At 51.1% G+C, this 140,750-nt stretch overlaps 2 protein-coding genes across 2 annotated transcripts in view; one reads left to right on the top strand and one right to left on the bottom strand.

Annotated features, from left to right (window-relative positions):
- KY (kyphoscoliosis peptidase) overlaps positions 1-2,781 on the bottom strand; it is a 20,722-nt gene extending 17,941 nt beyond the window's left edge. Inside the window, exons 1-2 of the mRNA XM_049802678.1 lie at positions 2,649-2,781; positions 1,563-1,625 (exon numbers count right to left, since the gene is read on the bottom strand). Of these exons, the coding sequence (XP_049658635.1) occupies positions 1,563-1,625; positions 2,649-2,781 (196 nt within the window). The remainder of the gene's footprint in view (positions 1-1,562; positions 1,626-2,648) is intronic.
- A 36,178-nt stretch (positions 2,782-38,959) lies between these two features.
- On the top strand, positions 38,960-114,021 carry EPHB1 (EPH receptor B1). Its single transcript, XM_049802658.1, has 16 exons — positions 38,960-39,219; positions 65,667-65,731; positions 70,132-70,813; positions 93,181-93,336; positions 96,400-96,735; positions 99,884-100,065; positions 101,302-101,464; positions 103,587-103,695; positions 103,913-103,977; positions 107,791-107,913; positions 108,978-109,225; positions 109,522-109,737; positions 111,909-112,058; positions 112,667-112,860; positions 113,344-113,499; positions 113,882-114,021. Exons 1-16 carry the CDS (start codon positions 39,162-39,164, stop codon positions 113,988-113,990), a joined length of 3,012 nt encoding a protein of 1,003 aa, XP_049658615.1. The 5' UTR covers positions 38,960-39,161; the 3' UTR covers positions 113,991-114,021.
- Positions 114,022-140,750: the final 26,729 nt, after the last annotated feature.

The raw sequence follows: 140,750 nt of genomic DNA, 5'->3' as shown, positions 1-140,750 counted from the left end.
GCCAGCCACCAGAGACCAGCACAAGGAACCTGTTTTTTCATGGCTCGTCCTGAAGGCCAGCTACCAATCGTACCTCGTGGCTGTGACAAGGATCAGGCCCGTGAATGATGGGATTTTGTGGCATGGCATGAGGCCGCAGCCGGTTTGCCTCGGTGGGCTTGGGGTGAGGCTTATGTAATACAGTTTGTAAATATTGTGGCAGCACCAGCTGCTCTGTGGTGTCACAGGCTTCATCAAGATGCTAACACGGCTGATTAAAGGGGAATTTATTAACCCCTGTGGTGCCAGAGGAGTGAAAGCTCTGCCTGCTCCCTTGGCACCTGAATTCCTTGGTAATCCCCACAGGGATTTAAACTGCCTAAGGTAGAGCTGCAACAGAAGGTTTCCCATATTGCATACTAAATACTCCTGCCATTAGTTAGGCACGGTAAATGATTGACACTGTCCTCTCACTCATAATGGAGGCTCTGACTTGTGCTCTGCAGCTCTGGTTGCGGACCCTCTTGAGCATGATGGAGGAGTGAGAGAGAGAGTGTTAAGTATTTATCTGCTTCCCAGAGTGGAGTCTTTTGTTATCATCTGGTGTCTGAGACCACCAGATTTGTAAAAAAACCTCCAAAGTTGTATCTTGCCATGAAATATTGCTCACTCACAGTCTGTGAGAGCCAACCAGCCACCACTGATTTCAAAGGGGCTTGGATCAGGGCTCCTATTGAGCACTGTCCTGGGCACAGCCGTGGCTTTTGTGTGCTGCTATTGCTTGGCCTGTGGACCTGTTTGGTACCATGAGAATTACCTGTTGTCTTGCTTTACCTTTGCCCCCCACCTTTCTCTGCTAGACATCACATTAGGCTTAGACTACCAGGAAAGCAAGTTGGATGGTCTGATTCCCTTCCCCTGGAGCTGCTCTGACCTGTTGCATTGCGGTCCAGCAGCCTGGCTGCATGTGGCCAGGGGTGACCTCTTCAGATGTTCCTTCTGCACTGTTTCAGGGCATAGGGGTGAGGAATTGGCAGGGGAACATTCAAGACTAGCAGCCACATCATTCCTGGATAGCAATCACACCTGCCTTGTATTCAGCAATCTCTGAGCGGGGGAGATGAAGAAAGGACTGGTTGACAGACGGATTGAAACCCCAAAGGTTTCTTGCACACCCCAGACCCTGCTTAAGCTGTGTGAGTGCTGGGGAAGTCTCTGGAAGGTCTATCTGCAACCTGAGCAATTTGGGGCACTGAATTTCCCCTGCCATCAGCTGTCTGTGAAACGTAAGAGCTCCGTGGCAGCTTGCAGGAGAATCCCCTGCAGATGGCTGTGCATGGGCTGTATAGCGCTACCAATGTGCATCCTGGCCACGGGGCAGAGGAGAGCACGGAGGGGATGCTTCTCATGGCACATGGCCTGAGGCCCTCCACGTGTCTCCACTGAAGCCCCCCAAAGTGCTGGAAAGGGATGGGTTGTTTCGAGCATGTTTATGCTCGAGAGGCACAGCTGGGTGCTGAAAGCTTGCAAATGGTTTTTGTGTACTGTGGTTAGTTTATCCGTAGAGCGAGAAGATGACATACCGTTAAGGTCTCTCCCCTGAGGTGGCTGTGACTGGCTATTTCCATTTCCATCATCCTGCAAACCTGTAAAATATAAAGGTGAGATTGGCAGGCTGTCTTCCTGTAGTGAGGTTCTGGCACTGCCCGGAGGCCAAGCACCCCAAAACCTTTCATGTAACCCGTCATTCCAGCTGAAACGAGTTGTCATCAGGATCCACCTTCCCTGTCTCATCTGCAGCATTTGTTGCAGCCACTGTTGCTAAAGTATGAAATACTAGGAAGAAAGTGTAATAGTCCAGGTCTAAGTTGCTTCAATAGGGGGCTTGCTTGTATTTGGGTAGGTGCTGGATGCTGTGTTAGATGAAGCATGAATACAACTTCTGTGTCAGCTTTGCCTATCCTTGTTAGCCTGGAACTGATTGAAAATCTAGCTTTCCCCCAAGGCTTTAGAGCAGGAATACTCCCTTTTCTCCTTTTACTTCTGCAGAGAGGGTCCCCTTAGAGTTGCAGAACACAGCCTTAGCTTTTTGGAAGATCCCTTGAAGGATAGGAGCTGGGCCAGGGAGACTGTCCCAAACTGTAGCTATAAATGGCCCAGGGCAGTCATCCTTGGAGACAAAGCCTAGACAAAGCCTAGGCAACAGTTTTGCCTCGTACTCCGTTGTAGTAGGCGCTGGTCTGGGGTGAAACTGCTGAGCTCTTGCCCTGCTCCCCTTGCACAGCCAAGAGAGCCTGTGGAGGCATCTCAGGGCCACTACAGGGCAGAGCAAACACGGTCCTCAGATTAGTACCCGTGTGTATGTCACCTCCTCCTGCACCCTGGGTTGCATGCACCAGAGCCAGACACCGAGCAACATGCAGCATGCAACTTTGCACAAGCAAGGGCTGTCCTGCACCAGGAGGACCAGCAAAGGCATGCTGGGTTTCTACAAAAAAGTTTGAAGTTTGGGGTTTTGCAGCATGTCTGCAAAGGAAAAGAGGAGAAGGCGGGGGGGGGGAGCCCAAACCCTGCTCCAAAGCTGCTGCTTCACTTCACCATCTCCCGGGCAGCCGGTGCAGCACCTGCCACCCTCCCCTCCCTCGCACCGACTGCAGGCGGGACGTTACCTGCGCTTCGGCTGCCTTCCGTCTGCCTCTCTCTCTGCCCTTTCTGCTTGCTCGCTGTCTCCTCAGGGTGGACAATAAGCAGCAAATTGATCGTGACTGCACTGGGATCTGTCTTAAAGTCCATGGTACCCATCAGAGCATGGCCAGGGCGTCAGTCCTCCTGTGAAGCTGCTGCTGCTCCGAGCTGCTGTGTGTGTTTTCCACCCTTGGAAAGGCAAGCGCGCTCCCCCCCAGGCTGCAGCACCAGCGGGCTGGCCCTGCCAACTGCACCATGAGTGCTCTGCCAAAGCCGACCCTAATGAAGAGGTTACAAGTCACCTTTGAAAGGAAATCACAGGAGGGATCCGTTTCCTAAAGCAGAGGAAGGAGCGGCGTTTCAGCTGGGGAGGGGGGTCTGGTTTCAGAGCGTGCCCCCGGCTCACCCTCCCCTCTCTCTGCCCTTTTCGGCTTTAAGCACTTATCTACGTTCAAATCCCCCAGCAGCACTGGTCACTGGGTGAGGGGGGGGGGGCTCGCTTCCTGGCGCTGGCAGAAATCCTTAAAAGGCTTTCTCTTTTGATCCTCTCCCTCGGCAGAAACTTAAAGGATGCTTAGGAGTATAAATAATAACTGCTGCAGGAGGAGGGGAGTGGAGGGCAGCAACTGTGGAGGGCAGAAAGGGGCTAGAAATGGGGCACGAGCAGCCATTTGCGGCAGGGAGGATCAATCTTTGCAGGGCTGCTTGGCGTGCAAAGTGACAGTAGCGAAGGGAATCGCAGGGTGCAAGCCAGACTGTCCCAAAGGAGCCAAAAAAAAAAAAAAAATCAACCTCCCTCTGCCCCCATCAGCCTGCGAGCCCAGCTCTTTGGGGTAGCTGGAGACTGCTAATCAAAAAGGAAAGTAGTGCAAATCCCCAGCTTTCTAGAAACTGTCCCAGCCTACAAAATGGGGGACAAGAAGGGTTACAGTGCAGGTTAGCAACTTGGCTCAGCTGGTCTCTGCAGCTCGGAGAAGGGGCTGGCAGGGAGACGTTTTCTAATTTTACCGCTTGGCCCCCGTCCCGCTTGCGCTGCCAGCCCCGGCTGGCTTGGCCGGTGGTCCCGGGGGAGCGATAGCACCTGTGGGCTGAAGGGCTCTCCAGCAGTGTTAGGAAGGGCTGTGGGGGTGCAGGAGGCACCAGCTGGCGGCGGTGGTGGGGGGGCATTGGGAGCTTGGCACCGGCAAGGTGCCTTTTTGCGGGTGTCGCGAGTGCTTTTTGGGCAGGAGTGTGAGAGCACTGGGTTCCTCTGGCTGCGAGCTGGGGAAGTTGGTGTCCTGGATCTGCAAGCAGGAGCTGGTACTACTGCCCGGTGTTAAGTTACTCATGTTTGGAGACACGGGTTTTCCCCGTGGATCTCTATATAAATCCTGTTCCCTCTCAATCTCCTGCCCCTTTTCTGTTCCTGACCCCCTTCCAAAGCACGGACAGCCGATATGCCCCCGTGCTTGCCTGCAAATCCAGCCCTAAGCAACTCCTCAGCATATCCAGAAATAGCGTGTATGTGGCTGTGGGGAACCTTTCTCCATCCTGCCTTGCTAGTGCACCTTTGCATGGTCCTGCACCTGCTGTGACCCTCTGGACAGTGCCTGTAGCATCTCTGCCAAGAGGGGAGCATCAGGGATGGGACGTTGCATGTAACCCCCAGTAACACAGTGAGAATCCCCTGCTGGGGATGGATAATATTGTTGTTGGGGTCCGGGTGGTGGTTTTGCCTTTTAGTTCACGCATTGGAGCAGTTTTAGGTTCAGGGGTCTCTGGTTCAGCTCTGGCTGTAAGGAGCTAGCTGGAGGTAGTTAAACCTGAGGAGGAGGAGGGAGGGAGGGACAGATGGACACTCAGACGTGTTGGGCTCTGCCAGGCAGACTTTCCAAGCCACCTGGGGCTTGCCTGTCTCCAGTTCAGGTCCCCGAGATTTATGGCTGGAGTGACTTTCTAATCACAGTTTTGCCATCTGCCTGTTGGCCTTTAGCAAACCCCTCTCACCTGTCACGGAGCCCTGCCGCTCCTGCCTGCTCCTGCCTGCACCACCCGGAGAGGAGCACCCTTTCCTCCCCATTGCCCCTGCCACTCGTCTGAGGTGCAGCCCTTGTTCCTGCGGGTCTCTTCTCCCTCATCCTCCCAGGTGGGACTGTTTTATCTCCTGAACTACTCATCAGCATGGCTGAATCCGAATTCTGGTGTCCTGCACCAAACTCTGCTCCGGCCAATGTATCTTCCCACCAACCCACTTTGCTCTGCTGCTGTCTCTTGTCAACAGTGATTTCCCTGCACGTCCTGGCCTCACTCCTCCAGCAAAGCAGCTCACTCTTCTTCCAGGTCTGCTCTTAACCTCGTTCCTCTCCAGCTCCAGAAAGGTGATGGCTCGGTGACAATGAGAAGGAAAAAAAAAATCTGGCTGTGGACATTCGTAAAAGAAGGTTTCAACGGTGCAACCTAAGTCACACTGAGCACATGAGCTGAACTCAGTGCAGACACCCAAATGAATGTTGTGGTGGCACCAGCTGATGTTAAGCTGATGCATTTCTTCCTTGGCAGCTCTGAGCTGGAGCCTCCGCAGCCGAGCACGTGGCCGTCGCTGCTTCGGTTGCTGCTGGCGCTTTCCTTCCTGGCGGACTGTAAAAATTAGTAGGGTCTTATTTCTCTTCATGGTGAGCCGGCTGCTTCTGGCCCAGCTGCCCACAGGCAGCAGTACTGTAGGCTGAGCACCACTCCGCTGTCTTTCCTCCGATGGCCTCAGCTGCCTTCAGCCAAAATGTGTTTCACAATGAAAGCATCTGCAGGAAGGTTCTGCTTTCCTAGAAACAACTATCATCGGGGAGAAGTGTTTTCTTTTCTTCTATCTTTTTTCCCCAAAAAAGGATACCTTGAGAGGGGAAAGGGAAAGTTTCTGGTTGTGTTTTTACCACAGTGCCATGAGCACGAAGGCAAAGGCTTTGCTTTAGGTGGGTGCTGCTACCGCCCGCTGCAGCAGCAAGCCCTCATTTGAGAGGTTTATATGGCCATGCAATTTCTCATGCATGGCAAGCCTGTCACTGGCCTGAGATAAGGTCACGACCAGCAACACCTGTCTGTGTGCCAGGATATTTTTGAAGCAAAAAAATTTTACATTTTGAGGAGGGAAAGGAGAAAGCCTTTTTTTGCTGTGTTGATTTTAAAATAAAGGCGGCTCTTTGAATTTGCTGTGGGATTTAAAATGTTCACCTAAGTCCCAGGGAGATGAATTAATGGCCAGAGAACAAGAGAAGCTATCAGAGTGGCATGATTACATGTATTTACCACATGGATGTCATTTCTCCAGGGGTGATCTGGGGGACAGAGAGACCGTACAAATGTAGAGCAAGAATTAGGTTATTTGAATCCCATTGGGTAGAAAGGAAAATTGCAGGCTGCGTTCCCCAAGAAAGCGTTTTAACTCTTCTGCAGGTGTTTTGCCTTTGCTACGTTCCATAAAGGCTCCAGCAGAAGGTGTGGTGGGAAGATGCCCTGCCTCCACTGCACTGAAGGGTGGCTGCTGGAGAGCTCGGCCCTGCTAGGGCCGTGCTTGAGGGTGCCCAAATGCTTTTCCAAGACTGTTGCAGATGCCTGCACCTGGAAAAAGTGCGAGGGCTGCCCTTCTCCTTGGTGCAGAGGTGCAGGGCTTGTTCTCCTGATCTGCTCTCGCTGTCCACCCTGGGGAAGATGGCTTACACCCTGGTGGTACAAGGTCTTCTCCACTCTCTGGAGAGGAAGCCTGGGCATGTAACTCCAGCGGAGGCAATGCCAATGTCATCTAAAGATGAATCCCAGCCTCTTTAGTTTAGTTTGGAACTAACATGCCCTTGATGACACCTTTGGTAATTGGCTAATATTCATGGTTTTAAAACTTTGGCCTTTCAGTTGATGCTTACTGGTTCTTGTGTTATGACAAATAATATTCCCGTTTCTTCCACCTGTGCCATTCATGAAGGCATTAGTGGTAGTCACCTCCAAGCTGTAGAACCTTTGTGCAGGAGTTGTTCCCTGTTGCTGCTCCTCCTCCTCTGTGCCATTGTAAGCTCTACTGTACCCCTTTTGAGATGTGAGACCAGGGCCAGACATGCAGCTCTGTGTGCAGGCATACCGATGATTTCTGTCTTGTTCTCCACGCCCTTCCTGTTAAAGTTCTGTCCCAGCATTAGCTTTGCTTTGTTCGCCTGCTACCGAGTGGGTATTTTCACAGAACTATCCACAAAGGCTCCCAACATCCATCTCTCAACTCAGAATAGCTCATTTAGAGCCCATTATTGTGTGCATGTGCATATATATTTGGAGTTAGTTTTGATTTTTTTTTTCCCCGGCATTACTTTGCATTTGTAGACATTGAATCTCAGCTGCCATTTTCTCTCTCAATTGCACGTTCACTTTGGAGTGCCAGGACACATTTGTGTTGTATAATGTATTACAATTGCACTCTGATGAGTTTTAATCTACTCTTTTGGCCTGCTTGTCCTTTCTTACTCCCTCCAACAGAGCTGCAAGACGCTGCGCTTATTCTCCTCCCAGCGGCTTCCAAACCACAGATTGCTCAGATGCTCTGTTCATTTTGCAGCTTCTGCTGTGTCAGCAGCTGTGCTTTATGATTTAAGACGGCAGCAGAACTTTCCACTGAACTATAAACCCGTGTATTCAGTTTCCTGGTATCCACACAACCGGGAAGCTAATAGATGGCTGGGATAGTCCTGTGAGGAGAGGTCAGGACGTATTTAGATTGCAGGGAGACAATGAGGGTTGGTGCACAACTGAATTGAATGCTGCGGCCCCCAGGAACAGACACGGCAGGGGGATGCTTTGAAGCTGGAGTCTACCTGCCTTGGGGACATAGCTCTCTGGGGAGAGCCTCTGGCAGGAGGTAATGCATCTTCGATGGGGTTGCTGGCCCATAAGCAACAAGCCTGGTTGGCCCCTGGCTAGTGATATGGCACAGCACTTGTTCCACGGGGGAGCGTGCACCTCACAGCACAGAGATGCTGGAAGCAGCTGTATGACGAGTATGGAGCTGGGTGAGGAGCGGAGCTGTGGCTTAGGGAATGCGAGTGTCACATCTCTGTGCTCAAAGAGAGGACTGCGAATACTTCTGCAGGTTTCTGCTACTTTCCCTTTTTTTCAGTGAAAAACAACATTGCCGTGATGATCGCTGCTCTTTGTTCCTTGAAGAGCAAGCTTTCAGCAGCTGAAGATTCAGCAGATGTTTTGCTAAGGTTTCTTAAAAACGAAACCCACCAACGTTAACGCCCTGTGGCAGAGACCTGCAGGAGTGGCCTTGTGTCCTTGGCTACTTTGGGTTGCTTTGGCAGGGTGCTCTTCTTTCCCTCGCACGGTGGCAGCTGGATGCCGCTCTGCCTGCAGCACCAGCAGCTGAAGGCAGGGCTGCCTCTGTCCCCAGCTCGCAGGGCTGCTGGAGGGAGGGAGGGGGGCTCTTGGCAGGACATTCGCCACCAAAGGTTGCCAGGGCTGGAGAGCTATGCTGCCTTGTCTGTCTGAGCACGGATCTGTTGACCTTCAGTGTGCTGCTTGGCTTATGTTTTGTTGCTGGCCTTTCTAGACGAGGCTAGCAGTTCTGGCTGGGCTGCGCACGGTCATTAAGGCATTAATCCTTTAATAATCTTCAAAAAACTTGTCCTTTGAAGGTAGTGACGGCAAGTGTGACAGAGCCCCTCCCCCTGGGAGGCCAGTGAGCTCTCCTGGCTTCTGCCGGTCGCTGGAAGAGGTTTTGTTCTCTCCCAACCACTGTGAGACCAGTGCTCAAAATGGCTCGTTCAGCTTTTCTAGGGACAGTCTGTGTTAGCCTTTGGATACCTTGCAGAGGGTTTAGGGATCATTTGTTAAGGTGTCCCAGTAACCTGAATTATGCATTAGCTATGCCCTTGGATGACGTGCTTTATTGTTAACCACTTACCATAAAATTGCCCTCAGACAAGCTCAGTTAATGTATGATGCAAAATGCATCTGTGACGGGTAGTAGGGTTACAAATGTTTTAAGAGACATAGGTGAAGAAATGGAGGGGTGGGGGGTGGTGGTGGTGGAAAACATGCTGTATCTACTTACACCAGTATTAAATATGAAGGGGGTCTCTCCTCCCTGAGCAGACTGGCTTTCTTGACATATGCCTCCTTCAAAATTCTGGGTATTGGACTGTGCAAGTCTGATGGAGATTGTATAGGTGTTCTTTCTAAGAGTCCTTCAGAACACCCAGGCAGGTTTATTTTTTCTCTGGAAGGCTATTCCTGGTTTATTTAGGAGGGAGCCTTGCCCCTTCTAATTAAATACGCAGCATGTCACTTCCTGGGAGATGCAGAAAGTACTTTGCTAGACCAAGCGTTGTCTTTTTCATTTTATCAACATCTCTCTGCTGCAGTGATGAGGAAAGCCCTTTTTCTTGTTGACCCAGCAGGCAAATGAGTTACCTCCTCTGCCCAGTCAACCTGGTGTTTTCTAATGCGCCTACAAATGTAAATGGAAAACAAGTTTGGAAAAAATACGTGCAGCTCAGTATGGGTAGCAGTGTTTGAGGAAAAGCAGGCATGGTAGTAATCGACCTTTCTGGAGTGACAATGACTCTGGGGGGACTAAACCCCTAAACATTCCTTCCATAAAATCACCCCACCGTAAAAATGGGGTGATTGTTCCTTGGGAACTTTGTCTGCACGTGGGCATGCTCCCTGGTTACGTTTACCTGGAGCTAGAGCTAACGGACCTGAATGGTCATTTGGAGGCAAGGTCATGAAACAGTTCTCACTGAGGTTATTTCTTCTTAACCCAAGGTACCAGGATGCTGCGGAAGGAGCTGGATGCTCTACATGGTGGTCATGGACACCTGACCTATTGGATGAGCTGACGACACAATGGTGGCAACAGAAGCAGGTATGCCGGTGCCTTGGAGAAGCTATTGAGGAACCTATCTCTTGTCTTTGAGATGGTCTATGCATATTTGCTGCTGGTGGGACATACCACAGTGTCAGTAGCAAGGGATGAACAGTTTGAATTTGCTGTGAGACCTCTGTTTGGAGGAGTAATCCTGGTGTTTCAGTGGGTACCTCTCTGAACTACATCTACCAAATGTGATCTCAGGTGCCCTTGAGTGACAAATCTGGTGCTTGTCAGGACAGAATGAGGTGTGATGATGCCAACAGGAGATGGACAAACTTAATTCAGGGTGAGTCAGGCCTCGTTTTGCTACATAGGGGTCCTTGAATGAGGAGTGCTGCTGATTCCATGTGTTCCCAGGACAAGGAGTGACATGAAGGAGGTCTGCTATGTCCCTCACAACACGCGAAGCTGGCTGGCAGGAAGAATGTGTCCACAGGGAGGCAGGACTATTTCTTCCACGCATAACCTCTTTTTTTTTTTTAGCCAAGGACCAGAAGGTAAGTGCTGCCTGGAGCTGCCTCTTCTGTGCATTACACTGTAGGCAGCGATGCTATTCATGGCCTAGAAGGCAAACGCATGGGTTTGTTCTATCAAGCTGGCACTGATGGCATTCTCGTTTACCGCATCTTCTGCCTTCCTTGAGGGCCACGTCTTCTCTCAGGCTGACTGTGTTACTGCCATTCCCACCCAAAATGCCAACACCACAGCCTGTAGCAGTGTCCTCTTCCCTGGCCACCCCACCGCGGGGTGCTTGCTGGAGACATGAGCCATTTGCTGTAGTATGCACACCTGCCAAGTACAGGCTGCTTGTGCTCGCTGCCGCTCACCCTGGCCATGGGAGAAGTCCAAAACACTGAATCATTTTTTGCACCAGCCAAACCTTCACGCTTTGCCAGGTATTTTGCTACCATCTTGGAAGAGCTGGTTGGCTGGTTCCTGAGGTTAAGGCCCCAAGGCATGCTAGTGTGCTGCTTCCCCAGCAGCCTGGTAGTGCATCGAGAGGAACCAGACACCTTCTTCGTTCCCGTTGCCCTTCCAAAAGGTGGTAGAGGATGAACCTAACAGCCTGCCGCTCTGACACAGACACTGTGCCTGGCTGGAATGAGCTTCCTGGGGTTGCCATGGAGATGCCTGATGGGCACCTCTAACTTTTCAGAGACCTGGCAGGATGCCGGGGCATCCTAAGCAACATTAGCAGCATTGAAATAGATCCCTTCTGCTCCATGAGACCAAAAAGTAGTTAGGAAAGACCTCCACTTAGGAGGGAATGAACTCACCTGTGGACCTGGGCTGTCTGTCTTGTCCATTCACTGCTCCTACCTCCACGTGAGCTGTTAGAAATAGGAGAAAATGTATTAGACTCTTTTCTTGAGCAGCTGCGCAAAAATCACATTATGTTTTTCGTTCTGCTTGCATAGTTTCAGGAAGCTGAGCAACGAATGGCACGACACTGTGGGTCTGGCGAGATGCACGGTGCTTTGTTCGGAGAAGGAGAAAGTTGTTTTGATGAAGAAATAGAAAAAAAGGGGAGGAAAGCACAGTCAGTGGCACAGCACTTTGGCCTGAGTATTGGAGCCAGACCCAAAGGGTTAAAGCAACCCAGAAAACCTAAGAGAGTCCCTCAGGATAGCTTCTGAGCAGGATCAAGTAATGAATTTTCACTTCTGTACTTTCATTATCATTGTTCTTAGCTGGAGATTTACCATTTGTCCCTCTTAGCTCTGCAGCACATTATTCGTGTCATTGAGACAGTTGCAAGGACAGTGCCTTTCACTCAGCTTTCCTATTGGAAACATGATGGGTTCAATTCCTGTGGGCTCCTGCAAGCCTGAGCTTTGGGGGAGGAGAAGTGTGCATGGACCGTTACCCCAGGAGCGATGCTTTGCTTGCCTTCTCTCTTCCGCCAGCTCCTTCTGATTGCTCGGAGAAGTCCCAGGTTTACCATAGTGCTCAAACAGCCACTGTGCTCAGCAAAGCCCGTAATTTGGTTCTTTGGAAGATGAGCTGGTGACTACCAGCCACCCTCCCTTCCCTGTTAATCCAGCCAGGCACACATATCATGATCAAAGGCAAGAGTAGGCGTGCTTAGGTTCGGTGCAGCCGAACTGGGTGGGAAGGAGTGTCAGTCACTTCATTGGTAGCAATAGCAAGAGTAGTCATCTTCTCCCCACCCCCCCCCCCCCCCCCCCCCGAAATATTTTGTTACAGCATGTAAAATATCAGCATACTTCTAGAGAGGTAGAAGAAGACCAAACTCAGAAGTGAGCTTACAATGTTGTACTGGAACACAAGTAGCAAAGCTTTGTGGTACCATAGCATCGTTTCCAAATCAAATACTTTTTTTAATCATTTGTACTATTTATTAGTTCTCTGGAAATTAGGGAACAGGGCAGTGACACTGGTAATTTGTGTGTCATATCCTAATACAACATCACTTGGAGTTTATTCCTCCTGTTTGGTAAGATCAAAGAAAGCTATTTTATTTTTTCCCCAAGACCCCCAGAAAGTGGAAAAGCAGAAGAAGTAAGGCAGTGTCCTCCATGAATCCCAGTGTGCTATACTTCAGGTTGTGTTTTTAAACGCCAGCACCACCTAATCTATGGCTAGTGCTGGTCTCACAACTGACTTACTGAGGTCGTCAGCTTTGCCTTCATCTTCACTTCCACAGCTCCAGCAGAGCCTGCAAGGACAATACAACCATCAGTCTGCAGTTCTTGAGCGACCAAGCTGCCCTCCTGGAAGTGAGTATTTCTCTGTTAAGTCTGTGTTTTGCTACTTTTACATGGTTTATCTCAAGGGGGAGCCACTGGTGACATGCACGTGGCAGCATCTTCTGCCCTCTCCCTGCCCCATAGCTCAGGGCTGCATTAGGAGCCGATGCCTTTGGGCTGAGGGCACGTCTTGCTCTCCTAATTTGTGTCCCTGTCTGCTTTAGGGTTATTTAAGCGAAATAAGACCCAACCCCTGTGACCAACCCTGCAGAGCTGAGGAAATGAGGACCGGTCCCCATTCAACGAGGGAAAACACTTTACTGAAGAGACAAAGCATCTTCATGGCTCTAAAAGTATTCCTTAAATAAGCATCTGTAAAAAAAGGTAAGATAAGGTCTCCTGGGTGTTGCACATGAGGGCTCTGTGTGGTGCACTTGGTGTTTGGAGCTCTTCTGCTCATGGATGGTTTGCACCAGTAAAGCCCGGCGTTGTGGTGGGTGCTGGTGCCAGCACACCTCCTGTTTACCACAGCAGCACACCCTGTCACTGGTAAGCCTGCTGTCGAGCTGCCCGCAGCCGCTCCCCTGCAAAACAACTGTCAGCCTTTCCCGCTTGGTGGCCAAATGTCAGTGGATTCAAATCGCTGGGGGTGAACGTGGGCAGCCAGCTCTTTGCTCTTTCCATCAGCGCCGGGTCGGATGACAGACACCCCCCCACCCCCCACCCCCGAGTATTATTATCGTTATTTATTTGTATCGTGGCAGTGCCTAGGAACATCCCCCCCCCCACGGACCAGGATCCTTTCATGCTGTATGCTAACGCAGCACAGGTCATGACATGCATCACCAGCGGAGTAAATACTGAGTGTCATTGCAATAACACCGCCTTCCCACTGTCCTCATCCCCCTGCTTCCATGTCAGCTTGGAGGTAGCATCCAGCCATCACCGTTAATACCTTCCTTGATTCAGGTTAATTTGATGAACCAAAATGGTGGGGAACTGACTGCTCCTTGGGGCTGTGTTGTAGAGCAGCGTGGGAGCGATGTGAAGCTTTGGCAGACAGCACGGCCCCTCTAATCCTGACCGGCAGGCTAATGCAAGCCAGAGAGCATCTCCAGAAAGCAGGGCTGTGCAAATAGACTGGTTTAGTTAAAGCAACAGGTTTCCAATTAAGCATAATGGGAAGGAACTGTTTCCCTGGGTTTTGCTCTGCAAGACCGGCTGTCTCAATTAACTGGCTCCCCTTACAGTGTTTTTCAACTGTACAAAGATGAGCCAAGGACACATGAACGTAACGTGATCCGGGAAGATTCCCCGGGTGCCAGGAAGTTGGAGTGCTGCAGCCTCTCCTCTTTATGGACGTGCGCAGCCTGGCCGCTCACTGAGCGGGGCTCCTCGGAGCACAGTTTGGAGGAGAGCTGTTCAGGCTCTCACGTGCTCATGGCTGTATTAATGCTGCAATAACTCCCTACCCAATGCATCGCCAAGCCCCTGCTGTACTGGTACCATGGGGGCTCTCGTGCAATTGCCTGAAGCGGTTATTGCTCTTGGCAAAAAAGAACCCACCCAGTTTATTGGTGACGGTGCAAAACCTCTGATTTGTGGGAGAAACACACAAGTGATGCACATAGCTAATCTGTGCATTGTGGCTTCTCTCCTGCCTAAGGCTCCCTGCAGCCAGGCTGCAAGACCTGGCTCCACAGCCCCATGGAGATGATGGGTCGTGGCTGTCCCCAGGCTCCCTGCTGGCTCCTTACCCCTTTGGGGGAGGCCGGCCAGGCGCAGGATGTGCTTTTTGCCCCTGCTATTGCTACCTCTCTCCTTGCTCCTCCTGCAGCCCTGGCCACATGCCCCACTGGGCTGTTTTCTGCCCCTCGTGCCCTTGTCTTAGGGGCAAACAGTGGCAGCGGATGCTTCCTGGGACCTCTGGGCAGCCGCTGCAGCAGGACGAAGCTGCACCAGCAACGACCAGCAACAGCAGGTAATTATTGGGTGATAACAAGACTTTTGAGGGTTTGCCTGAGGTCCTGCAATCCCTCTGCCATTCAGTGTTGCTCGGGGAGTCTCTCCCTGCTGACTTCTTTCCGCAGCTACCCCGAGCCCATTGCTCATGCTCGAGCAGGAGTGGTATTATCCATGGCAGATGGACATGCCAGGGCACTGCGAGCCAGCGATTTTTGGGACCGTTCAGTGTTAACCCTTTGTCACACCAGCAACTGCCCCAGCTTTGCCCACCTCCCCCTCCCCAGTTGCATGGTGTCCTGGCCAGCCCCACAGGTGCACAGGAGGCCCAGGTGGCACGGTGAACATCATGTGAGGCAAGGAGCTGGGGGCTGACAGCGGCCGTGGGCCAAGTCGTTATGACCATCTGCTCCGGGCTGTGCCAGGCTGACGGCTGCTATAAAGAGCGTGCGTGCCGCAGAGCGCTGGGGATCTGGTGGTAACAGGAGCTGAAGGGCTTCAGAGAGGAGCTGACTCTGACTTTTCAGCTCTGCCTTATGTATATTTATCTGTACGTACAAATACAGCGAGCCGGCTGAGATGGATGGGTGTCGCTAAGCTGTGCCGGATCACACTGAGCTGGCTTCCAGTGTCCCCACGCCTACAGCTCCATCCAGCCTTGGTGTGGTGTGGAGCAGCCAAGAGGCTTGCAGAGCAGCAGCCCGTGAGGCAGAAAGTTGGGACTGCCGAACGTGGGCAGCAAGATTTGATGGTTTTCTGTGCCCGTTAGCAATCCAGAGTAAAGGGATGTTGGGAGTCCCTGCCTGCTCGTGGCAACAGGTAAAGCCATGGGCCAGGAGCCACAAGGCACGTTGTGATGGTGAGAAAGAAGGGGGAGAGCAGGAGCAGGTCCCGTCCTCTAACTTATGGGAGCAGCAGCGAGTGCCTTGGTCAGAAATGGGACTTTTATCTAAAATACACGCCTTGGCAATGCAGAAGAAAAGCAGGGAAGGGCTTTCCCTCAGTGCTATAGAGCAGCCGTTAAGCACCTGACTCTACATTTTTATTTCAGCCAACAAAATTAATGCAGTCTGATGCAAGGCTTTTTCTGAGCTTGGTTTTGATTTTTCAGGGGGAATGTATTATCAAAGGCAGAAATGTGGTGAAAGGATTGAATAAGGACTGCTCGGGTATTGTGCGCCCAGAGACATGGTGCAGTGCGGGGCTGTGTTTTGGGACCTCTGTATCAGGGAATTTTCTAATATTCTGTCTTTGAATCTTAATAGTCTCCTTGCTTGTAACTTGTAAAATGCATAAGGCTGCTCCTAGCTCAGTGGAAGGAGATTTTCTTTGTGAGCCAACTTGGACAAACTTCAGGACCTGCTTAATGCTGGTTTGGGTCAGACTGAGCTTCAAAGGGAGATTAATCTCAACAAAGCTTTAAATTATGTCACGAATTGGCTTAAAAACGAGGATTATCAAAATGTGTCAACATTGAAAAGAACTATTCAGAAATAAATCAGCACTTAAAATAACTGAATTTAGGGGACCAGAAATGTAAATGTGGGAAGACATGGGTGAAGGTGGCTCCCTGCGATGTTCCCTAAACCTGACAAGGTCTTTTATTTCCACCCCAAAAGCACAGCAAGAGTCAAAGAAAAAGAAACCTGAATCTGGTTGACTTAAAGGTCATGAAACTTAGTGTCAGGATGTTTGAGGTTCTCGTGATTTTTTAAATGTTAATACCGCAAGCTCTGCATTGGGACATTCACTGCCACTAGTTATCAGCAATGACTTGAAGACTCAAGTTGTTTCGGATCTGCTTTAGTGGAGGTTTGATGACAGAGTTATGAAGTTACCTGTAGGAAAGGCCTTTTATATGAGGCCCATGAGAAAGTATGAAACTGGAGAATTTTTTCCTAATTCCTATAACAGTTCTGCTGTTTGCTGACCAGCCCAAAAAGTGTTAGTTTTTCAGGTCACCACTGTACCCCTAGTGTTTGTCCTCAGGGATCTCAGCAGACCTTAAAGAGGTCATCTGAGCTCCTGCCTGTGTCTTGGAGAGTGAGGACTGAGGTCTAGGGGTAAAGCATCTCATGAACCTGCTGAAGAGCTGAGGTTAGAGGCAAATTTCTCTTTAGTACTTGTTTTTTTTGAGCCTGCCTCTTTTCTCCTTTCCCCAGCTCTGAATTTTACCCACACATCATCTTGAAGCTGTTGGTTGAAATATTTCATATTCAGTTTATATGTAATGCTCAACAAGTGCACAGGGCAGCTCTTAAAAGGTCAAGTTTATATAAATATATAATGCATATATAAAAAATGCATCATTTCAGAATACATTCTGAACCACTGTAAAACATGGGAAAGTTTTCTTAGGGTAACCCATTTTAGTGCTAGGTCAGAGGAGCCCTGGACACGCTATATTTTGATTTATAAGCTTTTATGGCCACGTGTTGCTAGGAAGAAGTCAAAAAGGAGTTGAAATTGTTGGTGCTCAAGCTGTGCCTCGGGCTATCAGACCCCAGCAATGCTTACACACTGCAGAGGCTCATGAGCTTCCAGCAAAACTCCTGCCCTGGTTATATTGCATATTGCGCTGCTTAAAATGATAAAAGATCATAATAGGGTCATCAAAAAACATTGTAACTCATTGTGCTGGTGATACCAGAGCTGTTGCCTGTTTTAATTCTGACCCTGTAAAGAAGTATTGACCATGCTTTACAATAAGGGCCCAAGATACAGTAATTCTGTAGGATCTTGGCTCACAGAAACGTTTTTTGTTTTTCCAGTAAAAGGTCCAAGCATATTTCCCAACTAGACTAACAAACTGGCAGCGTTAATTCTGCCACAGCACTGGCACAACACGGGGGAGCCCAAAATGCAGCAGGGCGGTGAGACGCCAGGTGTGGGGTGCGGCGGTGGGAGCTGTGGCAGGGCTGGCCGTGCCCATCAGCGTGGCCTCCCGGCCCGCCGCCAAGGAACCAGGGCAGGCAGCCCGCAGGTGGTGCAGCACCTCTGGCATCAGGTGGGAGCTTTCTGCCAAAAAAAAGTCATTTCATATGGACATGTGTGTATGTATGTGTAGGTTTTAGCAAGCTCCATCATTGTATTATTGAAATTTTTTGCAGTTCTTATTTTGTTTACAGCCCTGCAATGTTCTTTGGCTTGTGAAGCATGAAGCTTCACGTGGAGCATCTTATCTTCCTTCCCTGGCCTCATTCATCTCACAGCACCAATACAGCTCAACCCCCTGCTCCGAAAGCCACGGCTCACCAGCCCCTGGCATGCTCCGGGCATCCCGTGCGGGCAGGATGCCGATGCTGTGTCGTGGCTGCCTGCGATGCAGCACCATGGGGCTGAAACAGGCACCGGGGATGGGCCTGGGTGTCCCCTGCTGTGAATCTCTCCCGTCTTTCCCCTTCCTGGGAATGGCTCCAGCACGCACCAGCCTGCCATGGAGCGGGTGGCGTGGGCTGTGCCTCCGGCTGCTCCATCACCCCGGCACTGAACACGGAGGTGACACTTCTCCCCTGCAACTGCATGTGATGCCTACACCGAGCCTGGAAGCTGTCTGGGCTGTTTCCTCTTATGATGTATGGGTGTTTTCCCACTTGGAGTTACTCAAGCGTATGAAAGAAAAGGAGGTGAAATACTATTACGGTGTCAGCAGAACAGCTGTGATTCACGGGGCTCATGACATCATGGGCCAATGACATCACAGGATGGGCACTGCCTGATTTCCTTTTCAGCAGAAATTACTTGGGATGTCAGTTAGTTGGGAAAAGGCATCCTCAGTAACTCAGTTACTTAGAAACAAATACCGATGATTAGATGTTGCCTTCTATTACTTAGATGAGGTGAATTCTTGTTCTGCGCTTAAATATAGAGGGGCAGGTGCTCAGCTGGTGTAAACACATCTGCCTCAGAGTAAATTAATCCCCATAAGTCAGGGCAGCTGTGGTATTTACACCAGTGGTTCGCTAACCTTTAATGCATACAGGGAGCCAGGAAGCCTCTCCGGTGATTGCCCACATTATGCTTGGTGCCTGCCAGTCCCTTACCGCCACAAACACCCAATTAATTCCCATGCTTTTAAGGAAATGAAGCCATACAGAAATATGCCACCAGTAACAAATTACACAGTACTCATGCTACCAATTAATGCTGCAGGAAATAATACTATAAATGCCGAATGTTTTTTTTTCTCCTAAATCAATTTGTCACCATACAAATGGTGTCCTGTCCTGCCTGGAAGTTGCTAAATTAACATTCAGATATCGTCCGAAGTGCTAGAAGGGGAAAAAATATAAGGGGCATAGGTCTTTATTTTTTTCCCCTCTTGTTTTCATTATGTCCTAGAGCAAACAGCCAAATAAACATATAAGTCTGCTGTACCACCAAGGGATTGTGGTGACTGTCCCAGTGCTCCCAGTCTACACTAACACACCTCCTGTCCTGGTGCTCCCATCTCGCCTCTCCGGGGAGCTGATGCTGCTCACAGCATGCTGTATACTGCAATATTTTCTAAAAACTAGTGGCTGCAAAGGCGGCATCGGTTCTTCACACAAGGAGCCTGAAGGGTTTGTTATTACCTCCTTGCCCAGGCGATGCAGAAGCTTCTGATGTTTCCCATGCAGGTGAGGATGTGAGCAAGGCTTCTGGGACTCCGTGAAACAGGTTGCAGCTTTTCTTTCCTTAGAGTAAATAGGATGAGTTGTGGCAAAAGGAGGAAATGAGATGAAGTGTGTACTCCTACTGGGGCTGATCTTTGTACCCGCGAGCTCGAGTCACTGGCAGTACCATTTACATGAGCTCACAAAGGAGCAGGTCCCTTTACCTGGCTAGGTGTGGTACAAATGCACCGGCTGAGATGGTCTTTTTTTGACTGAATGCACATGTGTGAATGCATCAGGAAATGCCAATGCGTGCAGGTGCCAGAGACCACAGAGAGGCATCAGGGAAACAAGCTGGGGCAGGTTCTTCATGGCTGGCCCCGGGAGGGTGCAGGAATGGAAAGCAAAAGGGAGAGCAGGTTTGCTGGGTGGTGGCACCTGCAATTGTGCAGGGAGGAGGTGTTTACCAATGTAGGCTGTGGCTGCGGCTGCCTTTAAAGCACTCTCGGGTTATCACCAGGGTGCTCCACGCAAACACCCTGGAACTGCTGCTCCAGGAACACCAATAGGATTAAAAACCAAATTAATCTCACTTCAGTCGGGCAACAGAGATGAGAGGCAACATCGGTTTAGCAGGGCTGGCTGGCAGAGTGTAGCTCATTTCTGTTTGTAAGGATTAGCTCAAAAATAGCCAGGCTGTCGTTGTTGATATTTTTCTTTAGTTATGTATTATTTAGAACGTTTCTAAGTGTGTGATTAAGAAAAAGCAGCATCTTGAGACATTTATCACTCCCCCTGAGTTGCAGCGTGGCTCTGATTAGTGCTGGGCGGTGTTCGGCGTGTGAGTAGCTGAGTGGGTAGGGCCATCAGAAACTATCTGCAGGCCATCAGCCAGGAAAGCATCTCACGCCAGGGGACAAATGAGGCCTAGAACAGAAACTGGATGTCAAATTAATAAGCAGAAGAGAGCTGGCTGTGTACAAGAGCTCTTTAGCAGGGGCTGCTGTGTCCACGGCTCCCAGGTGGTGTGGGCAATGCTGCAGATGAGGCAGGTTGCATCCTGGTGTGATGGACATGGCAGCATAAACTGCTGGTCCAAATGCAGAAGAGCTCAGCTGAAGAAATGCAAAACTACGCCTGTTTCTGACCCTACAAACCAGCTCTGAGAGCAAAGGCAGCAACTCTTACAATGTGTTTTAAAGAACGGTGCCACGTAGCAGCTTCTAAAGTCAGAAATGGTAGCGCTTCCCCCTGCTTTCCCCAATCTTAATGCTCTGTCCTGCCAAGACATAAAGTTAGTTAAAAAGAGATTTTCTTTAAATACCACAGACTCTCATCCAGACAGGACAGCTGTCAGCAGGGCATATTCTCAGTGGGCTTTTGGCAGCTCGGCTGTCTGGAAGGAGCATTATGCAGCAACAGCGAGGTGATCCATCCAGCTACTGAAACTCCACCTGCCCAAATGGGTAATGAGAAATGAATTTGATAATGTGGAAAATCTGGGCATTATTGAGAAATTAGATCGGTCTCCAACTGGATTAATTCACTGCTGGTAGTTGGAAAAATTAATAAAGTGCAGATCTGTATCAATCTAGGTGATTTTCTGTAAAGCCATAAAGTATGAACATTATCCATTGAAAAGTGTTGGAATAGCAACTAAGGCTCAGACCCGCAAGAGGCTTTGTGTGCTGGGATGTTCACTGTCACGGTGCACCCCCAGAGTGTGTCGGAAAGGGGCCGGGAGGGATGTCCTGGCTTCCAGACCCTCTGCCAAGGCTGGCTGGACATTCGGCTGGGTCCCCCCATCACCAGCTGGCTGCCCGGGTGGCCCTGCTCTTGTGACAGTGTCTTTCTCATCCATAAAGTGGAGCAGCATCATGGGCTTGGCTGGCTGTGCCTTTCTCATGATGTACCTTCTAGCCTGGTGGTTTTGCCATGCTGTCCTGAATATGGAGCTGTATGTTTAAATCCCTACCGAAAGCACCAATGACCTGAATACCAGCTTAAGGATGTGGCTTTCAGAAAATAAGGCTAGATGAGTTGAGCTCTGACTTTGTGACTGCAATGAGCACAGTGGAAATCAATTAAACACACTGCTGGTATCAGACTGATCACAGATGAGGTTTGAATTTGGCCTAAAGACTTAAAAAAAATGCACAAATGAAGCTGGGTTTTTTTGCACCTGGCCAGAGGAAAGCATCCAAAAGTTAAACTGGCCTTGGCTTGTGTTAAGAGGAGTTATCTGTGCTGGCCATATATCGAACTGGGATGGCTTAATTGCTCATTCGCAGTAAATAAAGCTATAACTGAGATGTCTACTTTATAATATAGAGGGGATCTCCCAGGCTATGGAGGATGATAGCTAGCCAGAGAAATCCATTTGAAGGCTCTTTGGGATCGATAAGCAGTTAAGAGAGCCGCAGGAAGATGACATTGCCTGTCTTTGTGCACAGACACCCAGACAGGTGCTGGGCTGTTAAAAGCACAAAGGGCAATGCCTGGGCTCAGATCCATCAGGTTTAAAACATGGTGATTTCTAGCTGAGTTTCCACTTGGTGTCCAAATACAGAGAGGTAGGAGCATCCTATACACTGGACTAAATGTCTGGGCACCCATCAGTCTTGGTAGCAGCACACCCACCCTTACCCTAGGGCGGTGTCCGAAGCCAGGGTGATGGGCTTAGCCACCAGGTTTTTTTATTATCATTGTTGTTGTTGTTATTATTATTATTAGTGAGGGCTTTGTGGCTCAGCGGCCATCTGAGGCCCCCCTGGCGCTTGCAGACCTGTTGCAGTTCATGCCAGTAGCCAGCCCCGGGGCTGCCTAACATAGGCTGAAGCAAATCCACTGTCATGGTGGAGGGAGCATTTCAGAGGCTTAAAGCTGTTTTTCGCCAAAGTCTCCTGAGAGGTACCATGGCAGGGCAGAAGCTCTGTCTGGGTGCCTGGGAAGGGTCTCTTCCACTCACAAATATACTGCTGGTGGGGTGGTTTGTTGTCTTGGCATTTTGCTAGGCAGGCTGTGCTGTTTCTGCCCCTGGGGCAGTTGGGACCTGCCATCAGCCATGTGAAATGTAAATGGCAATGACCAGCTCATCCCTAATAATTTGGTTTGAAATGCTGTTCTGCGGAAGTAAGATCAATTGGCACTTAGGTTCTGGCTCCTGCCCTGCCAGTGTTTTAAAAGGGAAATATTACAGCTGCCTTCTAGCCCCACTACTCCTTACCTGGTCCATGTTTAATTATTAATTCCCCCATGCCATGGGAGAGCCAGTGGGACTGCAACAGGAGCTGGACCAAGCTGTGACCCCTCCAGCCCCAAATCCAAATAAGACCAGGAAAAAACGAACCATAAAGCAAACGTTGCTGTGATTCTGCTTAGTGATACACAGGGACTTCACCTGGCATCTCTCCCCTTGGGTACATGCACTTTCCTCACTCTGATAATGCGGGATGCTGGAGTCCATGGGCGATATCAGACCCCTACCAGCGTAGAAGGAGTTAGAAAACCCTTTTATCCTCTGAACTAGGTCCTTTTAGAAAGAGGAAAGTTCTCCCTGCTGGTTTCAGAGCAGATGCACCCAGTGCCATTGTTTGCCAGCAAATGCTTGGGAATGTTTGGGGTTAGGTTGTGGTGTGGAAAATGATATATTATGTTTTCCCTAGTGAACTCCTGAGAAAATGGACTGGCTCACGATCACTTCACAAGGACGGAAAGATGTGAGGCTTACTAGAGCCGTTATTTCCAATGACTCATTTTCTTGGCCTTATTTAATTAGCTCTCCTTGAGCCAATCTGCTTAAGTGGCAGTGAGTTTCCCCAATGCAAAGCACAGACTCATAAAACTAGGGCTGGATGGGGTGTCTGGTGTGCCAAGGCATCACCAGCTTTTGACTTGATTATTTCCAGCAGATAGGTGTCTGATGTGGTCTCAGAAATGCTAATGAATTTTGGGGGGGAAGGTGGGGTAGACCCCTGCTAGGTGTTTGGAGATCTGGGCTGTTCAAACTGGACAAGCTTAATGGTAGAGTTTGAAATTCAAATCAGAAGTACACTCAATGAGCTTGGCTGGGGTTTGGCCATTTAGCCGCACCAGTGGAAATATTTTTAATTTTTTTTTTTTTTTTCCTGGAAGGATATTATATGTGTTTGAGCTAATAGTAGTGCCATGTTTCTCCAAAAAATAAGGAAGTTGAACTGGGGAGAAAATACAGCCTAGCTAACTATGTGCTATAGAGAAGCTGGCTAGAAATTGAGATGTTTGATCTGCAGACTGAAATACTGACCAAGGAAAAGAGTGTGCTGTGCCTGTGGAGGGGGAGCAGGGGACCTGGGCTTGGTGCTGCCCCGGTGCCCAGCTGTGTCTGGGGGAGAAAGGGGGAGAGGCTTTCCCGGGTGCATCGCTGGGAAGAGGAGCAGGATTAGTATTTAGCCATTTCTACTTGGTTTTCCCTTGAACCTGAAGTAGATACAGGCATAAAGGACAAGTGCTGAGCAGCTACTAGCCAGAGGGCATGAATGCACTCCTACGTGGGGTTCACTAGCAGGGCTGTCCACAACCTGGTTGTCTCCTTGTCCTAGAAGGCACAGGGGCAGAAGTCCCCTGAGACATCCCCCCCTCCAACCTGGCCAAAATTAACCAACGGGTTCTAAAATTGTGGGGTAGGGAGGGGAGCATGGATGCAGACCTGCTTCATTTCCTCAGGGTGGCTGGCTGCAAAACCTGTTGTCCAGAAAAAGAAAGTGCACGGTTTGCCCTTTGCCATTGGGAATGTTTCCCCTCTTGTAGTATCCATTAAAATGAAACTTCAACTGTTTAAATTGATCCTGCCCTTACCTCTGTGGTCTTATTTAGATCTGCACACTGCCTCACATCCCTTCCTCCCTCCCTGTGCTGCCTCAGTGCCCTTTGCGCCGCCAGCCAGGTGCCAGCCCTGTCACGGCAGCATGTAGCATCACGATGTTGCACATGTACAGGTGGCATTGCCAAAAGCATCCGTGGGGACGGACACTTGGGTCCCAGGCTGTCAATTGGGATGGGACTGGCTGTCCCGCGGGAGCATCAGGCTACCATCCCCTAGAATATAACCCTTTCAACAGCATCATCCTCCAGCGCTTTTCTGCCAAAAGCCCTTCTTTGCCCTTGTTCCTCCTCTGCTCTGGTCTCAGGATTATGTTTTGCCTTCTTTTTTTTTTTTTTTTTTTCCCCCAGAAATAGCAAATGTTGAAATATCCCTGAGCTTCGAGGCATTGCATGGACACATGTGAGCTGGAGGGGACGGGAGCTTTCTCCCTGCTCTTGGCCACAGCATAAAATATGCTGTAGGCACTAAAAAACGAAGGCAGGGGTATTGCTGAAGCCTGCAGTGGCATGAGAATCACTCTCCAAATTCAAGATGTTCTCTGTATTTATTTTTCTGTCTGGCTCCGTTTGCTGACAGCGAACAACCCATGGCTTGAGGCAGCCAGCGCCTGCACTACATATTTTTGTTCATCCGTCCCTCCCTGCCAAGTGCTGAAGTCAGACAACTGGCTCTGGCTGGTGCCAGCTCTGGTTGCTCACACTGGGATTAGCACGTAAACTGGTTCAGTCCCACTGTGGAGGCCGAGCGTGGCCTTCTCTTTTACCCTGCTGGCTGCAGTTGCCTCTGTAAAAGATGTCTGTTATGACTTAGCTTTTGACTTTCTGCAAGAGGCCATTGTAACAAAAGGTTTTTTTCCTGTTTTTTTTGCAGGTGTCTTTTCACCCTGCATGTACGTGGGAGAGCATAAATGCCTCTTGGTCTATCATGTCTCAGGTTGGTCCCATGCTTGGTCCCTGGGCTGGACACCTCTTTAGAAGGGATTGAGGGCAAGTGTCAGACACAGGGATCTCAAGGAAACCAAAGAGTAATCTCCAAAGTGCTGGGAGACCGAAAGAAAGCAAACCCTCCCCGAGATGGTGACCATGACTGAACTTCTCAGTTACAAGTAAAGCTGTTCTGGTCTGCTCTTTTGCTTGGAGCATTCACCTTCTCCCCAGGACTCTGCAAACATAATGAAAATTAGCTGAAAAGTAAAAGAGTATAGTATCTTTTAAAAATTGTTAGCTAAATGTTCAGCCGCTCAGTTTGCTTAGAGCAATTACGGATGGATTAGCTGAATGGACGGGGTTGCATTTTGCTTTTTAATCCATGGAAGAAAGGGTAGAGCCCAGGCAGCTGCTGTGATGGTGCAGGGCAGAAGTCCTCGCGGTGTGCTGCAGCACAGGAGCTGCCCTTGCATGCTCTCTCAGGCATGTCCTGCTATAGCCAGGTACCAGCTCTGCTCAACCTACACAACAAGTAGCTCAGTCCTCATTATCACTTCTAAAAGCTTCCCCACTATCCTGTATCTCTGAGCTGAACTGGGTCCCGAGAGCTGGGGGGTGCTCAGGATTTCACTCCATGGCTAGCAGAGGGCTGGGCACGAGGCTCAGCGCCAAGTGGCTCCAGCAAAGCACCGCCTGCTTCAGCATATCTGCTCTCTTTTCTTCTCTCTCTGAGCCCTATTTACACTTTGTTTTAGCCTGAATATGTGCCTCCCGGTTGAATTTCTTTATGCAGCCAAACTTCAGCAAGAGGCCCTGAAATGGGAACTGGGCAGATGATGGCAGAAGACAGTAAAACCAATACAGAGATCCTGGGCCACCTCATCAAATAGCAGAAGCTGGCGTAGGGGTATTGATTTCAGCAGAGCTGTGCCAGTTTACACAAGTTAGGGCTTTGACCTAAATAATTCACCATAATAAAGATATCCAGATGCTGGAAAACTTCCAGGGAAACTGTCTCCTTTGATCAGGTTGGTTATCAATATATATGCATATCAAAATATATGCGTTAACACGATGTGGGGCTGTAAAATCCTGTATTTAAGGCAAGTTATAGCTAGATTTCAACTGCACTGGGTGGTTACCTGTGCAACCTGCCAGAGTGAGGTGTTGTCCTTGGCAGGAGCAAATGCTATTCCTGTTCTCTGGTGGACAGGGAAACTTGATCTTTACTCTTCCCGTCACTCCAGAGGGTGACTGGGAGGTGGCTGGGGGGGGTGGTGAGAGGCTGGGTTTCTGCAAACCTGCTGGCAAGCAGGTGTGAGGGGGCTCATCGGAGCACGAGCATGGCCGTGGTGTGGTTGGGGGAATGTGCAGATTCAGTCTTGCCTGGGCACTTGTCCTTGGAAAAGCCAGGGGAGTGCTGCTGGTGAGGAGGGGGCTCGCTTTGGGGTCCCCGGGCTGTAATCCTGCTTGCCCTGTTTCTCAGCGGTGGTGTATCTTATTGCAGGGAATGGCACTGGTCAGAGCCTGCCTGCAGCTAGCTGGGGGATCCCAATGCCTGAGTGTGGCACCATGCAGAGATGTTGGTTATGCTGGTCCTCTCTGGGGTGACCATGGATGCTGCGCTCTTCATCCCCTCCCCAACTGCTGGCTCAGGGCAGCCCAGGAGGTACTCTTGCAGCATGGGCGTGCGGTGTGCAGGACCTGGGAGCAGCCTAGGAGTCCCAGGACTATCCTCTGAAGCCTATTCAGGTTTGGCTGCCAACAAAATAAAGCCAGGCCTAAGGCTTTATGTTTCCCATGCTTCAGATGGGTCCCTGCAAATGCTGAGCAGGGTGCTTGGAGGTGTCTCGAGTGGGTATGGTTTGCTTCCGTCGAATATTACACCTATTTTGAACCCCCTTCTCACTACTTTTTATGTAAAGCCCCCTCCCCTCAGAGCACATCGCCTGCTTAGGTCTAATTTCTTTCAATGGGACTTCAGCATGTGCTCAAGTACTTTTCTGATTTGGGGCCCGAGTCATTAGTTTTACAGTTGATTACTCAAGTGGATTTTAGGTGGAGGAATGGGAATGCTAACATCCAGCGAGAAGAGTTGAGCCAACACTCAGGCTTAAATCCACACCAGCCTCAAAGTGTTAGTATGGTCCCATCGTGACTGTCGGTCAGCCCTGGGTCCTGGCATTGCGTCTCACTGCTTCCATCTCCCCACGGTGCCTGGGTGTCCTCCTGGCTGAAGGGAGCATCTGCTACAGTGCCTGGTGTCAGCAGCAGCCTTGCCCTGCTGTATTTAACAGTTTAATGGCATTTGTCAGCTTTAAAATTATAGTCTTAGCAGCTTCACCCACAACAGAGCAGAGAACGCTGCAGAGCTGATTGCGTGCACTAGAGGAGCTGATTGCCTTCTCAGCGCTTCAGATCATCAGAAATGCAAACAAGCTGGCACTGTAAATATACATACATTTTAAGGCAACCAGATCAGCAGTGCATGCATGCTCTCAGGCCCTCACCAATTACCCAAATTGGTATGTTCCACTCATTGCATCGGCGTATTTGGGTATAATATATCATATAAAAATCAACAGCTCACAGCTAAGGTTGTCTGCTGTACTGTGGTTCTCAACTTGTTGATTTTTTTTTTTTAAGAAATAAGTAGATTATTTTATTCATATATTTATGAAGTCTGTAAAATTGGAGGTACAGTTAGTGCTGGTGTGCATCAGCCTCGAGGTGCTGCTTGGCCCTGAGGCAGCAGCATTGAGTCCATCCCCATGCTCTGGTACACATTGGCCTGGCTCGCTGGTGGTGAAGGACAGCAAAGGGTTTTTTCTTTTTGAATAGTGATTGATGGATGATTTGCAAGCAACTGTGGGGGCTTGGATTCTGGCAAAATGTCAACATTCAGTGCCAATGGGGAAAAAGCATATTTTCATCCCAGCTCCTCCAGTTCAGTCTAGCCTGCGTGCTGCAGCCTCCAGCTGCCAGCCATGTGGGCTGGAGCAGCCAAAGCGGGGCAAAGCCTACGTTTTACACCACTGATGGGGCTTGGGCACGCTCTGCAAGTAGGCATGCTATGAGCTGAGCGCAGGGCACACTTACTTCTAGCTGAAAAGACAAATGTCTCTGCACAGCATCTCCCCTCTTGTGCTTCCAAGCCAGCACATCTTGTGTTCTTCATCTTTTTTTCCAGTTGTGGGTTGTCTGCAGTGAGGACTGCCCTTGGGATGGCACAGCAGGGCTTTGCTGGTGGCTTGGGCTCAGCCCTCAGCATACTCGACTCTGCAGAAAACACCACGCATGCTGAAAGCCTCCTCTCTCCTTGAGAAGGCAGAAGCAGGCAGCCAAAGACTGAGGAAGGCTGGCGTTAGTTTGGGGGGCTTCTGGCGATGCCCTTGCGCACAAGGAACAATGAAAGGGTTAAAAAAAAGTTTCAGTGAACAGTTTGGTTTTGAGTGTGAGTGATTTTAAAGATTTTTCCAAATTATTTAGAGAGACTTGAAAGGAATGAACTAAATGTAACATTGAATAGCCTCGAAAGGAGTCAGTATTTTGCTTCAAACACACATGCGCACACACACAGACAAACCTGCACAGATGTTCTGACCTTTGAAAAAAAACAGACACAGAAATCAGCTAATCTGAAACGAAGGGATGATTTCGCTGTTGCCAAAGAGGCTGAAAAGTGTCACTTTGCTCCAGCTGTTCTCTTGTCTCCCTCTCCCGGGTCTTGCTCTTGTGTTGTACTGTCTCCACACCCTGATGGTGGGAGTATCACACCTGTAATCTGGAGATAACCTTTGTGCCTCTGGCTGTGTCTGCCTGTCCAGCCTGGGGGATCTTCGTCCCTGTTACTTCCTTTAGTGTATAGGATCACTGCTTTTCACTGTGCTGGCATGACCTGAGCATGGTGTGTAGACTCCCCACAGATTAAATGCTGTGTTTTGAGCCTGTGCTAAAACATACTTTACTATATGTCTTCCTTTTTCTATGTATGCGCTTGTCTGATAGACACAGAAAAGTACCTCATGCCATGTAAATCTGTTACAGTTACAACTCTGCAGGTTTTGCGAGGAGCTCGTGAGGCTCAGGGGGGCTTTGAGCTGCCCTGATGCCAGCGTTTCCTCCCCTCTGGGAGAGCACCGTGTTGGCACCCGCTCCCCACCTCTGCACTGGGTGCAGAGCACTTGCCTGCTCAGCAGCCTGGCTCTGCGGGCTGCTAAGATACGAACAATAACCCCCAAAGCAAGGAGGTGGGAGATGAAAAGGAACTTTGATGAGAGAAATGAAAGGGCAGGGAGAAGAAGGGGGCATAGCACGATATCACCAGGAGATGCTTGAAGCTCCTGGAGAGAAAGCGGGAGCAATACTGTGGGTGAGTGCAAGTTGCTGGGTTTTAAGGAGATGCTGTTGGATAGGAGCAGCAAAGGTACTGGTGGCAGCCCTGTAGCTGCCTGGCCACCTTCACAGTGTGGAGCAGTTTGGGTTGGGAGCATATCATGACCTATCAGCCCAGCCCAATCTCCCTTCCTGCTGCTTTTGAAGCATCTTCCTCAGCTTGGACAGCCCAGGAGCTCCTCTGCAGCTGGCAGTCTCTGAGAGCTGTCACCTGGTGAGGAAGACCTGAAGGTGGGTTCATAGGGAGAGGTTTAGCCCACTGTCTGTGTGCTGCACCCCAGCTGGGCACTCCAGCCCAGCTGCAGAGGAGTCCTGTTAGAAAGAAATGAGTCTCAGCTGAGATGTGGTCATGAGATAAATAAGGACCCAGGTGCACTACAGGAGGTTCTGGTTAGCTGCTGTGGTGCACAGTGTTGCAAAGCACCTCTAGAGATGTGATGGAGATTGTGTGCGGAAGCAAAGCACCTGCAGTGAGTGAGTGTTTGCGGAAGCTGCCCTTGATTTGGGAGATCTGGGTGTCTGATAACATTGTGGCGTTGTATAACACGAGGCTTTTGCTGGATGAAAAATGCCTGAAGGGAACAGTAGGAGCCTTTGCCTTAATGGCTCTGATCGCATCCCTTGCAGTGATGGGGTGGTGAGAAAACCCATCATGCCTGCCCTCTCCCCTTAGGTACCACATTAGGTTTTCCTTGTTGCTTCCCAGCAAAGATGGTGCGGGCCAGGGAAGAGCTGGTGTGCTGCTGCAGAGACTGAGGTCCCATATTGGGTGCTTCAGAGAGGGACGGTGCTAAGCGTGAGCAGGGCAGGCCTGCTGCTGGCTGGGGCTAACTCCTGGTACTGTGGCAGAGGCTGTGGAGGGGAAAAGCGCTTATTTCCCCCCATGGCAAAGTAGAGGCTGTTTGTTCCTTCCGCCAGAGTAGTGGCTTGACCTAAGCATCCATGCCTTACCACCCTGATACTGAGTTACATTACTGAGCTGTCCTGGAGGCTGTGGTATGGGACCTTTTTGGATGTGGAAGGTAAGTGCAGCTGCTTGCTCACAAAGAGGAACCTGTGAGCATGCTGGACCCAATGTCCCATAGCCTGTGCTGACTGTCAGTGAGCTTTTGGGCTGTCACAGCCCTCCCTTGATGGGGAGAGGAGGGACCCATTCGCTGTCCTCTGCCAGATGTCCTCCATTTCTTCTCTTTGATCTCCCCAATCCCAGACTTGTTACCTTTCATCTGCTTCCACTCATTTTGGGGAGTGATCTTGTATCAGCGCATGATGGACCCATCCTCTTGTTTGTGCTTCTGCCATGAGCCCAGAGCTTTGAGAACACACCTAGGAATGTCATCTAAAAATAATGAGATTAATGACCCTCACCCAAAAGTAAGACCTGCTTTCCTAGAGATGTGGATGAAAACCAGCAATGAAAACTCTTTCCCAGTGGGCAGGAAAACTTGTTTCCAGCTAGCAGAGAGCATGCTGTAGCCCAGCCAGGAGCCCTCATGCTGTGTCACAGCCCTATCTGGGGGGCAGTCTTTCTTTTTGGTTAATATTTATCTTCTAGCGAGCACACAGCCAAGCTGTGGCTCTGAGGTATGCTGGTCGGTGGCTTTCCTGCTGATGCCCAAGGAAACGTATCCCTGGGAGGAGAAGTAAGCCTTGTCCTGGCAGAGCTGCTGCCTTTCCCTGTGTGGCTAGGGAAAGCAGGAGGATTTTCCCCACTTCCTCCTTCAGTATTTACCTTTCTGGAGCAGGTGAGAGAGATGTTTCCCTTTCCTGCTCTGCACAGTGGGTTTTGCTGGGGGTTTCTAACAGGTGGATGCAGTCTCTGCCCTGCTTCTCCCCCATACCAGGTAACCCTCCAGTTCACTTGCCTACGCTCTTGTTGGTGTCTTTCATTTACTGGAAATCTTTGTATTTACCAGGAACACTGAGATTTATGCAGGGCGATGTCAGATTCTATGTAATAAATTTACCAAGAGGGTTTTTTTTTTTACATTACCAGCTACTCCTAGCCTCTGTAAATTCAGTGATGATTTAGCTGTAAGGGGTTTGCTGTAGTGTCCTTCAGATACGAAATGAGAAAATGACATTGGAGGTTGGCAAAGTGAAATGCGGATTCATTCTGTTCCCAGAAATGGAACTTATGTGGACAAATTGGCATGAGACCTGTGGCTTTTAAATGGGCAAAACAGACTTTAGAAATTAATCATTTCCTATTAATGAGGAAGGTCCTGGACTCCTGTGTGCCTGCAAGGAAAGGAAAGCAGTGCAGGGGGGGATGTGTGCCTGGCCCCTGCAAATATTTGGGGTCACCTATGGTATGGAGGGAGGATCTTGTGCACAGACCACTGGGTCCTTCCTCGCATTGCATTGCTTTCCTGGGTCGTGTTTGGTTGTTTTTCGTTTGTTTTTTTTTTTTTTCTCCCCCCGCCCCGCCCCCAATGGCAGCTGCTAATGCAGAGCCCCAGTGCTGCTGGTTGCTGACCTCCAGAGGTTGGTGGGAGAAAAACCTCGGTCACCTGCATGGCCAGAGGGGACTCGGGGTGCAGCACGGACAGCGGCAAAATGGGGTGTCTGGACTCAGCCTAACACTGCTGCTTACTGATGAATAACTGGGGAGAGGAGACAGCTGATCTGGAAGAAGCCCTGAGCGCTCTCCTTGCTCGGGTGCTCCCCAGGGTGTCTCATCTAATTTGTACCAGCAAGGAGCCCCTTCTCCAGTCTGAGGTGTCTCTGCACAGGCCCACCCATATCTGGATCTGGAAGCTGCTGCTCAGACTTGGGGATCTCAGGGTATGCTGAGACTGTAGGACAGTGGGGACAGACCTCCCCACTAATCTGTGCACGGACGCAGAGCTTTTCTTGACAATCACTGTAAATGCTGCTGAGCTGCCTCTTCCCAGGGCTTGTGCCCTTGAGCCAGGGATGTGCAACCTGGAAAGGGGTCTGGGATGAACCTCGTGACAGATACAGGAGAAATGCCTGCAGAGAGGCAGCATATGTGTTCAGACTTCATTAGGACAATTTCCTCCGTAATTGAAAAAAAAATGCCTTGCTCTATTACCCCTTCCCGGTGAAGACCGTCACCTTCCCAGGCTGGGCTGCAGTCATCTTGAGTGCAAAGCTGGCAGAGAGGCAGGGAGCATGGGATGCTACTCAGGTGGAGATTATCCTTTTGCCCACAATGAAATAATCCGGTCGCAAGTGATGTTATAGCACATGCTTGTTAATTTTCAGAATTACCCCTGAATAAGTTTCAAGTTTTGGCTGGAAGATCAGAGCAGGCCTAGCATTCTTTTTATCCAAACACAGATTTTTCTATTGGTTTTCTGTAACCAAATGTTGGTATTTGTAAATGGAAACAATTTTACTTTCCTGTTGGCTTTTTTAAAAATGGAAATATAGGTAACAGTTAAAAACGTTCTTTGCAGACTTTGATCAAAAGTCTTTGCAGGTTGTGATCAAAAAGCTGCGATTTTGGTCAAAAAAGCTGTTGTCTGTGTTTCCCCTTCCCCCACCTGTATCTGCTCTCTGCTCTCCTCCCCCTTCCACTTGGATGAAAAAAAAAATTCCACAGGCTCAATGAGCATCAAAGAGTCACTTATTTAAAGGGAGGAAGAATATTGTGACGTTTGACTGCCTATTTTGGATTCTGTGAAGGAATTTCATCCCCTCCTGGTTGCTGTGTGTCTGGCACCCCTCCCGGATCTGAACTCTCTGGAGGACGGAGGCAGAATTATCTCTGAGCTTTGCAGCTGCCAGATGTTAACTGATGAAACGGCAGCCTTGCTGCTTCCCTCTTTACTCTGGGTAAACCTCTGCCTGCCTGCCCTGTTTGAAATGCAAAACTTCCTCAGATCCCCTCTTGCAGGGTTCTTGATGTCTCTTGCCAATCAAGCCTGACGAAGACTCGCATCATTTCTCTTCCAGCTACTTGCCTTAAGAATTGTGCTTGAATGTGGCTGCGTAAAGAACCTGGGCATCGTGAACTCTAGCATGGAGGGATGGGAGCTGGGAACTGTGCAGTTATCACATTCCTTGAAGATAAGTGTCCTCTCCTGCCTGTCAGAGTAACAAGATGAGGTCTTCCTCCCCTCCTCATTGCTGTCACGAAGTGGAGCTGGGGATGTGCAGATCGCCAGCACGGTTAAGATAGTATAGACTCTGGCTTTCTGAGCAGGAGGTTGTGCATGACAGAAGCCAGGCCGCGGCATCTTGTGGTCTCAGCAGCTGGTCCCCCAGGCAGGGCTGCGGGAAGGGCAGCCTGAATGTTGTCAACTCACCCTGTGGGGCCTGTCTTCCCTGTTTGGAGGAGCCCATGGGTACTGCTGGGGCAGTTTAAACGTGTACCTGGGATATACAAAGGGTTAGCTTTGTAAAGACTCTGTCCAGATACAGGTTTCTCTTGCAAATGGTCAAATGATCAAGGCAAAACTTGCCAGGTGAGGTTTAGTGTCTGTGCAGTCAGGTTAGAGAGGTGCAGCAGGTCCTTCTGGCCTTCACACCCATCCATCGTGAGATAGATGATAAATACAGCAGGCAGGCTACAGTGCCTGCAGTGACATTCACTTGCTTGTGTATGTGTCTAGGATGTGGGTTTGTATGTTTGAATATTCCTGGTCTTGTTCCCTTTACCTGGGGAAAAAAATCATGTTGTTTTGCCCTGGTGAAGCCAGCAGTACCAGGTGCTGTGTGTGTGCTTGTGTGTTGTGCTCTGTGCAAGGGTGCAGGACACATGCTCTTGCCCTTGAGTGCAATCATCCATGTAATTACCCTGTGAGTGATAGGAAAGGGAAAAAACCCCTCATATTACCCTTATGATAGTGTTCATGGGACCATTGATCAAGGTGACAACTGGAAATTAATCATGAGGTAGTAGGAAAAAATAGGAACTTTTTCTGTGCATGAGATGGGAACCTGATCCAAGGCCGGCACTACAGCCAGTTTTTTGGACTCTAATGGGTGATTTCAATAGAAAAATAACCAAATGGGACCCTGAAGAAGCAGATATGGGCATGGGCTGGACTATTCTCCCTTCTCCTTGCTGCTTTGGATAGACTTGTACCTTAAAAACTTCGCATCTCTTGTTTGCTTCCAGAAGTAGGAACACAGCTCAGACTGCAACAAGCCAAATGCTGTGATAAAATGAAACTCTTGTGGCAGGTTCCCCTCCCTGCTTTTTTTAACGCTTCCAAAGATAAATTGCATTTTGCTTCAAGATAATGAAATTTCCTTGGAGGAGAGACATTTTTCTGTAGCTTTTGCATTCGGAACATGAGAAGAGCTTTTATTTTAAATCTCCATTGAAAGTGTTTGTCTGTCTGTATTTCGCTTTCTTCACCATGAATGTTCTGACTTCACAGAGCAGCAGAGACCCAGAGATGGAGTGTTTCTGTCACTTATTATAGCTTGCCTTGGCATAAGATTTAATCTTCAGATTTTTTTTGTCCTAAAGAAATGAAAGTTGAACCCAGATTAGAAACAGATAAAATGTCATCCTTCCTCAGACAAGGAGTTTTTGTTTTTCTCCTTTGCATTAGCCTTTGTTAATCCTCTGCCTTCAAAGGGAACAATGAGATCCTTCCACCTGGAGAGACTGGACAAAAGGAAAATGGGGAGCAAGTAACATGCCTGATCTGTGCTTGTGTTGTCCTGAGGCCAGCATGTCTATTGGGACTTGCAACCATCCTGAAAAACCCAATTAAAGAGAAAAGCTGTGAAGCAGAATTTGCAGCATCTATGAAACCAAAGTGAATTTTGTTGCTCTGAAGAGAACTCACTGATTTTTACCTTGTCCTGCAGAGAAAGTTTGTCCTGCCATCCATGGCTAGAGGAGCAGGTGCCTTCCCTGCCTCTGTATCTGGTGGCAGTGCGGAGTGGAGAAAGCTGCGGGTCCATTGCATTATATGGTGCCTGGCGTCGCACCAGAGCCTGTCTTAATATCACTCTCATCTTTTGTTCAATCATGTGTAATGATTAATATGTTCTCGGGCGCTGAGAGGCTTGAGGCACTTGGCACTTGACTGTCTCCTATTTCTGTACTTAATAAACAGAATATTCCATAAGAAGAACTTGCAATTTATCTTTTGCTACTGTGTGGGGAGTTACTCTGAGTCCTGGCTCTGACTGCATCTCTTTTGCCCAGGGAATTAATAGACTCTTCCATACACTAGCTCCCTCTGTTCTCACTCCGGTTGCCAAATTAACCTTCATCTCACCTACTTTTTCTTCACGTCTTGCTTCAATTTAGTCCTCAAATTGTTCACATGACAAAGGAGTCGTCCGTCCTACAGCTTCTACTTCTGCTCTGATAAGATACCTGAATTTTCTGTGAATGCCTGAAAAGGAGAATAACTTCTCTCCCTTCATTTAGTTTCCCTATGGTATCTTAAGTCCAAAAGTCTCCCTGAGGTTATTTCTCCTGGGAGTACAGTAAGCAGTTTGGACTGCACTGTGCCAAGTGACTGAGTTGTGCCCTGAATACACTGAGTGTTTACTAGTGCTAATTAATGTTATTACATCATTTTACATTTATTTGGACTTGCAGGAGGGGGTTTGACTACACAAGCAGTGCTGCAGGGGCTGGATGCTGCTCACCAGCATTGCCCGCGCTTACCCATGTCACCTGGCTTGCATGCTGTGGCACACGAGACAAGTTTGAAATGCTGGAAAATTGAAGGACTCTGCTTTTCCTTCAGGGGAATGGGATTTATCAGCTCCTCAGGCTTTGAATTCTGGGAGGATGCTGTAGTTGCATGCTTTTTCTCTGCAATTAATGCACAGGCAAGCTGCTGGGTGCAGCCTGTGCGGCCTTGGCAGAATTAGGGATGTGAGAGCACTGCTGAGGATGGCTTCTGCACTGTGCAGAAATCTTCCTGGCCTCCCCGCAGGCCCAGCCTCGGCTTAGAAAATAAACCAGGAGCGTCATGGCTGCTTTAGCGTCAATACTTATTCTGGCTAGGGGAAGTTCCCATGTCCTCTGCCAGCTCCTCTGTTCTGTGGGGCTGATGCACAGGAAGGCTTGTTTGACATTTATGCCTGCTCTGAGCTGCTCCGATGTTAGTGAGTGGCTTGCCAGGGACCTCCTGCCACCAAAGACACCTTCCTAGTGAGCCCCCTGGTCTGAGCTGGGCAGTAGCTCTGGTGCAGGACAGGAGCCTTGGTCACCCTCTGGGTGATGCACCTAATGTCGCAGGAGATGTCAGGCTCCCAGGGCTTGGGCTTACCGCTTTGCAGCTCAAAGGATTGGGGGTGACCCCTCCAGAGCACCCTTTGCAGCATGATTTTTGCCACCACATGCACAGGGACAGCTGGGTTGGATTCGTCTTTGTGCTTCAGCTGGTCCCTTCGCAGCAGGGTGGTGCGGGAGGACGGGGACGGTCACAGGCTGTGACACCTTTGATCCTGAAGGTGGTTTCAAGGGATTTTTTGAGGAGATTTGTACTGTGGCATATGATAACTCCTTTTGCTGGGATCCCAGATCTTCATCCTCCAGAAAGGGTTTGGCATCGCCTGAAGCATCGTCAGAGAACAAAGGCAAAGCTGTTAATTAAGACAGAGCTAATTCTGGCAGCTGACTGCCGCCATCTCAATGCGCTGCCGGCTGTGTGCTGTGGGAACAGAGGGACCAGCCGTGCTCACTGGGCACAGAGCTGCCGAAAGCCTTCCCGGAGGCTGTTAGTGCTCTTTGTAGGTCTTTGCCCCATGCTCTTCCTGCACGGGTGCCTGGTGGGCAGGTCTGGAGTGTACTTGTGGCACGGAGGGGTGGTTTTGCCTTCTGGAGGGTGCTGGCCGAGAGCCATGGTGTGCTGCTCTTTTTGCCTGAGGTTCAGGGCCTTTTACTCTGCTGGCAACCAGTGGTAGCTCTGGGTTGTGAGGTCCTGAGGAGAAGCAAGCTAGATCCCATCTCACTGGTGGTCTCCTGGTCCTGGGGTGGGGATCTAGTGATGAATAGTGTGCTGTGGGAGGGGCCTCCCACTGACGGCTGGCCCAGAGGGGGAAACAGAGCCAAATATGCCAAAACCCCAGCTGCCTTTAATGTCCTTGGTGCTTCCTCCAAGGGGATGTTGGTGGATATGGTCTCTGTGACTGCTCTGGGGCAGCTGGTGACCATGATCCCATCAGGTGAGCAAGAAAGAGTGGCCCTGTGGCATGATGCTGCCGCCTTCCTGCGCCTGCCCTTCAGACGGCAACATGGTGAAGAGGCTTTTTCTGAGGCGCTTCCTCCAGGAGAAGTGAAGCATTGGTGTTCAGAGACTCGGAGCAAGGCTGACAGAATAGAAAGCTTTTTGAACAAACACAGCTGGCTTTTACCCAGCGCAGCCAACTCTTTGGCCAGCTGAAAAGAAATCAGAAGAATATTGATATATTATTTTTTTTCCCTATACAAAAATTGTCAGGCTTTTTTTGGTCAAACGTTAGTTTCTGAATGCAAGTTTTTCAGTTGATAACAATTATTTGGGGAACAAAGAAAACACAACTGAGGCAGTTCTCTGGATAACTCACAGGCTCAGCTCTTCGCCTCTTGTATTTTCAAATGATTAACATTTTTTTGCTTTGCACATCATGAATATTCTATACTTGAGCTGTTACTGAGTTGTGCTAGATCAGATAAATAACATGGTGTTGCTTTTGTGGCAGACTGGATAAAGATGCAAATAATACTGACATTTACTTCACAGTTTTCTTTCTGTGATCCTCTGAGTGAGTAAACTGGATTGCTGAGATATTGATGGGAAGGAAATGAAGAAGGTTGTCAAGATGAAAGCAAATTTCCTTAAAACTTAGCCAGAAGGTTCTTGGCAATTTTTTTCTGTTATTTGCGCAGCTGACTAGGAGCTGCTTGAAACACATTTTGCACAACCGCAAAAGAAAACTCTTGTTCCTGTGGCACCGCTGACTACTTTTTGCCCACTCTTTCACTGAAAAGTTCGTGATTTCCCAGTGCTTGGTGCTCTGCGGGGTTGCTGGTCCCACCGTGGTAGCAGACACGAGCCCTGCCTGCAGGCAGGCGACCGTGACCTGAATGAGCCCTCACTGCCTTCCTCGCCCTCACTGTTTTTCCCCTCCCGTGTGCGCTGGGATGCACGAAGCCGGGAGGAGGGAGGGATGGGGTCAGCTTTGTGCCAGGTGAAGCAGCTGCCGGGTTGGGGAGAGGAGCTAAGGGGGATGCCAAGCCCTGGGAAGGGCAAGGAGAGCCGGCTTGGCGCGGTGCGTCCGATGGGAGGGATGGGGCGAGTCTCCTTCTGGAGGGGTCCTTTCAGAGGCCGCGGGGGTAAATTGCTCCCGGCTGCGCAGGGTTGACGTCCCATGCTGCCAAAGGCTCGTGGGCATCACCCTGGGTGCGGGTGGCCTCGGAGGCAGGAGCTTTGGGCCGGTGACAGGGCTGGTGGCAGAGGGATGCTGAGGGCTGGGGACCCTGGTGTCTCCCAGGGAGGGCAGCCTGCTGCTCCCCTGCTGCCAGGTACCCATCTCTCCTCGGGCCCTGGAGTGATGCCCTGCAAACGGTGAGGGTGCTGGGAGAAGGCAAGAGGCTGAAAATACCCCCGCGTTGACTTGTGTGGACGCTGTGTTCTGAGCCTGAGGTGGGAGCAGCCATATTTGGGGGTGGGGGGGGGGGGGCAGAGGGCCCGCCTCGATGTGGGGCAGCCTGTTCCGTCCAGCTTCCTCTGTGGGACCAAAAGAGGGGAATTGGACTGCGGCGGCCTGAGCCACCCGGCCCCCCTCGCTCCCTCCTCGGGGCCCTGCGGTGCGGGCTGGGGGTCCGCCCCGTCGGAGGTGCCACTGAGGGGAAAAGTGGGGGGAGGGCGGCGGCGGGCCGCCAGGGGGCGCCGTCCCCCTTCGGACGGCAGCTCGCGGCGGGCGGGGGCGGGGCGGAGGCGGGGCGCGTCGCGGGGATTGGCGGGGCGGCGGCGGGGGCGGGGCCGGGCGACGGCGGGGGCCGGCGGCGGCGTGGCCGCGCTCCCCACTCGCGGCGGCGATGTGACCCGGGCGGCGCGGGGAGGCGGCGCGGTCTCGTCCCGCGGCCCCGTCCCGGCCCGCCCCGCCCTGCTCCGTCCCGTCCCGTCCCGGCCCGCGGACGCACCCCCATGCCCGCTCACGGCCGCCCGCCGGTAGGGGCTGACGCCTGCGGAGCAGCGACGCGCGGGGCCCGGGGAGGCGATGGCTGCGGATCTGGTGGTGCTGCTCTGCCTGGCCGCCGCCGCGGCCGCCGTGGAAGGTGAGGCGGGACCGGAACGGGGGAGGACGGTGGGATGCTGAGCCGCGCGGTCCCTGCGCCCACCGCGGCACGCGTGGGCTGGGAGCGCCACCCGCGGCGTCTGCAACCGGGGACGGGCCGAGGAACCCGCTCCCCCGCCGCGCAGCGTACCGGGGGCTGCAAACCGGCACGGGGCTGGCTCCCGACACGGCGCCCGTCGCTTCGGGGGGCGCGGAGCTCCCCACGTTACCGGCCGGTTGTGCCAGCCATCCTCCCGCAGCCCGCGGGAACCGGCCCGCAGGCGGTGCTGGCAGCCCCGGGCTCGCCCACGGGCCGTGGGTGGCCTCGGGAAGAGGCAGGCGGGGGTTCCAGCTCTCGGGAAACCCGTCCGGATCTGCGTGGGACGGGCGGCTCCTCTGGGTCCCCTCCCCGGCAGAGCCCTGCCCGGGGTCGCGGTGGGGGGACACCCCCAGGGGCCGTGGCTGTGCGGAGGACCGCCTCTGGCCATCTTTCTCCTCCCGTACCTCCCAACGAGCGTGGGAGCTCAGGAGAGCTTTGTGGAAGAGGAGGATGGACGCACCAGGAGGTGCGGGCAGGGGGTTTCCTTCCCTTGGGTCGGACTGGGCCAGGGGACGCTTGGCTCGTCGATGGAGCCACGGGGCAGATGCGTGGCTGTCCTTTCAGCAAGGTGGTGCGTGGCTGTCCTTTCAGCAAGGTGCATGCCGTCGGGCTGAAGTCTTTTCTCTGTCCCCTGCGTGGCTGTGGGACTCGCTGGGCACCGGGACGGTGCCTGCAGCCGAGAGCCAGTCTCTGGGCGGTGGGCCTGGCAGGACCAGCAGGTCACCCCAGGCTTGTGTTGGTGGTGCATCACTACTCTGTGGCCAGCATGGCTTTTGGAAGTATTGCTTTTATATATATATATATATATATATTTTTTTTTTTTCCTTTAGTTTGTCACTGCCTCCTTTTTTCCCGGTACAACATGGGTGAAGGGGCTTGTGGCAGGGGTTGCCCAGTGCTCGAGCGGTGGCTGTGAGCAGGGGACGTGGTGCGGCCCCTCTCTTGTTAGCAGCAAGAAATGTGTCGTTGCGGAGAGATGATGCACGGGGTCTTGTGGGCAGACTGAGCTGTCGGCTGGTGTGAGGCTTGTCCCCTCCTTGAGGGGATTTAGCTGATGTGAGCACAGTTGCTGCTGAACTGGAAGCTGCCGGAGCCGACTGGAGACCGGCGGCTCAGCTCTGGGCAGCACAGAGTCAGTTCAGGAGCCAAAACGCTGCGTGTTGGTCTCTGATGGGGTGGGAGCAGTGTCGGCCACAGTCACCCTCCGCTCACAAGCGTGCCTGCTCTGGATCGCGGTGGGCAGGCCCACTAGCTGCAGCGTCTGCTTTCCAATGGCTTTTGGCTGTCCCAGGCGTTTGCTTTTCTTATTTCTTGGGCTTCCTCCCTCATTGCATCTCTGTAGAAATAACTTGAGGTGGAAATGCCGATGCCTTTCCTAAGCATGATGCAAACAGGCATGTGTTTGCTCAGTCGTGAAGCTGCACATGAAAATGCAAGACCCGTTAGCGGCAGTTCGCTAGCTGGTGTTTGCAGTGTCAGCTGCTTGAGGCACTGCTGAAATCGCGGCTGGCTGGGAGACCTCAGCTCAGTCCCTGTCTGAGAGCACTCCTGGGTGTCGTGTCTGTGTGTCACACAGGGTCTTCCCCAGCTTGCCCCGAGCCACCCCTGGGAGCACGTGCTTGGCTGGGAGAGCCAGCATCCCTGCTCGGGACTGAACCTGTTGAAGAGCGATGTTATTTCTACTCTGCTGAGGAAATTACTTGGATAGTAAAGTAGTATCCTGGGAGAGATCTCAGATTTAAGGGAAAATTTTGGACAGGGAATTTCTGAGGCAGAGCAATTGAATCTGATTTGGAGTTAAGGCGACAGTCTCCTGGCATGGTCATATAAAGAAAACACCTTTTTGTGGAGCTTATTTAAATCTTATGGATCCTCCTGGTGCAGAGGTTGAATTTGCTAGATTGAAATGTGGGTTTCTCTAACCAAGCTGAAGCGTCTCCTAGAGCCTGATTTACCTTGGGGTCTGGCTTTCCCTCTGGAGCGGCTGCAAGACCAGTTTTGCCAGCAGCCCTCTCCGGCAGCAAGGCAAAGCCACTGCTGGAGCCCAGCTCTGCCATGGGCTGCAGAAGCAGCTGAGAGAGGGATGACTCCTTGCATCCCAAATCAGCCATCAAGACAAAAAGTCTTTTTTCCAGGATGGCGGGGGGAGACATTTGGAGGTCTGGACCCGGTTGGAGGGGAGGAGGATGCAGCCAGGGTCAGGGCTGGGGCTGCCTGCAAACATCTCTCTTTATCCTCCATAAAACCTTGCTAACTCATTGCCTGCGGCACACAAACCTGGAGATAGTAAAGTCGCTTATCTGAGTTTTCTTATGGTTGCTTGGTTTTTACTGCGTCCTGTGGCTTAGCTGACCATTTTCTGCTGGACACCTGGATGTTTATAGTAATTTTTTATTTTTTTGTGGCTTGTGAAGAGGAAGAGGGATGCGAGAGGATGACAGGAACAAATACTCCGTTTCTCCCACACCCTGCAATCACTCAGGAGCTGCTCGCGTGCTCTCTCTCGTGTTAGCTGAACCAAATATAATCACGTTTAGCATATAGAGAGGGTGGTAATGGGCTGGCATTATGCGTTTTAACTCGGGAGTTGTCGGAGTTGGAGGTGTTGGTAGGTCGGATGGGGCTGATGTCCATTTTGGTGCAGCTCTTCCACATATACTGTTTCATCTGCCTACCTGCTTACCTATCCATCATCTCCCTGCCTTGCACCTGCCCTTTTAAAAACCTGATTTTTCTCTCTGTATCCTGTATTGCTGCTTGCAGCATTATGATAAGCAAAGCACGGGGAGGGAGGTGGAAAGCCCTGCTCGGGGCTGATGGATCTGGCTTAGTTTTGCTTCCTGTGCTTATCCACCCGCTTGCCTGCCTGGCCTTTGGAACCGCAGCCCAGAAGAGGACCAGGGATGGGGGTTTGGTTCAAGAGCGACGTCCCTGGCTGCTGCTCCTTGCGTGCTGCCTGCCCTGGGCACAGTCTCTCCTCCTGTTTTGGCTCGGGATGCGCACATCTGTTGCAGGCATCCTTTGGGCTTCCTTCGCTTCCGCCAGGCGCCGGAGCGGTGCCTGCGCTGAGCAGGCTGAGAGCTGGCGGCTGCCGCGCCGCTCTTCCCATCACCACCACCATCACCACGTGGGCTTCCACCTTTGGCCCAGCTGCTTCACCTGGAGCAGAGCAGTTCTCAAGGAGAAGCTAGAAATAAGTCTTTCAAGAGAGAATTTGCAAGTGCCAGTATCCTGCACAGGAATTTGTAAGTGCTAGTATCCAGCCATCCCTTTACTTCTACTTTTTTTGCACAAACTATCTGGGGAAAAAAACCAAACCCTACGGGGAAAAACCTTATTCCTGGCATGATGAGTGAGCTCAGATCTTGTCAGCCTGAAGGGAAAGCATTTTGTCAAGTCATGGAAAAGGGGCCTGAGACTGCAGATGCCTGTGTAGTTTTTTTGTTTTGTTTTTTTTTTTTTTTTTTTTACTAATTGCTGGTATCACTGACTCATGCCTTGCCTCAGTCTTCCTCCTCCCTTCTCGTTTCCCTTGTGCTTTGGGCTTGGAGATGGAGGTGAAGGAAAGGCAATGTCCCAGTGTCTCCGAAAGTCCAGCTGGCCCAAAGCTGCAGGTGACCTCGGTGGCTCATGCCACACAGTGTGACAAAGTGCTGGAAAACCTGAAAAGGGGGTTTTGTCCCTGGGATGCGTATATGTGGCTCAACTTGTGGCAGAGATGCAGTGTTACAGCTGTCCCTGAATCGGCAGTAGCCCTGCTGAACCCATCTTGTGGGCGACTTCACCTGCATCTCAATTTCATGTGAGTCTCCTTCCTTAAGGTGAAGGTCTTGATTTATTTTTCACTTTAATTAAAGCTTTGAATTTCACTTTCCCTGAATAGTGCAGCCGAAAGTTGAATAACTTACAGTGCTCTGGCGGCTTGGCTCAGGAAGCCTATTAGAGATGAAAATGAGCATTGGCGATGATGGAGAGATCTGAAAAGCAGCGCTGAAAATGGAAAGCCTGCCTGTTGGGCTGTCATTATTAGTATTTATTTGACGCTGAAGATGGTCTTGGAGCAGTTAATGCAAATAAGGGCCCTGAAGGAGCTCTGTGAAAGGCAGGCGTGGCGAAGGTGAGGTCTGTGATAAATACATTTATTTTTCTGCTCTTTCTGCTCACCATCTCTGTGTGAGAGATGCTGCTCTGTGCTTCCATGTGTTTAGTGACACCCTCTGCTGTGGCATGAGCTGCCAGGGGGGTTTGCAAAGTGGCCTCTTGCCCATCCCGGGTGCAGTTCCTGACACAACAGGACAGAGCAAAAACCTTCCGCTGGCCTTAAAAATTAGAAGAAAATACTGTTTTTTGATGAAGTAGCCCGATGCGTTCATCTGGCTCTGGATCCAGGCCACCGTGCTGAATAATAGATGTGTCTAGCAGAGATGGGTTCTGCAAGCTAAAGAAATACTCAGATTTGGTGAAAAGGGGAAAACAGTACCTTGGGTAACAGGTAACTCAATGCTAATCAGGTCAGCAAAGTCTTGGAGGCACTGGTCCCTGGTGCAGCAGGCGTGCCGTGGCATAAGGCTGATGGAAGAGATGCTCGGAGCAAGGCTGAGGCTCGCTGAGTGCTGCTCTTATAACGCCTGTGGTGTGTGCTGCACCACTCTGTCTGAGATCCAGCCAGCTTGAGGATGATTTTTTTTACCTCTTTCAGCTGTGGGTACGAGCTCATCATGCCCTGGCATGGAAATGGCTTCATGCAGGAGCCTCAAACTTGTATGCTGTTGCCTGAAGGGTGCTGCAGCTCTCTGTTCCCTCTGAACAGACATGTCGGTATAAGCAGTTGTTTAACAGCACAGTGAGGCTGAGTAAATAGTTGGGGTTGAGGGAGGGAATGTTTTCCCCAAATATTCATTAGAATTTGAAAGCGCATTTCAATTTGACCTTGTTCTCTTTCTGCAAACATTCAAGCTATCAAGCGTAGCATGCATCAATACTTGCACAAGGCAAATGTTAAGCTTGGATATTTTCTGGGTAGCAATTTGGAAAGGCATAGCCTCGGTTGTAATGTTAGGAAGCCAGAGTGTGTGCTGCTTACGGAGGTTGCTGGAGCTGGTGTGATGGAAGTGGTGCAGATAACATATGCGGTGGGAATTTGAATTCAGTGGTGACTGAGACCATCTTGCAAAGTGGTGCTGGGTGGTGGGGATGGCAAATGAACGTGAATCTGGACGATATTCAGATGTATCGTGGTCCACCTGGGAATGCAGGATGCTTCTGCTGGCTGAGCACCCAGCATCCCTCCTCGCTTTCCCTCTCATTGGGAGGTTGGTGTGGGAGCAGAAATGTGCAGAAAGGGATGGAGTGATGTCAGAGCAGCATCAGGAGACAGCTGGGACCTTGGGTGGCCCCGGGAAACTGAGCTGGTTATTGCACAGCCCAGCTTCTAGGGGCTAAAAATACAATCTTTCCAAGAGCAAGCAGCTTGAGAGGCTGCTTGGGAGTGTGCAGGGGAGGGAGCGGGCACGGGGCTGATGTAGACACCACCCAGTAACAAGTAGAGGCAACACAGCCCTTGGAGAGAAACTCTTGCCCAAATCAGCTCTGTGGCTTTCCGCGTAAGTGGCAGACGTGGACGGGCTCCCTCCTGTACTGTAAATGTGGTCAGTCCCAGACACAGACGATTTTTTGTTTGTTTTTTTTTTTCCATGATCACCATCCATTTTCCACAAAGTCGCATCATGAGAAATGGTGAGAAAAACGGGATGTGTGTTTGTAGGAGCTAAAGGATCTGTGCTTTTATTTATTTTTCTCATAAATTTTGAATTATTAAATCGCATTCAGTGGAGATTAACTTTCCCTGCTCAATATTTATTATTGTTTCATTTCCCTGGAAGTTAGAGCTATGAGAGCTTTGATAATGTACTGAAAGGTTCTGTAGTTTCTCTATAGCTAATCTAAATATGCTTGTATCCTTTGCTGAAAAGCTAATTTGTAATTTCCTACGGTAATGCCGCTTAGTGAATTACAATGATACACCAGGGCCTGCTTTTCCTCCCAGTTCACTGCTGGGGGAATAACGCTACCATCGGAAAATGGTGTGAAACCTGGAAACTGGCCATTAGTCCCCTGAATTTTTGGTCTAATAACAAAAATCCAGAAAGCGTGTGGACCATATGGTCTGTTTTCTCATGTCTGGGCTGGAAAGCATCTGTCTGCCCTGGGTTCGGTTTCTGCAGGAGGCGTGGGAGCGGTGGCCGGAGCCATGCTGGAGCTGGCACTGTGTGCCGATGCAGCAACTCATCTGCCCACGTGGGTTTGCATCTGCGACCGGAGCCTGATGATGTGCAAAATCCCTGCTTCTGGAAACCTCTCCCACCACCCCAATTATAAACAAGTGTTATCAGTCTTTTGAATAATTGAAGAGGCTTTCTGTTGAATATTTAATTACAATAATATTAGGTTAGCGGGGTTTGTTGGTCTCCTTTTATGCAATTGAGAATTGCTGCAAGAAAACAACCTGTTAAAAGAAAATGTTGTCTATGATCATTGATTTTTTTTTTTTTAAGCTAATCAGTTACTCAGTTGAAATTGGTTAATTAGCTCAGCTCCATTAAGACTCTTTGGCATTTAAACTTGATGTTTCTAAATAATTATAGTTTTGCCTGCTAAGCCCACAACCCAGGGTGACCTAATTACTATTAAAGCATACGTGCTTTGGTTTGGCTTTAATAAGTTCCTGCTGGGAGCCCTGCTGTGAAAAATCACAGAGGCAACAGTTCAAAGGGGAAGGGGCTCTGCGCCCAGTCCAGGCTGAGGAAGATGACTTTCCTTTGGCCTCGCTTCTTCCAACCTAAACCTGGCAGCTGGGATGCTCCCAGGGGGGAGGAGAGGAGCCGGAGAGCAGCAGGTCCCTGCAGCCCCCAGAGCAACCTCACGTTCAGCATCTTCGTGCCATCCACTTTTGGGGCAGGTGGAAGGTGATGGCAAGCGGTCACCTGGAAAAGGAGAGGGTTTAGGAGCGGTTTTAGTTAGTGAGTGTTAATTGGCTTGTTTTCTCTTAAGTCATTCCCCTTAATAAGCAGGTGGAGTCCTTTCAAGGTCTTTGTAGATGGGGGGGGGGGGGGGGAAATACAGTATTAAGTTTATCTTTTTTTTTTTTAAAGTATTAAGGTTTGGTTTTTTGTTTTTTGTTTTTAATGTGGAAATAGCCATGCCAAGTAATTAGGGATTAGTAAAGCCTCAGGTATGTGCTTGTTAGTGTAGTGAGAAAAACGTTTAATATCCAGGGAGGCATCCAGTCAGTGTTACTGGTGTTCGAAGCTGATTAAGCTTTAATTTGTTATGCAGTGAGTAAAGGTGGTGGCTGAGAACAGGTGAAAGCCTGTGGAAATCCTCGCTTTTAGGCTGTTTCCCCTCATCCCAGATGGGGGCTTTGTCACAACTTCTTTAAAGGATTGTTTCATGATATTTTCTCCTGAAAAGTCCTTGCATCCTGCCCGCCTCTCTGATGTGCTGGTACCCTGTGTGCCGCATCCCAGCAGCAACTGGGCACCAAGTTTTGGATTATTCAAACCCAACCAGCATCTTCTTTGGGTTGCTTTGGCTATATATTTATTTTTTTGAGGGGAAGGGCAGCTCAGCCCACTGCCCCAGTGTTTGGTAGCATTGGGTGCTCTCCACTTCTGGCTCTGCCATCTCCTGGAGAGCCTCTCCAGTCCTGAAAAGCCCAAGACCTGTTGCATGTCCATGTCTTTGCCTCCCTTTTCCTATTTTCTTTCTGTTTGCAGGGCAGGGCATGGGGGACACCTTTCCCCCCCGACCCCGCGCTGCGTGCCAGTCCTGGGGCAGGGCAGGTTGCCTTCCTGTTGCCTTCTGGGCTTGACTCCTGATGGGGGGGGTGCTTCTCCTTGAGCCCCCAAACCTGGGAAAACAGGGCTGCGGTGTCTGCTTTTGAGCACGAGACCAATCCCCCTGAGCCCGCTCCCTGCTGTGGGGTCCTGCGGGTGAGCCTGCAAGCAACACCCAAAATGCACCCAGGTGGCAAAGTGGGAGGGACCTAGGGCTGGTGTTGGTCCCCTTTCTCCTGGTGCTAAAACATGCATTTCAGACGAAGGGATGGAGTAGGGAACAGCAATGATTAAAGTTTCATGGAGTTTTTTTTAATTTCTTTTTTTGCAATCAGAGGCTGGGGACGGGCCTTTGATTACTAGAGTCCTCCACTTGCTTCAGCCGCTTCCTTAGCTGCAGGGTCAGAGCCAACTCATTATCATCCTTGCTAGGGTCCTGTTGATATGAGGATAATTGCTTTTTGCTCAAAAGACATTAAATCACTGCGGAAGAGGCGAAGGGGTGTGAATTACATCTTCCCTGGGAAAACCAGGAATGCAGCAGAGGAGTTGAAAAGGAAATGCTGTCCTCGGGAGGCAGCAGCAGAACGGGGCCAGCTGCAGGGGTCTGCTCTGGTCCCGCTGGGCAGCCCCCTGTCCTCTGGCTGGGGGGAGCTGGTAGGGGAACAGCCTGATGTGCTGGGGACAGGCTGGCATGGCCCAAAGAAATAGCTGAGGGTTGGTCTTGGTAGGTGGCTGGGCACTTTAGGTTTTTTTTTTTTTCACCCAACACCTGTAGCTTCATACTTCCAAATGCTCAAGGAATGAGATGGACATGTAGGGACAGAGCAGGAGTGGGATGCTCTCAGAGTGCTCCGTGAGGCATCGGCTCTGCTTTTTGCTTGAAACAAATGTGTTTGAAAAGAACAAAATTTGGCTTTTCAGGTCACCGGTGTATTGTCAGAAGTACTTCCTACAATGTTTTTGACTAGTTCAGGACCGTTGCCTCACGTAGTGTACCCACGGTGCCTGCGAGGTTGCTCCACAGGTGGTGTTTGCCAGCAGTGGAAAGCAGCATGGAGATGCCCTCGCCATGTGGCTGCTCCATCACTGTGCTTCTGCTGTAGTTATTTTTAAAGCAGCAATGCTGGGTCTCTGCATCCTTTATCGAGTGCTGGAAATTACAGGCGTGACCTGACTGCGGGTGAGCCCGAGATGCACAGAGCTGCTCCCCACCCCGTGGGGTTTGGCTGAAGCTATCCAGAAGCTTCACACAAGTGGGTGAACCTCCAGGAGATGTGCGGCCTTGGCTGTCTGTGCTTTGTCCCTTGAGGTGAAATTGCTGGTGAGGGTCTAAGTCATTTGAGCCTGTCAGGCTCTCGACAGAGGCACAGTGGGGTCACATATAATGACATTATTGGGACCAGATGGGAAGCTGTAAAGTGGTAATTTTTGGTTTAATAAAATGTAGGAGGATCAGCTCTATGCTGCATTTTCTGGGGAGGGATGTGCAGCATCTTGAGGCACATGTATCACACCAGGTAACCTTACTCTTGCTCAGTGAAATGGAGAAAAGCATCAGCTGTGCAGGAATTAAAGGCACAAATTAGAGGCCTTTTTCTTTGGACCCATCTTGAGTAGAGGCCCTCCCAAGCTCTGGCCCTCGGCTGGTGATGTCCCCCCTGAGCCACAGATACTGAAGCTGACCTTGCAGAGAGGACGTGGATGTAGGCTGTTGGGAGCTGTAAGGTCACAAGCTAATTGTGTTTGGTATCTTTCTAAAAATCAACTTTTATTATCTCTCTTTGTGCCATGCGTGGGTTATTACTGAAATGGCTGGCACCACTGCGCACACGCAGGAGTCTGCCGCACTGAAAGGCTTGCTCAAAAGCCTGCCGAAACCTATAAAAAGAGGCTCATTAACTTCAATGGGCTTTGGCTGAGGCTGGAGAAAATGGACTGCTTTGAGAAGGATGCTGCTTAGAGCACCCTCTGGCTCTGCCTTTGTGTGCCAGTGCTGGGCTTTGCTTTCTGGGGCTGACCAGGGATGGGGAAACCCCTACTTTTGCACGGTCCTGTCCTTAACTTGTGAGAAAATGGTCCAGCTGCCTCTGACCAGCGGGACCCACTTGGCAGGATCCCTGGGGCTCCCTGCCGAGGGGGCTTGGGGAGTGATGGGTGGATGCCTGCCATAGCCTGTACCCCAATACCCCCCTGTGTTTTCTCACCCCATGCCAGGGATGGACCTCGCTGGGCTTGCAGGTGACTTGGTCGCTCCCAAATGCGATTTCTTGAGTCACCAGCCCAGCAGATTTTTGGAGGTGGTTTGCAGCAAGGCACATTTTTATTTACTTCTTTAAAGCTTGGCGACGTTCAGGGGAAACTGGGATGTCTTTGAAACATTTAAAGTATTCCTAATAGGTTACCTTGAAAGCTTTCTTCAGTCTTGAATGAATCAAAGTGCAAATGTTTATAATGCAACACCCACACGGGCTGGGAGAGGAATTTTATTAAGGCAGGAAAGTCAGAAAACAATAATAATAAAACATGTTTTATGAAGTTGGCGAGAAACTTATAAACTAGGTGAAGTTTTACAGCATATGAATTTGATACAAGTTGTAAATTTGAATTCCCAGGCTGGTCCTCAGGTCTTGCTCTTTATTACCTGAAATAACATTCTCCACTTTTAATAGCTGGCTGCGGCAGAGCGAATGCGGTTTTATCTTTCTAAATGATCTGCCGTGCGCGTCTTATAATCAAACTTTCACCTATCCTGAAGACTTCAGCCCTTTCCTTGAGCAACACAGCGGCTGTTGCTAATTAGCAGATTACTGCTGTTTGCTTTGCTGTGGCAGGGGGACCTTGGAAATCCTTACATACATCCCCTGGTCTGGATTATTTAGATTTTTTTTTCCAGCAGAAACCACATTACTGTTTGATAAGAGAGTAAGTTTTGTTAATACATCAGCAAAGAGGGACTGAAAGATGCTCCTGATCAATCAGTGTATTGCACTAATAACCCACTGCGCTTCCCCGCTTGTAGCACTGCTGGGAGAGACCTGGGCGCTTGCTGGGGCATCATTGCAAGGTGACCAATGGCCTTTCGAGGTGTTTGGGGCTCTTTTGCCATTTTCCCAGCAAGGAGGTTTCCTTGCAGAGCACTCTAGGGACCAGCAAGATACCGCTGCCTGAGCTGTCTTTGTCCCCATCCCAGGGGTGGCCTCCCAAGGGTGGCATTTAATGACCCCTTGACCGCCCCCCCATGCCTCCAGCTTCTCTGTGCTGCTTGTCTGTCAGCAACGCTATGTGAAGGAAGTGTATAAAAATTGTTTGTCGGACCCCTGTCCTGTCTATGCACAGGTAAGTGTTCTAGCTAATTGCCAGATTATTCCCTTTAAAATGGGAAGGTAATTAGGGATGTTTTTTTTTTTTAAATAGGCTTCCCACCCTTGGGTCTGCTGGGATTAGGATACGTCAGTGTGTAAATATTTAGTTTCCAAGGAATTTTTTTCTTTTTCCCCTTCCTTGAAGAAACAGCAACAATAAGGGATTGAAACGAGGCAGCAGCTATGCTTGGACACTTTCCCCCGCATCCAAAATATAATTGAAATTAAAGATGACCCACAAAAGAAAATGAAATTGAACTTCTGCCCACGTGATGCACCAAGCCAGCTTTCAAAACAAAGGTTTCCTCTGCTTATGTTTGAAGTTGAAGAAAAGAGGTTTGGCTCTGGGATCTCCTGGGTGATGTAGAAAGAGTACAACCCTGAGTCAGTAAGAGCTATGGTTGAGCATGGGGTGGTGGGCTGAAAGCAGGGCTTTGAACAGCTGGCTTGGGGGTTGCTTTTGTTAATCCCCTTTAATATTTTCTGCTGAGCTAGTATTTTGGAGAGAAACAAAATTCCCATTCTCTGAAAAATCTTGGCCTCTCCAATGCGTCTTTGTTCTGTGTTGGCGTGAAAAATGAACATTTCTGAGGAAACCTCTGGAAGAAGCCTCCTTGCTGTCCTCTGCTCACCTGGGGCGATGCTCGTCCGTGGGAGGAAGGAACCCTCCCCAGGGTTTGCCTCACCGAGGAGGGGGAGCTGCAGGTGGGTTTGTGCCCAAGACACTTTCCCCAAAACCAAATAAAAGGGGGAGGCAGCTGGGGGACCACTTCTGAGGCTGAAATGGGCTGGTCTTTTCCTGGGCTGCATCAAGGAGTAACTCCCTTTCATTTGGAGTAAGGCAGGGTGGGCTTGGTTGAAACTTCTGCCTCTAGCTGCCTGCTGGCTTGGGGGGATTTTTGAGCTTGTTCCCATTCATGGAGATCTCTCTAACATCCAAAAAATTTAGACTTTTTGCACCAAGGCGCTTTGATGTTTGGATTCAAAACCGTGTCTTGTTTTGAAACTTGTTGCAGTGTTTGCTATGTGTTTGTAAAGCTGGGAAGGCAAGCAAAAAGAAGCTGAAATCAGAAGCAAAATATGTAGTTAGGTGCAAAAAATGGTTTTAACTGAGTAATCTGGTGGAGTTGCATGTTAAAGGAATGGCTGAAACCAATAATTCATGCAACTTTCCTAGAGGTCTACTTCCCTTGAGACCCCCAGAGCCGTTCCTACAGCTGACAAATACTCTTGCCAAGCCAGGGGAGGCCAGAACTTGCATTCCTCATCCATCTAATGAATAAATCCCAAGCTGTAGTGAGGCATCAGAAAGCCACCAGAAGAAATCCTGGCTCAGAAGAAAACCTGCACAGCCCCAAGGTTTGGAGGTCAGGAGTCATCATCGGTGTACCATGTGGCTTTGTCCCTGTCCTGGCACCTGGAGATACTTATAAGGTATTTTTGGGCTGTTGGTGCTTAAAATGCTCATGCACCCATCGTTTCTTTTGCTGGCAGGGGTTATTTATTGTGGGCATTAACCCAGGGCTGCCTTTTGGGTGCCTCGATCTTTCTTTCAAAGATTGCATTTGTGCTGTTCAGCTGTAATTGGCAACTTTTGGACTTTTTGTTTGCTTGCCTGTGTGCTGGAAAGACTTCAGAGGTTGTTTAGGAGGCAAGGGGAGCCTGTAGATCTAGATTTTTTGTTGTTATTATTATTATTATATATTATTATAATTAAAACATATTTTTAGTAGCTGAAATTTGAGCCTGTCTGGGTATTTATACAGCAAGATGTTTTGGATGAGGAATAGGCCAAGATAGTCACGTGGTTGGGGCCAACGTGAAACAAAAGAATCCATTTATTATCCAGGCAGGAAATTTGTTCTTCGGGACGTTGTAGCTGCAGACATAATGATTTCATTTCCTCCAGTTCACCCAGATTAATGGCTTGTGCTCTTTTGTTTGTGTGCCTGTGTTATTTCTGCAACGCGGCTTCCCCCCTTGCTCTGTGCTGGCGTGTGCGAACACGTGTGCAAGCACCCTGGGCAAGGAGGGGGGGATGTGGGGTCTTCAGGCTGGGCTGCAGCAGGCTGGTTGGGTTTTTGGGGTGGGGTGGGATGCTGGGAGAGCCAAGCGAAGCCTGTGGGACCACCTGGGGTGTCTTTCCTGGCAGCGATGGATGTCCTGGCGCACATGCATCTCTGGGGTTCTTATCCTCCTGCATCTCCGGGGATCGTCTCCTCCTGCCATGGTCACTGGGGCAGTGAGGGGTGTTTTCCTATGAGGTTGTGATGGGATGGGGGAGATGGAGAGCTTGAGAGACAAGTGCAAATTTTGACCTTATGGAAGGCATGAGAGCAATATGTCTTCTCTATGGCCATGCTCAAGGGTGTACGTAGGTGTTGTGTGCTTGGTGGCAAACCTGAACCTTTGCACCCTCCCAAATATCACATTGGGAAACAGCTCCTTTTCCTAGGGAGCTGTGCTGATGGGCAGGAATGCGGGCATCAGTTGTGTGGCGATGGGTGAGCACCTCCTTCCTTTCCAGCTGGGTTGGCCTTTCATACCAGGCAGGTCCCAGCCCCGCATGGGGCCGCCGGCCATCTGGAAGCTGGTGGCGCTTACACTCTCTCCTCAACAAAAAACCAACAGACCTGTCTTTGTAGACTCTACAAGATTAGCAACAGCCTTAATTGCTCCCTTTCTCGTTTTCTGAGTGTTTGGCTTTCGAAAGTGATGTGACAGGCAAACGATGCCTTTGCGTTGCTATCGCCTGAGCAGTCCTTGCAGGGTTTTGGCACAGAGCTTTTAATTTACTGTATGCAGCGTGACCGTGATCTTCTGTTCCGGATTAATGTGGAGTAACCTCATGGAGTTGGAAGCACCCGTCTGTGATGAGGAGTTGAATGTGGTGCTGCCTAGGATCCACGCCAGAGAAGGTTTGGTGACCATCTTGCTGCCCCTGTGCCTGGCTCTTCCTCCTTCCCTCCTTTAGGTGTTTCTGCTTTAAATCTGGGGAGGAGAGAGAGTTTCTGCCATCTCCTGGAGGAGGTTTCCCTGCAGGGACATACCTCGCTGAAGGAAGACCCTCTTGGCCATCAAGGTGCATCTGCCATCACTCCTGCCATCCTTCCATCTTCTGGGTACTTGCATGCAATGATCCTGTCTTGCACATGTGTTGCGCGTTCTTGCTTTTGTTCTCCTGAGCTTTTGTGCCATGAGGGGTGCGTGGGGCTGAAGGTGCGAGCCCACCATCTGAAAACTGCGGAGGAGAGGGATGGGGAGCTCCTGGTACCCCATTGAGCTGCAGGTGCTTTCTCCCCACCTGCCTGCCCTCCCAAATTGTTCCTGTGTCACCCAGGTGACAGAGTTTGTGAGGACGTGACAGCTCTGTTGTACAGAAGATGATGAACAGTAATGAGACCCAGAGAACAATGTACACTTAAAGTGATTTATTTCAGTAAGGAAACCACAATCAGGGAGGATGGGTCAGCGTCATCAGGAGAAGAGGTGAGTATGGAGATGAGCTTAGGGGGAAGTTTATCATCAAGCGGTGCTGCTTTAAAAATGAGCAGAGCTGGTGTTGCGTGAAATGGAGCCATGCCGGTCACGCTGGGACCATTCCTTGCCTGTGGTGGATCATAGGCATCTCCTGGGGTTCAACCGGAGACAGGGCTGGCAAGCTGCTGGAGGTGGTTCTGATGGACTTCTTTTGCTTACCTCCCTGCAACTCCATGCCCAAATTTTTGGTGAGATGTTGCCCATGTGTTCAGTCAGCCCTACCCGTGCATTCGGGAAGGAGACCATCCTGGCGAGTGTGTGGGGGGAAATAATCCCCCGAACTCTCCTTGGCACAGCTCCCAGCGCGCAGATGGCTGTCCTCATGCTAGAGCCTTTTCCCAGCTTGCACCCGCGCAGGCGCCGGGGCTGGAGGCAGGGGTGTGCTGGGCATGCTGGCTGCCAAGCGGCACCTCCTGCCAGCATCCTTCTCCTCCTCTTCCTTGCCTCCCAGGGCCGGCGGGGGCTGTGGCCACTCAGCAGCTCAGCTGGCCACTGCAGCTTGCAGGAAGAGCTCAGCATAAGCACAGTCCTGAGCAAAACCGTACAATTTAAGGTCAACTTAAAGCAGCTCTTGTTTTTCTTCTCTTCTCCCAGAATACGGATCCCAGTGGTCGTTGTGAAAGCGGATGTGGTGGGACGGAGGACCTGGCACTGCCTCTGAGTAGGCAGGAGCTAGGAGAGGCAGGCAGCAGTTTGCCAAAAGCTTGTGAAGAAGGGTCCCGAAGTCCGTGCTGTGCACCCCCTTGAAGGGCATTGTCCAAAGGGGCAATTGCTGGCCCTGCTAGGTGGGGAGGAGTAGTTGCTGGTAGCTACTGGCCTATTAAGGCAAGGGTTTAACATGGCCCTGCTGGCCCGTCAGAGCTGGTATGGCACCTTGCATGAATGGGCGTTTAGAAATCTTGGCAAACGCATTTTGTTGTTTACTCAACGGGCCAGCTGTCATGTGCGTACGTACCTACAGATGGCTGAGATTGATAGTAAAATTTTTGGGAGAGGATGTGGGATATTTACACATCCTGGCCATTGGCTGTTTTGACTAAATCTGAAAGTGCAAAAAGAAATGAAGAAAAAGATAAGTCCTGGGCAAAGCTGTGAGAGCCAAGGGATGGGTTTGCAGGGCATTTTGGGAAGTGGCATTTGGATGTGGGGCCAGAGCAAAAAAACCCCAGCAGGGTCTGCTCACAGGGTGCTCTGTCCCTTGTGATGGACCTGTTGGCTTTGCCACATCCCCTTTACCTCCTTTCCCAGATGTGCAGCCTTATGACGGGGAGGGCTGGGCAGGCGACCAGGCTCTCCGCTGAGGCATCCCCAGGGGATGCAGGCAGAGCCTTCCCTGATCCCAGCCACATCCTGACGGAGGCTTCCCTGTGCTGCTGGCAGCCCCACGCGCTGCCGTGGTGGCACAGATTTATTTCCCTTTGCCTCTTGCACTCTTTGCCTCATTTGCACTTGCGAGCTGACTCCATATGGTGCAAAAACTGAAGAGACGATGCTCGGCACGGCGGCCGGTGCCGGGAGGCAGCGCAGGGAGCTGCTTGCTGACGAGCTTTTGCAGTTTCTTCCATTTGAGGTTCAATATTTCCACCTTCTCCCCTCAGTGGCTGTGCTCCAGCGGCCGGGTCTGAGCTTGTCACCTCCAGTAGCAGCCAGAGCATCCCTGCGCGTTTCCACTCTTGCTCCCCTGCCTTCCCTCCTCTCCCTGGTGAGACCCCAAGCGCATGAGTGGGGGATCTTCAGGACGCGTCCTCGGACCAGCAATGCTGTTGCTGCTGTTTGGTTCTGAAAATAATTGGCTGGCCTCCCTGAAGGCTTTAGTATGTGTCAGATGCTGCATTAAAAAATACAGGATCAATCTGGCTGCGGTTGTTCTGTGCCGGGGCTGTGCCGGCAAGCTCGCCCCACGCTTGCGCCATGCTTCCTTGTGCAGAGTGGGATTTTTCTTTGCAATCCTCTAACTTTGGTGGGGGGATTCAGTTTCTGGCTCAACCAAGCAGTCTGGCTTGGGCTGCTGGCAGCCAGGTGGTTTGTCAGGGTGAAAAGGGAGGCTTTTCTTCCAAATCTTAGTGTCTGGGGGAAATGCCAAGCACTTGGCTGCGTTGGGAGGAGGTGTGCATGGGTGAAGGGATGCCTTTTGCTAAGCTCGAGTCCCCCAGTGGTGCTTGCTTGTTGTTTGAGCAGTCTGTCATGTTCATAGCTCATGCAGAATCCCTTTGACATTTTAAAATAAGATCTAGTAAATAGGAGCTGGACGATGCCAGGTGCATCTTTCGTCGTGAGGGCTCTTTGACAGCACGGCTGGCATTTTAGATTTAGGGCTCTGTGAGATGCATGTTTTCGTAGTGAGTGCAAAGATTTTCTGGAGAACGTGGTCCAAGACAATGACTCATCCTGAATCTTTAAAGCAGTGATGGTGTGTAGGGAAATGCAGGATAAATGTTTTGATTTTTAGAGCTTTCCTCATAGGCAGTGCTGTCCTGGAGTAAGGCAAAATAAATCCAGCGAGGAAGGAGAGCTGCAGGGAAAGCAGGGGACAGGTCTGGTGCGTTAGTTCAGCAAAACTTATTGCACCTACTCCAGCATTGCCTCTGTGCTGGTGGCCTTGAAGGTTGGCTTTCACATGTGAGCATGCTGCTGGGGAGAATCCCCTGCCATCCCATGGGTGAAAGTCCTCTGCATATCCAGGTGTGAAGACTGTGTGCCCTTTTAATTTATCCTAGCACAAGTGATTACAGATGCTATTGATGTTTATGGCTACTCTGTCTTCTCAGTCAGCTAATTCTGTATTTACAGGCTATCATTTCCAAGGGAATCCCCGTTGGTTAGGAGCCCAGTTCCACTGAACTCGTTAGACTTCCATGGCCCTTGTCTGTGAAATCTCAAACCTTGCTCTTTTTATTTTCTTTTTTCTCCGCCGCCCCACCCCCCACCCCCCCACCCCCCCTCTTTTTGGGGTTTCTTGCTGTCTCATACCATGATGAAGATCAAGCTCCTTCTTCCCCAGAGAAGAGCTCCCAGCAGAATGTCCTTATCTTGGGTGAGCTCACTTGCTTCCATTCAACCTGGCTGGAGCACACCATGTGCACCCAATGCTGGTACATGGCTGTTGACCAGGAAGAAAGCTACAGAAAAGTAGCAGAAAATACAAAGTTGTTGACAACAGTACCTGATGTTTGGTTTATCCTTGCCATCCCTTAAGGTGCTGTGCTCCCCCTGGGATGTATGAGGGATTGGGCTACTGGATCCTCCTTGCTTGCTTGGCTGGTTAGATGGTTGTCCATGCCAGCTGGTCTCCATGCAAGAAGTTCAGTGATGTGAGGCTGTGGTGCCCATCTCTTGCCGAAGCCACCCAACTGTGTGACAAGGGATAGTGTCCTCAGGCACCTGACCTTCAGTCTTCATCTCCTTTGGCATGTGCTTGTGGGTGGTGATAGCGTGGATGGCGAAGAGTGGATAATTGCCCTTCCCCAACCGAAGCAATCCTTCCTTCAAGCCAGACCTTCTTACACCACTTAGCTGGACCTCAGACTGGAGGGTGAAACTTCTCCTGGGCAGCCTCACAAGCTTTTTGGAGAGTAGGGTTTCTGAGAAAGCCTCTTCCGATGCCTGGGTCGCTGAGTTCCTGTTCCACATCTTTTGGAGGATGAAATGAGTAACTGCCAAGCTTGACATATGGTGATTTTCAGGGCAAGCTGCAGCTTTCAGTGATGTTTACTGGCAACCCAGCCTCAAGAAAGCAAAGATGAGAATTGAAATGCATAGTGACATTGTTCTGGAAAACATTCTCCTGTAAGCTAGCCTTGTTATCTTGCAGCCCTGGATCGCTCCTCTGGTGGTGGCATGGTGGAGGAGCTGGCCTCCTGCTGGGTCTGTCTTGGTGGGCCAGAGCTTTCATTAAAGTGCTCTCTCAGCCCTTGGTGGTGCTTGACTTAAAGTTGCCAAATGCGTCTCTGCCCATCTGTAAATACTTATGTATGCACTATGATCTATGCATATCGTATGTGTGGATTTTGTATATCTGTGGCCTGTGTGCAATTATAAAAATTATGATGTCAGCAACTGACTTGTCACTATGGGAGCAAATGAGCTCCTTATATTTGGAAAATATTGGGTTACCTGTAACATGCTGTCCTGAGATTTTCCCATTGCCTCTGATGTCTGGTTTGAGCTCAGTGGATTAAAACTTGTTCCCAAATTTTCTAAAATAGGTTTTACAATTTGGAAAACAAAAGGCATTGAAAGCCTTATCTTCTCTCTCTCATCTTTGTATTTGAATTGGTCCCTTTTGTCTCTTTTTTTCCCCAGTGATGCGTGCTTTTTTTGGTAATTCTCTGTCATTTCCTTCCCTCTCTCTTATCTCTCCCTCTGCGCTTCTCTCTCTTTTCCTCTCTATTCCTCTACCCCTCTTCCTCCCCCCTCTAATTTATTTGCAGGCAGGTCGTCTCTTTGATTTACTTTATCTCTCAGTAGGATTATGATAAATGGATTGTGTGGCTCTGGTTGAGCTTGTCTAACACCATGCTGGGTCAAGCCCCTTCAGAGCATGAAAACCAAGGGGAAATGCTAGGGCTGGGTCTCCTCTGTGTCATCTGGAGGGAGGAATAAGTGTTGGTAAATGGGACTTGGTCCTTATGGCCCAAACTTCACATTGCCTCCTGAACTGTTTTAGACTGTGTTAGGCGGGGGGTTTGGCGGCCTGGTTTTTGTCTGTGCTTTTCTCTTGCCTGATACGCTGGGTTTGCTGTGTGTGTGTGTATGCACATATACTTGCAAAAATTTAAGCAGGTATTTTACTGGGCGCTTTCAGGCACATCAGCCAGCATATTTCAATTTACTATATCCTGATATGGATAGTGTTTGCTGCTTGTAATTAGAGTGTTTCATCCTGCAGTCACAGCAGGCAGCAGTTTATTGATAAAGTTGTTATATAGTTGCTGAGCAAACACCCCCAAATTTGAGCTTCATTAAGTTATTGCCTGCCCTGCTGCGATGCATCTTCATTGCGTGCTGAAATCCATGCCATTGACAGGAGATCCCGGAGGAGGTCCAGGGCTGTGCTCTGCGGCCGCAGCTTAATGTATCCCATCACAAATTGACACAGCACGCTCGTCCTCGGCTGATATATATAAATTCTTTCCCTTTCCAACCAAAAGCAGTGTGTTTTTTTGGCCACTGCAGATCTTCTCATGCTGGCTGGTGGCCGTGGATGGTAGTGTCACAGCTGAGATGTCTTTGCAGAGCAGACGCAGCTGCTTCTCTCCCCCATGAGGTTGATACAGACCCCAAAGCATCAGTGGTTTTCTTTAAAATGCAGGCAGAAAATGTTTCATGTTGACTTGTTTTATTGTTGTTTAGCTCATCCTCTTCATTTTTGACTGAGTTTGTTATTTGGCAGGTAATCCCTCATAACGAACCTGCAGGAGATTGATGGGGAGAGCTCGTTATGCACTTCCAGAGCAGTTTCACCGTCATTCTGTAGCAGCAAAATGCACCATTAAAGGCAGAGAGCCATGGGAATGATGGGACGTAATTAGTTGTTGCTGTAATATTTTTGATTGAAAGCGTATAGATACTGTAAGCGGCTCTTTCGGAAGCCGGTGCTCTCAGGAAATGATTAAGAAGAGCAGTGCTTATCAAAGGGGAGAGGCTGATCGTGCTCTTACCCTGCCCGCCTCTCCAGTGCCATAATTAAACCATCTGGGAGATGTCACGGCATTCATGCCACATAGTTGCTGGCTCCTTCATGGCATGAGGGGTGAGCAGTGGTGCTCCCCCCCAATTAGGAGCAGCAACCAGATGGGGAGTCATCCTGCAGAAGAGACTTTTTGGGTGGGATGTGCACCCAGCAGCTCGCTGCCTTGGTCCCTGTGGCAGAGCCGCCTGGATCTTGTGTTCCTACTTTTCCCCAGCTTAGTCCAAAGTTCAGGATATATTGAAACCTTGCACGGGTGAATCTGGACAATGTCAGAGGGATGTTGTGGTCAGAAGCATGGTCGTGGAGAGCAACCTGGAATTACTCAGGCAACCTCCTGGTATGTGCTTGAGGCCTTTCATCTGTGGTGAATAGTGAGAATTAAATTCAAATTATTCCCCTGGCACCTGTGGGTCTTCCTTTCCATTGACATCAAGAGGTGTGATGCAAACTGTGAGTGTATAGGTAGCAGTGATGAAAGCCATGATGCAATCTGGGCTCGGCTTGAAGCCACGACAACTGCAGGAAGGCAGAGCTCGCAGCATCATAGCAGTTAATGTTATTTAGCACTAGTCTTTGTAATACAGCATCTTGGCTCTGTTTCTCTATTGTTCCCTTTCGCTGGTAATGTCACCAAACTTGGACAGAAGCTTCCCAAGCTGTGCGTTTGCCTTGGGCTGATTTTGCTGAAGCTCTTGGGAGAGAAAGAGGGGATAGAAAGAAAGCTTGGCATTTATGAGCATGAAATAGAGGGGAAAATACGGTGCATTGCTTATGGGGAAAAAAGCCTTGCTGTTGTTCCCCTTCAGAAAGTCATGCCATGGGGCCGGAGCTGCCCAGGGGACGTGCCCTGGGGCTGGACCATGTACTGACCCCATCGGCGCTTGCTCAGTCTTGCTTTGCGTTCTGCGAGGGCACATCAGGATGAGTTTCCGAAGATCCCACCTGCAGAGCACCCTCTGTTCCTCTGGACTCGAGCCCCTCATGGCCACGTGCACCCTGCCCCTTGCTCCCGTCTGCCCCCTCCCTCTGAAGGTTCGGCTATTGACACGCACCTCTCCGCTCCCCACGCATCTCGGGGGGCTTATTTCCAGCAGCTGGCATACTTTCTAAATCTCCCTCTACCATCTGTTGTTATCAAGCCTCCTCTCTCCTTATTTTGCTTAATTTCTATCTTTTTCCTCTTGGCCGTCTTAGACATGCCTGCATCTCTTTGCATATGCCCAAGCATTTGCTTTCGAGTGCCTTAGGCTGGTTCCTGCCGTTATCTTCTTGCAGGAGCGAGAGCTGCTGCTTCTTGCTTTGGGAGAGGGACCATGTCCCCGAGGCATCTATTGAGGACTGCAGTACTCGTAGAAATTTCTCTGTGGCCTCTCTGAGCAGAAAATTTGTCATCGTATCTCTTTCTTTCCAGATGGCAATGTCAAAACGTGATCAAGCTGGGTTGGCCTCCTTACCTCCATCTCTCTCTGCCTGTAGCCAGACCCTGCTCCCTGCCAGGGAGAAGTCGCACCTTCTCATGGTGGGACTCAGCAGGACCCCTCCACACTGGGGAGGTCTGAAATGTGGGTTTCAGGGTGGGGGTTTCAGGAAGTAAGCTCAGCTTTGTTTCGGGCTGGTTCAGGAGGGTTTGCCTGGAAGAGGCTTAAATCCTGTTGGGAAGGGTTGTTGGCAAGACAGCATCAGCTGGTGTGAAATGAAGGCTTCTGCGCTGCTGTGCTCCATGCCTGGCTACTCTCAATATCTTATTTTCCCCCCACTGCTTGAATGATGCCAGCCTACCCTTTGCTCCTCTGAGATGCAGCTTATCCTGCTGCGGGCATTGGCTCTGGCCACTTCTCTCACCGGTTTGCCCGGGAGGATGTGGGGAGCCCAGGATGGCATTGAGTCCTCCCTGCCTGGATCGTGTGAGTGCCATCACAGATGGATGCACTGCTCAGCGGCGAGGATGCTGGTGCATTCTAATTGCTGGCATCTTTACTCGTTACGAGTGTAATTGTGAGTAGACGTTTGTTTTTGTATTGATAATTAGGGACTGGAACAGATGGCGAAGGCTTAGTTTAAAGTAATGTGTCCATTAAAGAAAATCTACTGTATACAGCTGAAGATTCTTCACTCTAAGAGAGCTCAGCTCTCTATAGCGGAGCTCATCTTCGCCCTGATGAGGGCTTCAGCCCTTACAGCCTGGTCAGCTGCCTTGGGTGGAGGCTCAGGTCCTGAAGACTTCTCCAAGCGAGTATGTTGAGCTCCCTGTTGGGCAGAGCATCCCCATGGTATCCACCGTGCCCACATGTGGGTGGTCAGGTGTGGAAGGAGTTGCTGGAGGAGCGGTACCTTGAGCAGGCAAGGGGAGGGCAGCATCTTGCCTGCATTTGCCTGTTGGGCATTGAGCCTGTCTGCCAGCATGGTGGAAGTGCAGGGACTGGCCGATGCAGGTGGACAGGTGGCGCGTGGTTCACCTGACATGGCTAATGATGCTGTGCTAGCCGTACAAGGCACGGGGAGATGATGTACCCCTGCGCTGACACCCCCGGAAGGGTTTAATTAATACCCAGTGCCAAATAACGAGGACTGGTCCTCGCGGCAGGACAAGGCAGGCAAGAGGAGCGCAGGAGGAGAGGTGCGAGGTGTCTGTGTGGCTTCTCTGCTGATTAATGATGCTCAGGCACTGGTCCCTGGTAATCCCCTCGTTAGCAGTCAGAGCAAGGGGATTTTACTGCCTGTTCCTCCTTTGCCTGCTCCCAGGTGAGGGATGGCTGGGGGGGTTGGGGTAATCCCTGTGTGTCCCCACCAGCAGCAGTATTTTGCAGCTGAGAGATGGAGACGAGTGCTGGGTGTCCCCCCTTTCTCTGTGGGATCTTGGGATGAGGGGCACGGGCATCTGCACACAACCCCCTTGCTGAAGGAGGGCGCTTGGCAGAGCCTTAGCCCTGAGCTGCCTGGCCATAAACGTCCCTGCGGGGTTTCCCCAGGGGTCACGGTGTCACTTGTACATCCAGAAAATGAAGTAAAATCCAAGATTTCCTCCAAGAGGAAATAGCAGAGGTCAATGGGAAGTTGCTCAGTCGAGTCCTTCTGGTGCCAAGTACGTCTGCAGTCATGGGGTGTGGGTGAGCTCAGCAGGAATTTGAGCTGGAAGGGGGGATTTAACCACTTTATTTTATTTTATTAAAAAACCAAAACCAATTAAACTATTTTGCCAGGTTATGGATCTTCTTGTATACGGCAGTGTCCTCAGGAGTCAGGGTAGCATCTGAGCAGGAGATGGTCTGTAGAGGGTCAGCCTTTTAGTGGTGGCTCTCAGCCCTCTTTTTTCCTTTGGTTTGCAAATTGCTTTACAAACGTGGAACTGTTGAAGTGCAAGCTATGCACCTGCAGTGGAAACTTTGCGAGCACGACCTCCCTGGCCACAGGCCATGCTTTGGACTCTGGAAACCTCCAAAGCAAAAGCTTCTCTGTGGTTCTTTTCCATTTATTCATTTATTTCTCAATTTATTTAGTTATTCTGAAGTCTCCTACTTCAGGAGCTGCTGCGTGCCATGCTGGCATTGCTGCTGTGCCTTTCTGCTTTCTTTCCAAAAAGTGGAGCCTTTGGGAAGGAACAGAATGGGAGGGAAGGGGTGAGATTTTTGGGAGGGAGCTGCCAGGAGGGATCCTGGTGGATGCCACCTTGGAGCAGAGCCGGTCCTTGCATGCTACCATCCTGCACCAAGACTGTACTTTATCAAAAGTACATTCCTCTGTCATCACCCCACTGAAAAAAAAGCGCCTGGAGAAGGAAGCTGTAGGTGCGTGGAACAGGAAGGGAGACGATGGAGTGAAAATCCTTTCTGAACAAACCCTTGCAGGAAGTGCCTTTCCTGGAACTGAGTGTGTCCTTATTCACCAGAGAGGGCGGGCGAGCTGGGTCCGGGTCCCTGCCCAGCCGCGCTCCCTGCGTCACCCTGGGCTCTGCTGCCTCAGTTTCCCATGTGGCACAAGGACTCTCCGTTTGCTGCGGGGTAAAACACCAAGCATTTTAGGGGCTCTCAGAGGATCCCTCCCCACATAGCCATGCTGGGAGTGGGGACTGGGAGACGTTTGCATGGCCTTTTGCTTCCACTTTTGCATCTACTTAGGCACAGGCACATCTGCCTGCTTATTTGGAGGGCCGCAGCAAGGATTAATGACAGCTTAACGAGGTACGGAGCTGTTTGCAAGGGAAGGAAAGCTCAGGGGCAGCGGGAAGGCAGAGGGCGGTGGGAGTAGAAACTCCCTGGAGGTCTGGAGCATGAGCCCCCAGCCCCATTTGGGGCCAGGGAGGAGTTGCAGGTGGGATGTGTTGTTTTTAGCTGGCTTCTGCCAAACAGAAAGGGGCTGGAGCTGCAGATGGAGACATGCTGTGGTGGCATGAAGGCTACCGCACTTTTCTGTTCCCTGCACAGGCCGGGGTTGAAACGTTTCCTCTCCAAGGGCACTGTGAGCACGGGTATGCAAAGCATGGGTGCAGCAGGCTGTGGGCTTTGAAGCTCCCCTTAGCAGTGCCACAGCAGCATCCCAGGACCACTTCGGGATGCAGAAGCTTTGCAAGCTCCTAAGCACCTTTTTACTCCATCTCTGGTGTGGGGGTGCCTTGCTCTCTGTGGCCCCTGCTCACCTCTCCTGGAGCCAGGCCAGGTTGGGAGCTCTGGCTGGAATTTCGGGAGAGGGAACATCTATCACTCCTGGCAGGGTGGGGATGTCCCGGTCACGCTTCTCTGGCTTCCCATCCTGGGACAGCTGGCAAAGGGAGGGGTGGGAAGATTAATAGGAGTCTCGTTTCCCACTTGAGATTGCTGGAGCGGGTGTGGAGAGATTAAAAGCAGCAATCCAGGGGCAGTTCATGTTCCTGGGCTGATTTTATTTTCTGACCTCTATTTCTCTGGTTGCACCCCTTTTCCTGGCACTGCAAAGCTGCCGTGCCTACCTGGGACCATGGAGGAAATGGGAGGGATGAGGGATGCTCAGCTATGCCAGCCGCCGCCAGCACATCTCCTCCTCCCATTTGGTCGAGACACAGGAATCAAGGAAATTAATCTGCATGTCTGCTTGCTCCAAACAAATAAATAAAACCTGGAGGATTTTTCCCATCTGTTTCTATATGTTATTGCTCTCACTATTATTCTTGTTGTGTTTTGTTGTTTTTTTTTTTGTTTTTTTTTTAAAGAATAAAAGTAGGGAAATGTCAGCTGTATTACAGCTTTTAAGTATTTCCCACCAAATTCTCCGTCAAAAGACTCCCAGCAGTGGAACATCACTCCAACAATGTGGTTTTTATTTGCGTATTTGAAATCACTCTGACAAATAATAACTGTGTGCAACAACAACTTAGGGCACCAGGCAGATGTAGTGCATAAAAGGGGACATCTAGTGTTGCAGAGCAAAGCAAGTAGCTGTGAGTGAGTCGGATGGGACCCACCGAAAAGCCTGTACAGAGGTGCTGGGGGACAGATTGGGCTCTGCCTGCTGTGGGAGACTCCCCCAGGTTCTTGCTGCTTCCAGGGAGTTAATGCAAACTTGCTTCTTGGGTTTAGACACCTTTTTGTAGGTGCATGTAATGACTCCATGAAATGCAGCAACCTTCTTAATTTTTAATTTTCCTTTTAGTCGGTAACGCTCTTTTCCTTTTCTAGGCTTGGGAGGATCAGAGATGGCAGCATGGGCAGTGTTCAGGCCGTGACTCTGCAAAGAGTCTTGTCCTGCACTGTTTGCTCTGGAGTGAAGCTGCCCTTAGTTAATTAGATGTATTAGGGCACCTGCTGCTCTATTTCTTAGCAGCTCCAAGGGTCAGATGCATGCTTCATGAAAGCAAGTGAATGTTTTTTTGTGGCTCTGTGCTTATAACATTATCGAAAGCTTTGGGAGTAACTAGTTTGCTTTCCTTTTCTTATGTTTCCTCAGAAACTTTGATGGATACGCGGACGGCAACGGCCGAGCTGGGCTGGACTGCCAACCCTCCTTCGGGGGTAAGTGCCACTCGCCCAGCTGATCCTTGCGCAATCTTGTGGGTTCATGCTCTTTGTCTTAAAATGCTGGTGGGGAGCCGGGGAAGCTACAGTGGGAGCAGCGATGCCCCATCGGGTTGGCATGGGGTGGCCAGGGCATCGCTGTGCCAAGCTGTGCGGCCGGTCCAGGGCTGAGCATCTCTTCCCTGAACTGATCCCAGGGTCTTGGCAAAGATGGAGCTTTTCTCCATCCCTGCGCTCTGTCCTCCCCTGCCTGTCCTCCTCCCAGGTGAAGGGGCCAGCCCCATCACTGCTCTCCATGCCCCCGCTCAATCCTTCCTTCTCCCTGTGCCAAAAGACTTGTAATTAGGAAACATTAACAGGCTCAAAACAGCTTTCATACCTGGAACATCATCTGTAATTGCACTCAGCAGTGCTCTTTGCTGGCTATTAATGTCACTTTTATGAAGTAATGAGGAACAAAACACACTGAGGCACTTAAAACATCTTTTTTATATAATAAGAGTCTTTGAGGAATGGAAGCATAAAATAACCTGACTCACATTCCCTGGGCAGAGAAAGTGAGCTGTGGAGGAGAGGAGCGGCAGTGGGAGGAGATGCAAGTTGATGGATGGGCATCACGATGGGACAGGCAGCTGGTCGGGCAGGGATGAGTATAGCAGTGAGGTCCATCCCTGGGGCCTCCAGGACATGGCACCAAAGGGGAAAGGATGCTAGCCTGCACCTTTGTTAGGGTGTGACTGACTTGGCCAGGTCCTCAAAAGAAGTGAGATTGCACACCGTCACCAAAGCTGAACCACACATGCAGTGGGTACGAAATCCTCTCCAGACACATCAGAGGCCCTTGAAATGTGGGGCTTTGCCTCTGAATTGCTGTGGAAAAAATCTAGCCCCAGATAAATTGCTGGCAAAATGCAGGGGGGCCACATGCAGGTAATGGAGATGGGATATAAATAGTTGCCTGCAGCTGCTATCGCTGAAAGCCATGCAAGGCAAGTGGGGAGCTTGCGTCGTAAGGCATGGTAGTCTTGCCCTCTGCAGAGTGAAGCATCTCCCCAGCCTGCATCCCTCCACGCACATCCCTGCATCCCTCCGCAGATCCCAGCTCCTGATTCCTGGCCCTGCCTCACCTGTCACAGGGTGCCCTGAGCCTGTCCATGTGGTGATCCAGCGTTAATACTCTGTCTCTTGCTCCTGTCAGAGTTACTGGTGAGTCTTCTCCTTTACAGGAGTGTATGTTAGATCTTCCACAAAGTATTTTAAAATACCAAGTCCCTTATTTAAAGATGCAGTTAGTCCGTAGCATGTGTGGGATAGTGTGACTTCCCTTGTGAAGTCCCCTTGCTCATGGACTGGGCTTTTTTCAGTAGCATCAGGCACTTTGCTGGGTGGATACGGAGCATCTTGAAGTGTATTTGGGACTCCTGGAGTGAACCCCCCTGTAGGCGTCATGTCCCAGCCAAGGCATCTTTTGGAGTAGGTTGGATGCTAGTTGAAAATAAGCAATGTCTTCCTCTTGCTTCAGGCATGCAGTAGTCTTTATGAGCTGCCCGCTTACAGCACTGGGTTTTGGGGTTTGTCCTGTTTAATAGTTCACAACAAATATTTGAGGGCAGATTTGTGCTGCTTCTTGGCTTGTCCAGCAGTACTGGCCAGTATTTGGGTGAGGCTTGTCTGGAGTGTGGGTGCCAGGGAGGGTTTGCAGACTGTGACCCATCCAAGCAGCCTGGTGTAGAAATGCTAAGATACACTTGGGGATTTCTGCTTGTGTTGCAGTCAGTGAAGACCCCAAATTTAGTTGGTCTTTTCTTGGTTTTAGCCTTCAATTCCCTAAAGCAGCCACCCTAGGGCCGTGCTATTTCTTTTTCAGCCCGAACTGCTGAAAGCTGGGTTAAAAAAACCAAAGCTTCCTCATCCCATCCAAAAAGTGAGAGTATGCTAGCAGCCTTGCTTTGGGACTTAGCAACAAACAGTTGCACTGAAGGAACAAGAGAAGTAGAGGGGAACCAAAGAGGAAAGCAAAGAAACCAGAGGGAGGAGAGTAGCAGCTGTCTATAAAAGGGACCTTCCTGCTCCTTGAGGCAGGAGGGAGGAGATGGGAGGATGGGAGAGGGGCCGCTGGCTGCTGCTGGGGTGTCAGCTCCTTCTCCCAGGCTCCTCTTGTCTCTCCTGGGGCTGAAGGTAGAGTGATTTCATGATGAGCCACCTCTCCTGATGCCGGGGCTCCATGGCTTTGAGTCCTTTTGGGTGGTGGCATCCCCCATGGTGTGCTGAGGTCTGGGAGTGACTATTCACCCCAGCTCACAGATGGGCCCTGGGGCTCAGGGGGGCTGTTGACATTAATGCCAGGGCACGGATGCCAGCCAGGCAGCAGGAGCTGTGGTCCCGGGGGACTGGCTGTGGCGGGACGTGGACTCTCCTTCTGCTCTCCCCGGTGGACGTGCTTTAAATCTCAGTGGAGAAGAACATTGTCTTAATCCTCAGCTCCCTGTGAATTATGTAGTGGGATCCCGTCAAAGTGATGCATTTGTTGCTGTTAGAACATCAATGGCAGCAGCCACTGGCACTGTGGGTCTTACTAGCCACAGGGATCTGCTGCTTTTTCAGCACTCAACCCAAGGGATGCCCAAGAGAGCATCATGATCCAGCCCCAAGCCCTCATGAGGGTTTTCCAAGGGGTATTTTGTGTCATTCCTAGCTGCGGGCAGCCCTGTGTGCTGGCTGCCTGAAGTGCAGCAGGGTCTGCTGGCAGGTTTTGCCTCTTAGTTTTCGGCTTTGTTTGCAGCGCTGCCCCCAAAAAAGCAGCAAAGTGCAGGGGATGCTCAGTGGAAGGAGCTGGTGTGAGAGCTGGCTCCCTGATGGGAACTATGAATAAAATGATAGTGGGTCAGGTCCCCTCTTGTGTACCCGGTTGGGGTCCACGAGCTGGCGGGTGGGCTGAAGAGGAGGATTCCTGCAGCAAAGACAGCAGAGCAGTGGGACTGGTGTTAGGTTGGTGGGCGAGTGCTGGAAGAGAGCTGGTTGTCTGGTGTTAATTGGATGACGGGGCTGTAATGCAAAGCCCAGGTGGGAATGGGAAACAATTCCAACCCCCTTGGTCAGGGAGGACTTTGCAGCTTTCTTGTGTGAAGAGGTGTCTGGTAATGAAAGGGCATTGAATCTGCATGTCTTGTCGAGGGTGGAGAGGGGTTTTTGCAGTGCTTTCGTGGCATGAGATGAGAAGGGAGAGCGCTTGGATGGATGCGTGAGGTCTTATTGCTGGTTTGGTAAATGTTGCTTAACAGCAATGTGCAACCTTGAGCTGTGATCTTTGCTTAAACTTAGCAGAGCTGAGTAGGTGAACCTGGGAGCAAATGTTCTGTTACACTTGTTGGCAGCGTGTGGAGGACCCTGCTTTGAAAACAAAATTAAAACTTGTGCTTTTTTACATCAGGGTTGTGGTTTACAAGGGGGAAGCTTGGGGAGCAGGTGAGGAACGTGGTTTTTAATGGAAAATGGAAGAAGGCAAAATCTGTAAGGTTTCAGGGTTGGTCGTGGTGCATCAGCTCTTTGGGAAGACTCAATGTGACGGGACAGGTTGGCATCACCCATCTGCTGTTGTGCCCCCCCCCACCCCCCCCGTAAGCACAAACAGGCGTGAGCACTGCTGTAGCATCACTCCTGGAAATTATGCCTGATATTCAGAGTGCTGCTTAAAGATTGCCATATGAATAATGCTGTTATGAGGAGACTGTAAACATGGATTTGTTAAAATGAATGGATTATGAGGTTGTAAATCTGTCTGTAGGACTCTAATGCCATCATAGACTATTCACAGTTTGCTGCTGTCCCTTAATTGAAATTGTAGCCTGGATTATATTAATGCCCTTCTATAAATCGAATTGCAAATCTATATTCTCTCACTGCATGGCGGTAATGTTTTATTTAGTTAGTTTTCTTTGCTGGGGGAAATGATTCCGTCATGCCGAGAGCCTGGGGTCAGGCTCGCTCTCCAGCCCACGTGCTGACTCGGGCTTTAATGAAGCTGTAGCCCCTCGTGTGCTGCTTTCCCTCCCACCTCTGGATATCTGGACCATCTTTCTTCCCATTTTTACATCTTCTCAGGGCAGCTAAGGTTGTTGCCCACATGGAAAAGATGTTTTAGCTTCACCTGGGAGCAATGGGGAGAGGCATGCAGAGGCAAGAGGGTGACAATTTCTTCTGGTGCTGCCTGGTTGGTGTTTCTGCACGCGCATCATGCCGTGTGTCCATGACCATGTTCCTAGTCCCCTTTGGGGCTTTGGGATTCTCCTTCCAGCCCTGCCCTGCCCTGTGCAGGGTGAGTGGCACCTCCGTGGCTCACAGGCCACTGCTGGTCCCTCTGCCTCCCTCTCATCGCTTTTCCCTTCTCCTTTCTGCAGTGGGAAGAAGTCAGTGGCTACGACGAAAACCTCAACACCATCCGAACGTACCAGGTGTGCAATGTCTTCGAGCCCAACCAGAACAACTGGCTCCTCACCACGTTCATCAACCGGCGTGGAGCTCACCGCATCTACACCGAGATGCGCTTCACTGTGCGGGACTGCAGCAGCCTCCCCAACGTCCCTGGCTCCTGCAAGGAGACCTTCAACCTCTACTACTACGAGACAGACTCTGTCATTGCCACCAAGAAGTCCGCCTTCTGGACGGAGGCACCCTACCTCAAAGTGGACACCATTGCTGCTGACGAGAGCTTCTCCCAAGTGGACTTTGGTGGTAGGTTGATGAAGGTGAACACAGAAGTGAGAAGTTTTGGGCCCCTGACCCGCAATGGCTTTTACCTGGCTTTCCAGGACTATGGGGCTTGTATGTCTCTGCTGTCCGTCAGGGTCTTCTTCAAGAAGTGCCCCAGTGTGGTGCAGAACTTCGCCATCTTCCCGGAGACGATGACGGGAGCGGAGAGCACCTCTCTAGTGACTGCCCGCGGCACCTGCATCCCCAATGCCGAGGAGGTGGATGTGCCCATCAAACTGTACTGCAATGGGGATGGGGAGTGGATGGTCCCCATCGGCCGCTGTACATGCAAGGCTGGTTATGAGCCGGAGAACAACGTGGCTTGCAAAGGTAAGGTTGGCCTTGGGTAACAAGGTGCTTATAGTGTTTTTAAGCTTTGCTCAACAAAATGTTTGTCCCCAAACAAGCTGTTTTGGGCAGGGTCCATTGTGAAATTGGCTCTACGCTATTTACCTGCCCTGAAGCAGTTTTGCTCCAGGGACCAGGCAGGGATTTGGGAGCAGTGGTCAATGTGCAGCTTCTCAGTGTGCTCCAGTCAGTGGCCAAACTCGGTGAGCAGCGTGGCGGGGATGCGGGTGCCGGTGCAGCTGCTGCCGCCGCAAGCCTGCTAGAAGCCGCCTGTGTGATCTGCTGCCTTCAAAGTGCTGTGCAGGCCGGTGCTTGCTCGCTGAGCCACTTTCATCTGCCTCATTATTTCCCCAGCAAAGCTGGGGGAGCCAGGCAGCTGCTGTCAGGCCTGACTGCAGCGAAGCCGCTCTGATTCTCTGCATTAATTGGAATTTTTTTGCTGGTTTTTGGGTTCCCCCAGCCACACCACCAGCATGCTGCTGCCTGCTGGAGTCCTCCACAGCGTGGAGTTGTAAATATGGAAATAGTGTTCACTGCTTTTCATGTCCTTTGGCCATTCTGATGAATATTTCCCAAATAGTGTTGGAGGATTTTTATTTTTTTTTCTCTTAGCTTTACTCGCTGCCCGTTCCTTCTCCACTCCCAATTTAAGGTATTGTTTTTGTACGTAGCTGGAAAGGAGGGAAGAGGAGAGGGCTTTTTGCATAAGAAGCTAACCCCATTTCATCGGTGCTTTCCAAATAGCTTCTAGAAGGTGGGCACCACCAGGTCAAGGAAGGGTTGGGAAGAAGGAGAAGGTCAAAGGCAGGTGTCAGAGTGCTTTAGGCTTGGTTTTGGAGGGGGTGATTGGAGGAGTTGCAGGTGGCAGCACGTGTAGCACCAAGCTTGGCTGTGATGGTCCTTGGGGTGGCCACCACAGTGTTTCTTATTCACCTGTAACTCCGGGTATATGAAAATGGCAAAACTGGGATTCAAGCTATGGAGAAACTTGTTTGTTCATTTGCTTTAAATTTGGGAGCTTGCGTAGTTTTTCACCGTGAAAAACCACCTTCCTGCCTGGCCAAGGTGGGGACAGCGATGCCTTCGCATGCCAGTGCTCTGACAACTGGGAAACCACTAGAACCTGTGTGCTTGTGCCTTGCTTTAACATTGAGCAACATTGCCAGTGGATTTCTTCAAGTTTTGCAGTTGACACTGAGCATGCTTTTGTTCCCACTAGGAGATGGTCTGTTCCTGTGAGGAGCCGAAGCGCTCCATTAGAGGGAGGGCTCTTCACAAACCGGAGCATTTCTGGCAAGACGTTCCTCTGCTATTGAATAAACAAACAGAGCACACATGGTTTTATGGCAAAATGACATTTTCTCATAATGGGAAAAAAAAATACTAATTTTAGCTAAAGACTAGAGTTGGGAAATAATGTCATTTTGCCACAAATGTAGGAAAACAAAGATAATGTAAAACTGCCACAGGTTTGGGTGGTGTTGACTTTTCTATCTGCTGCTGGTTGGAGTGGTGGAAGAAGTTGGGATCTTGAATGCTTCTAACCCCCCAAGGAGAAGCGTGTTGCACCTACTGAGTGCTCATAGTTTAGGGCAGGGCAGAGGATGGAGGACAACAGGACATGAGAGGCATGGGAGCGAACCTGCTCAGGGTGGCCATTAGACCAATCTCTGGGGCTTTTTTTGTTTCCTTTTCTTGTGCAAACCCCAGAATGGTCATGATGTGTTCATGCCATCAAAGCTGCACTGAGCAGACCCCTGTGCGTTGGGAGTTTGCTCAGTGTTCTGTGCTGCAGCGCCTGTCTCCAGCTGTGCTCCCATTGCATGGCAGTGCTGATGCCAAAGGAGAAACCCCTTGCACTAGCCAAGTGTGGGCTCTGCAGAGCTCCTGACGAGAAGATTGCTTTTTTGTGGGGAGCATGCTTTGCATTCAGGCTCCTTGAGAAAATACAGGATCCTGGCAGGTCTAAAGGAGTAGAAATGCCCTTTACAGATCGACCAGCAGCATTTGGGATCCTGAGAGGCACCAAAGTACGCTGTGGGTGCAGAGCAAGAAAGTGGTTAAATGGCACCAAGCACATGTGTGATGATGGGACCATGCTTTTTTGATGATCCTGTGGGCACTGTCGGGTGCTGGTATGATGCTGTCTCTGGAGCAGAGCTCCAATAACTTCCCTCTCCTGGTCTTGTGAGAGTATTTCCCAGTTCCCACATCAGGAGGACGGACGAAAGGCTGGCATTGTGCGTGGGACCTGCGTGTTTGAAGGTCCTGCTCAATACTGGCACAGAACCCAAACCCAATAAACCCACCAGCCTCTCCTGGAAGTTCACTAAAACCAGTCCTAAAAGCCTGAGCCAGGGCTTACATTAGGACTGTTGGACAATTAACTGTGTTTGAGTAAAAATCTGACCTTGGGTTCGACTCTTCTGGGTAGCTTGTGTGCACCCTTTGGCCATCAAGTTCCTCCTTGTATCCCCGTGGACTTTGGAGACCATGAGGGAAGACGTGAGCCCACTACTGCCCTTCCAAAGGTTGGCAGGCAGTAGGTGGCACATCGCAAGGTTTAGAAATAATTTGTTGGTTTTCTATTTGTCTTCATGCTCTTGAAGAGATCATATTCCCCTGCCTTGTTCACCCGCTGGGTTTGCCTCACAGGGATGCTGCCAGGATTGCACCCCAGCTCCTGGGAGGCACACGCTCCTGACATCTGCTTGAAGCCTTCGTCAACCTGAGATGAGCCACTTAACGAGTCTGGGGGAATTGTCACCAAGGGGGGGGGGGTGTGTGTGTGTGGAATCCCTCGGTATTTTAAAGCTGAGCAAATGGGCTTAATTCCTCAGCGGTGGGAAAAAAACAGGGTTGAATTGTTTAGCTCCCCCAGCCCTCTCTCATCTCTTCCACCCCCTGGGATAGAGGCTGTGCCTATCATGGGGCCATTAGACCGGAACGGTTTCGTGCTGACAGCAGAGCTCAGGGCCGCTGAGGGATTCATTAATACCAGCTTTTATCAGCACTTAGCCGCTCACAAAAGGCACAGGCAGAGCGCAGTCTTCATCAGGGGTGTTTCAAGTCCCAAAGAGATTATTGTTGTGTTTTAGGGTCAGAGTGATGGGGGGGTCATTGCCACCATGATGCTAAGATGGGGTTGGGAGGAAGGGAGATTGTCCTTATCAGTCTGCCCTGTTATTTGTTTTTGTCCCAGGCTGGTTGGGGTTTGGCACTACAGACCTCCCAGCTGGTGTGAAGCCGCGTTGCTCTCCAGCTGGGTGATGGTGCACCGTGCCTGAAAGCCTGATGGGAGTGCCTACCCCATTCTCTTTGGCACCTTGTGCCTGTGAGAGCTGTGGGTCAATGCGAAATGGAGCCTGTTATTGAATTCAAAATGAATAATTCATTTGGTGCGATAGCCCACGCTTTTTTCGGGTTGATATTAAATCCATTTGTCTTGTTCTGCCCCATCCCTCAGCCTTGCTTTACGGCTTCCTTGCGTGATCAAGGTGCAATGCATCACTGTGCTGGGGAGGAGGTAGGAGGAAAAGTGGTAGCAGGGATTGCTGGGAGGCTGGGGAAATCGTTTGAAACCTTGGATGAGTATGCTGGGTGGATTTTGCTTGTTCTCCTTGAGGAGGATTATTAAACCCTTTCTCTGCTGGTGTTTGACTCTAAAACCTAATGATGGCAAGGTAGCCCCTTACTAGAATGATGACAGTTGTGGGTCTCAGCTTTTATCCCTTTTGACTTTGTGGATGGGGTACTGTATTTTTGTCCGCTGGAATCATGCTGACTTTCTCTCTGACCTTCCCAGTACCAGGTGATAACTCAGTTGCATGGAGAAGCTGGTGAAGGAAAAAGTCTGGATCTAAATCAGCTTTGTGCTGAATTTTTCCTATGTATTTATAAACCCAGGGAGAAGGGGCAAGAGAGTGGTCCTGCTGCTTCCTGGGCTTGTCTCGCTTTTGATTTTCCCCTCTTGGCAAATTCCTGTTGTAGTGTGGTCAGGAGCCTCCAGGCTGCTGCAGCTTGGGATAATGAACCCAACCTGCTTGCAACAGCTGGAAATCTGAGCTAGCAGGGGTGGCAAAATAAAAAAAAAAAAAACAACCAACCTGCAAAATAAGAACAAAGCTGGGCTGCGATGCCTGTGATGCAGAGGCCACTCCTTGAGCATCCTTGCTCCCAGGCATCCCCGGCTTTCCACAAGGCACCCCATCTGCATCCAGGTCCCCTAGCCCTTCTTCAGCTGCTGACCGATAAGCTGGGCTGTGTGGAACCTTTGCCGAAGCTGTGTGTGGGTTTATTTTAATTGTCTTCATCCCTTTGGTTTCTTTGTCTCTTTTCTCTGTTTGTCCTTCCCTCCTGCCTTGTGTGTGGAGGGCTAGATTTAGGAAAGGGGTAGCTGGGGGGAATGTCCCACCAATTGAATGTCAAGGAGCGGGCAGCCCCATGCCAGTTCCTCCATTATCCTTTCCTCCTGCCAATCAGCCCTGGCAATAATTATTGATTTCCTCCATTTATCCATCACAGAAGGCTGGAAACAATAGCAGAGTGCAGGATTTATAAAGTGATTGGTTTATTTATTTACTTTAATAATAGTTATGAACACTTTGTAATTAGCAGTAGAATAATTTGCTAACTCTTAAAATATGGGAGACATCAAGTTTTCCCAATCAAACTGTTGCTTGTGCTGAGAACTGGGTCTTTTGGTCTCTCTGGCTATGCCTTTGCCTGCCTTTTCCCTGCGCCATGGTCCATCCTTGTGCCACCGTACTGTGTTGGAGCACACAGGAGAGGTTTTCTTGGGTGATGAAGGTTATATTGGTTTTGTCCTACGGGCAGACGGCAGCAAGGGAGACTGTGGGCTGCCTCACTGTGTCACGGGGACACAGGACCCTGCTCCCCTGTGCCTTAGGGTGCACCTGTCCGAGGGTGCTGCAGCTCCATGCCCAGCCACCCTGATGCCTGGGGCAGGGTGAGCATGCCAAGCATCACAGGGGCTGCAGAAAGGCCCTTTTTTGCTTTTCAGGGTGGTTTTATTTTTCTTTTTTTCTCCATGCTGCTGGTCCATGTACTTTTCCACGGCTGGGAAGCATCTCTTTTCCAAGCCTCTGTGCTGACCCCGCTGCCTTTTGCCCCCCCTCCCCCGCCAGCTCCCCTCAGTTTCTATATACTGGGCATGATGTCACATGGTATGGAATACCCCTTTGGCCAATTTGGGTCAACTGTCCTGGCTGTGTCCCCTTCCAACTTCTTGTGCCCCTCCAGCCTTCTTGCTGGCTGGCCACAAGAAGGTGAAAAATCCTTGACTTAGTATAAATGCTACTCAGCAACAACTGAAAGCATCGGTGTGTTATCAACATTATTCTCGGACTAAATCCAAAACATAACACTATGCCATCTACTAGAAAGAAAATTAACTCTATCCCAGCTGAAACCAGGACACCTCTAAAACAAGAGGGGAAAACCAAAGAGATAAAAAGAAAGTGCTTGCCCTGCCCATCTCTCCTTCTATCTGCCCTTGGATTTGGTTTAGCGGAGCCACGGCTTCCCAGCTTGCTTGGGAATTGCATCCCTCTCCCCATCCCTGGTTTGGTGGCTGCGGGTGTTGCACCGGCTGGTGGTGAGTGCTGGCAGGGGAGTGCTCTGGTGTCCCCTGGGGTGCGATGGCACCTAGCCCTGTCCCAGTCCCAGGGTACCTGGCGGGGCTAGCAGCATCCTGGAGCAGGGTAGGCACATTGAGGGCTGGCGTGCCCACAGAGACCCCCCACCTGCAATCTTAAATAATTGTGCTTAAAAACTGTCAGTGCTTCCTCAAGCGCTTTCCTGGGGACCGGGATGGGGTTAACCAGTTTGTTTCAAAACCTTTCCATCTCAATCTGCGCCCGTGGACACGTTTGATGCACTGGCAGGTTGTCTGCTTAGCAGCTCATGTGCAAGGGAGTCTCTGCGGCTGATGCTCACGATGTTTTAGGTGGCTCTGTGGGGTAGATGTTTCTCTTCTCTATGGGTTTGGTAGTAGGATTTCAAGCTTTTCTCCTTGAAAAGCTTGAAAAAGCTTGTTTAGTAGCACAGGGGTGGGGTGGCCAGCATGCTGGGGCTGCAGCTGGTCTCCTCCTTCCCATGCATTGCTGCGCCTCTGCTCAGGGACTTGGGCACCTGGTAGACACTAACCATCAAAAAAGCTGCTTTTAGACCGAAGTGAGGGCATCCACACAGCCAGGGCACCTTCCATCCCTAACGGCAGTGGAGACGTCCAGGGGGTGTTTTATCCCAGGTTTAGCCGAGCCACAAACCTCTGACTGCTCAAAATGAGCCTTTTCCTCTTTTTTTGGGTAGGTTGTGGTTTGGGTTTGGTGGTTTTTTTTTGGCACATTAGTCAAGTTTTCTGCCCCCTCTCCCAAGCTGCTCTCCCTGGCTGGGCTGCGCTGGGAAGTGGCAGCTCTCCCAGCTCTTCCCGAATCCGAGTGGTGATGCTGGAGGGGTGTATGGATGCTCCCCTTTGTTGCAGGGGCTTTGCCTGTGCCTGGCAGCAATCTCCCTGCTTCCACCGCTGGGTGGAACAGGCAGCCCAGTTTTACCATGGCTGTGCTGCGGAGGAGAAGCATTTGAATCACGGCACCTCCAAAAAAAATGAAAGAAAAAGAAAAAAGTGTGATTTTTCTTAAATTATGCCTTAATGAAGGCATCCATTAACCTTCGTAGTAATTTCGCAAGGAAAATGTCCAGGAAAACCTTGTTAAATTTTTTTTCTAATGAGTGTGATGGGTTTTAATGGAAGTCTTAATTAGACATTATTAGCCAGAATGTTCCTCGGGTGGATTCAGGCCCTTTTCTTTCCCCTGGTGCAGGGATGGGGGACTGTCTGTCCTGGATGCTGCCGGCCGGGAGGTTAGGCACCACAGCCACCACTCTTTGGCTCTGTCCCCAAATCCTGAGCATGGTCTGGGTCATCCCTGTGATCCAGACCCCTCCAAAGGAGAAGTGAAGGAGAAACCTGGCAAATGTCCCAGGGAAGGTGTGAGTAGAGGCCAGGTGAGCATCACAGGGCTGGGCTGCCCTAGCCAGACCATCGCTGCACGTGGCCTCGGAGGGATTAGGGAACGGCCCCTGAGCTGTGATGTATGGCTTTATTTTTCTGCATATCATTTTTTTTCCTCCTCAAATTGTACCATGGACTGTTTATGTATTCCCTACCCCAATGAGAACTTTTGAGTGTTGCATTGATTCCAGTCTTAAAAGAGGAAGAAAAATCACTCATTGAATTTTTTTTTTTTCCCCAAGGGCCTTTTCATGAGCTTGTTTACAAACGGGGGCATAAATCTGCTTCCAAGCCCTTGGCTTGTTAATGGTCCATCTAGGAAACTTTCTGTGGTAGCTGAAGTGCTGGGGGAACCTCATCTTTTTTGGGGATATTAGGGTGCAAAGCTCTGTGTGCGCTTGTAGGGGCTGCCATGGGCATGGATCCATGGGCATGGGTCCACGAACATCTCTGCAGTGGCAGGGCTGCAAAACCCGCTCAGCTTTCCTAACCTCATCTGCTTACACCAGCCCAGGAGACCTGGCTCCCACCCCACTGCTGAAGTCCCTGTGCTCTCTGGCTGGAGCAGGGATTGTTCTCCTGAACAATGGGAGAGCCACAAGGAAGCACGGGATCCGGCCTGCATCCGGCACCCACATTGTTCCCACCCTTGTTTGCAAACGGCCGGCACCTGGCAAACCCCGTGACTCAGCCTGCGGAGTTTTAAAGCCTTTCTATAACTTTTTCCTCTTTTTTAAGTCACGAGAGAGCTGTTTTGGGAATGGCTTCAGCTGGTGCCATTTTGCTGCTGTTCACTTGCAAGGGATGGGGATCTTGCCCCATGTTCAGGAATGCACCACGTAGCCTATGGCAAGCTCTTCAGGAGCCAGCATCTCTCCCAGATAGCTAGTAATAATAATTAAAAAAAAAAAAAAAAAGTGTTTTTTTTACCCCAGCTGGCTGGTGGTGGTAGTAGTAATAGTAGTAATAATAATAATAATGGAAGTTGTTTTTTTTTTTACACCAGCTGGCTAGTTGTTTGGGAGCTGTGCCCTGGGGTTGCAGTCAGGCTTTGCAGGCCTCCTGCAACCTCTGCTTTAGGAAACAGGCCTTCACTGATGATGTTTTAATAAGTGAAAGACCCATTGCATAAATGTAAGCCGTGAAAAAGCCATGGACTAGGTGGAGCGAGTCATGCTGCTGCACCTCACCCTGCATTCCCCTGGCTGTCGGAGGAGTTTTGCATGGGTTGGACTTGCCAGCTGGCTCCTGGGGCACTGCGGGTATGTGCAGAGGAAGGATAGAGCCCACCAGGGTGAGGGAAAAAGAAAGCTAATCAGTGCAGATTACTGAGATTTTAATTTTCTACCCTCTCAAACCTCTGCATCTGCTACCCGGGTTGTTCTGCATCCGGACAGTGACAAATGGAGTGGTGGCGTGGGTGTTAGCTCCAAGTGTGTTAAAAGTGGTCATTTGTCACGCCCGGTGTCTTGTATCTCAGAGGACGCGTCGAGAGCAAGAGCATGGTGATTAAATCAAAGCATCGCTCACACACTTAAGCAAGGCTTTGGAGGAGGGCTGAGGAGCCATGGGAAAATCCATCCGTCTTCAGCCGGTGCAGCAGACTCACGGCCAAGAAATGATCCACGCCTTGTCTATCGGAGCATCAAACCAGACTAAATATTCAGTTGTGGGCACCTCAAATTGAGATGTGCAAACCCACATGAGGAGGGAATTGATGTTCCCCTACCCTGGGCTCCCAGGGGAGCCTCACCCAGTGAGCAGCAACCAAGAAAATGTAATTAATGGCATGGGATGGAACCACATTTCTTCATTTTCATGTTCAGCCCAGGACTCACCTGCTTGTATGATATTTATATGAAAACATTTTTTTAGAAAGGAGAGAGCTGTGGGTTGGGGGTAGGAGCTGGTCACCTCGGTGCTTTTGGTGTGGCCACATCCTGCATGGGCATCGTTGAGCTCCCAGTGGCAGCATCTCTGGACAGGGAAGGATGCCTGGGCTAACGTTGTCCTCGACTGGTTGCTCCTCTGGGGCCTCTCCAGGATGATGCTCTGGTGGGTGTGGGCAGAGCTTTGCTGTCTCCTTGCTTTTGGGTGGGAGTTGCAAAGCTCAGGGGATGGGGCTGTGTGCCATGCCAGAGGTGGAGGGCTCTGACTTCAGGTCTGGTTTATGGGCTTTGCTGTCTAAAACTCATCCTTAAAAGCAGAGGTGTCCTGGGAAACTGACATATGAGGGGAATTAAGAATTGAATTTCTGCCCTAGCTCAGCTGGCATTCCTCCACTGGGTCTGCAGCCTGGAGGTAAATTGCCTGTGAGGTGAGACTTGATATTGACTTATTTTGATCTGATTTTTTTCATTTTGTATTTTTTACTGTATTATAGTACCTATCTGCACGTGTGATGTCACTGAGGCGCTAAAAACCAATTGCTAGATAAACATGCCCTGGACATAGCTTTGGGATGGATTGATGCATGCTGGCATGCATGTTCCCTCTGTGACATGGAGGGAGCTGGTTGCTCTCCTTGGGAGCAGGGATTGCCTTGATGCTTGTGGATTTTGCTCTGTTGCAAAATGGGGAATCTGTTTGAAAGCTTGAAATGGTTCTGGGCATGGCAAAAAGGTTCTTTGCCTGTCTGGGTGCTGCTGGGGACCATCATCTTCTGGCTAATCCCAAATCTCCCGGTTCTGCTGTGGGCATCTGTTTAAGCATGCTGGGCAAGTGGGGCTGGCATTCACAGTGGGATGGTGGTGCTGGGATGAAGGTGACAGGCTGAGACCTGGAGCTATCACAGACCTCCTGCCTCCACATCTGATCTGCTCATGAGCTCTTAATCAAGTATTATTATTTAGGACAACTTGTTCTTATAGAGCCCAAGGTGCAAATTATGTTTCACAGCTAAGAAAAGCTTCCAGAGCTGCCTACGTACCGTAAATCCCCGCAATCTCGTGTGGCTTTGACTTATGTGTAACAGATGTTGAAGATGGAGGAGACTACTTTTTTTGCCCGTTTGTTGCTACCACCAGCATGGGACATGGGTGGGGATTTCAGCAGGGAGAAGCTGGCTGTGCTCAGAGGTGGGATTAGCGGATGTTGTCCCACCCTGCAGTTTGGGCATATCTCCTGTCGCTAGTGATGGCACCAACATGGACAGTGCTAGTGTGTTCATGCTGTTTGCAGAAGGTCCTTTCCCTGGCTGCGAGCTTTTGAGCAGGTTGCCTGCCTCCTCACTGTGGCATGGGGATGAGCTGGTGTGGGAATCATAGAATCATGGAATTGTTTGGCTGGAAGGGACCTTCAAAGATCATCCTGTCTGACCCCTCTGCTGTGGGCAGGGATGTCTTTCACTAGGTCAGGTTGCTGAAAGGCCCAAAAAACTTGACCTTGAGCAATTCCAGTGACTGGCCATCCACAACTTCTCTGGGCAACCTGTTCCAGTGTCTCACCACCCTCATCATAAAAAAGTTCTTTTTTATGTCCAACCTAAACCTACCCTCTTTCAGTTTAAAACCATTCCCCTTGTCCTGTCATTACAGTCCTCGGTAAAAAGTCTCTCTCCATCTTTCTTACAAGCCCCCTTTATATATTCAAAGGCTGCAATAAGGTCTCCCCGGAGCCTTCTCTTCTCCAGGCTGAACAACCCCAACTCAGCCTTTCTCCATACCAGAGGTGTTCCAGTCCTCTGGCCATTTTCATGGCCCTTCTCTGGACCTGCTCCATAGGTCCATGTCTTTCTTGTACTGCGGACCCCAGAGCTGGATGCCGTACTCCAGGTGGGTTCTCATAAGAGTGGAGTAGAGGGACAGAATCCCCTCCCTCGACCTCCTTGCCACATTTCTTGTGATGCAGCCCAGGATACGGTTGGCTTTCTGGGCTGCAAGCGCACATTGCTAGCTCATGTCCAGTTCATTACCCACCAGTCCACCAAGTCTTTCTCCACAGGGCTGCTCTCAATTCATTCATCCCCCAGTCTGTACTGATATTGGGGGTTGCCACGACCCAGGTGCAGAACCTTGCACTTGCCCTTGTTGAACTTTGAGGTTCATGTGGGCCCACTGTTCAAGCCTGTAAAGATCCCTCTGGATGGCATCCCTCCCCTCTAGCGAATCAACTGCACTGCTTAGCTTGGTGTCATCTGCAAACTTGCTGAGGGAGCACTCAATCCTATTATGTTGTTGATGAAGATACTGAACAGTGCTGGTCCCAGTATGGACCCCAGAGGGGCACCACTTGCTACTGGTTTCCACTTGGGCATTGAACCATTGGAACATCTTGCTTGTCAGTGAGCTGGAGAGGATGAGCTACCATAGCTTTGCACCCTTGTGCTTCAGCCTGGAAACTGCTTTGAGCTGCTCCTTGCTCCGTGTAGCAACACTTGCAAACACCAATGATCTGATGGTAGTTAGATTGGAGCTGAGTTACATTAAGTTACCATAAACTGTTGTCTGCTTTGAATTCTCCTTTGAAGTCCTTGCAGGCTGGGGTCTCGGTTTGTTCTGCTTGGCCTCAGTGGCTGCTGAGGTGGCTCTGGTGCATGGGGTCTCTAACACACCAGCACTTCCACTGTGGGATGAGCATCATCTCTACCTCCTCCCTTTGCTCTTTCTCTGCCCTTGGGACCAAACATCTTTTGCAAGCCAGCCTCATACAGGAAGGAGAGGGTGGAAATTTGGCCCTGGCCAAATTTTCCATTGGTGGGTGCAATGCTGCAGGAGAACCTCAAAGGGTGAGGGACATGGAAGGGGATCCAAGTGTTTTGTCTTCCTTGCGGTCCCCTCTCTTCTGCCCCCAGCATTGCAGCAATGCACTGCCTGAGGAACCCATCTGTTATTTTCACTTTTTCATGTTTCCTTGCTTCCTATTTCTATCTGGTAGTGGAGCCCAAGTGCCACAAGAAAACATTTTTTCCAAGATACTTCTTTGTAGTGAATGCTGTTGGCTGTCACGGCACCCAGTGGTAGCTGAGCTCAGCTGCCAAAGGGTTAGGATGCTCCTGGGACTGGCTCTCCTGCTAGCTGGAGCGGGGTCAGGAAGAGTTTTCAAGCTCAACCGTGTGCGGAGAGAGGGGAATTGGGAAGGAAAGTCAAAATTTCCATGGTCCCCTGTGCTTTCCCGCGCTGCTACATTGGGGGTGTTGGAAAGTTGGGATGAAGGTAGTGAGGTGGGGACTCAGCCAGCGGCTTACTGGGAAAAGGTGCTTGAAAGTGAGTCATTTGGGCAGGTAAAATTTTAAGAATAGGTAGGAGAAGGGACAGTGTGGATGGAGAAGAAGAAGTGGAAGGGAGACGGGTAAAACTTTCAGAAATTGCTTTTTAGGCATTTTGTGGCTCCAGGAGATTAGGGCTGTTAAGAGCCACTAGGCAGGAGCAGGGCAAGTCAATGGCAGTGGCCACTATTTAACTGTTTAGGGTGGGAAAGGAGGTGTTATTAAAAGCAAGAGAAATCATACAAAACATGTATGTGATGCTCATATACAGAAATAATGGTAAATTGCACCTGACTCTGGGAAATACGGCTTGCTGCCAAAAATGCCGTCCCCAGGGGTGGAAAGGGAGCGCTTTGCTCAGGCCTGTGTGGGATGATGGAGGCAGTTTCCCAGGGGCTGTGTGTGGGCGAGTACATGCAAAGGCAGGAGCAGACGGTGCCTCTGGTCCCCTGGCTGGTGTTGCGTTTCCCCTCTCCTCTCTGTGGCTGAGTAGGAAGGCACTTTTCCTCCAAGGAATGGTAATTATGGCTCATTCCATTATAAATATTCATAGGGGAGCTCTCTTAATTACTTTTCTAATTAATTCCATGCAAGGAGCTCTTGGGGTGGATGAGGGATGTGGGAGAGCAGTTGTGCCTTGGTCAGGACGTCCTCCCCTTGCCGAATTCGTCCTCCCATGCTGAATCCATCCCTGGCCACGGTCCTCAAGCAGTCAGCCAAACTGCAGCCCCCAGGGTTCATCTCTGCTGGGATCGGGGGGTCCTGCTCCATGATGGGGCATCCCACCACTCCAGTGCAACCCAAGGCACGATGTCCTCCAGTGCCACGGCACAGACACAAGGAAGCTGTGTGTCCATGTGTCCCTGCCCATGCTGGCATCCCTGTGCTGGCAGCATGAGCCTGGCCCTGCGGCTGAAGCTCTCCCCCATCCCAGGGTGACTCATCCTTTTGTGGTGTCAGCACTAATGAGGAGCCACTTCAGATGTAATTAATAAGCACTTGATGTTCTCTAGATTGAGGGGATACTGTGTGGTGTGAGCTGGCAAAGGAGGAAAAGGTGCTTAATTAGTTCCTATTAGGAATGGGAGATGTTTACTTCCCAGCCGGGGGGGTTGTGCTTTGGGGACCCCAGGGGTGATGCTGCCTTGATTTCTGAGTCAGAAGAGAGGCTGGAGTTATGGAGTGACATGGATGGTTCCCTAAATCTCCAGGGGGGCTGGTTGCAAAGCAAAGATGCATTGTTTTCAGGGGGCTTCTAACTACAGCCCCTGCCAGCACTTCTGTACCTGGGGGAAGAGCTACTACTCTCTGAGATTCACCATGAATTTTTGTGGTAGCTCTACTCTCTGAGATTCACCATGAATTTTTGTGGTAGCTTGTTTTCCTGCTCATTAGGTGGCTTGATAGCTCACTTAGGTGTTGAGGGGTGAACGCGATGTGCTGGCTTAAGTGGTACATGAAAGTATCAGCTCTTCCGTACGGCTTCCAGTGCGTGTCCATTGACTCCTGGAGTCTCTCATTGCTGCAGTTCACAGGGGAAATAATCTTTCTCTGTGACTCCTGTATCGAGCCCAATGCCTAGGGGGGGAGTAGAGCATCTTCTGGGGCTTGTATTTTTGGGACATGAATCTTGATCCTCCCCAGTTGTTTGCTCCAAACTCACTGGGAGGTTCATTGCAGGTGACATTGCAGTGCTGGGGATGCACCTGCTCACTGGGACTGCTCCTGGTGGTCCTTTCTCTGGCTTGTGCTTGGCCCAATTGACCAGAACTGGTGTAATCTGATGCACATCAGCATCTCCAAGGTGGTACGTGAGCATTGCTTGCCTTTGTAGCACCAGCCACCTTAAGGTGAGCCTTAGGTATATCACCCTCATTAAGACCAACCATGCCCCAGGTTGTAAGGGTTTCCTGAAATCCAGATTACAGCTGTGCTGTCATTAAGACAGGGCACCTGGCTGTGATAAACCACCATGCTTATTAAAAATGGACAAAGTGGTGGGGCTGGGGGTGCTGGAGGTGGGGTGGGAACAGCCTCTGCCTGGGCAGACCTCATCTTTCCTGCCCTGCCGCTGGAGCCCCAGTGCTTCCCCTGGCCGCTCTGCTCCTGATGCCGTCCAGCTCCCTGGCAACACACCTGTCCCACTCACCCTTTCTTTCCTTAAATTGTTTTCCATCGCTGGTGTAGGATGGATTTCTTGGCTTCCTCCCCACCCCTTAGCTCTGGTTTTAACATACAGCAGAGATATAAAATGTTCATCTAGCGCTGGTTGGGGAAGCCCAGGAGTAGGGGGTTGGACACCTCTGTCTATTTGCTGGTAAATCAATCTCCCCTTTCCTTATATCACGTCCCCAGGGAGAGCTGTGCCGTGGCATTTAATTTGCAGCTACTATTCAGATAGGTCTGGGGTCTGCTGCTCATGAGGGTTTGGGGCAGCAATGACAAACCCAACCCTGTCCTGCTTGCAGGGCTGACAGCCCCAGTAGAGGGAAGAACCCATGGAAGACTGCAGCTGCTAAATATATTTTTAAAGAAGAGTATAAGGAGGTTAAATAGCCTCAAATAATTGCCAAGAACTTCATCCCCCCCTTCATTTGTTGACTCGTAATAATAAACTCGGGCAGCATTAGGATGGTAAGCCTCCTTGCATACACAGGTGAGTTGTCTAGAGTTTGATCAAATCATTCAGCATTTGATCACTGAAAGTGGGTGCTCAGAAAGGGAGCGCCAGCCTCATCCTTCCCTGTAATGCCTTTCTCCTCTTCTCCATAGTGGTGCTTTAATTCCCAAGGGGGAAGAGCTGAAACACTGGGGAGAAATGGAGATGGGCTGGGGTGTCTCCACGAGCTGTGCCATGTGCCCGCCAGCCATGTTTCACACCTCATTTCACATGCAAAAGTGCTGGAGCAGAAGGTTGGACATCGTTATCTCAATGGTTGGTTTATGGAAAGGAAGGGGAGCTGCAGCGCGAGACCAGGCAGCCTTGGCCTGCTGCAAAGTGGAAACTAAAGCGGAGCAAAACCTAAGTGGGAGAAAAGTGATTTGCAAAAGTGACCTTGAGGAGTAGTTGGTTTCTGTGTCTGTCTGTGTCCACCCCCCCAAGTTGACTGTTTTGGAGAGCAAAGTGAGTTTCCCTGCTCTGTGGTGAGCTGGCAGCCCTGCAGCACTGTCTGCCCAGGGCATGTGTGCTCTCCCCTTTCTCACCCAAGAAATGGATCTGGGAGAGGTTTTGTCTTTAGACCTTCAAAATCCCCCCAACCACAAAAAACAGAGAAAGTCAAGCCCAGAGTGGTGATTAAATGGGCAAGCATGGACCTATTGGGAAAAGGGGTGCTGCAGGTGGTGAGCGGCAGGGTATGTGGGAGCTAAAAATGGCTGCTTCCATGCCATGATCTAAGCTTAAACTCATTTAGGGTCATGATACCAGCTAAACTGTTGGTATTGAAGCTCTTCTGCATTCAGAGACCCTTAATTTTCCCAAGCCCACCTGCCTGGAAGAGAAACACTTCTGGGTGAGCATCAGCTGTGTCTTGCTTGCAGCCAAGCGCGCATGGTTCGGTCTGCGAGCACCTCAGTTTGCCCCAGGGGAGCAAATCCTTGGTTGATGAGGGATGGGATTTTTGGGAGAGGTAAATACGCATGCACTCTCACACCCTGTTGCCTCTAACTGGCCTCGTGCAGCTACCTACTCCGCAAGCACCTTTGAAATCCTGCCCCACTTCAATTCATTTCTCAGCCGTGAGAAGAAGAGCAGAAAAAAACCCCAAACCCTGAGAAGGGAAAAACCACATTGAATTTTACTTTTCCTTCACAAATAAACTATGGCTTAGAAGTCCCTGACTTTAACTTATATATGTCCCAAGCCAGATCTAAACCTATTCCTGCAGAGGTGAAGGGCTGGTTTAATTAACCAGTTGCATCACGAGGAGCTGGGGCCTCTTCCTTCCACACATTGGGGAGAGATGCAGCCTGTTGCCCACAGGATGTGAACCCCGATGCTGGGAAGCTCATGTTTATCTCATGAATTTGTGCCCATACAGTGCTGAAATATGGAAATGCAATGCAATGAGGTGGGTGCTGTTTGTAATTAGGTTGGGTGAGCGCTTGGCCCTGAGGTGGGAGCAGCTCTGGGTGTTCTGAAATTGTGAGAGTTTGTGTGTTTGGCTGCAAAAATGGTGAAGTTTGCACCAAAATGAAGTTTTATCCCTCCCTGGGACAAGGCTCTGCTGGGTTGTCCTGTCCCCAGGGTGCCAGGGTTTTCTGGCATTGCTCAGGGGCTTGTGTTGAGCTCCCTCCCTGCAGGAGCAAGCGTCCATCTGTCTGTCTGAGGATGCTTTGGGGCTGGGGTTGCTCGGACTCTGGTGTTTCCCTATCTGGGTCATGCTCCTCACCCTGCTCCAAGGACTGAATGTAGGAAAGGAGATTTGGTGGCTAACAGGGTGTTTCAGGGCCAGGTCTGATCCCTGTCTCCCTTCTTGGCATGGTCAGGAAGGCAGGATGCCTGCAATGGGTACCCTCCCACCCCTCCTCACTGGAGCATGGCCTTGTTCTGAATACAGAAACCTCTCCGGATTAATTTGTGGACGCCTCGTGGTGGGTGGTGCGGCAGGACACCCGCCAGCATTGCTGGCTGCCTGCGGAGCTCACTGTGGCTATGCCAGGGCTGAGGTGCTCAGGAGAAGCACTTGGCTTGATATAAAAGGGAATTGGATCATTAAAAAGTAGAAACGGGGGGAAAAAAACCACAAAACAACCCCCCAATCCCCTCCCCAACATAGATGCAGGAGGGAAGGGATGACGGGAGAGCATCAAATCGGGGATGCAATTAAACCTCTAGCAACGGGCACCCACTCCCTGCTTGGATGTTTGTGGGAAGGATAACAAGGGAGATGAAAGTGGGGTGGGAAGGCAGCACCCTTGTTGCCCTTTGAAGATGGGGAGATGGCAGCCCCCACTGGGGAGTGGGGGGTGTGTGTGTTACAGCTTGCTTCATTCTGCTGTTTTTTCCCCCAAACTGCAGCCTGCATCCCTGGTGTCATCATCACATCAAAGGGATTGAAACCCAAAAGCATCGGTTGTGTTACAGCCTGTGGCAGTGTTGGGCCTCTGCAGCCCAGTGTGTGTGTGCCCAGGGGACGCAGTGCCACTGGTCCCCCCAGTGCTGCCTGCCCATGAGGGCGAGCGAGAGCCAAGCCGGCAGTCGCCCCGGGAAGCTGTGCCAGCTGCTGGAGTGCCTGCCCCTGTAATCGCAACATCCTCTAAATGTCATTTTTCTATAGCAAGCAATTTCATGTGGGTGTTTATTTGCCTGGGTGGTGTCTTTCAGCTGAAAGCATCTAGGAGGGCTTCCTAGCCTGCATGCAGCAGGCTGCACGTGGAGGCAGCAGGACGGGAAGGAGAGCTGCCTTGCCACTAAAATACCCGTAACTGGGGCTAATCAATTTGAAGGCTGAAAAATGGATAGGCACTTTTTTTCCTTTTTTTCTTTTTTTTAGCGTTCTTAAATACATTTTGTGTTGAAGGTGTCTGCGAAACATACAGGGGGTTTCTAGCAAGCATCTCTCTGTTTTTTTGGGTTTCATCAAAAAACTGTGAACCTCCTGCAGAAAGTGTCAGTTTTAAGAGCCAGTGTTTTTTCTTAATGAAAAATTGTCATTTGCAGAAAGGAGGGAAATGGCCTTGAATCCTTTTCCAGAGGGCTGTAAGTGCAATGAGCCACAGTTCCTCCTTTGTTCCTGGCCCGTGGCGTCCTCAAACCCAACAGTGCACCTTCCCCACTGCTTATCTCCTGGGAGTGCTGGAAGGTGCTGGCCACGTGTCTTTTTGGAGCAAGTCTGGATCATCCAGGCTTTTTAGTGCCTTTGCACATGGCAGTCCTCTCCACACCTCCAGCTTGCTTGAGGGCATCACCTTGTGCAGGCAGCCCTGCTATTTCTAACCCATCTTTTCATCGCCTGCTGTGCCAGGGTGACCACAGGTGTGCTTAAAGACACTGAGTTTGCCCTGCAAAGGCATTGGATCCAAAAGGGAACCCAAAACAAGCATGAATTTGGGAATACCTGGCAAAGGTGGTTAGCTCTGTCCCAGTGGGGACATTAGGGACATGGGAACGATGAGATGGTGCAGACTTGGTTTGCTGCAAGCGAAGGGAGCTGTGGCGGGGTGCTGGTGAGGGTCAGGGGGAGGAGGTGGGCTTGCTGAATCGTGAGCTGAAGTCTGTAATTCTTTGCAGAAGCTCCTATTTTAAAACCTGCTAAGGAAAAATGCCACTCCGTGTCTCCAGGGAGCTTTAGAGCAAGTTAATATAGAGGAGATGTCTCCTTTCTTTCTTTCTTCCTTCTTTTTTTTTTTTGACTAAAGCTTCCCTGAGAGAGTAATTAAAAAGTGCAAGTTCCAGGTGCTAACTGAGAGGATTTAGTTTGAAGAATGAAATGCTTGGATACCCCCGCTCTTGCACCCTTTCCACAGAGTGTCTGGTCTGTTGACAGTGGCTTGCCTTGGGCAGGAGCAGTGGTGGATGAGAAGAGAGATCCTGCTTACCTCCGGCTCTTTTTAGGACCCCTGGCACCTGAAATATAAGGATGCAAGATACATACTGTTAAGACAGGAGAGTTTTCAGCAGCAAAAAGCCTTGCGATGCTGCTGTGTGCTACTACTGCTTCAATAATTCATTCCGCCCTGTGCAAGCTGCAGAGTGAGGAGGGAGGCAGCGATGGGGATGCAGGTCTGGGGTGTTTTACCCCGTGTGGGATGTGGCTGAATCCCCACCCCAAGCCTTTGGGGGGGTAAGAGGGGAAGCTCTGGCTGGGAGTCACCCAGCTGCATCCAGCCTGGTGGGGCACTGCAAATCAGCTGCTACCCCTACCATCACCGCTTGGGCACAAGAGCGACTTACATCTATTTTTTATTTCCCCTCAAAGCACCAGTGATGACTTCTCGCTGCAAGCCTGGGTTTAAGTAGTCTCCCAACAATGCTTCCTCCCACCCCCAAATGCCTGCGTCAGCCCTGGAAAAGGGGTCCTGCTTGCAAACCCCTGGCCGTCGCTGCCTGGGATGCATGACATCCCTGCTGTGCAGGCAGGACAACCGGTCCACAGGCAGCTTTGGGTTATGGAGGTGGGTTTAAGGGCTGAGCAGGCAGCCCTGGCAAGCGCTGAAGTTGCTGAGCAGCACGGCCGGGTTTCGTGCCTCATCATTTACAAACACACTCCTAGTGCTTAAACGTGAGGAAATGGGTAGTTAAGCACATCATTAATCTTATCCAGCCCACATAATCAACAATCAATTAATTCTTCTCTGGGGTGAAGAGATGCAGATTGCACCACAGCCTGGGCACCGGCAGAAGGAGCCCATTTCCACAGGGAAAGATGAGGCAGAGCCTCACCCCACACTTGTCCGAGGTGCTATTGTGGATCCAGACCTTCCCAGCTCTGGGTAACTTTCTTGCAGCAGCCCTTAAATCAAGGCAAATATTGCGCTTCCCATTAGTGGGGTGATTTATTGCTCCCTCCTGGGCTGGAGCCCTCTATCCAAGCCTTGCACTCGGACTGTGCCTTTACTGTCTGAAGGGTTATGGATCCCACTGCGGCATTGCAGGGTTTGGGGGTTTTGGCTTCATCTTTGGTGTGAGGTTCATGGTTCAGCTCCCTCAAAAAGAGAGGAGACACATGCAACAGTGAGAGCAGAGGGCTGCTCCTTTGGGAGGAAGGAGAAGGCATTAGCCTCCCCTGAAACTGCAGGAGACTTTAGACAAGCACAGTGTAATTACAGGAGAGAAAAGCTAATTGGTAATAATAGCAATTAAGACCCACATGCCTGCAGATTACAGGAATTTGCAGATAAGCAAAGTGATGAAAGAAACCTGAGGACACTGGGTTGCAGAGTGTACTTTGTTCAGGTATTTTGACAAAGCATCACTTGCATTAATTGTAATTAAAAATTCACACACCCCTTCAACTGACCCACCAATGTGCCCCAATGCTTTAAACCGAGGCCTGTTCATAGTGCTGTGACCCTCTCGTCTTCCTTCCTCCCTCTCCCATCCCCTTCCATCAAAATACAGGTGGCTGTTCCCTGGTACCACCGCCCTCTCCTTCCTGCTCCTCCAAAGAGCCCAGCCCATTTCAGGCACTTTTCTCAACACATCCTCCAGCTCTAGAGCCTGCAAGTCACCCATTCCACATCTCACGGATACTAAAGCTTGCTGGCGGGAGTGCAATGCTGCTGAGACTTTGCGGGGAGGTGCTGGTGGGAAGGGAGAGGTGAAGAAATGGAGATCCACCTCGAAGTCTGATGCCCGCACGTGGTCATGTCTCCTGCCTTGTGTGTCTGGTGTAACTGCATGCTTCCTCGTGCTGTTACAGGGCATAGGGCTGTGTGCATGGCTTAGGAAAGCGTCTGCATCTGGCTGCCTTCTGCTCTGGCATCCTGAAGTTTCCCCTCAAGCACTCGTGCCCACCCAGTGTCCTGCAGTGCGTGGTGAACCCGTGTGTCTAGCTGCCTATCTGCATGAGGTGGTGGGTTGTGGCCCTAAGTGTTTCCCTAAGAGGCCATATGTGTGGGATGGCTGCGGTAGGATGTGGAGGACTTGGGCAGTCCTCCTGTGGTGGGGAGGAGGAAAGGCAGCGTGAGATGGTGGCTGGTCCCTCTGGGATGTCACGTCCCCACTCAGCTGTTAGTGCTGTTGGAAGGAGACAGTTCACTGCAGCCAGTTGTGTGCCTCAGGCGGGGGAAAAGATCCCCTGAATAATAAAATTGTAAAATATTGTTTTGATTTATCCTTTTTTATCATCTTTTAATATCTGGAAAGACTGTGTGAGCAAGAGGCCTTCATGAGTTTTGAATGACAGGTTAAAGGGCTCCAATAAAGATTAGATGGTCCACTATCTCCCAAGGAAATTGCATCAAAGTGGTTACTCCTGCTTGCTCCTATTAATTTCCTCTTCATGGCTGCTAGGAGATGCCTCATATCCTGATGCAGCAGACAGGGGCTAAGAGGCACTTTCCATTATCTCAATCATCACCGTGTTTATGAGACACTTAGGGTGTTTCTCTGCAGAGCCGTGCCTTGGAGGTGAACAGCACCGCAGGGGCAGAGCTGGGAGCCAAACGGAGGCGGGACCACTGTATGTGCAAGGCCATGAACTATCTCCCCCCAGCTGGGTGGTGGACCTGGATGGAGGTCTGGTCCCTCGAGTACATGTGCCAAAATACAGATATTACCTTCTGCAGCCTTAAGTTTTGTAGGGGTCGCCCAAGGGTTTTGTTTGATGTCAAGGATGGATGAGCATATGTTCGTCAGCGCCTAGTTGGTGAGGACTGGTGGGGTGGGGCAGGGACGAGGGACCCCACCTTTGTCACTCCATCTTTATCGTCTAATCGCAGAGCAGCGAGACGGTTGATTAATGAAACCTCCCCCCGTCACTGATTAAAGCCTCACTGTAACTGGAGCATCTTCTTGCTTATGAATTAGTTACCATTTCCTGCTTGAATAAACTTGGATGCTGAAGGCTGGAAAGGTTATTAGCCCCAGTCTGCAGGGGATTAATGGGATGGACCTGTAAGACACTGTTATGGGTGTCACCTCAACTTTTTAATTAAGTATTCAAATTTTGCATGGAAAAAGAGATGCAAGACCTGAGCCATGCCATTGGGGTGGTGGAAAGGGACATTTTGGGTCAGCAGAAGGGGAATGCTGTCCTGCCCCTGCATGTTCGTGTCCCCATCCCCATGGGAGCTGCCGGGGAAGGGGTCCCACAGTCCCCCACTGTCCCCCTGCCTGGGTATGAGCAGTGGGTAGCAAAGGAGCTACTGCAGCCCCCTTGCTCTGCCTGGCTAATTATGGTACCATTGCTGTGTGATTTCAGTGCTTTCCTGATGGCTCCAGAAATAACTAATGGCCAGCATGGAAAACTATGGCCATTGTAGCTTCATGGGAAGGTGCTACCCCATTTAGCTCTGATGCAGATGTGAAGCTTTTCTGTGACTTTTTTCTTTTATTTCTTTCTTTTCTTTTTCTTTCTGCCCTGTTTCAAGGACAGGACCTGCTTTTGCCTCCTCCCTGGGATGGTTCGGCACCCAACCACTTTCCTCTTCTTTCTCTTGCAGCCTGCCCAGCAGGGACGTTCAAGGCCAGCCAGGGTGCGGGGGTCTGCACACCATGCCCCTCCAACAGCCGCTCCACCGCTGAGGCCTCGCCAGTCTGCACGTGCCGTAATGGCTACTACCGGGCAGATTTCGACCCACCGGCAGCTGCCTGCACCAGTGAGTAACAACAGATCAGGGTTGGCAGGGAGGGCTGCAGGGTCTCACTCCTCTCTGCTGCTGGGGCAGCGGCAGGGATAAAGTTTCAACCCACAAGGGTTTTCATCTTATTTTCTCCCTCCTGTCCGGCTGCGGAAGGGAGCAAGAGCGTGGCTGGGTGGGCGTCTGGCAGCCAGCCGAAGTCAACCCACCACAAAGGTTCAGCTTTGCGGAGGGCTGGGAATACCCATCCCTCTTCACACGACACGGCACTGCCTCATGTGCTCCTCGTGCTAGCACGAATCCCTTCACTGCTGTACCGGCATAAGCAGATGATGTTGCATCACCCTTTGCTCTGTTTTCCTGGAACACTGCTGTGGCACGCACCAAACAATGAGCACCTGCCTCTCTGGCAGTCATTTGAATTTATACTTCACCCTGGCAGTGGTGGTGATGGCAGGGAGATAGTCCTCAGGATAAATTAGAATTTAAAGTTATCTGTTGTTGCTGTCTTGTTCATAGTCTTGCAGATGGAGTATTTATTTATAGGGAGAAAGGGTGTGCTAAGCATTGGTATTCAGCACGGTGTTGCGTGTGATGCATCACTGCTTGCCTGTCTGCTTGAGCTGCCTGGGATGGCAGCAGTGGCCTCAAGCCTGTCTTTTGGTGAGAAAAGAGCCCAGGAGAGAAGAGCGAGCGGCTGTGCCCTTCAGCCTGCTGGGAACATGAGTCTCAGACTCATCTGCCCAGCCCCGCCTTCCCCCCCCCCCCCCCCCCCCAAATATGCTCCAGGCCCTTGAATCAGCCCAGCAGGGATCTTTAGCACGAGGATGCTCCTGACCCTTGGTGCTGGGGAGTGCCTTGTCGGAAATGAGGAAAGGATTTGCATGTTTTACTGGATCACTTGAGCTGTCAGACCGAAGGTAGTCAGCAGGTAGCACAACCACAGATAATCTATATATCTTTATTATGTCTCTTTATGTAGCTGATTTACAGTATTGCTGCAGTATAGGAATACAGTATAAAAAAGTCTATTTGCTGATTTTTATTTCTTCTCGTCAATGCTTAATTTTACAACGCTCTAATTTGAGGTGCCAGCTGTTTGCTGACAAAATTTCTCTATGTTAGAGGGGTAAATATTATCGTGGAGCTGCAGGTGCTGCCCTGGACCAGAGCCCTTCCTGCCAGCGATGCTTGCAAGTGTGGTTCCTGCCCTGTAACCCTAGCAGAGGAGGGAAGGGGCTGCAATTAAAGGGGGAGGAATTTGGGGGGACAGTGGTTTGCTGCTGGGCTGGAGAAGAGAGATGGTTTTCTCCCTTCTTCTTGAAAAAGTGCTTGAAAAGATGCTCTCTGCTTAAGATATGAAGAGAGGGATTGGATTAAGGTTCCTGAGACAGGTTGCAGCTTTTTGGGGGTAACTTGCTATTTACTGATCCTTGTCCCCAGCCTTTGTGAGTCCTCCAGTCTGGCTCCCCCGAGGGAAATGGTGTCCTTACACCTGCTCCTGCCCCTGATGTGTTCCCTACCCATCCGCCCATAAACCTCCTTTGACATCTCCTCTGTGTGCTACTGGAATTTTGGGGAAGCCTCAAGTCCACGCAAGCGCTTTCCAGCAAGGACGCTGCACTGACAACTGCTCCCCAACATGCATGTTTACTCTGCTAAAGGGGGAAAGAATTAAAGGGAAGGGAATTTTTTAATTTATTTTTTTTTTAAGTCTGTCATTTCTCTAGGCATTTTAACACAACACTTTCATCCGCAGTATCTGTGGCAATGGCTCAGAGAGGCTCCCGTGGCGCCTGCCTGGGCGTGATTAAGAGAGCAGGGGGAGACGGCAGCGCAGGCAGGGACCTGGGCAGGGATGGCCACCCACAGCCCCCCTGGGCTGGCTGGCAGCAGTGGCTGGAGCAGGGTGTCAGCCAGAGGTCCTCCATGCAGAACAACCTCTCCATCCCACCAGCCGTGTCACCCCCGTGCAGATGAAGCCGCCTCTGCCCATCCCATCCTCAGCCACTAATGGGGCTAATTTATCTGCAGCTGCTAACGATGTTCCCCAGCACACACATGTGGAGGGCTCCCCTGGGATGGTTTTCCCCAAGACAAAGCATGCTTCGCTCTCTTAACCTTTTCTCGCAGGTCAAGTCCTCCATCATTTTTATTGCTCCCCACATCATGGCAAAGTCCTTTTTCTTCCTTGGAAGTGCAGCACTGAGCCCAGCCAGCACAAGTAATTAATCACTTTCCTTATTTAATATAACCCAGCAGCTGGATTTTTTGGTTTTGGCTGCAGAGCCATTCCAGCTAACCCTAAATCCTTCCCCAGACCTGGGCAGACATATGTTTGTGCCTCGATGATGCTGTCCCACCTGGATTCCTCCTGAATCACTCCCTATGGACTCCGGCCCCGTTCTGGCAGCACTCGCAATCGGAGCTGCGTTCAATTCCCATCCTCCGAAGCATTTGCGATGGCTCCCAGTGGATTTGATCAATGCAATTTTGATCCCTCGTCCAACATCCAAGCTGCTTACAAACCAGTGAGCAGTGCCGGCTCTCCTCCATGCTGTTAAATACCCAGGCTCCCAACGTGAGATATTGAACTGTTAATAACCACTTCCCATTTGGACTCTCTTTTCACCCACTGCTCCTCTGTTTCTGGGAGGTGCTGGCCAAGTGGCATTTCTCTCGATGTGATAATCTGTTTGAGGTACTTCTCCACGCAAGCACTGGAGCTATCTTGGCATCTCCTGATCATTAAAGTGGATCCATCTTGGCAGATAGATCTGTGTGCACTCTGCATGAGGCTTTTTTTGGAGTCTAAGTGGGTTTGTGGCATGGGAGTCCTCATCCCCAACTGTGAAACCCCTCTGTGTGGGAGGTCGGAGATGGGGGCCGGCATTGCTGATAGGGAGAGCCTGCCCCTGAATTAGGCAAAGCCATGGAGACCAAATCCCTCCCAAGACAGGAGGTGATGGGTAGACCGACAGACAGAGTTGTGGGGTGTCCTTCTCCGTGCTGGAGTCCCAAGTAGAGCTGAGCGTGATGTTTTGGGCAAGGACCCATCTCAAGTGCTCTCCTTTCCTGCAGGCGTCCCTTCTGGACCCCGTAATGTCATCTCCATTGTCAATGAGACGTCCATCATCCTGGAGTGGCATCCGCCGCGAGAGACGGGGGGGCGGGATGACGTCACCTACAACATCGTCTGCAAGAAGTGCCGGTCAGACCGACGCACCTGCTCCCGCTGTGATGACAATGTGGACTTTGTCCCCAGGCAGCTGGGGCTGACAGAGACCCGGGTCTTCATCAGCAACCTGTGGGCGCACACGCCCTACACCTTTGAAATCCAGGCTGTCAATGGGGTTTCCAACAAGAGCCCCTTCCCACCACAGCATGTCTCCGTCAACATCACCACCAACCAAGCTGGTGAGTTCTGACACGATGCAGTGCCGGGGTTTTTTAGCTGTACCCTACCAGATGCAAGCTGTGTGTGGAAGGAAGCTCCACGTCCAAAAGAAAAAGCTCCCAGGGTGTAAGTGGTGTGTGATGGCTGTGCTAAACCTGCACCCAGCCCTGGCTGGGCTAGGGGGAAGGTGGCGAGTGGGGAGAAAGGCCAGGAAAAGAGAGAGGGAGAGAAATGGGGGAGGTGGAGGATGTGCCTACACCCTGGGCAAAGTGAGAGCTGGGTTGTGGGAGGGAAGGGGATGAGGACCAATACCTGCTTTTTTATCCCCCTCTAGATTGCTTGGGGATGAAATGGCATCGCTATTTTTCCCCCTTCTCCCAGGTGGGAGCAGGGAGATGGGGTGAATCCAGCCTTGAAATGCAGCCTGGCTGCATTACAGCATGGAGGGAGCAGCATCCCAGGGCTGAGTTCAGGCTCTGTCTCCTCTGGCACATCCCTCTCCCATCATTTTCCTTTTGTCCCCTTTTCCAGGCTTCCCTGCCCCTTTCCCTCCTTGTTCCCGATCAGGCATCAGGAAATGAACAAGCAGCTCTGGGCCAAGCCAGGATGCCGGCAGAGTGGGTGTGCAGATGGCAAGGGGGGACCGGGTCCTGGGCTGCAATGAAGAGCACAGGGAGCAGAGGGGATGGAAACCGATCTGCTTTGGGCAGAGAAAGGGGATGGTAATTTCTGCTTTGTGCCGAGTGTGTAATGCAGGCAGTCTTCGCCAGCCCGGTCCCTTGGGAGAGCACGACAGAGAAACCTGTCGTAAATATTTTAGTCTCCTGGCTCCAGGGAATACAAATGTACGCTTGTGCCTGGCTGGCATTGCTGTCTCTTGAACCATGTGCAATCAAACTTGCCTCTTGTTTCCAGGCATTTTTTTTTTTTTGGGGGGGGGGGGATTTTTGGGGTGTTTCTTTGCTCATCTCCCACCCTGGGGCTGCCTGCAAGCTGGGAACAGCCAGGGCACCCACGGCCATCTGTCCGTACCCCAGTGCTCCCTGTTTGTCTTGCAAAGGCTGAATATTAACGTGGAAGTGCTCCCAGTGTCACAGTATGGGCTGCAGGGTAACCTGATGGAAATGCATCAGGTGTGTCAAGGGCAGGATTGGTGCTGTCCCTCTAAAACGCCTTTGGTTTTGCAGTGGGTTTTTCCACCCACTTCCCCCACACAGGGCTGGATCTGGGCTGCTTGGTGCATCTCACCCCGCAGGGCTGCTCCCAGCCCCATCCGCCTGCATGCCGCTATCTGCGCTAACGGGGCGGGGAACGCAGCAATTAACAAAACAGCAATCAAGCTAAGTGTTTAATTTCAGCCCACAAGCATCTTCTCGGAGCGGATGTGGAGAGATTAAAAAAAAATACAGGATTAAATACGCCAGGTAAACAAAGGTGGTGCCAAACTATCGACATGTCCCAGTGCAGCCGCATGGAGCGGGGCTCCTGCTGCCTCAAGATTGCCTCTGCAGCACAATCCCGTGCCCCACGCTGGTCGTGCCAAGCTCAGCTCTGCCCCAGACCCATGCGGAGTCTGGGGGCCAGCCCAGACTTCCCTGCCCAGCGCTGCCTGCACTCTGGGCGCGGCGAGGAGGAGGAGGAGGGCAGAGAAGGCTGGATAGGGAGCTGACCCTGCGAGCAGGTCATGCCAGTGCCGCTTTGGGTGCAGAGAGACTTGGGTACCTTTCGTGGAGGCTTTTAGTAGGATTAAGTGCAGGATCAGGGCCGTATTGGCTGGTTCTGGCCCTTTCAAGTATAACTTGGAGGGAAAAAGCCTTTGGAAAAGTGACTTCTGGCTAATGTAGAGGCTCAGCGTCCTTGATGGTGGAAGGGCGGTGTTGCTGCTGCTGGAGATGCCTGGCTCCAGTGATGCTCAGCTCCGGGATGCTCAGCTCCATGGATACTTGACTCTGGGGGTGCTCAGCTCCAGGGGTGCTCAGCTCTGGGGATGCTTGGCTCCAGGGATGCTCAGCTCCCTGGCAGGCACAGAGCAGCCCTGGGTTTGCTCCAGTGCATGCAGAGAGTGGGGCAGGGAGCAGCAGCAGTGAGGACAATATGCCTGGCAGCTATTTTAGGAAACCTGCTCACCTCTCTGGTGCATGAACTGAAATACTATGGGGCGCTTTGTAGAGCAATGTGGTGCATTACATAGCTGGCGGGACTGATTAGAAATGCATGGCACAGAGGGAAGGGGGTCGGAAGAACCACGCTGGGCTTGCACCTGATGCCAACTGCATGCTTGCCCAGGGCCAAACGTCTTGCTTTCTCCAGGGGTGCTGCAGCAAGATGCCCAAGACCCCTGTGGTTTGCTGCCTGGGAGGTCTCGGGTGGCTGCAGGGCTGGAGATGCTGCCTTTTGAGCACCCTTGCGCTATGGCCCCAGGGCAGGCAAAGAGTTGAAGGAGGGTTTGAGACTATTCTGCAAGTGTTTGAGCTTTGGAAATAAAACTCCTGGGAGAAGCATGTTTGGGCACTGAGGATAAGCATACCCTGATAGCCCCTAAGAGTGGACCCAGCAGCTCCTCTGGGACAGGGCTGAGCCAAAGCTGTGCTACAGGCTCCAGGACCCTGGGGTCCCCTTGCTGGCCTGGGGTGTCCCTGCCCTGGTTTCCTGTCATCGTCCTCAGGGTGGGCAGATTTTTGCTCCTACATCCTATTACTGACAGCAGATGGGGTCGCAGCCATGGCACAGGCTCCCGCAGTGCTGGGTCCTGGCTCCCCCAGAGAAGCTGTTACAGAAAAAGATAGCAAGCAGAGCTGGAGACCATCATTGAGCCTTGGTTTGTCCCTGCTGGGGAGAGCTCTGCTGTCTTTGCCCTGCCATGGGAGACATCCTTGGAGCAAGCAGTCCCAGGGAGAAGGAACACTGAGGATTTCTAAGCCCCTAATTAAAAAGTGTAATTGGTTTAAATACTAGAATTCCCTCACCGGCTTGCTGCTCTGTCTCCATGTAAGCTGCTGAGATGCCGCTCTTCCCACTGCTAATGCGGGAGCTTGTCCCATGGGGCGAACCACTGCAGGCTTGGGAGATTCAGGATGCTCCACATGCCCAGGAGGTTTTCCCCCTCCCTAGGGCCGTCGATCCTACCGCTTTCCATTGATTTTCCCTCCCTCCCTGCTTCCTCGGCAGCACCCTCCACTGTCCCCATCATGCACCAGGTGAGTGCCACGATGAGGAGCATCACACTCTCCTGGCCTCAGCCCGAGCAGCCCAACGGCATCATCCTGGACTATGAGATCCGCTACTACGAGAAGGTCAGCCGTATCTGCACGCCTGATGTCAGCAGCACCGTGGGCTCCAGGCCGGCAGCGGTAAGCTTGGGTAAAAACCTTGCGACGGAGGGTGGGATGGGGGTATGTGAAGCTTCATACGGCACTGCCAGGAGGCTGCTCAGGTCCTGAGCTTGCTGGGAGAGGGAGAACATCAGCAAACTTTGAGTCAGGCTCTTTGTTGGGAGGGTCCGGGTGGTGGGACAGGCTGTGGGACAGGTGCCTGGTCGCCTGTGCTGGCTCTGGAGGGTGGGAGCAATGTGCAACCAGAGGAAGGGGAGCGATGTTGTGGCTACAAATTCTAATTCCTCCCCTGAGGCAGCATTTTCTCCAGCACATCAGTGCCCGTTGCTGCCTTGGGTCTGGTATCTGCTAGGGTAAGCAGGGACCCGGAGCATGGGCACAGTGTCAGGAGGAAAGGACAGGGACGGTGAGGACCAGCAAAGGTTATCAGGGTTGTCCCTCTCCCACGTCATTGTCTCCTGCTGGGTCCTTTGACTGGCAGCCATCCTTCCCCACAGGGGACACACTCTCGACCCTTGCAGTGAACCGTGCCGAGCCCAAGCTGTTCCATCCCTCCTGCATCTTGCCAGCTTTAATGAATTCCTCTAATGTGAAAAATTAGATGATCTCACCAGCAGGCCCTTTACAGTAAATCACTGCAGTGTTGCAAAAAATGAGATTTGAGATGCATGAGGTTTCCACCAAGGGTTGGCAGAAGAACTCCTGCCAGCAGAGCAGGGACCATAGGGGCTGGGGCTCTCAGTAGAGGCAAGGTGCCGTTGAACCTGTTTGAGTGGGGTCTCATAGGGCATGTTATGGTGTTTCCATAACTGCATGACACTTCTGAAATGTGCAGGGACATCAGTGGTTCAAAGAGGAGGGATTTGCTGCACATGAGTGTTTTTGCTCTGGATGCTCTTACTGTTTCCCCCTGCTGCTCCATGCTCTTTGCTACGGTGGGACCAGGGGGGCTGCCTGGGAGGTACATGCTGTGGGGACCTTCCCAGCTCCTTGGAGGCCAGACAGAGCTCATGGGTCCTCTTCCTGTGGGATCTTCCATGTCAGGGGATGAGGGCAACCAGGGGTGTCCGAGCCACCTTGCCCAGGCTCCAGCACTTGTCCTCCTGGAGCAGAACCAGGGCCACCGCTTTATGCCCCTGCAGATAAACCTCTTCCCTGCCATCAATGGGGATGGGTGGGCTGCAGGGCAGATCATCCCCCTTGCTGTCCCCTGTGCCCGTCCCTGCTGACCATCTCTCTTGACCATGCCTGCAGGACCACAATGAGTACAACTCCTCCATGGCCCGCAGCCAGACCAACACGGCCAGGATCGAGGGGCTGCGACCCGGCATGGTGTATGTGGTACAGGTGCGAGCCCGCACCGTGGCTGGCTACGGCAAGTACAGTGGGAAAATGTGCTTCCAGACGCTGACGGATGGTGAGTCCAGGATGGGGAGTCAGGGAGGCGAAGGGGGTGGTGACAGCTTCGAGTGACAGCTTCAGGCTCTAATTGGATTAAACGAATATATCTCCACAAACCTTTCTCCCAGAGGGCAGTGTGGCAAAAGCCAGGTGATTTACAGCAGTGTCTTATTAATCGCCAGCTGGAGGAGTAATCTGCTTTAAATCTCTTAGCTCTGTTTTCTCCCCTGCTATTTAAGCTGTGGTTTTGTCTTACCAGCCTCTGACCGTGGTGGTAGAGCCCCCCTGCCATCGGCTGTGAGTCTGGCACGGCAGGGTGGGGAGGAGTGGGGGGGTGTGGGTCCCTGGAGGAAGAACTTCTGGGATGCTCTCCAGGGATGTTCTCCTGGGATGGTCAGAGCTGCATCTGAGCTATCAGGGCAAAGCAGGAAGGGTCACACTCATCACTGAAAGCTGATTTCCCACCCTGAGGTGGTGTGTCAAAGGGGCCAGCTCATGACCTTCATGGCTTCTTCTGGCCTCCTTGACAGAGTTGTGCTGTCGTTCTTCTGGCCCCGGCCTTTCCCTGCGCTCACAAACACCAGATCCCTTTAGAGAATAACTCATGGGAGGGTTTTTCATTAATCCCAGTTTTGGGACAAATCCAGAAGTTGGTGAATGAAGCAAGGCTCCTTTTGTGGTCCTCCTACCCCTTCAGACACTGGGGGAGCTGAAGTCGCTGCAAGGACCCCCTTTCTTGCCTCTGCCAGCACAATTTCTGCTCTGGTTACGTGACACCCATGGGTCCCAGCCCCACTGGCTGTCTTTCCTAAAACTTCCCTTCTCTCCTAAATCTCGGCCTCCCTGCGCTTGCACTCGTGTTGAATACCAGCCAGGGCAGGAAGAGGAAAACCATGCGGGGTGACCAAGGGAAGGAAATGGTAATAAACCCCCCCAATGCCTCGAATATTCAGAATTAGAGAAGTGAGAAGAAAAATCCTGCCTCAAATAAGCAATTAATTGAAATTTAATAAGAATGGATAGTGTAGATTATTAAATAATAATTGATTGTTAGATGAGAATTTCTCAGGATTTAAGCAGCGTGCAAGATAAATCTAGTTGCGAGTAATTAACAGCAGAGTAGAAAAATAGAGATAAAAGGGTGCTAAATGCTTTCTTTTTGAGTGAATTTTGTTTTAACCCTTGCTTGTGGCTGCTGGCCCAGCCTGGCAGACCATACTGATGACAGTTGGAGAGGGGGGTGTTTCTGGGGGGCTGCAGAAGCCCCCAGGAGTGTCGGGTCTCCTGGATACTGCCCACTGTGGGTACCCACACTGCTAAAGGGGCAAGGCAGGAGAAGGGGAAAATGGGGGAAGACACATGGATGTTGCAAGTGGCTTTCTTGGGATTTCTCCAGGCCTGTCCAGTCCTCACTGTGCCACCTCGGCTTTCACCCCAGCCTGCTGCTGAAGGATGCAGGGGGTGGCCAAGGGGACACAAGGGGGTTTGAGGGATGCTCAGTGTGGAAGGGGTGCTGTGGTTGCTGTGGCTCTGCAAAAGGAGTTGGCTCATGCCACCTGTGGAGATTTAAAAACCTACAAGCAGATCTGCAGTGAAGGTGCTCGGGTTTGGGGCGCCTCTCTCAAGGTTAACTGTTGGATGGTGGACTCTCTGGTATCTAATATTGGTGAACTTCTGATGCAGCCTTCCCCAGTTGGCTTGGTGATTAATAGGGTCTCTTCTCTCCTTCCTTTCCTGGAGTGTGTAGGAACTTTGTGATACCGTGTGTTAAATTTCATCGAAACAACCAACAGGTTTTAATTTATTGAAGGAAGAGAAACCCCAGAGATATGGACAAAGCCACCTTTTAAACCTCTTCTCTTTGGGAAACTAGGCCCACACACTGTTGATTTGACTTGATTCCCAGGATCTTCTCTTCTATATTTTTAACCCAAAACACGTGAGCCGAGCATGACAATAATTTCTTGTGCAACGCAGCACTGGCTCATCACCTGCCTGGATCCCCCTCGTCCCACCACCCTCGCATGGGAGCGGCACTCGTGGAGTCAGAGAGGGTGTTACGGGACCCCTTCCCAGGAGGCTGCTCTTACTCCAAGAGCATGCAAGGGAGAATTCACCCCATCCTTCTTCTCTTGCAGATGACTACAAGTCAGAGCTGAGAGAGCAGCTGCCTTTGATCGCGGGGTCCGCAGCGGCTGGGGTTGTCTTCATCGTCTCGCTGGTGGCCATTTCTATTGTCTGCAGCAGGTGGGTCCCTGTGGGATGCTGTGTCCCTGGAAGGTTGAGGTGGTGAGACATAGGTGTGAGAGATTTGGGTTAGGAGGGGAGGGATTGGGGACTCCCGTAGCTGGAGAGAGCGCCGAGCTGCCACCGCTTGCCAAGTATTGCTGGCAGGGGAGTGATTTGGGGCCATCACCAGCCACTGGTTCCTCAGGCCTGGCTGTTTTCTCCCCTATTCTCCCAGGAAGCGCGCCTACAGCAAGGAGGCGGTGTACAGCGATAAATTACAGCACTACAGCACCGGGCGAGGTGAGTGGGGAAAAGTGGGCAGGGAAAATACTCCTAAACCTGCACCCAGTGTGTGCGCCACTCTTCCACCTTCAGCTGTGCATGCTGGGGGGATGAAAGCTCCATGGGGCAGATGGAGAGGACTGTAGGGTGGGAGTAGAGATGTCCACAGCTGAGTGTCAGGGTGTCAGTGGGGGTTTTGCAGTGCTGCATCATTGTGGGTGGGAAAAGAGGAGCAACAGGCAGGATTTGAGGGATGGGGATAGATTTAGGGGGACGAGGCAGGGGGCATACAGTGGGACAGGAGATGACGAGAGGATGCTATGAAGACTTCCAAAGGAGGAAGGAAAGGAGAGAGACAGTGTGTGGAGGGGGGATGAGCTCCTGATCTCCTGCCACAGGCTCTGCCCTGGCCAGGGTCAGTGCTAGGCTGCTTTTACTGCTAAAGGGACTCTGGATTTTGGGAGTGTGGCCCATGGCTGGGGAGTGGGGGCTGGTGGCCGGCATTGCTGCTGCCCTGGCCATGTGGCTGATGCTCGCCCTGCACCCTGCTCTGGGAAGGATGTGCGGCCAGTGACTGGGAAGGTTTAACTGGCTTTGGGCTGATGATCCTCTTGGCAATCGACTAGGAGAGCCTGAGGTTGAAGGGCCTTTTCCTAAGACACCTTTACAGTTGGTGGAGCTGCGCACCAGAATATATTTGAGGTGTCTGTTGTGTATAACATGTGCTCTGGTGCTCCTCCAGCTCCTAGTAAAGCACCCAACAGGCTATTGGGATTGCTGGAAATAGTAAAGCAGCAAAGCAGCAGCTCCAAGGGGTGAGGCCTTGCCACCCGGTGCCCCTGGGCTCTGTACCCCATCCCTATGGGATGTAAATCCCATTTACACTCTCGTAGAGATGCTTCCCAGGTGCATTTTGGTGCCTTGTCAAAGAAACCATTCCTGGGTCCTGAGCACCTGCTTGGGGAAAAGGGATGGCAGCGGGATGTAGGGCTGGGTGAAAGATGGCCGAGGAAGAGGGGAACAGGATGGGCGAGTGGAGAGGACGGATGGAGATGGAGCGATCAGCCTGGCAGAGAAAACAGGAGGGCTGACAGCGAAGGAAAGGGTTTGGAGGCAGCCAGGAGAGTCCAGCCAAGCCGACAACAGCACACTAAATCTCTTTTGACCTTCTCAGCTTCATACCGAACCCTCCAAATGTGATGGCAGAGCTGTGGGGGACTGTAAACCTCCCAGCAAATGAGAAACTGTTTTCCAAACACTACCGGGTGATACTTAAATACGATGGACTTGTGCCTTTCCTCCCTCTTTTCTTTGTGTTTCTGTACTGTGGGTAGCGGGGAAGATGTATTTGATGCCTGATGGCTAAACTTGTGTTGGGCTGCAGGTAGGCTTTTTTTTTCCTATTTTCTCTCTGTTTTGAAACAGTCCCCATCCCATGTGCAGCCCTAGCTGTCCCCAAGCACCCCAAAACCCAGGGTGCTCAAACCAGGTAGGAAAGCAGTGAAGCGGGTGCCAGGGCTCTTGGACGTGCAGCAAAACCCTTTCAAGGTTAGCGAGCCTCCAGGCGCTTGGTTATTGCAGATGCTGGAGCAAAACAGGTGGGAAATTTGTGGTGAGCAACTAATGGAGTAACGAGTGCATCCGCCGGAACAAATCACCTGTGTGTTTAGCGGCACGACAATTACAGCCTCCCTGGCGGGGCTCTGCCGTCCCTCCCAGGAGCCACCCAGGGACTGCTGGCTGCCTGCTGCTGGCAAGGACTGCCCGGGGTGGGTTTTGGGGTGTGATGGGGTCTCTCAGGTTGTAATTTTTCATGCTTTATCTCTGCTGCTGCTTCGCCAGGAGCTTTGAGATAGCGGAAACAGAGAAAGCGTCCTGTTGAAGCAGCGGCGATTCAGCAGGCAAGGGTTTTTCTCTGATATTGATTCCCAAGGAAAAATGATGTTGGAAGGAATCTAACACTGGAGTCTGGGTCATGGTGCAGAGCGCTTCAACTTTCGAAGAGTGATAAAAAATTTGCCATCATCTGCAGTAGTGATAAATGGCCTAATCCAGTTTCTAGGAGTATCGGGGCGATTTTAAGAGCACAAAGCTCTCTTTGCAGGCAGGCTCAGCACGGGTTGCCTTTGATGTTGCACTCCGGTACCTGGCATTTTGCCCAGCTTTTGCCAGCATGGTGATGATTAGCCAGTGGCTGAGGTTTGCAGAAATGAGTGATGGGTTTAGGTGCCCTAATCCCGCTCATTCAGATGGGATAAAGATTAGGGGTGAGCTGAACCTGGTGTTTAGTGAGCCTATGGGCAGACCCTGGGGCACATCAGAGGGTGTTTGAAAACGAGCCCAAGTTGACAGTGGGCAGGAAGCTTCGGCATTATTGTCTCCTTTATTTCTTCAATATTTTGATCAGTGAGTCAGCCTCGGTTACGATCCTGTAAATCCCTTTGTAATCCTGGCTGGAGCATCAGCTGCTCTTGTAAAAAAATTTATGGGGCAGTTAAAGTGTATGAGACACAGCCGTAAAGGGATTTATGAACTGGGAGATGCACAGATGGCTTCATCGCAGCCTTCCCTGCCCGCCTCCGAGGCGCAGAGCTTTTGCCCCAAATGCCCCTTTTGGGGACGAGGATGCTCCTGCCTGGTCCCTCCTGAGTCCTGGGTGCCCTGCAAGCAGTTCTCCCTCAGTGGTTGTTTTGCTCCAGCAGTGCCCTCCTGTGAGGCTTTCACGTCTCCTCCCGAATTACTTGCTGGCTAACTTGCAAACCAACCAGGAGCCAATTTAGATTCCCAGCGTGGAGCTGCGCAGAGGCAATGCTGCGGTCTGTGCATTTGTCTGCACATCGGCTCTAGAAAGGCTCTGGGAAGTGCCAGCGCAATGGGACTGTGGCCCTTGGCGAGGTCCTTAACAGTGTAATCAAATGCTATTAATCACTCTAAAGGAGAGGTACCTCGGGGAGGAGGACCGGGCAGTGATGTCCCTCCTGGTCTCCTCCAGAGATGACCTTGAGGGACTGCTATGCGATCCCAAGTCCCCTTTTTGGGTGAGAAATGGCATGGGAGGCTGAACCCCCACAGGGGACAACAGCTTGTTCTGGGTTCCCTTTGGGGACTGCGGTATAACACCGGTGCCCTGCTGAGCCCAGGGATGGCAGTGGGCACACTCTGCCCCTCAGCCGTGCCCCCCGGCAGCTCTGCAAGCCGCAGGGCATCCAAACACATTGTCTGCCAACCCCATTTGGGGAATTTGTGGGCCTGTTTTGGTTTCTTCCCCCATTTGAAAAGGGCAAGAGCCCACTTGCTGCATCTCCCTGCAGCATGGCCAGATCTGCTGCCATGCATTGCCTCTGTGCCCTCCACTTGTCACGGAGGCTGGCCAAGCCTTATTTGATGGCTCCATACAGGTTGTTGATTATAATTGCTGCATTCTGTCAGTTTAGTAGCCGCCACAAAGCTATCAGAGGCCTTTTTGGGTAAATAAATATTTCTTCACTAATGCATGGAGCCTCATAAAGCCCTCACCGTAAAGCCAGCTAATTGTAGTTCATGTCTGTAACTGCTCCCCATCACCAGGCAGGAGGAAGAGGAAGGATAACAGTGGAGGAGCGGAGGGCAGTGAGTGAGAGGAGGGGATGCAGAGGAGGGTCAGATGGAGCGGGGGGACCAAAGAGGACGATAAGGGTCTATGGAGGTAGCGCAGGTGAGCACAGCGATAGCAGCCATCTTAACGGACGTATGGAGGGCATGAGAACATGGGGGTCTCCAGTTCTTGGCCATGGCACAACTGGTCTTGGTTTCTCTCCCTTTTGCTGTTGCTTGCATATTTCCTGCAACAAGGGTCTCCAGGGATGAAGATCTACATCGACCCCTTTACTTATGAGGACCCCAACGAGGCAGTCCGAGAGTTTGCCAAGGAGATCGATGTATCCTTTGTGAAGATTGAAGAAGTCATTGGAGCAGGTGGGTCTCGTGGTCCCCTGCCACCCATCCTTCCCTGCCCTCTCTGCTGCTCCTGCATGGCCAGACGCAGTTTTCACCCAGAACAATTTTCTGGGGGTGCACATCTGGTTATTCACTGGGAAACCCTCATGGAAGCCTTGAAACATCAGGCTTTCCTGGGTTTGTGATGGGTTAGGGTGGACATGAGGTTGGCTTCTGCTCTCAGAGGTCCTCTGAGGTGGGAAAGACTCCATGAGCATAATCACTGGGCCACTTGGGATTTCCTACTTGGCTTTTCCACTAGATAACAAGAAAAAGCCAGATCTCGCTCTAGTCTGTGCCATATTCCCATACATATGTATACATACACATGCGTGCATGTATCTGTATGTCATCTGTGCTGCTTTTATTGCCATTTTTAAATAACAGTGTTGTACTCATAGAAGAGAAAGTGAGAAGCTGGGGGGAAGCTGCAAAGAAGAAATGAGCTAGTTTGGTCAGGATCAAGTTCAGCAATGTATCAGCCACCCTTTGCTGCTCATCAAGGCAAAGTGGCTGCAAACCTGGCTTAAATGTAATCCCTCCACAGGCAAATTTTGCCTTGGCCACGGAAAAGCTCTCCTGCTGAAAATGAGAGGACACTTTTTCTGTATTTTACATCAGAGGACAGCAGTGAAAACAGCCCAATTATTTTCTGTTCCAAGATAAGTGATGTGCAAAAAGGCAACTGAGATTACCAATGCCGACACCTTATATTTGAGGTAGTCCTTAAATGTTGATGCTCTTGCTCTGCAAATCCTTCTTGCGGGGGTTTGCAAGAGTGGCCCCAGCCTCTTGCTTCTGTTGGTGCTAGGCTCTGTCACCTTGGAGAAAGTTGCAAGCCCAAACATGTCTTCAGCAGCACCAGACATTGCCCCTTTTAAAGAGGACAGGCGAGTAGGATTTATAGAGAGCATCGTTGAAGGGTGAACTGGCTGACATTTCTCAGCCAGTTGGTTTGGAGACCAAGCAGCTCAAGGTACCATTACTCTTTGCAGTGTTTTATGTGGAGGAGGAGGTGGTAGTGGATGCTCTTGCACTTGCAGGGGAGTTTGGAGAAGTGTATAAAGGACGCCTGAAGTTGCCTGGCAAGCGGGAGATCTATGTGGCCATCAAAACGCTCAAAGCTGGCTACTCCGAGAAGCAGCGCCGGGATTTCCTGAGTGAGGCCAGCATCATGGGGCAGTTTGACCACCCCAACATCATTCGGCTAGAAGGGGTGGTGACCAAAAGCCGACCAGTCATGATCATCACCGAATTCATGGAGAATGGGGCCCTGGACTCATTCCTGCGGGTAAAGCGAGGTGGGGCCGTGCGGGCTGTTGTTCACCTGTGGGATTCAGGAATGAGATGTTGGCATCCTGTCCTGTAAATCCCAGCCTGTTTCCTTAGCTTGGGAGCTAGTTGCAGTGTGCCAAACACATGTATTTTGGTGCTGGCGTACCTCTGCTTTAATCAGGCAGGGCAGGGCAGGGCAGCTGGATAGTTCTCTGAGGAGGTACAGCATCCTCCCAAGGTTGGGGCTGAGTGGCTGTGGTCCCACAGTGGGGTCTGCGTGCTCACCCCAGTGCCTGCTCTTTCTGATCACAGCAAAACGATGGGCAGTTCACAGTGATCCAGCTGGTGGGGATGCTCAGAGGAATTGCTGCCGGGATGAAGTACCTTGCAGAGATGAATTATGTGCACCGAGATCTGGCTGCCAGGAACATCCTGGTCAACAGCAACCTGGTGTGCAAAGTGTCCGACTTCGGCCTCTCACGCTACTTGCAGGATGATACATCTGACCCCACCTACACCAGCTCCTTGGTACGTACCTCTTGCAAGATTTGGTCTTGCCTAGCATCCCCAGTGCCTGCCCTGCACCCGCTACTAGCTGGACCTGGGAGAATGGTGCTGGATGTACACCCCAGAGCTTCTACCATGGATGGGAGCATCCCAGCAGGGTTCCCACCACGTAGGCTCGTGGCCCAGAGACCCTGGCTGTGGCTCCCACTCATCATTCTCTTTTCCCTCCTTTCTTTTCCTCCCTTTTATGAGTTTTCTGCCTCCCTCCTCCCCCAAGCACCTTTGTGCTCTCAGCAGTTTCCAGATAAGCCTCTTCCCTCTCCTCCATGGAGGGAAGGTGCATGAAGGAGTCCCTGGAGTGATGGGAAGGGGAGGCAGAGAGATCACAGCATCTCCCCATGGCACAGCGATGGTGTTTTAACTCCCCTTCCGCCAGCGTTCCAGGTCTGGTCTGCCTTTCTCTGCTGGAGACTTGTTCCAGGCATTAATTAAAGAGACAAGCCTAATGGGAGCTCCACTGTTCCCCAGCCACCCTTCTTGTCCTTAATTAATTCATTCATAGGTAGTGGCAGCCCTGCTTTCCCCTTGCTCCCCGCCACCCCGGAGAACCCCCAGCTCCTCACCATGGCAGTTCTCCTGCCAGCAAGCTTGTGAGACCCTTGGTGTGCTGGTAAGGATGATCAGAGGAGAAGGGGATGAGCAACCTGTTGGCCTCATCTAATCAATTAATTAAAAGAGCATGCGCTGGGTGGAAGTACAAGGCTGCACTGACTCCTGCAGAAGCAGTTTCTTGGGCTGCCGAGCTGTGCCCAGGCGCTGGGGCTGGCTCCAGCCTCCAAAATGGATAACCCATGGACATGCCTTTGAGGCTGACTTTGTGTTTTGGCCCAGCTGCAGCCCCTCGCTCTTCCTCCCCTGTTTGTGATAACGTTTCACCCGTGCCCCATCATGGACCTGCTCTGCTCCGCTCCCTGCACACACCCGTCCTGCAGGCAGCAGCCTTTGAGCAGACACCCATCATTTATTTTTTGTTCAAATACCCCAGCAGTAGCTGCTGGGATGAGGCATGAAATAGCCTTTCCCCACCTTTGGAGATAAAAGGGATTATCTCATCTGTGTTTTTATTTAATTTAGGCCATAATAGATCTCCCCGGCAGCTGGGAAGTGATGCTGTGCCTGCGATTACATCACTCTGCCTCCCACAGCAGGTTTTTAGCTCTGGGGAAAAGGCAGGAAAAACAACCTAGCAGTTAATTTCTCCATTTGTAGTTATTCAAATCAAATTTTTTGCCATTCATCCTTCAAGAGCAGCTGACGCTTCATTGGAAAGACTACAGAAAACAATTGCGCTAAACGATTTACAATGCAATTCTGCCCCGAGTAAATACTGTGCATGTCTGTGGTTTTCCTTCATCCCTTGGGTTTTTTTGCTGTTATTTCAGCAGTGCTTGCCCAGGTAGCAGTCCCTCTGTACGTGCTGTCCCCCCACAGCATCCCTGCCTGCTCGGCATGGCCTCCAGCCCTTCCTTGTCCTGGCAGGACCTGGGACCTGCCCTGGCTTGATGGGGTGGCTTGAGACACTGAGCCTGATTTTGAGCTTTTAGGAGAAATGAGGAGTGCTCTGCCAAAGGCACTTTCCTATTCCAATGCTTTCCAAGTCTCCTATGGGGCTTAAACTTGCTTTGCTTTTCGCCTCCCAATCCAAAAGCGGGGCTGGAAGGACCTTCCAGCAGTTGTGGGAGCCCAGTTGGTGCCATAGAGGATGCTCTTAGGTTAGACAGTTTTTCCATTGAAGGCCAGGGGATGGGGATGCCTGTGGCTCCTTACCTGAGATGAGCACTAGCGCAGTTCTGCGTAGTCCTCGTCACCTGATGTCTCCCTGGGAAGGGGGACCTGGGGACAGGCCACCGATGTGCTGGGTCCTGCAGGGCAGCTGGAGTGGGGAGGTGTCACTCAGGGGTGACACCTGAGTGGGATAAACCCTTGGATAAACCTTTTTGTTTTGTTTAGCTAAGTCCTTTTGTGCAGGTACAAGGTAAATTCATGGAGGTGTTTTCGGCTCCTGCCTCCTCGTCCCATGGCGTACCACCTGCCCACTCCTCAGCGGGGTCCCCGGGGACCAGTGGCTGGGGTTGTGCGGGACGGCTCTGAACCTGGCTCATGGGTGTCCGGGCTCCTCCCTTTCTCCACAGGGGGGGAAGATCCCCGTCAGGTGGACAGCGCCGGAGGCCATCGCCTACCGCAAGTTCACCTCGGCCAGCGACGTCTGGAGCTACGGCATCGTCATGTGGGAGGTGATGTCGTTTGGGGAGAGGCCCTACTGGGACATGTCTAACCAAGATGTAAGCACTGCGGTTCATCCACACAGCTCTGGGGAGTCTGGGGGGGGCTCATTCCCAAAGGAAAGCCCTGCCTGAACGGCTATCTGCTCCTTGCCGTGGCCTCGGCAGTGCTTGGTTTTGGAGATGAAACAGGCTGGCGAGAGAGAGGATGATGCAAGGAGGGAAATTGGGAAGAAAAGCCGGTGGGCTGGTAATTGGACTTCAGCAAGCTGCAGGGCCTTTGAAAATGTTCAGAGGGTTTACAAGCAGGGAAGGAGCTTTGGTAGTTGGACTGCTGTACTCTGATGCGATCTGCCGAGATAATGAGTGGCAGCTCTCTGCCGGGAGGAACTGCAGCGCGCGGAGCATCAGAGCGGAGATTAACCTCCGAGAGCCCCAGCTCCATCGGAGCCAGGAGCGTCTCCTCCTGCTCCCTTTGCTGATGATCAAATGGGCTGGCAGCTGCCTTCCCAGCCTGCGGCAGCACTGCCTTTAGCACCTCTGCCCGCACATGCAGCTTGGCTCGGCTCAGAGTGGCAGGGATGGCTCACCCTCTGCTGTGGCTGCGGTTTTACCTATCTGAGACCTCCTTGTCTTCACATGCTGCTTTCTCCCCTGCTGCCCTGCAGGTCATCAATGCCATCGAGCAGGATTACCGGCTCCCGCCACCCATGGACTGTCCTGCCGCGCTGCACCAGCTGATGCTGGACTGCTGGCAGAAGGACCGCAACACCCGCCCGCGCTTCACTGAGATAGTCAACACCCTCGACAAAATGATCCGCAACCCGGCAAGCCTCAAAACTGTGGCTACCATCACCGCTGTGTGAGTCTCCCGGCGTGCAGGGAATGCTCTCATGTCAGCATCCCAAGCCAAAGGCTCCCTGAGTGTCTCATGCTGCTGGGGGAAAGGAGAGGAATTCATAAATTGTTTGCCAGAAGGGGGGGAGGAGGGGTTGTCTTCGCTCTGCCTGACAGTCAGACAAAGAACATGTAGTTTTCAGTCAAGCAACAGTAATAATTCTTTGCTATTGATTCTTTATGGCCTGTGACCATATGGGTGCAGTGTCTGCTCTGCCAGTGCCTCCTCCCCGCGGCTCCCGTAACTAGATTACAATGTGCAGGGTTGCAAAACGCTGCTTGGCAGAGCAGTATTCCCATGGGACAGTCCTTCCTCATGGCCTTCCTTGTCTCAGGCATGTGCCGGGAGCAGGGCAGTACTGGGGGGAGCACAAGGGCACAGGGGGTGAATTGGGGAGCATGTCTGTGCACCAGCTGGGCTTGTCCCCAGCAGTATGTCCTGTTGCAGGCCTTCTCAGCCCCTCCTCGACCGCTCCATCCCCGACTTCACTGCCTTTACCTCAGTAGACGACTGGCTGAGTGCCGTGAAGATGAGCCAGTATCGGGACAGCTTCCTGACTGCTGGCTTCACCTCCCTGCAGCTTGTTGCCCAGATGACGTCCGAGTGAGTTGGGTGTCGCACCAGGGCTGCCCGAAAGCTGGGTGCTGCCCGGGGTGGGTTGCGGTTGCAGGGAGGTGGGAAGGTCAGTTCAAGGCACCTGCAAAGGAAGGGTGTGAGCATCCATCACACCGGTCAACAGAAGCACCCTGAGTCTGGAGGTGGCGGCGTTCACTATCTGGGGGTCAGTGTGGGGGTGTCTCCCTGCTCTCGGTCCCACCTCATCCCCAGTGATGCTTATGGGGCTGCGCTTGGGCTCTGTGCCTGTTTTTCTGCTGACAGGCATGGACCTGCTGAGCTTACATCCCTCACCTCACTTAGACACAGCAAAACAGATACACCAACCCTCAGCTGCCTATTGATATTCCTCCATCTGTCTATCTTCCAGAGACCTCCTGAGAATAGGGGTGACTTTGGCTGGGCACCAGAAGAAGATTCTGAACAGCGTCCAGTCCATGCGAGTACAGATGAGTCAGTCTCCGACCTCGATGGCATGACGTCCCTTGTTCAACAGGGAGGGGACGGGGAGGGCACGCAGCGGAAGGGCAGAGGTGGGAGGGGAGAAACTGACGGGCGCCGTGGAGCACCGTTTGGAGGGGTGCCGCCGCTGCCTGGGGACTGTGACTGCAGACGAAGGGTGTTCCTAGGACTCATCTCTAACTGGTGACTTCCGTTCCTCACCAACAGAAGCACACTTACCAATGTCATGGGGAACAGCATATAAATACATATAAATATGTACAAATCATATATTTAAAAAACAAAACAAAAAAACAAACACAAAAAACAATGAAGACAAACCAATGTTCGTTGGGGAAGCAAACCCAAACCCTAGAGACCAGACTCCAATCCCACCACCAGTGAGCAGTGGTCGAAACTGAGAAGGAGGAAGGGGCTGTTGGGGAAGGGAGAGGCACGAGATGGAGTATCCCATCCAGAGAAACCACCTTCCTTTTCTTTTCTTCTTTTGCCCTCCCTCCCTGCCCCAGCCCTCCCTGCTTACCCCGCTTCCCTCTCTGCTCATGGACCAGGGTGGAAGTGTCCTCAGACGTCTCTGCAGCTCCCTGCTGTCCTACCCAGGCGCCGCTCTGGCAACTACCAAAGGACTTCGCTGACCACTGCATGGGGGATCCGACTCAATCCAGTTAATGTCTTCATATTGAAGAAGAGATGTACCTTCAATAGAAAACCTTGGGTTTTTTTTTTCTCTTTTGCTTGCATTTTTTTTGCAAAAAGGAAAAAAAAGGATTAAAAAAAAAAAAAAACCATCCTGGAAAATGGAAAGAGGTGTTCCCGTGTGTGTGTGCGCTCGTGCGCGTGTGTACGTTGTCAACCTACCGTGGACTCACTGCTTATCCGTAACCGAAGATCACCGCTGACCCTGTGGCCAGTGGCCGGCCAGTTCCCAGCACAGCGGGGGCCGGGGGTTGTGCCCGCAGCCCCCGGGAGTGGGAGGTAGCAGGGAAGCGCCCAACAGCAAAGCAAGCACTCAGCATCCTGCAAGTGGGGAGGAGGATGCCAAGGGCCAGCTGGCACAGTGGGAATGGGATGGGACCGGAGGAGCCGCTGTGTGATTGTGACTGGGTCAGTGACTGCTGGAGAAGGAGAGCTGCTCTGGGAAACAGACTGCTAAGGCCTCCAGAGCCTCGGCAATGCACAGAAGATGGCTATGGAGGACTTTTTTTCCCATTCTTGCAGACCTAAGGATTTTGTTATTGAATTACAGACTTAGGTTTCATGGCTTCAGAGGTAGGTCCATTTGTCTCATGTACCTCTCTGTCCATCCGTCCATCCTCCTCTCTGTTTTTCAGCTCACTTCCTTAAAGCCTCTCCCAGTGAATGTTTCCCTGTGTTTAATTTGATTTTTTTTTTTTTTTGTTCCACTGTTAGTCTCCTTTGCAAATTGATCTAGTTAAAATTACTAGACGCATGTCAGTGTTTACACAGAATATTGTAAGACTGGGCAATCTAATGTCCCTCTGTGGATCGCGCCGAGAGTTTATAAAATGAATGAACTCTTAATAAGGCTTTTACTTAGACGGTTGTGTGTGAGTTGTGATGATCCATCACTGCGCTCTTGCAGACACTGTGCTGGCAGCAAGCAGCACCCATGGGGCAGGGGAAGCGGCGGCACGGGCGGGCTGCCCAGCTGTGCCTTGAGGGCTGCCGGTCCCTGCTGTAATTTGGTGGTGTGGTGGCTCATATGTATATGAGAAACCCACGGTCCTCCTCACACATCCGTCCCTGCTGTGGGGATGCCCTGCATCTGTCCATGTTGTGAGGATGTCCCACATCCTCCTGCGCCACGGTGATGCCCCACATCCAGCTGTGCCATGGGGATGCCTTGTGTCTGTGCCGTGGGGGTGCCTGCATCTGTCTGTGCTATGGGGATGCTCCGTGTTCATCAGTGCCATGAGGATCCCTCATGTCCACCTGTGTTATGGGTTTTCCCCTTGTCCGTCCTTGCCATGGGGATGCCCCACATCCATCTGCACATGGGATTGCTCCATGTCCATCTGCACCATCAGATTGCCCAATGTTCATCTGTGCCATGGAGATGCCTCGCCAGATTTGCTTGCTGCCACTGAACACAAGGGGATAAGCCCTTCCTCTGCCTGCTGCCAGCACCTGTCCACACGTCCTGGGTGTGAGCATTATACCCCATGTTGGAGGCATTGGGGTGCTCTCTGGCTGGGGGGACCCCCCCTGTGTCCTGTGGGGAACACGTGCTTGGTTCGGGAGAATAGCAGCTGACACCACCAGCAGATGAAGGACCCTGGTGATGGGGTGCTCTTTACACCTCCGATTTTATTTCTTTAATCGTCTAAGGAAGATGACCTGCTGCTCTGCTGAAGAACAGGAACTAACAAGATGCAGGAATGAGCTTGTTTCAAATCACTGAACTCCCCCCAGAGAAAGAGGCAGAGAAAAACACCCCTTGTTTACAACAGCAGGGACTGCTTCTCGTCCTGTCTGATAGACGATCGCTAATACCTCTCGGGATACTCGCAGCCCAAATCTGTATTCCAGGATGTTGTCACACCGAATACAACATGCAGATGGAGTGGGCGCCGTGCATACTAATACACCACCTCACCACATTGATATTCGCCGGTGGTGAAGGATCCTTTGTGTTTTTTTTTTTATGATTTCTCTTTTATTAGAAGGAAGCTAAAGGCATTTAAAAAAACGAATGACAGCGACACAGGCTAAATATCAAAACTCCACCTTTACGACTCCTTTTTATTGAAAAAAATAACATAAAATTCAGAAGATTTCTGTCAGACCATTTTGTTTCTTTAGAGCTCACTCTTCCAAGAAAAATAAGTTTTCCAAACTGCAAAGCCTTTCTGTCCAGGAGTGACAGCATTATACCTGCCTGACCATGACAGTAGGGTTGTGTGTCTTTGGACTGGCCCTTCTTTTCCTCCATCAGATGCCGAGGAGGAGGCTCTCACCGGGGTAGGAGGTGCAGGGCACCATCAAAGAGGTGCTAAGTCAAGGCTTGCTGTCAACATTCACTTCCCTGCGTCAACAGGAGACTGCCAGGTGCTTGGCCGTAGCTGTGTGACTGAACTGTCCAGGTCACTTAGGAAGTCTCCTCCATCAGCAACGTCATGGAGAAGCGTTTGAGATGCTTTGGCTTTGCCTTGTGCGGGGATGGGGTGGGGGCTGCAGGCAGCGGTGGGACCTGGGGCAGGAGGCTCTGCCTTACAGCTACTGCTATGTCTTTGTGGACCGAGGAGTGATGCAGATCTGGGTCCGTTGGATGCTTTGCCAACGTGGAGGAGCTCTGGCAAATGTGGGCAAAGAACCGGGGGGGTGGGGAAGAGGAGAAAGAAAACGACTAAGTGTGGTCTAAAAATGAAAGCTCCCATTTCACGTCGCCTTCTGATCTGTGCTGTGGTTGGCATTGGAGTCCCATTCTTTGATCCCAAAGGGGAAGGGTTGGCTTAATTATTTCCCCCCCTGCAAAGTTTTGGTTTGCACAGAATAAAAGGAAGGAGGTGGCATTTCTGATCAAAGCGAACCAGCTCCACAGACCTTTTCTCCAGGCTGGGATTCATCTATCACACAGGGTCCTGGTGGGTTCATCTGCCACGTGCTAGTGCTGGGAGGTGCCCTTCGCTGGTGCACCCTGCCAGGGTGGATCCTGGCCCCCGGCTACTGCTTGTAGCTGAAGCTCGGCTGCGGTGCCTTGCTCCTCTGGCCACATCCCACTTCTGCACTGAGCAGCAGCACATGGATGTGGCCGATCACGCGGGCTGCCTTCAAGTGAGCCCACCTCACACTCACCCCTGATCCCGTCCTTTCACAGAAGTGCTTTGCAGTTGTCAGCTCCTTCTCTACATTTCTATGGCAACTGCAAAAACCTGAGCCCTTTTGTGTCTTTTTTAGGGTTTTTGTGTGTGTGTGTGTGTGTGTGTCTCTGTTGGCTTTGTCTTTTTTGCATGTAGCGTTACATCAAAAAAGGGACTTTTTGCCACAAAACCCCTGCACTGAGCTTGGCCCCAGGTCTCAGTGTGAGAATCAGTGGACAAGATAGTCATGTCTGGACTGAGTGTTGCCTTCAGTTGGCTTCACATTGCCCCCTCCCTTCTGCATCCTCTGGTGCCAGCCCCACTGTGTTGCTCCCCTCATCCCGCCCCCCCCCCTCCCCCCCCCCCCCAATCGCCATTGGTAATTCAACTGCATTGTTTCCCCCAGGCTTTGCCGTATCTTTTATACAACTCCATCCCTGGCGGGCTGCGCCATGCGCGATGGAGGAGGCAGCAGCTTTCTCAATAGCAGTAATTAAAATGAGATGTCGTGCCGCTGCAAGTGAAGGTGAACTCAGCCACCCGCACATCCAAGGCGAGAGCAAGCTTTTGAATGTGGAAGAGGAGCATGTATTAATAGCATTATTACGTGCCTCTTTCTAGAAAAAAAAGGAATGTATTTTATGCCATTTAATGACCTTCAAATTAACAGTTCTTTGAAAGCACTTATGTATATTTAATTTTAAATGTTGCTGCAAGTCAGAGCAGGGCTTGCGATGAAAACAGCAGGCAGCCGTTTTTTAAATAAGAGCGAGCTCAGACCATTATTTCTGAGCCTGTCAGCTTTTGGTGCTTGTAATGCTCCTTTCCCTAGCAGAAAACAGGGCTGTCATTCCCCCTGTCCCCCTTCCCTTCTTCTCTGTCTCTGCTCCAGGAGCTCCCACACGCTGGCCCGAGCCCCGCGGGATCTCCTCTTCTTCTCTCCGCTCCTCTGTGGGGCCATGGCATCTTCCCCACGAACTGGTGTGGAGGATGCTGCTCCTGGGTGTTTGATTCAGAGGGAGGGAAGGGTTGTTTTGGGGTTGGTTTGCAGAGGTCTCATCAATAAAGCTGTCCACATCCCTGCCTGCTGGCTGAGGTCATCCCTGTGCGAGCCACGGGAGCATCACAGCTGGCCTCCGGCCTGGGATAAATCATTGGGCATCACCTATGAAGGGTTTTTTTGCACTGCCACAAACGCCATTGTTTTGTGATGGGGACAGACATGTTTGTGTTCGTTAGGGTCTGAATTCAGGCTTTTGCCTCTGATCCATAAAAGCTGCTGATATATTTGAGCCAGTCTGTGTTCACTTAGAAATCGTTACTCTTAAACATTGAATTTGACTTAAAAAAAAAAAAAAAGGATCAATCAGTTTCTAAGATGAGGAATGGATTTACAGACCCTGCGGCAGATTTTCAAGCTCTCAGAAATGTACTGTAGCTCCAAGGCCACCCATCCTTGTTAAACTGCAGATGGAAAGATGGGTGGTTGGGCCAGGGTTTCACATCCAGCTCGTGCACTCATCCAGGTGCTGCGCGTCTCCTGCTCCCGTAATGTCCTCACTGCGCAAGGAGCTGCAGGGGATTATTTAATGCCTGTGTCATCATCTGCTTTGGTGCCTCTTCTATGAAGGATCCTGCCAGGAGGGATGCTGATCTAATTATGACTTGGGTGCCTTCCAGATTATTTTCAAAGAGCCTGAAGCAGACCTTCTCCGTCAGTTCCCAATGAGTCTCCTCTCAATTTCGGGAGAGCCAGAAACTTCTCGAGCAATGATGGAGGTAATGGAGGAGAGATGAAGTCCACACTGATGGGACTCCTGTGACGAATTGTTTCACCCTGTCAGTGGTTTCTCTGTTGCTCCTGTTCCAGCTTACGTTTTTGGTAGAATTGGTTTGGGTTGGAAGGGACCTTTAAAGATCATCTGGTCCAATGCTCCTGCCATGGAGGAATGTCTGTGCCTGTCTCCGTTCAGCTCAATGTCTTCCAAAACCTGTCTCTGGAAGGTGTGAGAGCTGCTGTCATGTTGTGCTGTCCCATTTTTGATGCCCTCGGGCTTTGGTTCTGCATCTGTGTCTTGTGGGAGGTCTGCTGGCTCGTGTCCGTCATTGGACCCTGATGGGCTGTGTTGCCATCCCAGGGTCTGGTGTGGTGGAAAGAGGAGCAGGCATGGCTGCTCTGATCAGGAGAGGGCCTCCTCTGCTTTGTATGGTGGGAGGAGATGCGAGATGGGAACAAGGCACATGCCTTTGGGGACTGTAAGCATCCATAGCATTAAATCTGGTCTCTTGGTTCATGTCAGAGGAGCAGATTTGTGCTGGGGCAGGGAATACATCCGCCTATGGTGACCATGGTGCCCTTCAGCTAGGCCTTTCTGAGTTGTCAGAGCTGCTGGCACTCTGGGGACAGTGTCCCAGGGCCTTCTGCTTTGGCTGGCTGTCCTCCACACAGAGCAGCATCACGAGCATCCCTCCAGCCTGGGCGTAGCTGCCCATTCCTCCCTGTCTGTGTTTGAGCATCTCCACTGCTTCTACTCTCCTTCCTCTGGCCATCAGCATTTAAAACACTGTGAAGCCCTTGGCTGTCCATCCCCTGCTGCGTGGCTCTGCTGTAGTGGCTCTTTCAGGGGTATCACCGGGTCCCAGCAGACCCTAATGCACGGACAGCAAGTGGAGGACAAACCAGCTGTGTTGCTAGGTGAGATGACCATGGACGAGGTGGCCCCATCAGTGGCAGAGGTGGGATGGCACTGAGGTCTCCTGGCCCGTCACTGAAGGGAAATGCTGGAGGAGGTTAATCTGAACAAACTAGCTGCATGAATTTTAAGTGGATTAGCTGAACTCCTCTCATTCCCAAAACAGACGTGCCCTTTTGGGGCAGACGTGGAAGTGGATTAGGCAAAAATCTACTTAAGGCTGTGTTAATTCTAGATAAGTGTAGGGGGATTAACGCCTATCCACTTAAAAAAATTAATTGGACTGAACTCTTCTCCATGCCCCCAAGTAAACAAGGCTTGGTAGCTTTTTCCCTGTCCACTGGCCCAGGCTGTGGCTTTCCCTTCTCCCCTCTCCCATCCCCGCACATTGCCCAGGAGCTGACATCACAGTGGGGGTGAACCTGCTCCTCTCTCGATGATTATCCTCAAGGGTCTCATTAGGCAATTGAACCCTTGTGTGAAGGTAGGGGAGAGAGGGCAGGAAAATTATGGTATCCATCAGTGCAATTATCAATGCTAATTAGCACTGAGCGGGACTGACGGCGGGAAGTGCAGACCATGCCAAGTGTTGTCTAAGGAGCAAGGTGAGCCTCATGTCAGAAATGTGGGCTTGAGCCTTGTGGGGGCTTCCACAGGCAGGCGGCCATGAAATGTGCACATATCTGTTTGTTTATTTTTCCACACCACGCTTTGGCTGAACTCTTTCCAGATTCCCCAGCCTAAATATTTGGGGAGGTGTCCACAGCCAGAGGCTGCTGGTGGTCAGGGACTCCAGTCTTCTGGCTGAGGTTAGTGCCTGGGCAGCAGCACCGTGACCCAACCCTGGTCGTGCCCAGATGGGGACGGGGCTCCGGGAGGCTCCTGCCCCAATGTCCCAGGGGAGCAGTGGTGAGGTTCGACTCCCCTTTGTGAAAGGGTTGGGTGAGGGCCGTAGCCGGGATGGTGCCTGGGGAGGGCTAGCAGGAGTGGTTAGTGATACAGCGATGGCTTTGGGGCACTCCGAGAGCTGGGGGCAGCTCCACACATGCCTCCATCCCTTCCCCGCTCCCACCTGCTGCTTCCCCTTTTCTGCAGCAGTGCTTGGGAATAGCAGCTGGGTGTGCAATGCCGTCCATCCTTTGATTGTTTTGGGTATTTGCAATTCTGCCCCAGCTGCCCTATTCCCATGAAAGCAGAAAGGGAGAAAGCCCTGGGGGCCAGTGTACTGTCCACATCCCAGCCACACCGTTCGCTCCCCTATGGCCACCCTGATGCTGATTACACCTTCCCTTAGAGGTTGCCTTCTCATCTCACAAATGTGGCCTTTTTATTGCTATTTGTGTCACACCAACACTTACAGGCTGAGATCAAAGCCCTTTGCATCACGCCGCTTTGCAGGGGCTCCCACGCCAGAGCACAGGGAGGAGGATGTCTGATGGGGCGGGGAGGTGATTCGGTGGCTGCGTACCTGGGGGATGCTCGACTGCACTGCCCGCTGTCTTCCCCCAGCTGCTCATGACCTGTCCCTCGGGTCATTTGGGCTCAATCCTTTGGGGTTGGCCCAAATCATGCGTAGCTGTCCCCGATCATTTTTGCCAGGGCGAAGGGAAGGGCTGCAGCTGTGGTGGGAGATCTGAGCCAGCAGCTGCCATACTGGGGGAAGGCGCAGGCTCCCCACGGGAATAAAAACTCCCAAACCCTTCCCTGGCTCCCTTGCTGCCAGGCGGGTTGGGCGGCTGTGGCTAAATGAGCTGGGAAAGGCTGCAGTGGGAAGGTGATGGTGGAGCCGGGAGCAGCACCCAGGGCTGGAGCCCTTGCTCAGCTTCGGCTTTAATGTGGCTGAACCCACAGCCGATATAAATTGCCGTCACCCCACCGACTTGGGTGCAACCACCCTGATTTACAGCAGTCCCTGGGGACCTGCCCAGCTCAGCAGCATGTTCAGCATCATCTGCTGTGCCCTGCATCTGCTGCCTCTTGTAAAACATTATTTGTATTTCTGTTGTTGCTTTTTTCCAGCCGTTTAGCTGTTCTGCTCCCATTAATGTTGATGGGAGCCGTGAGACTGATTCTCCAAGTACGGCACCAAAAATGGACCGCGGTGCATAAGAAATACACAGCAGTATCTTTTCCCCAGACGAAGCTCTTTTTGGTTTTGTTTTTGTTTTTAAGATAATCTCAATTTCTCTTACCCTTTCTTCCATGCCCCCTTTTCTGCCAAACACTAATTACTAAATAAAAGTTTCATTACTTACCTGGGTTTGCTAAAAAAATTATTTCCATTCAGGAGAATGATGGATTTTAATAGGAGTGAAATGTCAGACACAGCTGGAGTTGTTTTTTGAAAGCATCAGTATGTTTGGGGAGGCACAGGGACACCCGGCAAGAATTATGCCAGTGAGCCCTGGTTATCAGTGGCCCAGCAAAGGGACTCAGCAGTCAATTGCTTTGTTATTTAATGTGGCACCCTTACGTTTCCAAGTTGCAGTTGTATATTAAAGGCATCTTTGCCTCTCCAAAGTGGCTAAATAATGGGATTTTGCTGCTGCGCCACACATCTTGGTTGCAGGGTGGGAAGGAGGTGCTCCTGGGGTTGCTCTTCTGGTTTGGAGACCTTCTGTCTTCCCCCTGGCAGAGGAGAAAATGGGTATTTTATTTTATTTTTTACATTGGAAAAAGCGATTTCATGGTGCCTGGTGGTTTGGGCCTGCTTTAGACCCAGGGGTGCTCCTATTGCAGTGGGAGGGGGGAAGAAAGCATCTTCACTGCTGGGGAACACGGTAACCTTCCCGCCCCCAAAATCAAGCCTCAGCCTCCGCTCTCTGAAGCATCTCGGCTTCACAAAGAAATGTGTCTCTTCTGTTCCTTTTTTTCCCCTGAGGAAAAATTGAGAGCTTTCAGTGAAATTGTCGTTTTTCTGACAGCATATTAATTAATCACTGCTCTCTCTTTTTTTTCTTTTTCTTTTTTTTTTTTTTTTGAGAGGCTGTGTCTGCTGTAAGAAGTCTTTGGGTTTCGCTGGGTGCAGTCCCCACCGGCTGTGGGGCAGGGGGCTGGGGGGACGACGACTCAGTGTCGCGGTGGGTCTCGGCTGCGAAGGAGCAGCCTGCGTTTCTGGGGAGGTGCTGCATCTCTAAGCATGGGACGTGCTTATTCTCACCCTCGTCTTGTTTCCCTCCCTCTTGCCTTGCAGGGGTGTTGAGTCCAGCATCGCAGCCGGGCAGCAGCGCCAGAGAGGGGATTGACACTGGTCCCCAGGGACCGTTTCCCCCCCTGCCACCCACAAGATGATGATCCGGGAGGTCTCCGCAGCACCCTGGGAGCCCCGTCCCCCCCCGCAAGCCACGGCGTGCTCTGTGCCAGCCGGCCGTACCCTGTCCTGTACATAACCAGTGAGATGTCTGTAAAAGGTTTCACCCCTTGTAATTTTTTTTGCCCTCCTCCCCCATCCCCCACCTTCTTCCCCAATTTGTTGATTGTGTTGAAATTGTCGGAGTTTGTAACAGTAACTTTCAGAGAATATTGTACTAAAGAGAAAATTGCACTCAATAAAAATGATGAAATAAGCCTGATCCCTCTCCTTCCCCTTCCCAGGGGCAGCCTTTCTGCTGCCGGTTTCTCTTCAGCTCGGAGCCGGGTGAATATTTGCCATGAATATTCATTTGGGGAACTGGCAGCGCTCCATCGCTCTTTGACTTACCTCAAATTTTGATGTCTATCAGATTTGGCTCTCCGGTTTGTAAATGAAGTGACTTTATTCTCAGCGATCCCTATCAGCAGTTGCTTGCTGCAAAAAGCCAGGAGAAGGAATTTTCTTGGCACAGATTTTTCTGCGAAATATGTTTCAAAGCCCTCATGTGCAATCGCTTGGGGAAGCCATGCTGGAAGTGCTGACTGGGATGAAAGTGCTGTCCGCACTGGGGGAGCACGGCGGCTCCTCGCTTCCCGAGTCTTGCTGGAGCCTGTCAATTAAAAGGCCGATGCTCAGCTTGAACCTGCTTGCGTTAAGGATTACTGTAAATGATTGCAAGAAAATGGGTTTTTCCTTTTGCATTGGCTGTGCTCGGGCATTTTTTCCAGCTGGGACCACACAGCCCATCCAGGTGATGCTACCTGAGGGTAGCTGACCCTGCCAGCATTGGGAACATCCTCCAGCCGATGATGAGGGCTAAACTGGGCAAGATTTGTAAATGGATAGATTTAGAAATATGCAACCGCCAGCCAGGTATTTGGGGTTAAGGAAGAGGAGCTGCTACTGGGACAGCTTTTGAGGAGGGGGTACGGGCTTCCCATGCCCCGTGGTTTTGGGGTGATCTTCCAGGGACGGAAGCAGACGCTGGTTCGGCCATAGGTGGGGCTGACATGTTCCTGAGGTCTCTGCTGCCCTGTAATTCTCAGATCAGTAGTATTGCTGATGTAGGGCTTTCTCACGGCTGCTATCAAGAAATCTTTCTGAGTTCTTGCTGTGTCTCCGGGGTCATTGAGAGCTGGGGGGGGGGGGGTGTGGGGTGTGTGCTATAGGGTTTTTTGAGCGAGTTCCACATGCTCCAGGTCCCTGCAGGCAGGACTCTGCTACCCTGGGCTCAAATACACACAGTGAGGTTTGCTTCACAATTTGTACACAGGGGAAGAATGGCAATCCCAGAGTAACTGAGGTTTTGGGTGTTTCAGGGTTGTTTTTTGCCAAGCCCATCCTGACCAATGAAACCAGAGCACCTCTGCCATAAAATCCAGCCTCCTGGCAGGTCTTTGGACATGCAAGATGCAAATGGGCAGTGGCTGATGGAGGGCAGAGCTGAAGTTGTTTGTGCTTCCTTAATTGAGTAGATACTTAATTTAATGGGCTACCAGTGTGGTTTAAATGGATATTCATGTTTCTTGAATCCTCTGGGATTTGGGGTGCACAGAGGGTATATCCCTTACACAGGTCGCCCCGAGGTTTTCCCGTTAAGTAACCAAAAGACATTTACAGCCAGTGCTTAACGTTCCCAAAGTAGTTTGTCTGGGAATAGCCTTTTAATAGGGTCTGGAGGAGCCCTGCTGACAGTTTGATGGCTTAATGGGGCTCTGAAGGATGGCCGGGGAGCCAGGGCAGCTGCACAGGGTTGCTAGCAGAGCCAGGAACCGCTTAGCAGAGCACAGCTGGGACAGGGCTTGGGGCCAGTCCTGCCCTCACCGGGCAGCTGCTTGGCCCAGAGCAGTCCCCAGTAGAGCCTCACCTCACCCATATGGGTTTATACAGCTGTAGGCTCTGGCCCTGGTGGGTTTTTTCCCGACAGGCTAAGCAGTCACCAGCTTCGCCTGCATCCCAGCTGGAATGAGATGTCATTTACCAAGGCCACGCAGAGTCCGAAAAACTTTTCCTGAGCTTTGAATATAGATACAGGCAGCTGTCACAGCCAGAACAGAGACTAACTCTCAAAATGAAAAATCTTTCCTTCATGGCTCTCCGGTTTGAAAAATGGAAGCAGCATGTTGGCTTCAATTACTCTGCAGCAGCTCCCAGAAATTTCAATATACCTGATACACTGGCACACCAGCTTGATGCCAGCCTAACTCAATCGCCATCAAGTAGAGTAACTCCTGATTTACCACACCGCAAGCAGAAAATTGAGCCGGGACTGCTCTCAACACGGGGCAGAGAGGAGGAACACTGCTGGGCTGGCTCCCCGGGAGGGATGATGCTCTCTGGGGTGCAACGAGGGGCTGTCCCTGGGGGTGGGGGGTTCACCTGTGGGGTGTGGTGGGAGCCTCTTCCTCTTAATCCATTGCTGAGGGGCAAGCTGCTCCCTGCAAACAAGGCACAGGGCACAGCTCTGGCCTGAGGACAGCCCTGACCCAGGGGAAGAGAGGAACCGAGAAGCTACCTGCTGCGCAGAGAGACATGGCAGTGAAGGGGGAAGGGGTCGGAGACACACACATCGCCAGTTCTCTCCCACCTCCCCTCCCTCCCGCGCTTGGCAATGAAAGACAAATAAAAGACAAGCCCAAGAGGACTATAGGCTAAATTGTAATTGGAGCAATATGGTCCGATTATAAAGTTATGTGCCAACCCGCATTAAATGGCAGCATCTGCTGGAATTATTGGAGATGCCTCATCGCCTATTAAAAGTGCTGGGTTTTTCCTGGAGGAGAAGCCAGGCAGGCGGCAGCGGTGCTGGAGAGCCTGTGCCGGAGCCGGGAGGGCTCAGATGGAGCAGGGCTGAGGCTGCTGCTGTGTTGAAATCTCCTCCAGGCCCTGTGGGAGAGGTTTTGGGGGATGCTCTCAAGAAAGCCACCTTCTATCCCCGGCCAAATTGCTTGTTTCTGTTTATCAGGTCAAACTGCATACACCTCCCAAACAACATGCACGTGAATGCACCAACGTGTACGTGCACGTGCACACAGCTGCACACATGCATAGCTTGCATCCTTCCTGCACCCCAAGGTGCTCAGGATGGGGTAGGATTTACATCCTCTCAATTGCTTTTAGCTGGTTTCCAGTTACCACCCTGATTAAACCTGCGTGGCCACTCCCTCGCTGCCCCCAGAGTCACGACCAGTGCCGGGAACCAAAACTCCCAGCCCTGTTTCAGAGCCGGTTGGGCAGCCCCTTGGTGTGATTGCTTCCGCTCACACTCTGGTGTGAGGACATCTGTTCATCTCTGTGACGGGATTGCCCACAGCGTCATCTGTGCTGGTGCCCCTGGGCATGATGAGCAAAGGAATGAGCAAATCAGTAGCAACAGCTTTGACCTGCAACACCTGTCCTCTGCAGAGGATGTCTCTGGGCATTTTGCATGAAGCTCCCAGTAACATGCTCTCGCCAAGCTAACTGGGCGAAGGGCGTACCCGTGTGATTTGGGCACGAGGGAAGACACCTTTGGGCTGTTCCTCCACTGAGAGCTGAGCTCCTCTGCCCCACCATCAGCGGTGGAGAGAGGAGCTTCCTTGCAGGACCAGCCCTTTGGCAGCACCTCTCACACCTGTCTGGCCCTGGAAGAGCAGGCAATGCTTTCTGCTGTGAGGTGCACCAGACTGCTGCCATTAATCTGGGTAGGAAATTGTCTCTGCCGTCACCCCTGCCTTGGGCACTGTCCCTGCTGCTTGCAGACCTGCTGGGGATTCTGGTGCCTCCTTGTTAGCCCCCTCTGCCTGGCCTCACGGCAAAGCAGAGCTGCAGGTGGGGTTGGGGAGGGGGCTAGCTTCAGCCCAGCTCCTGTAGGAGCAGCACAGGCAAGCCCTTATTTCTGGTTACTCACAAACAGGAGGGCTAAAGGGAGGGGCCTGGGGGCTCAGTGAGGGGCCTGGTGTGCTGCTGTATCCTGCCTGGCACAGGCTGCTGCCCACTGCCCGGCCAGCTGGCACCAGAGGAACATGGAAAGTGCAAAGCTGGGCTCCCCCAAACCCGTTGCTGCCTGGCTCAAGACCCCTCACATCCCAGCGCTATGAGGTGGTCATTCATTACCCCAGCTGAGAGCGTGTTTTGCCCTCCCTGGACCGCTGCCGCACTCGGCACGCGGCGCTGGAGCTGCTCCCGAGCCTTTTAGCTCCTGGAGCCACGCGCAGCCCATGCATTATTTACTGTGTGCCTTCCCAGCACAGCTCTGCACACCGAATTATTCATTTCCCTCGTGGGCTTTTTCCATGGCTCTCTGATCAGAGTTTCTTAGTCCTTTATAAACACTAATGAATTTATTTCCTGATACCCTTATGAGGGAGATGGGGTATTTTATCTTCTTTATACACAGCGAATTTGAGCATATATTCGGGGACTTCAAAGCCACGTAGGCACCCCAGGAGGCCCGAAGTGCTGGTTTGCCATGGACCGGTCGTGTTCAGCACCTGGTGTGTTCAGTGCACCCTACAGCAGCTGTGAGCGCTCAGCCAGCTCTGGGTGTCCTAGCAGGAGGGCGGATGATGCCCACCTCAGTGCTGGCCCCCATGCTGGTGGTCCCCACTCAGACTTCATTCCAGCGGCACCTTTCTTCCAGGGAACCCAACTTCCCTCCTGTGTTTAGCATTTATTTGACTGCTTGGCTCTGCAAACAGATGGGTACAATATCATGTGTGGGGACTCCACCACGGGGACTGCTGTGTGTGCACTCGGGGAAGCCTGTCTGCTTAATGCTGCAGAAGAGGGTGCAGCTTTGCATGGCAACGAGGTCTATAATGGCTCCCCAAATGCGTGTCTAGCTAGAGATTCTGCTGGGAGGTGGCTGAGCCTGTTCTTAAAGCGGCTCCTGTGTTGATCAGTAAGGGTCACCAGGCAGTGCACACAAGCAATTTCTTAAACCAAATGTAACCAGATGAAGCATAAAACCATCTCAGCAGCTTCATCCACCACCATGGGATTTTTTTCCCCAGGACAAGTCAGGGAGAAACCGGGCGGGTTATTTGCCTGGGACCTGCTGTCCCCAACATAGGCATTAAGCTCAGGTCTGTCCATAGCTGTAACCGCGACCCAGGGCTCGCCCATGGGCACACCGGGAACTGCCCAGCGTGCAGGAGCATCCCATCCTTGCCTGGTCCCTGTTCCCTTTTGCTGCTGGTGGCATTCCTTAATAAGTTTTCTTCCCCTCTTCTCCGTTGGACCTCTTTCCTGGGTGCTGTGCCCTCCAGCACTCCTGGTGCCCCCAGGCTCCTTCCCTTTCCCAGCTGACCATTTTCCCTTGCTTGTTAGGTGGCCTCAGACTGTGCTGTCAGCATCTTTTTGCCACATACGGTTCTTGTTTGCTTCCTTGTGCATGTCCCTCTGCTCGGCTCTCTGCTAGACCCCTTTCTTTTAGTTTTTCCCTTCTGCTAAGCCCCAACTGACTTGACCAGGAGCGTGGAGAGAAGCAGTGTGTACTGGAGCAGGAGGTGTCAGGTCAGCACCATTTTTAGCTTGGGGAGGATTTATTAACCTACGGGTGATGCTTACGATAGCTGGGAACCAGCTTGGGGCTGGGAGTGCTGAACCTTGCTCGTGCAGTGCTGAGCTGCGCTAATAAGCCCAAGTGACAGGCAAGGTCACCTCTGAGCCTAAACTAATTAGCCCAGCTGGGCTGTGCTGCAGGGGTGTCAGCCTCCAGGGTGCCTGCTGGTGCCCAGGAGGGAGCTATGGCCTGCACAGGCCTGAGCCAGACTGAGGTGTCAGCAGCTGAGATCCTTCTCTGCAGGAAGAGGTGGCCAATGCTGCATCCCCCGAACCAGAGGAAGCCTCCTGAGAAGCATCAAACATCCATTTCCAGCCTGTTCTCGTCAGGAACACGAATGCATCTCTGTCACTACACATAGGTATGGGTGCTACCACAACACACAGGGACCGATTTAGCTCCGCTGCAGGAGCCTCCTGCATGTGATGGGTGACTTGCCCCTCTTCCCCATGCACCTGGGGTACGAGCCCGCCCAGGGACATGGCAGCTGGGTCCCTCACCAGCATGACTGAGCATTTTAGTAGGGCCTATAGTGATAGGACAAGGGGTAATGGTTTTAAGCTAAAGGAAGATAGATTCACACTACATATAAGGAAGAAATTTCTGTGATGAGAGTGGTGAAACACTGGAACAGATTGCCAAGAGAGGCTGTAGGTGCCCCATCCCTGGAAACATTCAAGGTCAAGTTGAATGGGGCTCTGAGCAACCTGATCTAGTTGCAGATGTCCCTGCTCATTGCAGGGGGATTGAACAAGATGACCTTTAAAGGTCCCTTTCCAACCCAACCCATTCTATGATTCTATACTGAGCCTTCAGTGTGCCAAACAAAACCAGATACATCCAGCAGTGTGTGGAGGAGATCCGGCCGTGTGTGTGCCTGCTAACATGAGGGATGGGGAACAAACCTTGTGCTGCCCAGGGCAAGAGTCTGAGCATCCTCCCCTCCATCCTCCCATCTCCTCATAAAATGGAAACAAACATCCTTCTCCTTTCTGAAGCTGTACCCACCAGTGCCTGAGCTCTGGGTGAGCTCTGGGCCAGCCTGCAGCCGAACTGTCTCAACGTCATGTCATGCACAGCTGTTCTGCCAGCAGCGTGCCTCTGATGCTTTGTAGCTCCAGCACCCACCTTCCCTCTCTCAGCAAAGCTGCCTGCGAGACGCTGCTCTCATTAGAGCGGAGAAACCCGTACAGATAGCCATGACAAGCAGCAATTATTGCACTGACAAAATAAAAGTTTTGAGTTGTTTTGCAAATATTTTTGAAGCCCCGATACAGCAGCAGAAGTAGGCGTAATTACACATAAAAATGTATCTCCTTTATAGTCTTTTAATTATCTACTCAGGTGAACCATAATTTGAGGGGAAAAGCTTTAAATCTGTTCATTTCTAATAATAAAAAATGAGGTGGGAGAGTGTTATTTTAATGTAATTAAGAGAAGATACAGCTGGATGGATGGGCTAGAGAGCAGGGATCTGTGCTGTGCTCTGGAGACCCTGGGCTCTGCTCCCTTCTCTATGACCATCCATGCCCTTCCTCCTTGCTGGGCAGTATGTTAACACCATGGTAGCAATGTTTCTATTCACATGTGTTGTCAATATTATTATGTGCCAATACTAACTAGTCTTCTCATTAGCCTTCCCAAGCCCAGCCTTGCCAGGACTGTCCCTGTAAAGCCTGGGACCATTGGGGGACCACACCTGAGACTTACCTGCTCTTCTAAACCACTCTCCAGCCACATGTCAGCCCAGCCTCTGGAGTCCAACGTGGGATTGAAAGTTGTACTGGGGGAAGGGGATGGGGGAAGGACAAGCCAGCTCGCAGGGCAGTGTCTGCCAGGGGTTGAAATCCTGTAGGAAATCTTGGGATCAGATGGGTTGGGAAGTGGTTAGCACTAGTGATGCTCAAACTACCTGACAGATGGTCTCTGTTACTCCATCTTCTTTCTTCCCATTCTGTGTTTATTTTGCTCACCAGGTTCACCTTGTGTTTCAAACTGAGTTTCCCCTGGGGAGCAGGCAGGCTGGCCACCTCCCAGGACTTGGGACTCCTTGCTGGGGACCAAGGTGCCCACACGAGTGGTGGCAACTACGTTGCTCCAAGCCAAGACCTGCATTAAATCTACTTCCAGGGCTCTAGCTTCTGCAGAGCATAGGCTTACCTAAGACGCTAACTACTAATTGTTTCCTTCCCCCTCTGCCACTTCAATTTCTGAGCTGCTGTCAGGTGAGGCACCTTTTAAAATAAGTTATTCCATCCAGTCTGCTGTAATGCATAGCTTTCCAAGAGAGGATTGAGTGCTGAACTTTATTTTTCTTATAATGGCTCCTCAGAGCCCCAGATAAGATTAAAACCTGGCTCTTCTGGGCTGTGTGCTCCACAAGCGTGGTATGTGTCCTGCAGAGCCCACAAGAAGAATAGATGATCCATCTTCTGGGGAGGAAAGCTAAGGCACAAGGGGATAAGTTGACTTTTTCAGGAGTTTGAAGGCAGTCTGTCCCAGAGATGCTGCAGGTGCTCACATTAACGCCCGCAGCTCCCTGTGTTTGCATCTCCCAGGGACCCAGCTAGCAAAGAGAGAAAGCCAGGCTGTTTTTAGCGGTGCACATGCTTTCCCAGAAAGGCAGAAGGCCTTGCTGCCTATCTGTGCCACTCCTGTTATCGTGAATGTCAAACACTTTACAAACAGAGGTATTAAATGTCAGATCCTGTCCCTTACAAGACCTGCTTGTAATTTGAATGCTCAGACATGCTTGGTGGTCATCTCATTCCCATTTCTTTCCTCTGATAAACGGTGTCCTTTGTACTAGGTGTTTTGAGGTGAGACCACAGAGCAGTGCTCTTTACACTGCTCTGGACCTTCATCCTGACTTCTTCATCCTCCCTCCCTGATATTTGAAAATACTTAGGATCAGATCTCCACCTGGCCCTCTGCTTTAAGAATGGTAGCGTGCATTTTGGGTGAGGTGTTCAGATCCTGGTGACTTTGCTATCTCCCTGTGCTGGTCCCTTTAATCACCAGATACAAGCCTTCCCTGGCAGCTGTGTCCAATTGAGAGCTCCTCTCCTCAAAAGCTCCAGGCTCCAGCCTAGCACTGTTGTTTCAGGGTTGCTTGTGTGGTTTTGCTCTTGCATTTTGCTTGGGTAAGTGAGATGAGGTATGTTGTATCCATCTCTCGCATCTCATGCCACAAACTAACTTGTGACTTCTCTCTTTTTTTTTTTTTTTCTCCTATGAAATCTCTGTATTTGTTGTTGTTATTTTGGATAACAACACTGCTCAGGGTGGCCCAGCAGTGGTCTGCTTTGTGCCTTTAGGGCTATAACAAGGCTTCCTCATTCGTATATTATTGCTTTCCCCTTGGTGTACACCTGGGTGCTGTGCTAGTCCCTTTCCCGTGCCTGACGGTGAGGATAGCTGCCCTGGCTGCCAGCTTTCTGGTTGTTTGTCCTTGATGTAAAAGCTTTCTCCTAGGAATGAAGAATGTGCTAACTCCAAGTGCATGGGTGACATAAAATGCTTAAGCTATATTCCATTTGGTGCCTTTGAGATGGGGTTTCTCGTTTGCACTGTGGCATTGACACAGTAAAATAATACATAAACCACACATATTAAATTAAAGCAAATACTGCATGCCAGTGCCCAAAAATTTGGAACTTGCTGCATGCTCAGTGCAGCCTAACAAGATGCATTTTAATAATTACGAATGAACCTGTGGCCAAAAAAGCTGTTACTGAGCATACCTGTAATGAATGCTGATGTTGCCATTCCCCATAGAATGCTGATAATCACATTTGCTAGTGCATTAGAGCTGATTTAGGGGTAAACAATAGCTTCCATCTGAACTTGTTTTACAACCTATTGACTGTAGCAGGTAGCTTTTTCTATTACTGAAATATTTGTAAATATTTTACCAGGCCTTCACACTGCAGTTGTGGCTTGTTTTTTTTTTAAATTTTATTTATTGTGAATTGACAACAATTGTGTTCACCCTCCATATAACCCAAGGAGCTTATGGTTATTCCCTTCCCCCCATCTTTTGTTAGAATAATTGTTCTTCCCACAGTGACTGCTGCATGGTTTGTAAGCTTATTTCAGGCTCAGCTGTGGGGATTAGTGATAACACTGCCTATTGTATGAAGGTTCATATTATTTAAAATTGGAACTAGAACAAAGGGAATTCAATTCCAGTTCCTTGCTGTATGGGTAAAATAGCATTTACCAACACTGTCCAGGAAATGCAAGGTATGAGCTGAGTTTCTGCCTTTCTTAAGGCCAGTGAAGGGAGTTAAATAAGGCTGGGCAGCTTTCATTCAGCATCAGAGCTTGGGCAGGAGGGGAAAATGGCTTCTCCTTGGGTTGCCTGTTTCCTGATGGTTGTTATTAATGCCCTGTTAAGCACTGCTGTTGACCTGTAGGTCTCCAAGTAGCTGGTGCAGCAGGAAGGGGACATGGTGTTGCAGTGGAAATGCTCAGGTTTTAATTTCTCTTTCCAGCTTGCTAAAAACTTCTAGTACAGTAGGGTCTTGGGGGCATTTCAAGAGGTCCACACCATCCGCTAAGAGCGGGGCCGGGGCTGCTCCCAGCTCTGGTGGTCACAGCTGCCTTCACGCGCATTACCCTGCTCTAGCTGGGCTTCTGCTAAGCTGAAGGCAGGGAGCTTGGGCTGGCAGGGAGCCTGGGCTAGCAGCCCCTTCCCCTTTCTTCATGGCCAGTAATGCCAGCCCAGGTCTCCAGCAGATAGCCCATAAGGTGTATATATATGCTTTAAACCAGGCTAATGCCAGGAATGCTTGCAAGGACATGTTAGATGGAGTTTGTGTCCTCTTGGTGCACATAGAGGTGGTGTCCTTGGGCATCGGGTGCTTCTCAGGAGGCTTCTCCTGGCCTGGTTAGAGCTGAGAAGCTTGTGGCTTGTGCGTAGTTGTCCCATCCTTCATGGTGGGGAAGGCTGAGAGTGTGAGGATGTCCCAGGCTGGCATGACAGCAGTGCTGGCCCCTCTTGGACCTCTCCCTTGGGATTATGCAACTTTCTATCCCTGGCAATTCATGTCTTTGCTCTTTAGATTTCATTTTTACTTGGGATTCAAGGGACAAAGGAAAGATGTTGCTGTCTCTCCTTCCATGGAGCTTCCACAGCCATTGAGGTTCTTACTATAATATTTTTGTTAGCAATGTTCAACTCTCTGCTCAGCTCTCCCTCTACTCCATTCCTGACCCACCCAGGGTCGCATCAAAGTCCTGCACTCCATACGTCCTGCATGGTGATGCTGAATTCTCCTTCAGGCTGGGAGATGTCTGGTGTGACCTGTCCTGGCCACTGCGGGTCCATAGCCTGCCCATCATCCTCCTCTCCTACCCCAGCAGTAAAAGGAGCAGAGAGCGTGGGGGGTGTGTGTGTGCATGGGGGGTGGTGAGAACCTCCAGATACACAAAAGCTGGAGGAACCACCAGCAGCTGTAACCCTGGCAACTGTGTCTCAGTATTTGAATGTAATTATACCTCAAACGTGATAAACACTCCAAAGGACTCCTTATGTGGAGATCATACTAAACAAGTCTTTGAAATTGCCCTCATCAAATATTGATAGAGGGAGAGTTAAAAAAAAATAAAATAATAAGGGAAAGAGAGGGAGAAAAGGTGAATTCTTGCTCTTGCCTATGGGCTGCAGGTTAATGAGGATCTGTTGGTTTATCACCACGGTGCAAGCCCCACCAAGAGCTCTGGCACACAGCAAAATTAAAAGTGGGGGCGGGGGGGATAAGAGTAATAAAACCATCAGGTGAGGCAGCCATATCGATTGGCATTTTGCTTTATGTTTGGCATGCAGGAAAGTGATCCCTATAAACACCATTTATCTTGCCCAGCCAAGGCAGCGAAGATTTAATTGCTGCAGGGGGGGAGAGGGTGGAGGCGAAGGAGCATTTCTGAGGATCCATCAGGGTGGAAGGTGTGTTGGTCAGCAGAGCACTGAAGACAGGGATCTCCTCCCACCTGTGGATTTGGAGTCTGCAGGCAGAGTGTTTTCTGTAGGGAGCACAGGTTGCGGTCCTGGGTTGTTGCCAGTGCCCATGGAGCAGGAAGCATCCCACCCCCGGGAGCAGCGGTGCTGGCTCGGTGCCGTAGCCATGCTGTGCCAGGGTGCTCCGGCACTTGTTGCTGGCACTTATCTCCTGCCAGCACTCTCTGTCCTTGGAAGAAGTTCACCAGGGACCTTCCCTGGCTCTGGTAGTGTGCAAAGGGAGGGAGCCGGACTGCACTGCTCTATTTTCACTCTCTCCTTAAGCCTGGTAGGTGTAAGAGGTGTACTTCTTAGGAACAACAGTGTGAGTTGTGTTGGGACTGGCTGTTGAGCTCAGCAGATGCCCTGCCAAATGCTTAGAAGAGGTTTGGTGAACAGAGCAGCTTCTTGTCTCTTGAGTGATCTCCCAACAATGCGTGGGACTGGGAACAAAACGGGTGAAGAACCACCCTGCACAGAAAAAGGGAGCAGCTAAAACTTCATCAGAACAGAGGCGCTGGAGAAGCGGAGGAGGAGGAGAGGAGAGGTAAACAGCTCTTCACTCTGGCTCTGCAGGCAGTGAATGTCAGGAGGAAGAAGGCTGGAGACAGCTAACTTTGTCTGCTGAGTTGCTGGTTGTGAGGTACTTACTGCTTTTATGAGTTTGCATTTAATGCAGAGAAGAGGCAAACATCCAAGCATGTGGGTGCCCTTGCTGCAGGTTTGGTTGTTGTGAGTGTCGATTGCTTGACCATAGCTAACTGCCACCTGGATGGATAGAGACCTGGGAGGTAAAGGCATGTTCACCCTGTGTGCTGGGGTGATATGGCAGGGGTGCTGATGCCCTGTGTTGCTTTCACATGACTGTAGGTTTTATCCCTTAGTAAGTGTTTGCAGAGCAAATGAGATGGGTTAACCCTGGCTGAAAACCAGGTGCCCACCAAAGCTGTTCTATCACTCCCCCATCCTCAGCTGGACAGGGGAGAGAGAAAAATATAACAAAAAGCTTGCGGGTCGAGATAAGGACAGGAGAGATCATTCACTAATTACCGTCATGGGCAAAACAGACTCAATTTGGGAAAATTAACTCAATTTATTACAAATCAACCATAGCAAGGTAATGAGAAATAAAATGAAGTCTCAGAACACCTTCCCACCACCCCTCCCTTCTTCCCGGGCACAACTTCACTCCCGGATTTCACCACCAAGCGCCCCCAGCGGCACAGGGGGACAGGGATGGGGTTTATGGTCATCACATGTTATTTTCTGCCGCTTCACCTCCTCAGGGCGAGGGCTCATCACACTCTTCCCCTGCTCCAGCGTGGGGTCCCACCCACGGGAGACAGTCCTCCACGAACTCCTCCAACGTGGGCCATTCCCACGGGCTGCAGTTCTTCACGAACTGCTCCAGCATGGGTCCCTTCCACGGGGTGCAGTCCTTCAGGAGCACACTGCTCCAGCGTGAGTCCCCCACGGGGTCACAAGTCCTGCCAGAAAACCTGCTCCGTGGGCTCCTCTCTTCACAGATCCGCAGGTCCTGCCAGGAGCCTGCTCCAGCGTGGCCTTCCCACGGGGTCACAGCCTCCTTCGGGAACCCACCTGCTCCGGCGTGGGGTCCTCCACGGGCTGCAGGTGGATATCTGCTCCACCGTGGACCTCCACGGGCTGCCAGGGGACAGCCTGCCTCACCAGGGTCTTCACCACAGGCTGCAGGGGAATCTCTGCTCCGGCACCTGGAGCGTCTCCTCCCCCTCCTTCTTCACTGACCTTGGTGTCCGCAGGCTTGTTTCTCTTACATGTTCTCACTCGTCTCTCCAGCTGCTGTTTTCCATCTGTCCTAACTTTTTTTCCTTCTTAAAAATGTTATCACCGAGGCGTTACCACTATCGCTGATTGGCTCGGCCTTGGCCGGTGGCGGGTCCGTCTTAGAGCTGGCTGGTATGGGCTCTCTCGAACACAGGGGAAGCTTCCAGCAGCTTCTTACAGAAGCCACCCCTGTAACCTCCCCCTCTCCGCTACCAAAACCCTGCCACACAAAACCAATACAGCGAACTTGAGCAACAGAAAAAGAGGCAGCAGCTGACATATCGATGGGAGCCATCAGCAGAGCAGTGGCCAGCATTGTGGCCAGGGCTGACTGGGAGTGCAGCCAGAGAGGAAACGGGATGCTTCAGCATTTTAGTATGAACGAAGGAGGCATGATGAGGTCACCAGCCTGGTGCACAGCCATATATCCCTGGTGGCCCAGTGCCCCGTCCCCCCCCCATCACTGTTTCTGGCAGGCCTGGCTGAACCTGCACTTAAAACTGTCTCTTAAAACTCTCAGAAGGGACCTGGCAAACGTCTCCAGAGCAAGAAGAAATCCACTTTTCAGCTCCAGCACCCAGATCTGCAAAGTCAATCTGATGCCAAGAGATGTGCCAGGATAGATGAAGGTTTTACAGCCTGTGACCAAATAGGAGTTGCAGGCAGTTGAGACCCATAGTACGTGCCCATCAGTCTGGTGTCCCTAGTTCTGTGCCAGGGCAAACACGCAACCAGCTCCGTTTGCTGGAAACAGCAGGCAAAGCTATGACGCACAAACACTGGAGCCTTATCAAGCACTGCTGGCTATTTTATGGGCTGCTTATAAACAGTTGGAAACCTCTGTAATGCCAGTGCTGAGTATTACTTACTGTTGATGTAGCTGGGAGAAGAAATAAGGGGGAACTGCATCTCTAAAGGATTTTGCCTGGGTTGTTGGGGTTGCTGATACAACGCAGAGGGTGGCTTTATGCAGCCCAAGTCAGCTGCGACTTGGGCTTGGAAAGCAGTAGATCTGTTAGACTCCTTGGTGCTGGGAGATGATTGCTGAACAGCATGTAGTGTGTCAGAGGGAAAGAGCTGCAGGTTGTCTTCTGAAAAGTATTTTACAAATGATTTAAAGAAAACTGCACTAAACTGATGGCTACTCTGCTTCCTGCAGAGCTGCTGTCTGAAGTAGTTCCCCATCCAAGAACAGACTAGGGTGGATCCTGTACAGTGTACCATGGTGACCACTTGCTGTTAGCTGGATCACTGAAGAGGGGTCTGGACAACATTTTGTATCGGAAGCCTTTGAGGAGGGATCCAGATGATGTCTGCATCTCTTGTTTATTGGGGTAAAAATAAAGAAATAAAAATAATAATAGTAAAAAACCCCCAACTTAGTCTTTCCTTCTGACTGAAAATTACCGTGAATTCCTCTTTCTGGAGCCTTTGGAAGCGATTAAGGAAGCTGGGTTCCTATGCAGCACCCCTGCAAAATGCTCCTGCTGTCGGCAGAAGATGTCAAAGGCTGTGCAGTTCCTTTTGAAGGGAAAGTCACTGCATCATGGAGCTGTGAGAGGTGCAAGTGGGAGGATAGGTGTGGATGAACATCACCCAGGGTGTGTGCAAGGAGGAAATATCCACTGAGGTTAAAAACAATGCTTTGACCTTTTGGAAGAGCTGTCTGTGTGAGGTGGTTGGGGTGCAGTAAATCATTTAACAGAACAGCTGAATTCTTGGGCTGAGCCGGGCAGAGTATCCCTGCAGAGGAGCTGCTTCTCCCAAGAAGGCTCCCAGAGTTCATGCTTAGATGGTTCCTTTAAAGGTCAAATCTCACTGGCAGCATCTGGAAGGAAACTTGGAGTGCTCAGAGGGAATTTGACCCACTACAAAGGATCTTCATGCTTGTGGATTTTTTGGTCTTTGTTTTTTAAATGTTAAAATTTGCTCTTATTCATTTCTTAAGGGGAACCCCCTCCCCCAAACCCCAACCCTCCAAGCTTGCCTCCCAGTGCAGGGGCATAAAGAGAGAGCCATTCCCGGAGTCAGTAGCAGGGTAGACTGTGCTTCCTCCTGCTCCAAGGTGGCAGAATAAAGAGCTCCTGCAGTCATCTCTTTTCTAAGAGCTGCATTGTTAAAACCTTCCTTAGGGAAATCCAGGGAGCGTAATTGCTCCGGTCTGACTCTGCCCGCTGAGCCGCTTGAATTAAGTGGGTGTTTTGGCATCCTGAGCAGAGCCTTGTGGGAAGTGACCTTCGCCTTCCGCCGCTGCACTCTGCAACCTGCCGCTAATTAGGATGGAGAGAGCCCTCCTTTGTTTTCGAATACTAGTTTACCTCCATCTTCGCTTTCTGCTGGGAGCTGCCCAGTGTGACTCGGTGCATAATGAACAGGGCACAGCAGATGGTAGTGCTCCAGTGCCGCGAAACACCACTTTTAACACCGCGAAGCTGAGCGGGAGGGAGAGGCCAGGCTTTGAGCTGCTTGCCGAGCCTATTCACAGCAAAGCCTCTCATTAGCCAAAGTTGGAATTAACATCTGAAATGATGCTTAAAAAAATAAAATAAAATAAAATTTTCCACGGCTGCTTTCATTCAGTATTTGCAAACTTGGGAGGCCAGAATGAGGAGGTGCTTTAGCAGAATCAATGCAAGGGGCATTGCTGAAGTCTGTGGAGATGTGCAGAGTTTGGGGCAGGTGTCAGGCTGGTCCACAGCCCCTTGAAAGATACAGGCTTTGCCTGCTTTTGGGACCATTACTCAGGTCATCTCTCCTCTGTAATGGTCTGAGGATTGCCTTGGCTCCAGGCACTGGTAAAAGGGTGATGAGGAATTTCTGCCTTTTGGAAAGCCCCTTATTTCCAACCTAAAAAAAAGGGGGACAAAGATGATTAAGTTTTCAAAGATGGAACTTGGCATCTCCCCTGCAGGAGAAACTGGAATATGGGGCACTTAGAGGGTTTAAGCCAAATTTGCTCTTAAAGAGGATTAGTTAAACTGTGTTAAATTTCTATGTGAATGCCCCCATTCAAATGTAATCTGGTTTATCGTAATTTGCTTTGGAAATGAGTTCGGTAAACCCAATTAATGTCACTTCAATTCTGAACGAGAGCACCCTGTAGGAATTTGCTAACTTTGAAGTAATCCACTTTAAATTCACACCTTCAACTAATATGTCCAAACTTTACCTAGTGTTCCTTGTGAGGTAGCGATTAGCCACATCTGGTGACAAGCAAATGTGCCCATAAGGAACCCGATAGATTTATTTGGATATGCGAAAGACCTCTGCCTGTGCTCTAGAAATACTTTGACCCCAATTCTTCTGAGATATCTTGGATCCATGAAGTCCACCCGAAAAAGCATTGGGCATGTGAGTTAGCTGAGCAGCAGGTTGGAGATGTGGGCTCCAGCCAGGTCAGCTCCCAGGAGGACATCTATGCAGTGCAAAAACACAACTTCAGGCGGTGGCTGGAAATCATGTCACAGCCTGCTAGCAGATGTAGCTCACCCCTTGGAGACCTGTGGTCCTGTAGGGCAGGAGCTCAGTGGAGTGGGAGTTTGGAGGCAATGCATGGTGG

This window comes from Accipiter gentilis, chromosome 6, assembly GCF_929443795.1.
Source record: "Accipiter gentilis chromosome 6, bAccGen1.1, whole genome shotgun sequence".
NCBI classification, from domain to species: Eukaryota; Metazoa; Chordata; class Aves; order Accipitriformes; family Accipitridae; genus Astur; species Astur gentilis.
Note: the sequence above shows the minus strand (reverse complement) of the source record. Positions and strands in the feature narration are given on the sequence as shown.

Coding starts and splice junctions, on each gene's coding strand:
- EPHB1 (XM_049802658.1), top strand. CDS start 39,162: ATGGCTGCGGATCTGGTGGTGCTGCTCTGCCTGGCCGCCGCCGCGGCC. Junction 100,066..101,301: donor TGGGCTCCAGGCCGGCAGCG/GTAAGCTTGGGT, acceptor CCATGCCTGCAG/GACCACAATGAGTACAACTC. Junction 103,978..107,790: donor GCACTACAGCACCGGGCGAG/GTGAGTGGGGAA, acceptor TCCTGCAACAAG/GGTCTCCAGGGATGAAGATC.